Consider the following 117,466-nt stretch of genomic DNA (forward strand, 5'->3'; position numbering starts at 1 on the left):
GTACTGGAGCCTCAACTTCAGGATCTGTCCTTCTAGTGAGTACTCGGGGCTGATTTCTTTGAGAATGGATAGGTTTGATCTTCTTGCAGTCCATGGGACTCTCAAGAGTCTCCTCCAGCACCATAATTCAAAAGCATCAATTCTACGGCGATCAGCCTTCTTTATGGTCCAGCTCTCACTTCCGTACATTACTACTGGGAAAACCATAGCTTTAACTATAAATACTTCTTAAGGTACTTTCTTGCTGAATGATCAAAGCAGAGCATTCCTAAGTTTGTAAAGTACTCGAGAGACTTAATACCCACAATTGCTTGTATGGACAGTTGTTTAAAAGCAAGTATTTTGTTATAGGAGTAAGGGAATGTAAATAATATATTAAAGGTATTATTTCAGTATTGATGTTTCATTAAGCAGATCAGACATGTCTTCACACTTCGTTTTATTTGTGGGGTGTCATTTTTGAGTGTAATAAACTATGCCCTCTCTGAGGAAGAACTCTTTTCATTCTAACGTAATTTTTAATAAAATAATAATATTTTTTTATTTATACCCCACCCATTTGGCTGGGTTTCCTCAGCCACTCTGGGTGGCTCCCAACGGAATATTAAACAGAATAAAACTTCTAACATTAAAAACTTCCCTAAACAGGGCTGCCTGTAGCTCCACAAAAAACGATAGAATGAGGTGGTCAGTTCTTCTGATTTAGAAAATAAACAAAATGAAGAACCTTATTAAAAAGGGAAAACTTTTAAAAAATCTCGTGTTTAGAATGATCACAGTTCTGTATATTTGGGTGGGGAAGATAAGTGCCAAGCAGCTCCGCTGCCTATTTCTGGAATTTTAAGCTAAAGGTAAAGGTACTCCTCAGAGTTAGGTTCAATCATGGACGACTCGGGGGTTGCGCGCTCATCTCGCTCTATAGGCCAAGGGAGCCAGTGTTTGTCCGCAGACAGCTTCCGGGTCATCTGGCGAAACCAGAGCAGCACACGGAAATGCCGTTTACCTTCTGCTGCCTGTTTCTGGAATTTTAAGCTAAGTCCTCCCAAAATGACCCCTTACTCTAGGCTTCAACCTAGAGTAAAATTGTTTCGCTTTTGAAGCCAAAATGAGGCCCTTCAAACAAATTTCAGAGACTTCAGGTTTTCCCCAATATCTAAATAAAATAGCCTGGCATTTCAAGACACTAGAGCAGGAGTCAGCAAACTTTTTCAGCAGGGGGCCGGACCACTGTCCCTCAGACCTTGTGGGGGGCCAGACTATATTTTGGAGGAAAAAAATGAACGAATTCCTATGCCCCACAAATAACCCAGAGATGCATTTTAAATAAAAGCACACATTCTACTCATGTAAAAACATGCCGATTCTCGGACCATCCGTGGGATGGATTTAGAAGGCGACTGGGCCGCATCCGGCCCCCGGGCCTTAGTTTGGGGACCTAGAGTAATGCACTAGAGTAATGAAGATTTTAAAATTTGTACATAAGAATAACTATTTACCAGCAATAAAAAGTAACATTTAAATGGACTTATTTTTGCTGGGGAGAATTAAACCACCTTCAACACTTTTTTAAAAGTGGGTTGTCAAAGGCTGCATTCATATCACAGAGATGCATGGCTCCATGAAGTCAGGTATTATATAAGCAACAGATGTTGCTTATGGTTTGGAATTATATATTTTTGTAATAGCAGGTGGCTCATAGTGCCTTTTGCCCTTTTGCGGTTGCCTTTTTGTTCTATATTGGTTCAGCTGAGATGTAAGCGTGAGTAAACACACGTGAAAGATGAGATCCAACAGACCAATGCTTCCAAAAGGTAAGAACACCAAATACATTATATGGGCAATGTACAACCATTTCACCATTGTCCTCAGATTTCAGCACAGTCTGGCCTTAAGGTAGAAGCATTAGTTGTGATGGTGATGACCTGACAGTGGACATGAGTTTATAATCCATCAATTGCTGCCAAAGTGGGAACCCAAAGTAATGAGAATGGAAATTGTAGAAGACACTTCTGCAAAGAAAGCTTTGTGTTTTAATGTCTCTTGGTTCACATTACATTTCAATTAACAGTGTGTGGTTTATACAATTTCCAGAGGGGTTCATATGCAGCAAAAAAACAAAGTCTTGTGGCACCTTAAAAAGACTAACAAATGTTATGGCATAAGCTTTCATAGACTAGATTCTGCTGCATTCTTTGCTAGACGCATGGCATGTTTTCCTCATTTGCAGGTATATAGGTCCGTAGTTGTAACAGGGGTTATAAAACAACACAGTCAAAACAAAGATAGTGACAATTAAATTACGGATCAAATGTATGCAACCCCCCCCCCCCAAAGAAAACAGTGTGGAGTGGCCACTTATGGTGACAATCATAGGTGATATAAAACCTCATTTAACTCATAATACCAGACTCCTCTTTGTTGGCTTATATTATATAGCCCGCACCCCATATGTGTCATGCCCCATACGTGTAAGCCATCAGTGTCAAAATTAGAGAAACCGTAACACTTAGCAAATTGAAGACAAAGCCTTTTGTGTCTTTTATTTTTTAATAAAAGCTAGGTACTATTCTGTTCTATAGAACACCTGTCTGTCCCTGTAGGTATTTTGTACTATTTTGAATGAAACTGATGGAAACAGTCTCCCATTGTGCCCTATGTATATGAGCAGGCTTCTGTGTTGGGTAGGTGATTCAGATGTACATCTGGATATGTATCTCCATCCTAGGCAGAAGGCTCTTTTCAGGTATCAATGAACTATCTGAACATTCTTATATGAGAGTAGCAATGAATCAGGAATATGCAAAGTATCAAAACATAACAATGCTATGCATTAAATCAATCATGGATATATTTGCCAGATTTTAGTGTTTGAATTTCCATTTTCAATACAACTCTGGCAATAGGTGCTTTGGCTATATAAGAATAATTTGAAACAAGTTATTAGGATTGAAACTGAACTTCAGCATCAACTCTTCTACCAAAAGCAACCAGTAAGATTCATAAGCCTCGTTTTGTCTTGTCAAAATCTGTGGACAAAGATAGCGTAGTAACAAACAACCAGGTTTTTTTTTGTTTTGTTTTTTTTTTTTAAAAAAAAGCTAAGAATTAAACATGCCACTTCATTGCTTTTCTTGTTTGGTGTTTGACCAGAAACTGAAGTGCTGGCCATCAACTTTGTGTAGAGGAAGTGCTTGCTTGGAATGCTGTTTTACAAGTTCCAGGGAGTTATTGTACCTCGAGCTAGTTCCAATCTGGTACCATCACCCTGGTTCTCAATTGTGTTACTAAATCTTGTAGAGGTTACTGACCTTATTACAAGGATACTATGTGCTTAAATGCCATAGACACCATATTGTAAATACAGTGTCCATGGTAGTAGGAGCTTTGGAAAGAACCACTTTTTTGCAGTTGTAAAAATCTACTATTTCAAGAGTATGTTTGGGGGTTTGTAAAGTTAGCATAGGCATGATGTGCATACATGATGCCTTGTCAAGTCTAGCAGAAGTGGATTTTAGCAAGGGTCATTTAACAGCATTAATTCTTGAGGGAAACAATCCTCTATCACAGTGTTTTTCAACCACTGTTCCGTGGCACACTAGTGTGCCGCGAGATGTTGCCTGGTGTGCCATGGGAAAAATTGAAAAATTACTTTATATATAGTCAATATAGGCACAGTTATTTTTTTTTTAACATTTTCTAATGGTGGTGTGCCTCGTGATTTTTTTCATGAAACAAGTGTGCCTTTGCCCCAAAAAGGTTGAAAAACACTGCTCTATCATAAACAGGTTCTTCAGAAGGATGCTGCTTTATCCATTAGTAATAAAAGTAAAAAATTTTAGTACTTATTCCTGTATAACTAAACATGCAGCTAACTTCCCTAGAAATGAGACAGTGGATACAGGTGTGTTTAACTGGCTGTATTATTCTCAGTTAAAGACTAATATTCAGCCTCCCCTTAAGTGATAGCTGAGCAAACATGCTTGGATATAGTATTCTCACTAAACTTCTTCCCCTGCAAATTGTGGCCTAGCTGTGGGACTCATTACTGTGAGGTGGTATTAGTGAATTTAATAGGTAATCTGCTTCTGAAATTAACAAAGATACTATCTCACTGATGATTGAGTTGGTGCTCTCTGCAGCTCTAATATCATAGATTAAATTATAGCTAGGGGACTCTAGACAAGACTCTAATGGCTTGTATCTTTTCTATCTCACCTAAGTCAACAGTAAGTCAGTAGAAAGACTACTTCAGTACTATAAGAAACTGACCTGAAGTGTTCTGAAAGGCTCTGGTTTATTGACATTGCAATTTAACATTGTTGCATAGTTTCTGGAGAAAATCAATCCAAATTTAAGTATGGTATCAATGAGTTAGATAGAGGGATGCGGGTGGCGCTGTGGTATAAACCACAGAGCCTAGGGCTTGGCGATCAGAAGGTCGGCGGTTCGAATCCCTGCGACGGGGTGAGCTCCCATTGTTCGGTCCCAGCTCCTGCCCACCTAGCAGTTCGAAAGCATGTCAAAGTGCAAGTAGATAAATAGGTACCGCTCCGGCGGGAAGGTAAACGGCATTTCCGTGCACTGCTCTGGTTCGCCGAAGCGGCTTAGTCATGCTGGCCACATGACCGAGAAGCTGTCAGCCTATAGAGCGAGATGAGCACGCAACCCCAGAGTCCGCGACTGGACCTAATGCTCAGGGGTACCGTTACCTTTTTATCAATGAATTAAAGCACCCAGCTCTACATTTTATTAACTAGGTATCCACAAATTGTCATCTTAGTCTGGAAGCAGCAGCAAATGGATGAAAAACTGACATTGAGCCAAGACAAGGAGGAGTAATCCCACCAATCTTCATCATCGTCCTGTTTGTTTTTTAAAGGTGAACAGGTTTGGAGCCTGACAGTTCTCCTGGACAAAGTGTGAGTATCCAGGAATACAATTTCTTAGCTATGTAAGCTCTGTCCCCTTTTAGAGGCATGAGAGCTTGCCACAGTAATACATTGGATGTATGGCTGCCCTTGAAAGATGACATAGGAATTGCAACTGGGGTGACATGCTATAATTTGCCTTGTAATGAAGAGGCATAGAGAAGAAAACATATACAGTGGTACCTCGGGTTAAGAACTTAATTGGAGGTCCGTTCTTTACCTGAAACTGTTCTTAACCTGAGGTACCACTTTAGCTAATGGGGCCTCCCGCCACGGCCACCGCAGAAGTTCTGTTCTCATCCTGAAGCAAAGTTCTTAACCCGAGGTACTATTTTGGTTTAGCGGAGTCTGTAACCTGAAGCGTCTGTAACCCAAGGTACCACTGTAGCTGTCTTGTGATAACTTCAGCCTTACCTTAAAAGCCTGGAAACAACATGACCTCTTCCTAGGAATAGGCATGGACCATAGTGGGTGTTGGTAGGCCAGAGATTGTATTTTGTTTTGTTGAAATCATTAATCGGAGAGTTGGATCCAGAGAACTGTGAAAGGATACATCCAAATATGTTTGAACCTATGCAATAGGGAGACTCTAGAGAACAGGAGTTGATGCAGCAGCAGGTTGAGGAGCAGTATCTTCAAAGACTCCACATTCCCAAGCTGTCCAATTTTAAAAGGCATTTCTTACATAAGTTGCTTTGTGATGTAGGGAAATGTCTTTAAAGTGCTTAGAATAGAGAAACTACAGACAACTGAATTCAGATTCATTGTATTAAAGTATTTTTGTGCTGGAAATTGTTGTAGCTGGAAGAACACACACAAATGAAACCCACCAAAATTGAGAGTACAGTCCTTCTCATTTTCTACAATTAAAGAGATAAAGTCTGTAAAGAATTTATAAGTATGTAAAAAATTACATTGTAGGCTAGGCCATATTATGCCACACACTAATCTTAGTGCAAATGCAGTAAGCACATTAGAGACTTACATTTTTTTCCTCCTTTAATTTAATATTGTAAAATGGCTGAGAGGCAGTAGGGTGTGTAATTTTAGGGGATGGTGTTTTTTTTTGCAAGTTTCTTCAGTGAGGGGTCTTAAAAATATGTTTTTGGGTGTGAAAAAAAATCAAATCTGCTATTAATTTTGTGATTGAACAACATTTAGCTTGGTAAATCTATGTTTGATTAAAAAGCACCTAAACTGCTCTTGGAAAACCAAAGAATGATTAAAAAAAATAGTTTCTCTGCATACAGCATCTTTGGGTTAACATTCCTGTATTCTGCAATGAGTAAAATTTGTCAGTGTTTTAAAAAGTCAGTTTTCACATAGTCCAACTAATTAGAGTAGCTGTGGCACCTTAACAACAGATAACATGAAGGTGGCATGAGCTGTCAACTGTGGGAAGAATGTACTCCATCAGATGCATAGAGAGAACTGTAGAAACAGGGCAATGGAATATATTCTACTTAAGACTAAAAGTGTTGTTGTTTTTTTGAAGCCAAGACTGAACACAGAGGCCTCATGTGAGTGTTAAATCAATGGCCACAAAGATCCAGTCACTTTAACAGATGCACAACAAACCCTAGTAGAATGGTATTCAAATCAGCAAAATGCTTAATTTGAGCTGACTTAAGGAAAGCTGTTAACTATTCCCGCTGCAGAAGTATTTTAGGGCTAGCTTGCTTTCTAAATGCCTTTTTGGGCTAGTACCCATCACTAAATTATTCCAAATAGCTTACTTATGCAAAGCAATCCAAAGCCACATTAAGCAAGATGCAATTTTCACTTTCCCTGAGATGGCATTTATATAGGAATAATTACAACACTACAGCTTGAATTAGTGCTATAATCATGGCTCGGATAATTACACCAGAAGACTGTAGCACTCAATTTCAGAGATGTTTGGAGGGGTGGTTATGTTTTTTTTAAAAAAAAAGATTTGGGTGCTTTTTGACATGAAACAAGCCAAAATAGCAAAGTCCTTGTATTTTGTACTCATATGTGTCAAGGATCATCAAGCTTACTAGCAATTTGTAGCTATCATTTTTACTTGTTTGTGTATATCATTCTGTGGTTTTCTATTACTAACCCTCCAAAAAGTCACTGTAAAGACTGTACAGTAATTCTCCAATTCATATTTTTAACACTATTTTATTAAAATCTACAGAGACCAAATATCCTCTCTCTACTCTCAGTGAGAACCTAACTTCACAAATGTTAACAGTGGCTTACATAAGAGAGGCACAAGTATCTCCACTGAATGCAGCTCAGAAGATTGCTTATTAAGTCAAGTTGCCCACAAACTGTTCACCAGAGTTTAAGACAGCAATCTTTCCCAGTCTTACCTGGAGATGCCAGGGATTAATGCTGAGACTTTTTTCATGAAAAGCACATGTTCTGCCACTTAACTATGGCTTTTCCCTGATTAATATAAGATGCCATATCCTGGGCCTACATTTCACTGACTGACCAACAAGTGGAATCTGCCCTTCCTGCTGTAATCATAATTCAAACAAAAGATGAATAGTTTCTAACAAAGTAATCTGTTCTACTTTTCTATGCCACTATTAAATGCTCTGTTAAGCCTTGAACCAAGCCTAAACATTGTGAGGGTTTGGGCACGATTGCTCCCTTTCAGCAACAAGCATGTCAAAATATCATGAAACTACTACATAGTCCATACTATGGTAGCCTTGCTGGTTTTCAAATTTCCAACATTTTAAGTGTCTGATTTTCAAATGCAGCAAATATAATCACATTTTATGTGATTAACACACCCACGTTATTTAAAAAACCTCACCTATCATAACTTTAAATAAGAGCATGAAAATACAATGTCTTTTAAGAGCAATTTTAAAAAATCTGCTACAGTTAACACATACACAATTAATCAGTCAATCAAAAGGATGGATCGCTCCCCACAGAGAAGGTAGCAGGACTAGAATTATGAGATCGTTTTATTTTTTATGAAGATGTCACCAGACATGGGGAACGGGCCAAATAACGGGACTGGCAGATCCTTCCCTGCATAAGATTATTACAGCTTGCAATGCTTTGAGAAGCTAAAGGAAGAAGCTCTCTAGTCTCTGATTTCTATGGCCTGCAGGATTCTAATTCTGCCCATGGATGATGGTGGGAGAGAAGACTAAGCAAATGGACCCAGTCACAGTAGGCCAGTGGATCAAGAAATGGGGACATTAAAATCCCTCTCTTGCCATTATTGCACTTCTAAACAAATATACACACCATTTTAGGCAACGCTCCCAAAACATGTCTGTGAAATTCCCATTTGCTCAGGTGCCATGTTCTAGCATAGAACATGCAAACCCCAACTGCTACTATTAGTACCTCAATATGGAATTTACAAAGAGGAGCAAAGCTGTTTTCAAGTCTTGTCTTCAGATACTGTTTTCATTGGCTTTGAAGCAGTTTGTCATATTCACCTACTGTAAAAGAAAATGAAGGCTTTCAAGCACAGAACCACTATTAACACAAAGCCAACTTCAGCACTGGAGGAACAATTACTCTTACTAGCACAAACTGAAATGCAGCTGTAATGCAGCAATTCATCATGTTTGGACCCGTTCTAATGAGTCTCATTACTCACAAAAGAAAATGTTCTTAAGCTATTGGACAGCAGCTGCAACAGGTTCTAGTGTATCTGTCCCAAGTAACATCCTTTTCTCTACTACTAGGGAGCAAAACATTTCTGCCATCCTTCAAAAGTGCAATTTTAGGACAAGTCAACATACATCATAAATAAACAGCTAGTGTTTTACAATACCACAAAGCTTTCCTTGAACCAAAATAACATTTTAAGCTAAAAAGAAAAAAAAACACAGCTTATAAAGGCAGGCTATTTTTTTCAATTTTGTTTTAAAAAATAGTACTTAAAAATAGATAGCAACAACTCCCAGATGAAGGTAACCCTTTAACACTACTAAAACAATAACTCGAGTATTTGTGCTCAGCTTATCAATAAACGTGTACAAATATGGTCTACCAAAAAAGGCTACGGTTTGCATAGAAACATTTCATTGTGTGCAAATATTACTAAAATTAAGGCTTGGGCGTTTAGTTTAGGTAGAGATCTAGCATTTTCAAAGAATGCTGAGAAATGGCGGGGGGGGGGGGAATTCCATACAGTCTGCACTCAACATCCATTTACTCATTTCATTTAAACTTCAAAGGAATCAACAGCTGAGAGTGTCAGACTTGTCCACAGTGTAAGGCAATACGGTATGTATTCAGCACAGCACCTGCTTTTAGCAAGTCGCAGGCTTATATTTGTTGAGTCCATTTGGATTCGCAACTCCAGCCACTCACAATGCAGAAAGTAGGGAAGGAATTGTGAACCTCCCTCCCCCCCCCCCCCCGCAAATAGATACCTAAAACGTTATTTGTATAAAAGGCTTATCAGATTTGACATGCTCATCCTGGTAAGCACTCTCTTACGGAGTAACCAACTTTCCTAGATAGAAAAAAAAAACACAAAAGCAAATCACCTTTCAGCTGGTTACACAATTGTGCCTTTTTAAACAAAAGTGTCTATAGCAGAGTTTAAAAGAAGGAATCTTGAGGTAAGGAAGTTCAAGGGTAGGAATATGGTAAAATAAGAAATCATTCCATTAATACATCAAGTGTCTATGCTGCACAGTAGGAAATAAGGCCCAACATAAAGGTGTAACAGTTTCCCCCAAATCAAGTATTACCAGGAACATAAAGTAGATTTTTCCTTTATAAGTAGCTCTCCGTGTTTTTTTAAAATTAAAATATCCTTTTAAAAAAAAGTCTTAAAACTAATAAAAATTCTCAAAGTCACCAAATACTTTGTAACAGAGTATGGAGTGTTCCTGTGCAAGAGCAGCCAACTCCTTGAGAAACTCTGGGAAGAGGGCAGCTGCCAGGATGGCATTCTGGATATGCAGGGGGACGCTGGGAAGAGCCATTCCTTTCTTTGCCTTACTTCCAAAGAAAGGTTGCAGGATGACCTGGGAAGCCTCAGAAAGGTTTCTGCCTTTCCCCAAAGCATGGTTGTGCTGCGCATTGTCTGAAAAGCAGAAAGAGAAAAATAATCACTTTTGTACCAAAACAAATTAAAGACAATTGCAACCCAAGTTTAGTACATGGAACTCTAGCCCAGAATCAGTTTTAAATAATTCCTATAGCACTTTTAAAATATGCCAAGTGCTTTAGAATTCTCATTTTCTTTCACCCACACAACCACACTAGGAAGATCAGTTGTAAGTACTCTCATTCCACTAATAAAGAACCAGGACTGGTAGGCTCTGAATTCTGGCTTTACCGTGTTTCTGTGCGCTCTGGCACGCGTCACGGTGTCCCGTTGCACCAGAAATTGTTTATTCAGGCTGGCCACATGACCCGGAAAGCTGTGTGCAGACAAGCACTGGCTTCCTTGGCCTGAAGCAAGATGAGCGTCACACCTCATAGTCAAGCTTGAGTAGACTTAACTGTCCAGGGAAGGCCTAGGCAAACTTGGCCCTCCAGATGTTTTAGGATTACAACTCCCATCATCCCTGACCACTGGTCCTGTTAGCTAGGAATGATGGGAGTTGTAGTCCCAAAACATCTGGAGGGCCGAGTTTGCCTATGCCTGGTCCAGGGGTCCTTTACCTTTACATCTTACAATATATCTTTCTAGTCTCCAACAAATACATTTAATACATGCACATGTTTTCTGTATACTCTAATCTTAAACGAAATCGTCGTCATTAAGGCTGAACATAAATCCGTTGGTATTCAAAATGTAAGGTGGTGCCAAAAAATTCCTCGTATACATATACAAACCACATTTACTTTACAGCTTGAGGAAGAAAAGTGTTCATTTTATTGGTAAAATTGGATCTGAGCATTCCGCCATAACCTAGGCACAGTTCAAATAGTCTTGTATATACCATTACCACAGGCCATTTCTACCTTATATTCCCTAATTGACATAATGATACAAGTTGATGGACAACTGGCTGCAGGCACTGCAATTTGATTGCTGACATTATGAGCTTGACTAAGCGCCAAACTTGCAGCTATCCAGGCATTTGTTTATTCTATAAGCATTAATATGGTTGTGCATTGGGGGGGGGGGGCAGGACAGGCAGAGTGACTGTAGCCTGTGCTTCAGATTTATTTAAAAAAAATGTGCAAAATCTTTGCAAATGATCAATCCAATTTTTTAATAATAAAGGTGTTGGGTGTGTGTGTGTGAGAGAGAGAGAGAGACGAGAGAGAGGAGATGAAGAACTAAATAATATGAACCAAACTATGAACAATATTCACTGAATATTGGGACTTGTTCACACAGCATGAATAAGTGTTTTGGATAGATGGAGCCACGTTAAGAATATAGGAAAAGATCTCATAGTGAGCCCTTAGAGGAAGACATAAAAACGGTAGCCAGGATCCAAAGAAACATAAATATAATTCTATGTCCTCGAGGGAGTTTGAGGCTTGTTTTTCCCATCTAAAAGCAAGCCTCATGCCCCCAGGAAGACTCATTTTGAAACCTAGGCCTGATTTGTGATATAACCTAGGAGTCAGCTGTTCAAAGAAAAACTCATTGGGATAATGGAAGCCATAGGCAGGAACCTAAGCAACTGTTGATCCCAGTCATTGCATGTTGGGTTTCAAACCCCAAACCCATAGCTCAAGCTACAGTGCCTCACAACAGCAAGCTTTTCTGCAGTAGTTATATGAAACAGCTTCCCAAATCCTATGACCTCTACTAAGCATCTTATTTACTGCACACACCCATGATAGGATAATAATACATTAAGAAGCAGGCAATGATCTTGCAAGCTCCATAGTATATTAGAAGATGCCAGTATGTCAATTATAAATGGAGCTACACTAAGATGAACGCTCAAAGGCAAGGGAAGGGGGGGACACATTGGCCTCCGCTGCTTCCCACAGCACTACTGAAATGCTTCAAATTAAATCAAGCAGAAAGGCAAGGATTTTACTTCCCAAAATAAGTGACTTCTTTACACATACTACTGGTAAGCAATTAGTCACTATGGTTACTGTGCTCATCAGATTCTGTACATTTCCCCATTACCCCCTGAACATAGCTTCTAATGAAAATTTATACCCACAAGAACAGTGCTCTGATACAGTGATTGTAGCAAGATAAGAACCAGGGCTGGGGGGAAGGGGGAGGAATTTAATTATGAAAGCAGAACACAGACCAACTTCAGTCTACGGAACATCCACATTACTTCCAGATGATTCAGGAAACAGAGGTATATTGTCTCTGAAGAAAGAGGTTCCATTTAGGCATGAATGCCAAACCTATTATCTATGCATTGGTCTAAGAACAATCTACCACATCTGTTTGTGGTGGTCACTGCATGGTGTGTGAAGTAGTGCTTTGATTTGTTTATCATCAACCTATAACCAAGCAGACATCATCAGTGAGGTGTAGGGAGAGGAGATATACCCTTTCCCCACATTTTTCATAGTTTTGTAAACCTGCGACTTGCTTCCTCTTGGTCATCTTTCATCTCAACTAAAAAAAAACATCTCCAACACAAGGACATTCTTTATAGAGAGCTCTTCAAACACTGCTTGGGATGTCACCATCCTGATTAATTTGGGGTAGGCAAGAAACTGTGACACCCATCATCACCTCTGACTATGCATCTTTTGTGAATAAGTAAAATTGCACCAGTCCCAACAATCCTTGAGAAGCCTCTACTGTTTACTTCCCTTCACTTTGAGAACTTTCTTTTGATTCCTACCCTTTGCTTAACAATCCATAAAAGGATATTGCTTCTTATCCCATAACTGCTGGCTGCTGCTCTGTAGTACGTTTGCAAGGGACCTCATCAAATGCTCTTTGGGACGTAATGACTGCCAAACCGTCCCTATTTGAATAGTTTGCTGAGCCCCTCAAACAAATAAGCCAAGGCTTTTCTTTCATTCAGCATGGCTTGTTTTCTGTGGGCTACATCCAGACTTAGTCATGCTTAGTACAGACCCACTGAAACCTATGGATTTATATTAGTTAGGGAAATCTGATATCTCTGTGGCAACAGCTCTACCTTGACAGGTGACATCCAAATCCTAGTACAGCAAAGAGAACTACTCATTCAGCACACTAATAACTGGGTGACAAGGAACTCAAAGTCCCAAATTTAAGAAGCAGTTTGGAGATTTGGTACAAGAGCTGTTTAAAGGAAGTGACCCTGCACATAGATAGCTTTATCTCCCAAGTTTCGTTTTAAACAGTTTTTGCTCAAAAAAAAAAAAAAAAAACCTCCAAGACTGCATTGTTGTAAGTAGGCAACCTGGGAATTCTCTGCAAGAAGGTCTGGAGAGAGAATCACAGAAAATGTGCATACCTTTCTCAGTCACAGGTAATACACTTTACTACTCGTGACCCTGCTTGTGCTTCGTCGCAGTAATAAAAGTTGACTGGCTAACGCATGAGAACTGGTGGTAATATATTCAGAAGGCAGCTGCAGATGGGGAAGCTGTTCCGCTTGATAAGACCAAACAACTCCTCCCCTCACCCCCAGGGAGTTATGGAAGGACTTATTTTTAACATGGTCAGCTCCACTTGAGAGAGCACATTCATGAAATGTTGGACATGCTCATCTCTCACGACAATGCATAAACTGCAGAGGTCCCGTCCCTCCACTAGGATTCCTAAATGAATGTTTGCAACCACACTCCCCATCACATGGTCATTCTAAAAATAAAACAACTCACACACATATTACCAGTTACCCTTCTGCTAGTCCTGAAAAGAAGAAAACATGGTTACTCCCTTCAGGAGTTAGAAGTTATCTAGTGAGAAGCAGCCGTGCCCTTACAGAGGTATTTTAAGGGAGTGAGGTCCATTGTCATAAAGATAACTGGGTCAACCTGGGCAAGTTACCTATCTCAACCTACCCTACCTTGGTGCCTTGTAATGAGGATAAACCAAGACAACCATGTACACTGCCCACAGCTGCTTGGAGGAGGAGATGAGGAAAAGAACACATCTCAAGTGTACAGCGCAGGATTTCTGTGCAGGAGATTCCGAGTGTAATCAGTGGCATCACGAGTTAAAAGGGTAAGATAGCAGGTGATGGGGAATACATCTGCCCCAGATCCTGGGGAGCTGCTGCCAGTCAGAGTAGACAATACTAAGCTATATATGCAAATAAGTCTTCCCTAATATATATAAGGCAAATTCTTCTGTTCCTGTAAACTTAACAGGGTATCTAGATTTTGCTCTTGCAGACAAGGCAAGATTGTTGCTTCACCCTGCTTCTACAAGATAGCAGCTACAGCCTGTATGTCCTTTAACCAGGTCTCTCATTATAGGATAGTTCTGCAGACACCTTTGATACTGTACCATAGATCTTCCTGAAGGGCTCAGCTCAGGCACCCCAGGGCCCAGTGTGGAGTGACCCATACTCCCAGCGGTGCAACCACACAGTGAAGCTAACACTCAAAATATTCCAACCTTTTGTATCTAAAGGAAGGGTGGGTGGGATGTTTCACATTGTATTTAATCCCAATATATTAAGACTACCACATAGTTAAAGCAAACCCAAAACATGCTTTCATAGGAACATAAACATAGTGAACATCTTGCTAATTTGAGATCTTGTTAAAAAATAAGTAATAGATAGTAATGCATGTGTTTTTTTAAATTATGCTTTTAAGAATAGTAGTTACTTGCCTTTAGTCAATGACTCCAGAGGAATATCTGACATATCCACCCGTAAAAGCAGGTATTGCTGGGCTTCGATGAGTAGTCCAGGGAAGTCCTTTTCAATGGAAGCAAACTGCTCAATTTTGTTTTTCACAGATGCCAGCACCTGCCGAAACAATAGCAGCAATAAATCTTCATATTGTCATTTGAGTTGTGTCCCAAATCATCTGTTTACTGTGTCCCTTGCTCTCAAAATCACATTAAGGGCAGCTGTGGTGCCAAGCTCTGCCCAACAGCATTATTAACGCATCTACTTTAAGGCACCGTTAAGTGGCAACTAAAGAAAAAGATCAAGGTAGAGTATTTTGCAAATCTTCCAAATCTTCCTTGTTTTTAAAGGAGGGGGTGGCACAGGGAGACTTCTAACTGCCTTATTCTATTGAAGTGTGATTAGAAACAATGGAAATTCACAAGGGAGATCTCTAGGTGTCTCATTGCAGCCTTGTGGAGTGAGGTCCAATAGAGTTAAGCTGCAAATACACTGGGAAATAAAGTGTAGAACAAACTGATGCTAAAACCCAACCACATTTGCTTGTTCATTCCTTATTCCCCCTTCCTCTTAGGAGGAGGACTGTAAACTCCTTGGAGCAAGGACCTGGCTGTTGCTTATGTCATTCTGCCATTCTAGCATTCATGCATAATGATGGCACTATATACCAAGAATGTTTAACATCAAATTATACCTTCAACCATATTAGGACTTCTGTCAAACAATCATGAAGTACCTGGTACAATGACCGCACACTAGGCTGGAACACCATGTTGGTATTGAGCAGAAAGGAACGAAGGAGGGGCTGTGGGTAACTGGCCAGATGAGTGACAATGCCAATGAGCAGCAAGTTGACATGCAAGGAGTTCTCCAACATGTTTTCCAGCTTTGAGAGCACCACACTGATAAATGGACCTGCAGATTTAAAAACACACATACACAAGCGATTAATTGCTAAATGAACAGAAGCATGAAGAAAGGAAAGGTGTTGTGATGTTAAGAAGCATTGTTTTCCAGCCCATTTGGGCCTTTGGGTAAGCTCACTTTGTGCTGGTTGTAGTGCTACCAGGGTAGACTGTAGTGGAGTCCAACAATGGGCCATCTGCTTGCATCAGACTTCCACAGAAATAAGCCAAGCTCCCTCTCCCAAAAATACTTAAGAAGTATCACATATTTTCCCTTTCAATTAGCCCCCTGCTTAAAATCCTCTCCTTCCCACCCATTTAGCCTTCTTCATTTGCTCCCATTCCATTTACCGTACTGGGCTGACTGGTAGCAGCCCTCTTGCTCCAGCAAGCCACAGAGGACTCCCTTCTTTTCTCCAGCAGCTGCCCCTGGTGACTGTAGTTTCTACAGGGCTAACGCAATGTCTACATTGGCCTAGCCTGACATGCTTTGGAGAAAGGAGAGACCCCCCCCCTTCTCTCTGCAGCTTGACATGACCTGCCAAGAGGGAGGGGGTCAGGAAGGGAATTCTGCCCTGTTTTCAACCCGGCACAATGGGCACTTCCTGTCTCCTCTACCTGCTCCCTGCTGTGGAAACAAGGGAATTTTCACTTGGAGATCGGCCACACATAGCAATGCTATGAGGGGCTGCACTAATGCAAGGCTGCACTGCTCTAAACATAGAACTCCCCCACCCCTCGCTCTGGAGGACACAACTACCACCAGCACCCAGCCCAGGAATTGCACAATGGCATTCTTACATATATCCTTTTCCTAAGCTTAGGAGGGAGTACAGACAGTGACAGCCTCGTGCTATTTTAGCATGGTCTTGGAGCTCTGGCATTTCACAGTGTCTACTTCATAGAGGCTTGACCAATTAATTGATATAAAAGGGTTTAAAATGGCAAGCAGGGCACAGCTGGACATCGCCGCCCCACTTGCCATGCCTAAGATGCCATTATGCAGCATAGCATTAGAATCAGGTTTCTCAGCCTTCCTACATGGCAGTTAAAATCCAGGAAGTCCATCAGAGATGACTGTGACCTTTTAACCTCTGCTGCACCAAGAAAAGTTTGTATTACCAAGGAAGGGTATTAAAAACTCAACACAGCCATGTTGCTACATGCACAATGCACAGGAATCATAGAATCACAGAACTGTAGGGTTGGAAGGGACACAGAATCATCTAGTCCATGGGTAGGCAAACTAAGGCCCAGGGGCCGGATCCAGCCCATCGCCTTCTCAATCCAGCCCATGGACACTCCAGGAATCAGCATCTTTTTACATTAGTAGAATGTGTCCTTTTATTTAAAATGCATCTCTGGGTTATTTGTGGGGCCTGCCTGGTGTTTTTACATGAGTAGAATGTGTCCTTTTATTTAAAATGCATCTCTGGGTTATTTGTGGGGCATAGGAATTCGTTCATTTTTTCTCCTTCAAAATATAGTACGGCCCCCCACAAGGTCTGAGGGACAGTGGATCGGCCCCCTGCTGAAAAAGTTTGCTGAGCCCTGATCTAGTCCAACTTCCTGCAAAGTAGAAATATGCAGCTGTCCCATACAGGGTTTTGAACCTACAACCTTGGCATTATCAGCACCATGCTCTAACCTACTAAGCTATTCTGTGAAAGGCTGTGGCTCAGAGGGTGAGCACATGCATAAGGCCCCATGTTCAATCCCTGGGATCTCCAGGTAGAGCTGGGAGAGACTAGCAGTAGGGTTGCTTGTAACCATTGCAAGTTCTCCCATGCAATCTTGCAATTCTTAAGAAGCTCACAGGACAGCTCCATCATTATTATTATTTAATCCCCTTGTCCTACTGGAACAATCTTTTTCAGACGCTGATTATTACTGCTGACATGATCCAAGAGCAAAAGCTGTGCAAGAGATTAAGAGAAAAGTATGGGGTTGGTAGATACTGAATGGTAAACTATTCTGGAAATACATAAACGGCTTTAGTTGCAAAAGGGTTCTTGCTGCACGATGAGTTGCTTCCAGAGACTTAACCATGGTACATATAAATGGCCCTGTCATCACTAAGCTAGCTTCAAGCACCTTGTTAGATGAAGAATCTCAGGTGACAAGTAGAGGTTTACAAGCTTTGCAAGAGGAGTATCGCAGACCAATTAGATCAAAATTAATGATGTTGTACAAAACTCACCGTGCAGGCAGACATAAAACTAATTGGGGTCCTATTCATAATAAAAGTTTTATTTGCCACATTACATTCCCATTACTAAAATACTGATTGTGTCCTTGTCGGTGGATGAATGAGTTGGGATTTGAGTTGCAATAAATTATTAGAAGGAGCAGGTGCTATTTTTTCCTCTCAACAAACACCAAACATTAGTACCACATACAAAGATCAGTTCATTGTCCACCTTGAGTTCTGAACAAAAGAAATCTTCTTATTCCTTGACATAGAAACTATGTTTCAGTGCTACAATCCTATAGGAAAGGAGGAATGAACAGAATTCTTTACGCTGGCTGTGTTTCGATGACAAAATTGTGGTTGCATAAACCAGAATATGCAATTACAGGTGGGTAGCCGTGTTGGTCTGCCATAGTCAAAACAAAATCGAAAATTCTTTCTAGTAGCACCTTAGAGACCAACTGAGTTTGTTCCTGGTATGAGCTTTCGTGTGCATGCACACTTCTTCAGATACACCCTGTATCTGTATCTGTATCTGTATCTGAAGAAGTGTGCATGCACACGAAAGCTCATACCAGGAACAAACTCAGTTGGTCTCTAAGGTGCTACTAGAAAGAATTTTCGATTTTGTTCAGAATATGCAAAAGCTCCTTCCTTTACATAAATGGGAAAACAAGCCAGGAGGCCAAAGGCTTACTGCAGCTCATCCTAGTAATGTTAAAATATGGTTTACTGTTACGTGCCAGCTGGGCGACTGAGAAGGAAGATGCCACTCAAAAAGCTGAAGATGTATTAATACTGCAGTAATGTGAAATGTTAACTTTTCTTAATTTGACTGACCCGTGTGGGTTTTGGAATACCAAAGTTACCACCAACTGCTACTGTTCAGAAGCCACAAAGCTCCTGGTCTTTTAGCAACACAAATCCAACTATTTATGAAGTTTTTTCGTTAAGCTGATTATTTTTCACAGTGGCCAGACAGCTGCACCAGTGGAAAGGAAATTATTTCCAGACCAGAATAATAAATCTGATAGCAATATGCTTATTCAATTGCATTACTCGGTTTAATTGATCGATGGAGTTATGTGACATGTAGCCATATTTAACATTCCCTTCTTCTTCACCCTTTCCCTGAAAAGTATTATCTGGACAATTTCTCAGTTATGTTGTATTGCCTGGATCCTTATGGGAACAGAAAAGTGCTGAAAAAATACAATTTTAAATTAGTAAGTAACAAATGGAAGTTTGCTTTAGTTATTTGCTTTTGTCATTATGAGCACATATTTGAAATTTCCCACCCATTTTACCACCACCATTCCCCCCCCCCCCAATAGGGTGAATATTCATATCATGCCATTCAGAGGAGCTGAGATAATTCGGAACAAATTGTGTTCCAAGAGCTACCAAAGTTAAATAAATAACAGTGTCTTTAAGCCCAAATACAATGTGTCCTGCTAACATCATTACAATAAAATCCTTTAGGGAAGTGTGATATTGAAAACAAGATGAATTCAATTCAGCAGTGCTAAGCGTTTCACAACTGGCAGGGAGCAAAATGTCTCTATGTGCAGGTAAAATGGGGCAGATGCACAGAATGGCAGCAGAGCTGCCATCTAGTGATCAGAAGTGACTAAGACATTTGCAACTTTTATTTTACCGTGAATAAACAAGGTGTTGTTGTTTTGTCTTACTAGAAATAATAGCTATTGTCAAATATTTTTGTGGCATTTGCTCTTTAGCAGCGCCTGCTGTAATAGTTCGATTATCCCTTTTCCTAAACTATGTAGGGATATTTTCTAGAATTATGCTGCTATTGGAGAATTTCTGTACAGGATATATTGAGAAGTATATTGGTCTACCCAGTACTTAGATTTCATTGGTATGAAATCCAAGCCAAGAATATATCTACACTTAATATTCAATGTCAACAAAATCAGTAAGTCTCTTATTCCCATAGCCCTCTCCACCACCAAGAACATTGTTGTTTAAAAGAGTTTTAGGTGACTTGATTAGAAAATTTCACCTGTAAATGGGATGCTCTGGGTCCTTGCCGAATTGCTGGACCATACATCTTTTGGTCCAAAAGGTGAAGGCATACCGTCTGCTGATGGTGTGTCGGCTGAAAAATTTTCAAAGTCTTCTTCCTCTTCCATGGGAGAGATTGGTTCAGGAATAAGCAATTTAAGTTCTACCAACTCTGTAGGGGTAGAATCCAACTCTTTAATGATGTTATCACATTGGGAAATAAAATCCTCACTTTCTGGGCTCAGCAAGCTTGTGTTAGCATTGTGGTCTTCTTCTAGGCAAGACAACTTAAGTTCCAAGTCTGGCCGTGGAGTTTCAGCAATGACTGTTGTGTGCTGGGTCAAGCTTGAATTTTTCATATTGTGTTCCTCCAAACTGGAGTCTGTCTGGGGACTTTTAAGGGGACCATTGGCAGGGAGCGACTGCTGATCATCTATGCTTTGAGATTCTGACACCAAAGCTTCCTCCTTTACGCTGTCTGCTTCCTGAGCATCCTTTTCAGCACATAACCTATAAACCATGACATCATCCTGAAAGTCTGATTCTTCTATATATGACCCTTTGATCAGCATGATTGCATTTTTCTTCATTTCTTGAATGTGCTTTGGTGGCGGCGCTGCAGGTGGTTGTGGGTCTACATTGCCTAAAGCATTATCATGCTGTGGAGAGCCCGTATCAGATCCAGGAGAGATCCCTGTATCGTAGCTATCATCCCATTCCAGCTCCAGCTGCGACTTTTCTCCCAAAGGAGTAATCTGAGAGGAGCTTGTATTACTAGGTGTTCTGTGCTGAAATCGGAAAATAGGCTGATCTAGGTTTTTACCATCCTCATCAGCTAGAGTTTGGATAAAGGTACGTGGATCAGGGCTTTCACCATCATATGGAGCAGACCAAACCTGGCAGTCTTTCATACAGTGGAGTATGAGGGATTGAGCATCCCAAAGGTACTGCAGGTAACTGATATCAACAGTCTTCCCATATTCCACAATACATGTGGAGTCTGCAGTACCTCTGCTGCTGGACTCTTCAGTTGTACCTGAAATGGAATGGCAGGGAGTCACAGTTAGGGTGTCTAACAGCAACACAAACATGCATAGAAAGATCCTATGGATATGCTTGTAACTTATACCTTGGTTACAGAGGTATCAGTCACGTGGCACATGAGTAAATAGCACTATTCCACAAGCAGGCAAATTTACAGAGAGAGATGTGGCTATTTAGATTAGGCCAAAGGAAGAAGATTTGCCTGTTTCCCTAGACTAGATAGTTCCTATTTTATGCAACTAGTTCAATGGTCCTCAAAACTTGGAAGTAAGCTCCTGAACAGCAAGATGCTATCAGTTAACAAGCTGCAAAGGTGCAGAAGAGTGATTTATGCTCACATCCTGTCCATGGCAAGTGGGGCAAAAGGAAGCACCTCTCCCCATTTTATTTTAACAAAACTCTCCAAAGCAAATAAATATTGAGATACGTTGCTCCTACAGGCTCACCAGATTCCACAAGATGCAGTAGAGAGAAAACTGCCCTGCCCTGTCCATAATGGCACACAGTTTTGTGCTTCTCAATGGCCCAAGAAACAAGGTCACTTGCCAAGCCTTGATCCAGCTGAAGTTTAAATGACTCAAGATTTTGCATTACAAATCAAACAGGCAGTACTGAGCAACAAAACGGCCAACTTATTGAATCTTTTTTAGAGAACAGACAAACAAATGTGGAGAAAGCCTGAATTTGGCAAACTGTAATAGGTTTCTCTGTGGTGTGAAATGTCCTTTATTTTTTATGGATGGCTCTAAAACATTTAGCACAACAGTTTGCCTTGAAACAAGAAGTTCAATGAATTTCCCCCCCACGATAAAAAGGTGTACTTTTTTCCATTGGTATTGCAATACTTCCTCGATCTGACTGAATTGTCAGCCATAAACGCAGAAACAATGAAGTGTTAAAGATCATGTCACTGGTCACCGGAAAGGCAATTTCCACCAAATTTCCAATAAATTTGTTCAACTGACCTATGACCAAGATGTCCTAAGATATTTATGATGCTCTTGTAGACAAAATACAAAAGTTTGGAGCAATCGACTCAAGTTTTATTAGGTTGCATAGTTGACATTTCTTTCCAATGGGGAATGGTTTTACTTTTGATGGATTTGAAAGAAGGGCCAATGTTCCCCTTTACTTAGATTTTATTTCCCATCTCAAAAACTCCAAGTGTGTTATAATACATATTTAGCTGTGTTTACTGCTACAACCACCTCCAAGAGGCAGGTTAGGTTGAGAAACAACTGCTTGAACAAAGGTACTAGAGAGGTATGTAGTTGAGCATAGGTGTGAAACTCTGGTTTCCCATGTGCAAACAAGGGATAGCGGGGAAATTTGCTCAGCTTCCATTTTAATACTAACTCGCCCACTAAAAATGGAGCTATGCTTCAAAAGTTGCAATTCTCCAAATTTTGCAAGGCAGCTCTGAAACCAAATATTGTCTACAAAAAGCATTTATTTTTGGAGAATGTGCACAATAATGCTTGTATTAATGAAAATAATGACAACAATACACTGAGAAAATTGCTTGCGTAGATGTATATATTACAAGAAAAGCACGCAAATATGTACTGATTTTTCATGAGGAATTTTTTTCTTTTCGACTTGCTAAACTGATGTAGAAAGGAGACAAACTGAAGTTAAGGCAGGAAAAAAATGAGAAACAGAAATCAACAGCCATCCATTCCTAGTGTGAACCCAGTAGTAATGTGGACCACTTGCTGATACAGTGGTACCTCGGTTTAAGAACAGGACTGTTTATGAACGATTCGGTTTAAGAACTCCACAAAACCGGAAGTAGTGTCCCAGTTTGCAAACTTTACCTCAGTCTAAGAACGGAAGCTGAATGGTGGAGGAGCACCGGCGCAGGGGCCTCATTAGGGAAAGCGCGCCTCAGTTTAAGAACAGTTTCGGTTTAAGAACGGACTTCTGGAACGGATTACCCTATTTTTCGCTCCATAAGACGCACTTTTTTCCTCCTAAAAAGTAAGGGGAAATATCTGTGCGTCTTATTGAGCGAATGGTGGTACCTGGAGCCGAATTGCCCAGGGGCCAAAAGCAGATTGTGCTTTTTATTTTACAAAGAGAAAAGGGGGTGTTGAAAGGACCCCGCTCAGCAGCTGATCAGCAAGAGATCGGGAGAGAGATAAGAGTCCCTTGCTCCCTTTCAGCCCAGGCCTCCATTGCTGAATGTGCTGCAGAGGGAGGTTGTTTGCTTCCCCAGCGACATGTGACTGGCTGATTAGATTATTGTCTGGAAACTGTAGAAATGGCTCCCTTTCCTTAAGAAGCTGTAGAAATGTGAGCTGAACCCCATAAAAACAGGGCCTTTCCTCTTTGCTTTTCCCCCTTACAAAAAAAGCTGCACAAATCTGAGCTGATCCTCAAAAAAACCCAGGGCTTTTCCCTTTACAAAAAAAGCTGCAAAACTTTGAGCTGATCCTCAAAAAAACAGGGCCTTTCCCTTTGCAAAAAAAAAGCTGCACAAATTTGAGCTGATCCTCAAAAAAACAGGGCTTTTAGAGGAGGAAAACCAGAAAAATATTTTTTTTTCTTTGTTTCCTCCTCTAAAAACGAGGTGCGCCCTATGGTCCAGTGCGCCCTATGGAGCGAAAAATGCGGTAAGTTTGTAAACCTAGGTTCCACTGTACTTGCATCTCTTTTCCTCTGTTGTCTCAGAATATGAAAAACTACCACATGGCAAAGCAACTGTTTATATTGTACATGAGGCAGGAATAACAAACAAGGATTCCCCGCCCCCACAGTCTTATGGTGGACATTGGAGATATCTCCTTGATTACAGTATATTCTTGTATACTATTTGCATGGTGTGTTAATTTAAATTACTTTCATTCACAGTATCCTGAATGCTCTTATGGGTGAATAATGCAAATACAGTCAAGATGTTCATAACAGTTTTTGTTGTTTATACACTGTAAATAAAATAAAAACTTTTTTTAAGCCTTTCAGTAGTAAAGAGTTTTCCATATTTTTGAAAAAAGTCTGCATGTTCATTCACACACACATTTATTCCTGAAGCTTCCTTCTCCCGATTCTAACTAGCGGTAAGGAAATCCACACCTAATAGTGTATGGTGCATGTAATCAGAAACTTGGCATCCTACACACAGGTATTAGTAGTAGTAAATAATCAGCTCTTCAATCCAAATGCTGACAAGAGTAAAGAGGTTTTCTCAAAATATCATGAGACTGGTGTAAGAGAGAAGGAAGCATTTGCCTGGAACACAGAAATCCTGCACCAAAGTCCTCACGCTGCTTTAAGTGCATAACGTGGATGTGATGCAGGGGGGGGGGGTGTTCTTTTGTTAGAATATGAATCTAGCCAAATGTTACACATGGGAGAAATTAAGAAACTTAATGATAATCATGAACTCAATGCCGCTGAATACGCCACAAGGAACAAAAGAGGAAAAACAGCCTGATGCCAACTTGTCCATTCAGAAAACAAATGAAATATTTACCTGCCCTGTGTATGTTTTTCCTCCACAGGATATAATCTTTTTCTTGTTTTTCAAAAGTCAGAGTAATCCCACTAGAGCAGCAGACTGGAGTCAAGGCAAGCAATCTAGCAGCAGATACAGAATACCAGTCTCGTTCCCTCACAGCCCATCTTTGGCTGAACATGATGTGATTACAGGGTATCAAGTACCTAGGAACAGAGGGTTTCATTAATTAACTGCCATGACATAGCTCTTATAAAAAAGTTATTCTCCAGCCATTGGCATAACACTACCCAACAACCAGGTACTCAAGTTGCTGACCTTACAGGGATGTATCTGACTGATAAGTTGTTGTGAAAGTGCAGTGCCGAGCCAGCTAACTCGCATTAGGCTTCCTCAAAACTATTTTGCGAAAATTGATCGTATTCTTCCTAATGCACTCACAAATCCTAGGAAGTACTGACCTTTTTCAGAAACAAGACACATCACTCTGTATGCAGAAGAGCCTCTGTCAATTTAGTCCAAATGAATGTAAATTCCTTCACTCAGTCTGCTAAATTTGTGGAAAGTCTACTTTCATTCTTCTAATTTGTTTGTGAGTTTTTAAAAATTCTCATTTTTTTTGGCACTAGGATTGACAGTGAGCTTTCTGTACATCCTAAAACAGAAGTGTGTGATCTTCACCCACAACAGTGTAACACATACATCTCCACCTACTCACACCATGCACAGCATGGGCAAAACAACAGGTATGAAGCAATCACAGGATACTAATCATCAGGGAGGAAATAGCAGGGCAACACCAGGAGAAAGAGTGTTTGATTCTACCTTAAAACTAGCTGTAACATCACATCTTCACAATGCAAGCTGATAAGCGTTCTGAACAATGCCAGGGACACCACACAGAGCTAAAAAAAAAAAAGCAAGAGTCAAAATCTGTAATTCTCCATGCTTTCCTAAGGTAAAACATTATTTTGCATTAAAGCAACTCACAACCAATTTTTTTGCATTTTTGAGATATCATCTTCTGACAAATTAATTTAGCATGCCCCAATAAAGCCAGGTGTAAGCATAGATATATGCTATAATCCTTTCAGTAATACAGTAAGGGAGAGAAGATTCCAATTAGTCAAATATGAATTTTTAAAGGGAACTGAAATGTGATTAACCTCAAACATTTATGTAAGAATTTTTTTCTCTTTCTTAGACAGAATTATTATACAATCATCATACACAGGGTCAAATTATGTTGGAATGGTATCGTGTCATATGTCTGGAACACTCTTTAACAGCTGGAGGCCTTTTAAGAAAAATGGTTCTGTTCCTCAACAAATGCACAGAAACTCAGCTACCAGTCAGGTAGCATCATATATTTTTTCATAAAAAACAGCTTCCTAAAAATGGAAACGGTTAATGGTTTTATGCACAACTTGCATAGAAGCATTAACACTCATGTCATGTTACCAAATACATTTTATCTGTAGTTTAGTAGAGAATAAGGACTAGATACAGTGGTGCTTCTGGTTATGAACTTAATTCGTTCTGAAGGTCCGTTCTTAACCTGAAACAATTCTTAACCTGAGGTACCACTTTAGCTAATGGGCACTCCCACTGCCGCTACCAGCGCGCGATTTCTGTTCTCATCCTGGGGCAAAGTTCTTAACCTGAGGCACTACTTCCGGGTTAGCTGAGTCTGTAACCCAAAGTGTTTGTAATCCAAGGGTACCACTGTATTGGGAAAGATCTATTGTGAGAGCCACTGCATTTTACTCAAGGTAGTGTTTAGCTGCATCTGGAAGTTTGAATACCGGGGACTTGGAGTCTATTTAGATGTTTAGGAGAATTCAGGGCACATGATAAATTCCTTGATTAACATCAACATTTCAAAGTCACCCCAGCTATTGAAAGCTTATAGTAGGGATAAGGTTGCTTGCATTCTGTGGTGCTATACTCAAATGGATGACATTATCTGCAGCTCAGGTTATGTTTTCCTACTCAAAATCTGGGCTTCCTAAATCAAGGAAGAGCATCTCAAGCCTCCCTAATGGCAGCAGTTCTCTAAAATTGGCTGAGCACAGAAATACCTGACCTTCAGCCCTAAAGCACTATAGGCACAAAAAGGGTTTCCTCTTCCTGTTAGTTAGGCATGATATCCTCAATACTATCTCTTCTATTCCTATTCTTGTGCTGTGTGAATCACTGCTGCCTACACAGCTGCACAAAGAGGTGAAGGCGGACTGCTGCTTTGCCTAGAGTGCCAAGCAAAATTACATGCATACCCTTGTTTGAAAGGCTCTTTAAGTTTGAGGCTCTTTAAGAAGGTTCACCTCATTGGTTTGGAACGCAAGGCGGCATTAAATGAAAATTCATGTGGGAAGATTATTGATTAACAGGACACTAAAATCGGATTCTGTAAAGGAATGTCATAAATGGGGTTCTACTATTGTATAGAGTTTTTCTTCCTGCCGAGTGCTGTCATCTGTTGAAGCTGTGGAGAATACACTGATCAAAATTATGGACCTATAGTTTAAAGGAATAGGATGTTGGGGGGGAGTGACCAAAAACATTCATGGAGAGAAACGGGGGTCTTAGTTAATTCATTAGGTGAAAGGAAAGCTGTTTCATATGTGTGTTCCAAGTGGACAGAAGCGCTTGCACATTTAATCCTATCAGGTATTGCAAAACCTTTCTGCAATAACAACAGTGCTATGGTAACATGCCGAACGCTGTGGGGCTGGTTTCTATACTTGGCTAAGTTATACAGCAGAGAACTCATTTAACATCACTGATGCATTTTGGCGGAGCTCCCGAGTTGCTCGTGGCTGGAGAATTCTTCGAAATACCCACCCCCTCTTGTCTGTGGAACAAATAATTATGGTACAGGAGAGACACACATTAGCAAGTTGTAAGCAACTGAAGCTGTTTGGGAGTTTTCAGAGAGTTAATCTGTTTGGAGCTAGAGTCACAGCCGCGAGTACGTGCAGCTATATGCATGCCCTCCACTACTTGGAAATGTTTATTTGGCGCAAGGTGTCGTCCTTAATACATAAACATAATACACACGTTGATCATTTGGCTCTGCCTGCATTTCCACCCATATGCTGGAGTGCATCCTCTATCATTTAATACTGAGTAAGTGCCAGCCAACAAGGGGATCAGAAGTGCAGCTTGCTGAATGCAGACTGCAGCAGGTGCTTCAAGATTAACCTGCTTGCAAATGGAAGCTCCTATTAGATTAACTATTTCTGTGGCTTAATTAACATGCGACAATTATTTTCAGAAGCGGCACTTGGCAGTCCACTCAATACCACAGAAATACTTTTATGTTGCAAAAACCAAAGGACTGATCAAGCTGGCTGCACTGATAGCATTATATTGACATCATACTGAGCAACATCCGTATACTAAAGCAAGCATAGAGGGCCACTTCACTCTACCTCTCTAAACTGAGACAATGAAAATATGAAAGCTTGCTTGGGGACAAGCAAGTAATGTTTTGGGAAGGGGGCGAGTGACTACTTCGTAAGTCTGCATAGTTAATTTCAAACACTCAAAAATATGGTGTCATTAAAATTTTATAAAAGCCTGCTTCTGAGATACACGCTTCTGCAGTTGATTACTTAACGCACGGGGAATAACCAAAAAACAAACTCCAACTAAGTGGCAAGAAAAACACTCCAAAACTCCAATTTGGTTTTATGCTGCTGCAGGGCTGATTTTACTGCTGACTCATTGATTTTATTGTTGTTTACATTAATAGTTTTATTGTTTTAATTGTTTATACAATTAAATTTTATTGTATTGCTATGGTTGTTTCTAATGCAGTAGAATCGGCTTGAGGACTTGATGTAGGCGAAAGAGACAAGCAATAAACTTAAAATAAAGAAACAAATAAACTCAAATTAAGTATCAAAAACAACTTGCAAAGAGGCAGACATGGCATCACATCCAGCATTAAAATAGCAATTTAAAATACTAATACCAGTTCCATGATTTATCTGAAACAGTGTTATATTCAGATGGCACCACCCACGTCCCCTTAAAAGTAAAGGACCCCTGACAGTTAAGTCCAGTCACAGACAACTCTGGGGTTGCAGCACTCATCTCGCTTTACAGGCCAAGGGAGCCGGTGTTTGTTCGCAGACAGTTTTTCCGGGTCATGTGGTCAGCATGACTAAGCCGCTTCTAGTGCAACGGAACACCAAAACCAGAGCAGCACATGAAAACGCCGTTTATCTTCCTGCCGGAGTGGTACCTATTTATCTACTTGCACTTTTGGGTGTGCTTTCGAACCATACACACCATATCTTTCAAGCACATTCCACCCACAAAAAAAGAATTATGGGAACTGTAATTTGTTGTGTCCTGGGAATTGTAGATCTGTGAGGAGTAAAATACAGTTCCCAGTAGGAATATGCCGTCCAAAAGCAGAATTTATGCAGCTCAAACTTCAGGTGAGCAACACTTTTCTAGATGTGTAGAAACTGCTAAGGAAAGAATGATCCTTATATTGGGGATTTGAACTGAACCCAGTTTGTTGTAGATTCACTGGGTGAGCTTTGGTACATCACTTCCTCCTCCAAACATCCCAGGTTATCCACCCCCCCCCCAAGGTGAGGAGAAATTCTGGGACAAATTCCCAGAATGCCCCTGGAAAAAAATAATCATGGGCCACTTGGTGAAATAAAATGGTAGTTGTCATTGCAACTTTATGTAAGAGATGAAACTGGAATTTTCCTTTTTTTTCTTCTTCCCTCTATTTTTCTTTTTGTATCAAGCCCATTAAATTGTAAGCTTGTTTGTAGGTGCGAAGTTTTTTAAAGAAATTTTAAGCACTTTCTAAAGAATATTAAAGTAACTAAATTCACAAAGGCATAGGCAAAATAAACTTGCAGTTGTCTAAAATAATCCCACAGAGTAAAAGACGGCCATGTTCCTGTTATTCTCATCTCACCCGAAATGGAGTGTTTATGCGGCTTGTGAGGGTGTCCAGGATGTGCACATTCTCATGGCGGTGCAGCAAGATGAATCGGAGGAAGATCTGTAGTAAAGCTGGTTCTGAAACACTCCGCAAGAAGAGATCCAGGTAGGCAGTTGTAGTCATTACTTCTTCCACAGTCACCTGGAAATGAATACACAAATGATTACAGACCACATCAACTTTGCCGCTCTGATTATACAGTCTATGTGGCCTCCACAATGACCTTGCAATGGGATATATAATAAGCACAGTTTGTTTGTTTTCTGTGGGTCTAAGCCAGCACACATAAAAACAAACATCAGTGTGCTAGTTTGAGTATTTTGATTAGCTAATGATAGTGCAGGAGTTTCATTGCTATGCTGGGAAAGATGGATGCACACAACCGAACCATTCCACAGTTATTTGGAACATTCTCTTCCAGTACTTGAATTCCTCTTAAAGATGCTGTTTGCTAAACACCAAAAGGTCTGCTATTTGACATTCAGAGAAGGTGCTTGCAAGAGATGCAGGGTTTTATAAAAATCCTCCTGTTGTATTATATGTGCTCTCTACTTTTCCTGCCTCTAGCTTTGCCCATACTGAGTTATGAAGAAAAATCACACTTCTCCTATCAGTTGGAACAAATTATTGTGAACATGTTTTTTCCAGTTCAGTCAGTCACACAGCACACCTATTTCTTTTGTCTGCTACGGAAGTCAAGGAGCACAAGGTAGCCTACAAAAGCTCACTTGATGTTTGCAGCAAGCCCTCCCTCCATGGATTGCAACACAACATGTTGCCACCTGGTTGCTGCACTAAGAGACATCGGCAGATTTTGACATCTAGCTAGCTGAGGTTTATTTTAGACACCAATAGTGTCTGGTCCCAGAAGAAAAACAAAGTTGTTGTAAATACCACAAATAATGGAATTTATGTACTAGCTATACATTTTCAATTACACCTCAGCCTCTTGTGGTGAATGTTCCGGTTTCTACTTGTGAAACAAGTTACTTTGCTAATGCAGTCCCTAGAAGATCATTCGTCAGTAGGTGTCTGGTATTTTAGATCCAGCCTTTGTGTTGTGCACCAAAGCGTGCAAAGTCAGCATTTTCAAAAATAGTTACGTGCAAGTCAATAAGCTTAAAAGCACAGATACAAATACATACTGGTCTGCCTATATGAAAAGGAGCATTAACCATCTTTTGTTTAGTATTCTTCATTGGATAAATGAGGAGAGGTTTTTTTTTCTCCTTAAGAAAGAAACAGGTAAAGAAGACTCCAAGCTGTCATTTAAGAGCTAAGAGTTAAGTACTCCAGTGGATGGTTTTGCATAAAATGTGTGCGCTCTCTCTCTCTCTCTCTCTCTCTCTCTCTCTCTCTATATATGAGTCTTTTCATGCAACACATTAGCTGTTTTGTTAAGCAGTTTAAAGATTGTAATCAAAAACATACGTATTAACATCAAAGACCTCAACTAAAGAAAACATCTTGTTAACACCATGTATCCATTAATATTTACATACCAAATAGCATCTAGCAACTAACCTGTGGACTACATTTGCTTCAAAAGTTTGTGCTATTACTTCTGCAGCATATTTAGGAGTTCACAGTCATATGATTAACCACAAGCTACCACAGATGCAACATGAGCAGTTTTCATTATAGGTGCATTCCCCCCCCCCCTTATCGAAGTTTAAAACAGAAGCAAATAAAAGCACATCCAACCATAAAAAACCTGATCACTTCAGTCTTCCTCCGAGTTACATTCATCCTCTAGAGCCATTGTTATAGGTTTCTCAACTTAAGCAATTTCAGGGAGGAAAAGACAGAAAAAGACCATATAATGTATTCTGTACCCTGCATATACTAGATTGACAGTCCTCAGCAATACATTATTTATGAGAGAGGGATGTACACTCAGCACTCTCCAAATTGGCTTGAGGACCTGGTTCCTGAGCAAATAAGCTTACAGCCTAACCTTGATTCCAACAGCAGTGTATACACATTTTTAAAAGCAGGAATGAAGTGCTGAGCAGGCCTGGGCTTTGGTTGCTAGCAGTTTCCTATGAGGGGTGTGTGTGTGTGTCTTTCAGACCTTATTGAAATGCTCTCATATACACAACAGATGTTATTTCACTTAGCCAGGTGAGAGGGCAAGCAGGAGTTACAGAGGCCTCAGAGCATTTGTTGTTGTTCAGTCGTTCAGTCGTGTCCGACTCTTCGTGACCCCATGGACCAGAGCACGCCAGGCACGCCTATCCTTCACTGCCTCTCGCAGTTTGGCCAAACTCATGTTAGTAGCTTCGAGAACACTGTCCAACCATCTCATCCTCTGTCGCCCCCTTCTCCTTGTGCCCTCCATCTTTCCCAACATCAGGGTCTTTTCTTTTCAGAGCATTTACGGTAACTCTATAAACGCAACTTCAGGTGAGGTCCTGATAAGCCACAAATTCAACATGCTCTGTACTCAAAAGGTTTTCTATACTTTCTGTGCCTCTTTAGAAGCTGCCTCCAACATGAATAAGCAATAACAACAATATTCAAGATCCTTAAAAAAGGAAGAATATGAACAATAAAATCACCAGAACTTTGAAGAGGAGTGTATACTAAGATGCAACTTTTGTTAGAATAGAAGTCAACAGCTACAAGATGAGCAAGTCCCTATGTGGACATCTTTAAGCAGGAAACCTCTCAAGACCCTATGTGTACATAGAGAAGAACACACCACAGAAAACTTCTTAACCTGGTGCCTTTCAGAGATCTGCAATGCAACACTCATCAGCCTCAGGTAGCGTTGCCAATGGTCAGGTAACATGTAGTGCTAAACACCTGGAGGGTGCCAGGCTATGATGAAAAGGTAAGACATTCTGCAGGAGAAACTTTCTAACAATTTGGAGGAAGTTGTGTTGTATACATAAATGTTGTTTGTCTATAAACATTTTTAAAGTACAACTGTACTTTCCCCCCAGAACTTGCAACAGTGGCTATCTATCACAAAAACTTTTGAAATGGAAATGCTTGCACTGGGGAATTTCGGGGGGGGGGGGGGAGCCAAAAGCAATATTGAATGCAAACACAGGCCAGGCTCTTGTCACTACTGCTGACACAGCAAAGGACTAATAGAAAAGAACAATAGGAATAGCAGAAACAGAAAATGCTGCAGCAGCTTTCATGGGAGAGGAGGAAGATTTAGGAAATGGGCTGAATTCGCCCTGTTCCCAACACTTTTAAGACAGGGGGTGGCCAAAGTGTGGCACACAGTCAGCATGAGAAGGAAGGATTGTGACATGCCTGGACAGGACTGTGAAGGCTTGCACAAGATGCATAAATCTTAATTTTTGCAAGGTCAAGCTTATGAAACTACATTCATAAGGAAGATGGAGGAGGGGACAGTGGGTTTTTTTATTGTGAGAGATTAATGTTTTATTGACCTGTTTCATATTCTTCAGTCACTAAATGTCTGGGCAAAAATAAATGTTTTCAAATTCCTCCTGAAAGTTAGTAATGATGGAGACAAGGGTATTCCACAAACTACAGTCTGGGTCAATAGAATCCTTTACACATGTAGTAGGAGCTTTCTGCTCGCAGAACAGCGCCTTTGGATTCAACACATAGGCTACAACTGAAGTGCGCTAACTTTAATTTACAAGGTCCGTTCAATCATGGTTTACACCAGCTTCCACCAGTCTGGTACCCTCTAGGTTTTCTGGACTGCAATATTTATCATACCTGAATATTAGCTGTGCTGCATGTAGCTGATGAGAGCTATAGTTCAAAACATCTGGATAGCATGAGATGGTGAAGGCTTGTTTAGACATTCTGGATGAGGAGGGGCTTCCTGCTCTGCAGGGGACCATAATTATCCTGAAGGATCATGTGCACAGCCTCGGAATACTCTGGATCCAGCTTTGCTACTGAAGACTTAAGGTGATGACAGTATGTATACAAATGGTTTTCATTTGTCCCAACCATTCATGTATTTACAAACTACACTATGCCAGACACCTGAGGCAGTGTCCAAGCTTTAAAAGCTAATAAAAGTCACTATACGCTATGCGGCCAAGGCTGCAGCAAAACACTACCATTCCCATATAAAAACCTCAGCAGCAACAGAGCTTCTGCTCACTCACTGATAAAAATGGTTTTAAAAGCAAGGGAGTTTTTACTTGCTGGCAGAATGACATCAGGAATGTCCTTTGGGAGGATGTTTCATAGAGATGGTGCACTGTTGGGAAAAAGCACTGATACTTGCTCAAAACAGTTTTACATGAGTGGAGAACTGAAAACAGAGGAGACCTTTCCCCCTCTATTTGCAGTGGAAGGGAGGGACTTATGGGAGGATACATCCCCTAAGGTGTGCCAGCTCTCCCCTTACATGGAGACCTTGCCATGGTATTTTTTTAAATATATGGACTATCTTCCAGTCATAAAAAAGTTGCTTAGATAAAATGACATCTGCCTTGAAATAGAAATGGCTTTAGCCAAGGGAATATCTTGCTATGTAGCTACAAAGATGTAGTAGCCCTAGAAAAGGCATCATATATGTGCTGTATTAGTACAGTGATACCTCAGGTTAAGTACTTAATTTGTTCTGGAGGTCCGTTCTTAACCTGAAACTGTTCTTAACCTGAAGCACCACTTTAGCTAATGGGGCCTCCCACTGCCGCTGCGCCGCCAGAGCACAATTTCTGTTCTTATCCTGAAGCAAAGTTCTTAACCTGAAGCATTATTTCTGGGTTAGCGGAGTTTGTAACCTGAAGCGTATGTAACCCGAGGGACCACTTGTACAACTGGAAGCTGCCTGCTTTCAGACTGTTCATTGCAGTACTTTCTGCTTAGCAAAGCTCTCTGGTAAAGCTGACAGAAAGTTCCAAGTTCAATCTCTGGTATATCTAGTTAAGAGGGGACAGCTAGCAGGTGATAAGAAAGATGTCTGCCTGAGACCCCAGAGAGGAACCATCCATCAGACTGGATAATACTGAGCTAGATTGTCAGGGAACTGTCCCCGGCTCAGCGCAGGGTGGTGGAAGGGATCTCAGGATGCTACAGAGAGCCCCGGCCCCACCTGACCAGCAGCACCTCCTCTTCCAGCGGAGGAAGGAGCAATGTCTTCAGCGGGAAGGGCAGGCTGTCTCAGGGTTTGAGAGCAGAGGCTCTGGGGATGTTGGAGAGACCATGCACTCCCCTCGCTCAGCGGGCGAGGAGGAAGACACACCATTTCTGGTGCCCCAAGTGCACAGAGGGGTGAAACGCAAGGAGAGCAGGCGGAGATTTAGGATACCAAAACTCTTATGTTGGGGTCGCAGCCGGAAGGGGCCACTCCCGGATTCTGCGAGTGACTGATACAGACATGAACTTTTAGCTCTGCACTGTAAATAGCATGCACAATAAACCTCTTAAAAGACGGTTTGAAGTCTTGCCTGGTTACTCACGAGCAACCACTCCACGGACCTTACATAGATGAATAAATATTCCAGTATAGACAGCATACTAGGTTCCACCTTTTCCTCCATAGTCTGTGTGGGCATGCTGAGATGAAGAGAGCACGGAAGCAGAAGTTGATGGTCCAGATCTGTTCACACACCATAGCTCTAGTAGGAGTTCACACTTCAAAAGTCACTTAACACATGCAAGTTCCAAAAGAAAATCAAAGTTTGTCCTATCTGCCAGCCCTCTGGTTTCCAGCTGCTGTTGCTGAATGCCAAGCTGACTCTTAAGTAAGTCCACTCTCAGCCCTGATCTGATTATGGATGAGGAGGCTGATCTGGTCTGTATCACTGAGACCTGGGTGGGTGAGCAGGGTGGAGTAACTATAAAGTAATTACAATAAACAAGACTGCAAGTGTATTTTGTAGACTGAATTTCAGGAGAATGGAGACTCCATATTTCTCCACCAGCAAAATGAGTACCAGAGAAAAATGGGACAACCTGTGGCCTAACAGTTATACAGCAGCCTCTGCCATTCAAAATTCAGTATTCTGAAAATCAGTGCATCCTCACCAGATTAGAATACTATTATAACGTGCTTCCATTTAATTTAATAAGTTGAGGTAAGGGGCGCTAGAGATAGAAATTGGGTGAGATCTGGAATGTCCTTTTTCTAATTTATCCATTCTATATATAAAAAAAATCAGGTGGGTGAGAGAGATATCTAGAAAACACCATCAAGTCAGTACAAATTACTTGGTGATTACAAATCGTTTGGTATAACATAAAAAAGAGTTGTCCCAGAATAGTGAAAAAGTGTTCCTTATCTGTGTCAGCCAGAGGATGTGTCCTGAATGCAAAGGTCTTTATTGTGTAAGTGTCACTGTTTAGTATTTAAATAAGTTTATGAAAAAAGCAAACAAAGTGAAGAATCCATATACATGTTTAGTTAACTCATTTATATCTGACTGAGCATTTTGGTTTCAGCCACCTCTTTTAGTTTCCCTTCAGATCCACTAGATGGCACACTCCAACCTTCTCTGTCCAAGATGTTAAAAAAGATACAGCAAATGACATTGCTAAAAATTAACATGTGATCAGCATACATTGGGGTAACAAGGGCAAAAAATGATCTAAGAATACCACCACTTTTAATTAAATCCAGTAATGGATAAGAGTTATCAGCTGTTTGATGTCACCTGTCTCTTTATGATAACAGCTACAATTTTGGCTGGGGGGGGGGGGTAGGAGGGGACCCCAAACATTCTTTTTTATTATAACATTTCTTATTGGGAGGTTATTGGGAGGTTCTAATAACTTACCACTGAAGAGGTTACATAATCATCTCAGCAGGTTTTACACCAATCCCTCTATTATTTCCCCCCTAACTCAGGAGGTCCATTCCACACAATATAAGAATTTGGCCTTTAGTGTTGCGACACCAATGCTTTGAAATAGCCTCCCATGGAATAAGAAGAAGAAGAAGAGTTTGGATTTGATACCCCGCTTTATCACTACCCGAAGGAGTCTCAAAGCGGCTAACATTCTCCTTTCCCTTCCTCCCCCACAACAAACACTCTGTGAGGTGAGTGGGGCTGAGAGACTTCAAAGAAGTGTGACTAGCCCATGGTCACCCAGCAGCTGCATGTGGAGGAGCGGAGACGCGAACCCGGTTCCCCAGATTACGAGTCTACCACTCTTAACCACTACACCACACTGGCTCTTAGATGGGCACCATCTCTGTTGTCTTTACAGTGCCTTCCTCTTTCAAAAAACCTTTTTTTAAGTTGAGATCCTTCCCAGTCTTCAATGGAACTGTTTATAAGATGATTTTGTTGTTGTTTTATAAATTATTGCTTGCTTCCCTGCGCTCCTCTGAGAAGCAGCGTGGGATATAAATTTGATAAATAAATGTTGTATAATTCTAGTGCTAGATTAGACAATAAGCTATTCACAGTGCAGTCTCGCTAATGTCTACACAGAAATAACCTCAATTCAATAGGACTTACGCCCACGTAAGTAATGATTACAGCTGCAAAAGTAGATTTAAAAAACAAAACAAAACACCATGCTGAAGTGAAAAAGAACCGCTGAGGTTGGTGGTAGCTATCTCTGGAAGTGGCAGAAGTTCTAACTGAAGACATTCTGCAGATGTTAATATAGTTAATGCAATGAAACAGAAGGCACTTTTAAAATTCTAAATTAATTACTAGATAGCAAATTTTATTTGCAGGGGACACTGTACCCTTTGGATGAAGGTGCCAAAGTAATGAAATGATCACAAGTTTCATTACAAACTGGCCTTTTGGACTTTTGGTGTTTATTTTTCCTCCTTTCTTCATTTACCAAAGCTTCAGTTAGAAGAAGCATTGGTATTTGTACCATCTGGCCATATAAAATAAAAAAGTGCTCAAACATACTTCCCAGAAGTACTGCTCAAACGTTTCTTTTTTTCTTTTTAGTAGAACTTAACCACTTAAACAGGTAGTTCTGGTGTTCAAATCACACAGAATCATAGAACTGTAGAGTTGTGAGGGATCACAAAGATCATCTATTTCAACTCCCTGCATTTCTGATCCAGATGCAGGGAAGTCCTTTGAATGTGCCTTGGATCACATTCATCCTAGGATTTATTTCTTTTTCCTCATACCCAGAAGGAAAGTTTTGTTTCTCTGCAAGTACATAAACCATTTAAAAACACATACATGGACATTTAATTATATTTGTACTTGTTTTGTGCCAACATGGTGATGAGACAAGGAAAAAAAAGAGCTCAAAAGTCTTGACAGGTAAAGATGACAGGACACACTGACAAATCCAAAGGAAATAAGGACACTTTTTCGGCAATATTAATAATTCTATTAATTATCTACATGGCAAGCTGAACTGAGAGCCTTTCAAATGCTAATGAGACTGTCACAGCAATCTCTCCTTTAAACAGCTGAAGTGCTCATGCTGCAGCAATGCGACAATGCGCTGCCGAAATACCAGTCCATGCTTCAGGTGTGCTGCCAGGCCCCAGGTTAAGTTCTCCCCCTTTAATTTGCCAAAACATAACCTGATAAGATTGATGGATTGCAGTTGGAATGTATCACATTCATCTAGGCAACACATCCAAAGCATGTTGAAAATGGGAGGGCGTCATGGATCGAGGCTGTGGAGAAAGAAGCTGTGAAGATATAGGGCAGATTCCTGTCCCTGAACTAAATTCCACAGGAAGGGGATCTGAGGATCTGAGGCAAATAGTCACAACAAGAACCTTCCTCACAAAATAAAAACGAGCAAAGCAAATACTGAAAGAGTTCTTAATGAATTCAAATATGAAACTGAGTGAGCAATGCACACAAGTGTAAAGTGATACCTGCGAGGGAGATCTTAATTTCATGGATACTCTCATGGGGTCTCAACTGGCCATGACTGTCAAGGAACGAGACCTTGGGGTCATAATACATAGTTTGATAAAGACATTGAGCCAGTGTGAGGCAGCTGTGGAAAAGGTGGATGCCATGCTAGGGATCATTAAAACGGGAAAGAAACTAAAACTGTCAATGCCATAGTGCTGTTATACAAATCTATGGTGTGACCACGATTGGAATACTTAGTGTACAGCTCTGGTAGCCTGACTTCAAAAAAGATACTGTAGAACTGGAGAAGTTTCCCAAAAAGGCAACCAAAATGACCAAAGGGATGGAGCAACTCCTCTATGATGAAAGGTTACAATTACGCCTGGGCGATATCAATATATCGTCCTGGACCAGTATGTGGGGGCAGACTGTGATGACGGCTTCACTCAGCTGTATATCGCTGATGAAACTGTCACCAATCTTGAATCCCTCTGCCTCCAGCACCCTGAGGGAGAAAAGAACTAGCTGACAGCCAGAGGCACTCAAGTGGCGGCAGTTTCACCAGCAATATACTGCTGGCGAAACCGCTATCACACTCTGCCCAGGCAGAGGGAGAATCAAGCTGAATCAGCGAGGTGCCGATCCAGCTTGTTCCTTCCTCTGCTTCTTTAAACTGCTGCCCTCGCCTCAGCCAAGCAGTTTTACAGAGCTGCAGACCCGCCATCAGCTCGCAGCGGCAGGATGGGGGTTCCGTAAAAGTGCTCCCCCTCCCCAGCTGGGAGAGCCCTGCCCCCGCTTGCCTGCGAGTAGGAGAGGGATCGGGGCTGCTCAGCTGGGGAGTACAAAGCCTCCACTTCCCAAGCTGAGAGATCCCCACCCCTGCTTGTACGAGAGTAGGAGCGGGATTGAGGCTGCTCAGCTGGGGAGCACTAAGCCTCCAGCAGGATAGGGTGCCTTTGTATACCTGCCACACCTTGCAGACCACTCCCAGGAGGGTGGGCTGTGTCATTCCTCCTGGGGTGAATGACCCCTCACTGGAAAAAAAGAGACTGCGCACCCACACAGGCAAAGGCAGTCAAATGCACGGAGCCTGACAGGTTCCATGCGCTTGGCTACTGCTGCTTGGTCCATCTTTGGAGAGTGGGTGGCAAATGGGCAAGGTAGCTCGCCCATCCCCCATGCCAGCGAAGGCAGGGGGAGCTTGGCAAGGAGCCCCAAGGTCCTTGCTGCTCCAACGCGAGCTGCAGGGGACTCGGGGCTGGCTCCGCTGGGGGCAGGAGCCTGTTTGCCTCCCCCGGCTGAGCAGCAGGCTGAGACCAGCTGTACTGGCCACAGCCCATGAGGCGCTGGGGTGAAAGCACCTCAGCTCCCACGATGAGAGCTGCAGCAGTTTCACCCGGCATCAATGGAGCTTTTTTCAAACTGCGATGTTTGATTGGTAATACACTATGATGTTGAAAGCCCAACATCGCCCGGCCCTAGTTACAACTTGGGGTGCTTTTTAGTTTAGAGGAAAGGCAAGTAAAAGGAGAGATAACAGAAGTGTAAAAAAAAAATGTGCATAGTGTAGAAGAATTGGATTCTAGAACTCTGGGATTTAAAGGTAAAGGTAAAGGGGCCCCTGACCATTAGGTCCAGTCGTGTCCAACTCTGGGGTTGCGGCGCTCATCTCGCTCTATAGGCCAAGGGAGCCAGCGTTTGTCCACAGACAGCTTCCGGGTCATGTGGCCAGCATGACAAAGCCGCTTCTGGTGAACCAGAGCAGCACACGGAAATGCCGTTTACCTTCCCGCCAGAGCGGTCCCTATTCATCTACTTGCACTTTGATGTGCTTTCGAACTGCTAGGTGGGCAGCAGCTGGGACCGAGCAACGGGAGCTCACCCCGTCACAGGGATTCGAACCGCCGACCTTCTGATCAGCAAGCCCTAGACTCTGTGGTTTAACCCACAGCGCCACCTGGGTCTGCAGGGACTATGTTCTACCTCAACTGTCAGAAGCAGAGTAGGGAGAGTGCTGTTGTGTTCAGGTCCTGCTTACTGGTTTCCCATAGGAATCTGGTTGGCCACTGTGAACAACCATTTGACCTCTTAAGAATTTTATCAGCAAATCAATTTAAAGTCAACTATTCAAATATACTCACTTCACTAGCAGAACAACCTGCCATGTTTCTCTGAATTACTATGATTTCAGCCAGGCAAGCATTTTGTATTTGATTATAGATCAAATAGGAACTCAAGGGATGTGACCTTCTACATCAGCAGATGTCTAATGAGTAGTTCAAGTAAAGAAACTAAGCTAAGGTAGTTATGCTTAGATTGGTCCATCTTCATCACACACGTGATATTCTTAAGACACTGAAAATGGCTGCTGATTTATTTATTTTTTAAAAAACAAGAACATATGAAAAACACTGACCTTATGCAATGCTGGGGCCATAACTGGTACCAGAAACCCATTATAAATGTAATTCACAAGCTGCATCCGAATCAAAGGATGTGCCACCTAAAGAAGTGAAGGGGAGAGTGATCATGGGATTTCAATCAAAAAGGCATCTAGAGTATCAAACTTAAGTTATGATTTAACATATTTTTCTGAAGTTCACAGAAAAATTAAATAGTAATAATAATTAACCCCTGATAAAAGTCCTCCAATCATCTTTACACAAATGAAGAGATAAACCATAGCTTATATCTTATGCACAGAATCCTATTAAATTCAAGATATGCTTACTTGTGTATATAAGCATATGTAGAACTGGGCGGTATATTTAAGGGAAATTAATTCATATGTAAGCAAAGATCAAAAAGCTCATATCCCTATGTCATACAATTTAATGGTGCAAGATGATAGATTAATAGCCACCCAAGTGTACATTACAGCCTACTGAGGTCATTTTAGAATGGCCAAGCTACTATTAAATTTATCAAATTATAGTGAAGCAACAGAAAGACCATTAATTATGTTTCAGCTTTTCAATACAGAGCAACATTATTTCAATAATTCAAACAAGCCAGTTTTCCCACAACTACCATTCTGTAGTGAGAGAAACACAGAAACAGACCGTGTGAGGCACCTGGTGACTTCTCTGGCAAATACACTTTTTCAAAGGCCTTTTTATAATACAATACATTTGGTCAACTTCATAACAAATGTTTGCTATAGAACAGACAGCTTTCTGAATTTGGAAGTCAAAAAGAAATAAAGACAAATACATTAAGACAAAATGAGGACCCTTTCTCCCTACATGCATCACTTTTGTAAAGAGAATAAAAACAGAATTTTTTCTACATTGCATATACAAACACTTCCATCCTGTATTTTCACTAATGAAACTGAGCAAAGTTGCATAAATCAGATAAAGCTATAGATACTGAACAGCCTTGCTGCAATAAGAATCCTAAGCACAGCATCAAAGAGATATAAAATGTGATTTTATCATTAGACTGGAGAACAAAGACTCAAAAGAGCGAAAATCTAATTAAGAAATAATCAAGAACAAAGAACATGAGAACACCAAACAGAATTTAATTTAGATTCGTGAAACATACTTAACCTCATGGATCAGCTCAACCACAATGAAAATGGTTCACAGCTATTGGGGTGCATTTGTGTGCAATGCATCTTACTGTTATGAGAACCTGATCATAAACTAGCATAATTAGCCCAGACAACCACAATGTTCTGTCTGAGAAATAAATCTTTGATTTTAGAATCAATAAAGGGTGTTCAGTCAACCATCTTTAGGAAGAGGGCAATGTTAATAAAGAGAAATATGTATCTGATTTATAAGGAATATTTGTTATGTAAATCACAATTATTAATACTTGCCTATACTCGCAAGAAACTTGCTCTCTCTTGAAATCAAGACCGAATAATTAATTATATTAACTGTAATTATTCACAGCATAGGGTTTGATTCAACTGTGCCCTTAATGTGGACAGAACGCCTTCTGTTCATCAAAAAGCATTTGATCTCATTAAGACCTCTGGTAACAGAAAGGAGTGAAAACTATTTGCATCCATTTCTCCTTCCCCCTCCCATGCTACCTTCCCCACTGTCCCCTATCTCTCGGGAGATTTTGAAAGGAAGGAGAGTGGTGCAGGGCAGAAAAGGAAAGCTCGCCTTTTGTTAGCAGAGGACATGGGATTAAAAATCCTCCAACAAATGGAAGAGCACAACTGGACATTATCCACATACTTTAAAAGGCTGATTTCATAAGCAGGCTCTTTCCTAAGTCCAGTACCTGTATTACAGCATTGCAGAACTCAAGGGAGTTCATGAATTGGACAAGAGCTGGAGAAAGAAGCCAGTCATCTTTCAGCAGACAGTGCCATTCTTCTCCTTTGTCTTCCAACTTTGTAGGCAAAGATGAGTATAGGCCACTTAAGCCTGTGGCTAGCACCTGAATTGAAGAATATAAAGGGAAGGGGCGAGAAAGCAAGTATTTAAACATAGTGTTTGCATCACTGATAAGCTTTTCATTAAGACAGAACCGAGATTTCTTGGAATATAAAAAACAAGTTAAGTAAACAAACAAACAGAACTAGTTGTTAAGAGCACTAAACATTGAAAGGTAGACATGTATGTAAACTATCAACGACATGTGGGCAACACACAGTAGACACAGGACACTGAAATAAAAAAAGTGGCTCTCTTCTTTGCATCTGCTGCAAGCTTGAATGTTTGAAAAGTGCAAGATTCACACTTCCAGTGTAAATACCTGTGTAGATGCAGGAAACACATTTGATGAGTATGATGTAGGTTAGCCAATAGATCAGATATGGGCAACCTTTGACCGTCTGGATGCTGCTGAATCACAATTCCCATCAGACCCAGAAAGCAAGGCCAATAGTAACAAGCATTGTAGTTCAACAACATCTGGAGGGCCAAAGGTTCCCCACACCTGCCTTTGTGTTTATATAGCAGAATTTGTTGCTCTAGATTTTTGTAACAGCTCAGCTTGTGGGATATATGGTTGCTTTAATGCAAAAACAGAAGGTGCGCTTGCTTCATTTGTCAAAACAAAACTGTGTATCTGAAGAAGTGTGCATGCACACGAAAGCTCATACCAGGAACAAACTCAGTTGGTCTCTAAGGTGCTACTAGAAAGAATTTTCGATTTTGTTTTGACTATGGCAGACCAACACGGCTACCCACCTGTAATTGCTTCATTTGTATTTTTCATCTGTTTCTAAAATATAAACTGTAGGTGTCAATGAAAACAACATACTCACAGAAGAGTTGGTGTGATTTGTTCTCACAGCCTTACCACCACCTTCTGCCTAGAGAACAGTGCTACTTCTGGAATGGACATACAAAATCCATGCTCAATACACTAACCATTACTGTATGTTTATAGATGTCAATCTACACTTGTATACTGCTATGAATGCAACTGACCCTTGGACCAACACAAGCAAGACTTACTAAAAGAATACTAGGTGGAACATTATAGGTTTTTCTCTGAATGTAAATACCCAGTCTAGGCAGAAGCCATAAAAGGAATTATGTGTGTGGTTTTTTTAACATTATAGTTATTGACGGGAAGTGGTGGAGCTAAGTTCTTAGCCTTATTCCAACAATCAATGCAGAGACATGGGAAGAATAAATATTACCAGTCATGCAACTTTAGTTTTACAAGAGCCAATTAAAGCTATTCTACTTGTAAATCATTTTGAGTACTGGGATGATAAGCCTGATTTTCTAGAGGCACCAAGTTGAAAAAAATTTTTTTTTAATTGACAGGCATAAAAAGACTGCCAATGTGTATTTCTCTGCATCTATTATGTTCTTTACTCACTACTTATTCCATCACCCAAGCAACAATTAATAAAACTGTGGGGTGAAAAGAAGCTATAATCTTTTAGAAAAACTATAGCAACATTCCTGCATGGTTGGGTTGCATGTTAGTCATGTAGACAATCCAATAAATACACAATTTTATTCTCCAATGTAGCTAGTGCAGACAGCTACCGTTTGTCAGTAGTGGTATTACTGACAGTTGTCAACTTTCTTCCTCTCCTACCCCAAATAACCTTTAAGTTATTTCAAAAGGAACAAGAAAAAGTAGAATAAACAAAGAATTCTTCCCCAAGTATGATACATTGCGTTTCTCTTCCTTACTCATGCAGTTACCAGTTAGGAAAATGCTTCAAAAGATAAGGTAACCCCCAGCTTGCCCATGCAGCAATTTTGACCTTCCACTCTGCTTATTGTCTGTTTCTTGCATGATGTCAGCTGTACACAGCTCATCTATCAGATATTTAATATAGTGTTGCAGGATGGCTGCAATCCACAGTACTCTAGACCTAGTCAAGGGTATCCCTGCACACAGGGGTTGCTAAGAAGTCCATAGCATTAGAAGGGCAGACCTGCTTTTTCAACTGGTTGAAGTTTGCATAAGAGCACACATTCTGGAATGGTCTACGGTTAAATGCTTGCTTCTGCACTCTAGCTATCATTATTATTTTAATTACAGGGGAGGGATTTTGACATTCAGTACAATATCACGCCTAGCTTTCTTTTAATTGACTCAGAATTTAGATTATTTTATTACATTCACAGGCAAATAACAGTGAAAGAAATCCTTTAATCATTCTGTATTTTTTTTTTTTGCCTGAGTGAACGATGGATGCTAACCAGATCCCTGCGGCATCATTCTGATTTTTCGCGAAGGCAGTATAGAACTCCCCAAACTGCAAAGATCAAACTCACAAGACCAACACATTATGGGTCTTTAAAAAATGAGCAGCCCTCAGGAGCGGACTCTGATATTTTATTATAGACTTGGGCTAGCTACCTTTTACACACTAAGACAATCATTCTAATTAGGAATGTGTTTTGTCACTCAAGGCCCCCAACTGTTTGAAGGTTAATACAGCTTGCTTTAATCTTCAGAGTAAAAAGTCATTCTAAAAATTAATTGGCAAATGTAATTATGGAAGTTACAGCATGGATCTAATAAGGGTATCTACCTTGGGGACAATTTAAAAAAAATAGTAATCTTTAGATGTATAAATTTAAATGAAGTCAACAAGAAAATGTCTATGCTAGAGACTTTTTACTCAGTGCTTGCAAGTACAACTGTAATCTTGATAAGACATTTAAAGAAATTCATTAGAAACAGGGTAGAAAGTTGTTTCATAATGTGTCATTCAATTGTTTACATGCTGTGACCCATGTTGTAACTCTCGACACATTCTTCCAGAAGGATCTTTAAAATGATGCCAAAAAGGGCTGAGGCTACGACTGTGTTAATTTTTAGACTAAAAGTTTCCTTAGCTATGCAACTTATTTTGAGCCTATCCAATTTCATTTCTTTGTATACCAGGGCAGTGGGGGAGAAAGAAAAGCATTCTCAGATATTTGGACCTACGTGCCCGTTGATGTGAAATGAGAAGTGCCACCTTACCTTCATCCTGCCACCTCCTACCTGCTCTGCCAGTGCCACATGCCCTGCTGCATTCGCCAATGACAGAGAAGTGCCGCTGTCACTGGCACTGGTTTTTGGAAAAATCAGGCTGATTTTGACGAGATCTTGCCCAAAATCACTTAAGATATTGTATTCTCCGCAAGATTGGCACCAATAGTAGCAGTGTTTCCCTGCTGCTTGTGGAGGCAGTGGGGCTTCTGCCACCTGTGGCAATGGCCTCACCCTGCCTTATGGCTGGGCTGGTACAAAAAGTACGAGGGAAGGTTTGGATCCAGACATAGTTAGTTGAAACGGAAAGCAAATCAAGTCATTACCAATTTCCCCCATTGATTGCAGCGCAGCATAGGAGCCAACAACTAGGGGACAAGGTCCCTTTGCCCCGCCCCTGTAAAATATTTGAAGGGGCCGGGACCCCCCAAAGTTGATGGGCATTGCCATTCAGACAGTGTGCATGCGCCGCATCTTGTGATTGATTACGCGGGGTGGGACCTACCTGGGGCCCCCCAATATTTCATTCAAGTTGGTACCCCTGGATTGCAGTAGGAACTAATTTCAACAAACTTAGCCCAACCTAATGACACTCGGGAACAAGCTGCATCAGGCAGTCACACCAACTGTTACCATAGCAAGATCAGCTGCAAAGGAGGATTGGTCCGGTCATCACTGGATCATCTTCAGTTCAACACTTTGTTCAGAGTTATCAGTCTAATCTGGCCACCATTAGAAACACGGATACACAATTCATCACTTCATTCCAGCGTTATCAATGTGCTCTCCCTTCTCTAGCTCCTTTCCCTGCCTAATTTTTTTTGACTGATATGAACCACTTTCAAAGTATTTGTCTGAAAAAGCCAGATACGCATATAATAAATAAATGATGAGACAGCAGGTCAAAGGATAGCAGGAACTGAATGGAGGCAGGGAGTAGAAGCAGTAAGTGCGAAGTTAGCTTGGTTTGAACACTGTTCGTTTCTGACTTGAAAGAATAAAAAGGAAGCAGGCTGCTTCCCTTTGGGAATCACCTTCCACGAACTCATAGGAACTTATGCAAGTTGGCATGTGTGTCGTTGTGATGGGTAGGTGGTGGAGCAGAAGGAAAACAACTAATTCTTGGCTACTGTGAGTTCAGTAAGATTAAGTTGGAGGGAAATAGTTTGATTTGTTTAAAAACAAAATGTAACTAGCGTAACTGAAGCATAACTGGAGAGATTTTTGAAAATTTCAACACTTTACAGTTTTAATACCTAATGCAAATGTTTTATTCAAAAAACTGTCTGATCTTCAAATGGCACATTATAATACCATGTTAACGTTGGTATACTAATACCAACGTTAATTAGACCCAAATGGCCACCTAAATATCATACTTTGATATTATCCCCACTAAATGGCATGTATTTAGTCCCTAATTTGTTCATTTTGCTCTCCTGATAGGTTTTCTGTTGAGGAGCAAATTATAGTATAAAAAATGACCACAATTAAATACAGACTGGTTCAGAAATTTTTATCTCCCCTTGATGCCACCACTTCTGCAAAACCGTAACAAAATGTACCAAATAAATTCAGTTCTGTTTTGTTGGTGGGGAAAATATCGAGTTGAGAGGGGGGTTTCTTTAGAGGGTAGGGTCAGAAGAAGCAACTTACCGGACAGAAGTAAGTGTTTTCTACTATATGGTTAGCAACAACATTGTTTTCTGCAGAAAGTGACATTATAAAAAGCAGTGCATCACGAGCCTGTTGGCCCACAGTCCCTTCTCGATGGATGAAAGGAATCAAGAGAGAGAAAATTAGGAAGTTTGCAGCTCCTTGGTCCTCACTGGTATGGAAAAAAAGTTCTAAAATAGATGGATCTTTGGCTAGGATTGAGCACAGCTGGTTGAGAAGAACCACCAGCTCAGCTTCCACGGCTGGTGTAGTAGTCCCTGAGCAAGAACTCAGCAACATCATCAAAGGTTTCAAGATGGGCTTGTGATGCAACAAGGGCTGGTGGGACTGAGTGACAAGCATTTCATACATCTTCAACTGTTCGATTTTCATCTCATCAGTGAACTCCCGTCTGAGACTCCAAAGGAAGAGTTTCTCCATGATATTCTCGGTAACAACAAACTCCAGGATAGGTCCCATGGCAGCATCTTTTGCTTGTTCTTCGATTAACAGGAAAAGCATGTGTTCTACGTAATTCTGCACAGTGCTGGCCTCATCAGGAGGAATTGCCCCATATTTTGCCTGAATATTTTTCAAAGGGTCATGCTTCTCTAATATTTTCACCACCTAGAGAAATGAGAAACACATTCTCATTATCAGAGTCAAGAGGTCCTTAACTAACTTTTTAACTCAGTCCTATTTTTCACTAAACTCAGTCTTCAAAGTTGCTAGACTGAATCAGTGCTTTAAGCTCCCAATGTAAAAACATCTACTGAGCAAAAAATCTATTGAACAAATGCAGCGAAGTGCCTCTCAAAATGGACCTCAGAATGGATTGCAGAGATTAATAATTTAATCAAGTAACAAACAACTTATAAATTAGCAATAGGAATTAATTTATGAAAGCACATTTAAACAGCTCATACACTACTGTATCTAATGGGTTTGTTAAAAAATTATTTATTTAACGTATTTATATTCTGGTCTTCAACCCCAATGGTTCTTTAATTGCCTCATAACATTACACAGCGTGCTGCCACTGGTCACAATCCTTGTAAGTAAAAACATTAAAATTGGGAGTGCTGGCCAACCAAATCGCAAATACCAAATTCAGTACTGACAATGTCTTTTGCTAATTCAACTTCTGGGAGAGCTGGGTAGCTGAAGCCATGATTAAGTGGCATCATTTGCTTGTATAAACGCTAAGAGGGTGTGTTAGGTCAATCCCCAACATTACAATGGAAGGATCTCAGGTGACAAAAACAGAGGAAGGCAACTTCTGTAGACATGTGTCTGTCAATGTGAACAATACTGGATTAAAAGAGATCATTGCCTGGTGCTATAAAATGCACCTCCTTAGTCTGAACACCTGCACAAAGCCTGCTTCAATAGGATTTGAGCAGCCTAACCATGTGCAGGTTTGCATCCAATACTAATATATAATTGAGCCTTATCTTTAAAATCCACTGGACCGTCAAAGCACGAGAATTCAAAGTTATATTCTAAATTTTATCTCCTTTCATAAAATCTAAATCTCCCAGCTCCTTCCCTAGCCTATCCATCAAACAGAGCTATGCCCCTTTATTATTACATGTGATGTTAACTAAATAATGGAGTAGCAAGATTTTACCATTTTCCAGAACAAGAACAGAAAATACACTTGAGTGTTAGGGAACAGACTGCATGCTGTTTATTGGTAGTTAAAACCAACTCCCAATCTTTTTGTTGTTTCTTGATGGTTGTTGTTGTTTTGGAATGGATTCTTTCCACTGCAACCAACTTTAAAAACCAACAAAAGGAAAGCTTCCCTGAGCGACTTTACCTGTGCCCAGTGAGTTTTAAACACTATCATGCAGGTTTCTGGGTCAACTCCTTCGAGGCTCACAGCCTGATGGTTTTTCCTGCCACTCGCACCTGTGGACATCATAAACTCTCCAAAGTTCAATTCTATGAGGCCACATTCAATTTCATTTGCTCTCTTCTGTTGCTGATCACTGCATCACAAGTGTCAAGTCTGGATAGCATCTTTGATCTGCAAAGAAACCAAAATCAAAATTCATAAAGAACAAACATATGGGATTTAACAGCAACATAAAACAACTTAAAAATATGTACTGGGAATAATGTGAGATTATACACATGGCCCTGGATCTCTTGCAACACAAGTCTGCATCTTCTCACTTCTTTATAGTATTAAATATCCCTGGTGGAAAACAGCAGAAGAGGGATATTGCATTCATCTCTTGCTAGTGGGCTTCCCATAGACATCTCATTGGACGCTATGGGATACAGGATACTGAACCAGATAGGCAGGCCTTTGGTTTGATCCAAAAAAGTTCTTCTTACGTACTTTATTGTTTTACTAGATTAACCCATGTTTCTGACAAAGTGATCATTTCTTGATTCTGTGCTCTTTGCAGCACACCATAGTCAGGAGTATGTTGTGGGAAAAGTTATCATTCCTCCCCAGGGGGGAAAAGTATGGTGAAGGATGTTTATAACTAGAATGGGGTCCTTGGCTTAGAAAGGCAAAGAGCTTTTGATAGGCTTCTGTGGGAGTTACCAATTGGAAGAACACAAAAGCGAATTAAAGCTAAATTTGGTACATGTGAAAATACATCATGCCTTTTCCTATATTATCCTTGGTAACTAAGCAATTCTAACAACAAAAGCTGAATGCATGTGCAAGGTTGAGGGCCTTTAAAAAAGATTTCTGACAAAAACAGCTATTCATTCAGAAACACGACCTTTTTTTGTTGCTGCTGTTGTTAATAAGAGCAAACTGTGTGAAATTACAGGATGTGAAAGAGCACAGGGTGCCCACACTGTGGTTTGTACCAATGGTAAAATGCCATGAAAACAAAGAGAAGTTCCTACATGTAATCAAAGCATCATTTTGGTCAGATAAATGACAGCATACCACCATCCTGGTCACATTCACACATGTGAAAACATGATTTCGCACTAGTTATAAGGAGCCTGAGCCAAGCCTTGGGTTAGTGTGCTCCCCTGCTCTTCATTCTCCTCGCACATAGCCAGGAGAAATAGCCAGCATTTCATTTCACAAAATCTTTGCTTGTTGTGTCATAGTTTATCAAAAACTGTTATTAAATAAATCAGCTTCATAGCCTATGAAACTGACCACACACATGGTCATGCAACAATAAATTCATTAATCGAAGGTGCTACAACAGACTAACAAGAGTTAGAATATTGGACTCAACAGACAAGACAAAACAATATTTTTGTATTTGTTTGTTTGCAATTTCGGTTGTTATTTGGCACATGGCGCTAGCAGTGTTATCTGGTTCTTTGCATTTCAGAGCAATTAATGGGAATGGGTGAGGGATGTGTTTATTGCTACCCAAGTGATACATCTTAGGACTCCTGCTCCATATTTAGTCCTTGGTAAACCACCTTGGAAGTGGTCCACCTTAATTACTGTGCTGCTTAACAAGTATGGAAATTAAGACAAATTATGCTGATTTCAGAAATGTGCTTGACATTATGAACAAACCAAAAGACCTTTACAACTGCTGGGAAGTAAATATTAACTGCCTCATCATGCTAATAATCCCCACCCCACCCCCACCCCCAAAAAATAACTTTTTGCAGCAAAATTGCCCAGCGAACATTTGCTTAGTTAATAAAACTGTACTGCAACTAATTCCATGTCTCTCTAATACAAATGTGGGGAACCTTTGGCCTTCCAGGTGTGGCTATGCGTGCTGGGCCTGATGGGAGTTCTGCTCTCATCTTGGAGGACCATTTCTGCAGCTGATACTGGCACTACTGATGGTGCTATCGATTTCCACAGGATTCTATACTGTCCTGCGTGCTCTTTAACATCTATGACAGGGGTAGGCAAACTAAGGCCCAGGGACAGGCCCAATCACCTTCTAAATCTGGCCCACGGACGGTTTGGGAATCAGTGTGTTTTTACATGAGTAGAATGTGTCCTTTTATTTAAAATGCATCTCTGGCTTATTTGTGGGGACGCCTGGTGTTTTTACATGAGTAGAATTTGTGCTTTTATTTAAAATGCATCTGTGGGTTATTTATGGTACATAGGAATTCGTTCATCCCCCCCCCAAAAAAAATAGTCCGGGCCCCCCCACAAGGTCTGAGGGACAGTGGATCGGCCCCCTGCTGAAAAAGTTTGCTGACCCCTGATCTAAGATATTGCTGGGATAAGTCATTCTGAAATTTGGGGGAAGTTTTTATCAATTTACGGGTGGCAATTTACTGATGTCAGATTAACATAAGACTGTGAATGTGCTGAACCGGTGACTGGAATCAGTAATGAGTTGGATAAAGACCAATAAACAAGCTCAGTTCTGACTAGATGGAAGTTCTGAGAGTATACAGTTCATCTATTCAGGGAGATGGTGTTCTTTTATACTATAACAGATTCTCATATGAGCTAAGTGGAACCAGAAATATTTGGAGAACGAAAGAGGCAAGTAGTTTAACAAGGAGTGATCTGGACAGTGACAGGGTGAGCAAGAATACAATGAGAGAAAAGGTTTTCTTCTCAATAAGTGTTCTACTGAGTGGGATTGTTTTAACAAGTAAATTCAACTTTATCACAGAGAGGCAGAGTGTTTTCACTTATTCAGAGTCAAAACAAAAACAGAGAAATTCCCTTCCCTACACTAGATTCCCAGTTATTTTGAAACTAAATAGAATGTGAATTACAGCCTCCCTTCACAGTTTCCAGAAAGGTAAGCATGTTTGTTGCATTTGCTGCAACAAACCAAAAATAAGAGTTGTATGACACTTCTTGATATTAACAAATTTATTATGAAGTAAAGTTTCATGGACTACTGGACTAGAGTGTACTTCATCATGAGACTGTTCAAATGGATTGACAAAAAAAAATCAATTATACATATGTTTGCTTTAAAGGTAGCAATCAACACAGTAGCAATCAAAAATCATTTCAATTTATTCAGTCACAACTGTTGGGGAATATTTATTGTGTAAACCAAGATTACAGTTCTGCAGACTCAATTGCTTATGGTATGTCCTTTTACCAAAATACTAAGTTTTTTTATGGGGGGCGGGTTTCAGCCACCAATTTGAGCCACTGCACCTGCTTTAAAATGAATTACAATTTGGTTCACATTTTCAGTGAAATGTTTTTCTCCAACACATTCAAGTATAAAGCAGCAAGCACACACAGATCTTGCAAGGAAATAGCAGCCCCTAGGAGGATAAGACAAGTAACTGCATGAATTCTTACACATATTTCTAAATTCAAAAATACTGTGCCACAGGGGTTAGGAAAACACATGTGCATGTCAAAACCCTCTTTCTCTTCACATTGTCTCACATTCATATTTGTATATGTGCCTCTTCCAAGTTCTTTCCACTGCTTTCTATTGTTTGCTTTCTGTATCCACATAAGCCCTACTGTTTCAGATTGTCCACCCCATAACACAGGTGCTTATACCCTTGGTCTTAAAATCGTAGAGTCTCCATTCTAGCATATGAGATATGCAGGACTGCTATATACTTCCACTTTTTAAAAGAGCATTGGAATACTTGTGTAAAAGAACAGTTTAACCCGTAGGTTCATTTGGAGGCAATTTTAGAGGTATGGTACACTGCTGAAAATTGCCTCCTTTCTTGTTCCTGTCGATTCCCTTCTATCAGTAGAAAGTCACCGCTGGATAATACTGCATGCTCTTTTGTTCTATCGTCTTTAGGAGAATTACTGCCCAATAGCTTTTAACTGAAAGTAAGTTAAAATATGCTGGTCAAGAGAAAATAAATTTGAGCAACTGCTGTACTTGCAAACCAGCCTAGGAGTGTTTTAGGGCACAAATTGGTTGTAATTCAAGGACACTACCTCATTACTTGGAGGCACAACAAATTCCAATGGCACAAGAGTTCATTTCTGTTGGAAACAACTACTGTATTAAACAAAATCAGAATACAAGTTCTGTATAAATGCAACTGGCTCTGTGACATATTGGCTTTATGATATATTGGGTGGCCTCCTTGTCTGAAGATACTTGCCCTTAGCAAGCTGGCGTGTGAATTCATAAATCTGTGGATATCCGCCTAATACTCCATCTGTACAGAACAATCATTTCTCATGAATGCTGACAAGTTTTAAATCTGAGGCAATCCAGGATACATGCAATTTCAACTGAAACAGGGTTGCCATATGTTGTCTTTTATATGGGTATGTAAAATGACATTCACCATAGCGATCCATAGTTAAAAGTAGAAGCTGGCAAATGTATCTTTTTGGCTCTTCAAAATATGGCAACCCGAAACTGACATGAATGCTTACCCAGGAGTTATGCTGTTGAGAAGTTCATTGATGCCACTAACATTAACCACCCCAGAAGAAGCTTTAAATTTAATAAAGGAATACAATGTTTGTTAAGGCACTCATCTCCTTGCTGTATCAAGAGACAGTAGCAGCAGATTACTGGACCATTACAAGCAGCGCATAGCTCTGTTTAGAACTAATAAGCGAAACTTGCAATTCATTATGCTGGTTAAATATGCACATATACCTTCTCTCTCAATGTTAAGCCTAGAGTGCAATCACCTCCGTTTTAATGTTAAATTTCAAATCACAGTAACCTTTATTATAAGCACTATTAATAATGCTTGAAAAGTTTAATTTCAAAGGATAACATTAAACTTTATCAAGTGAACAGTATATTAGAATCATGCTTATTTGTGCAACTATTGCTTGAATAAATGGAGCAATTATTGGGAAGGAGGGAAGGAGGGAGGACAGTGTCTTGCTAAAAGTACTTGCTAAGAATACCCAAGATTATTACACAGAATACAGAACAGCATATACAGTGTATAGAACCAAATAATGTTTGGTTTCTTATTACTAGTAGTTCATGTGTGGCTTTGCCCTTTCAGAATATTATGTCAGCAAACACATATTTTAATCCCCTTCTGCCCTCCAAGCAGCCAACACTGCTTCTCTCACTACAAATTCCTTTTATCCTTGTAAAGGTAAAGGTAAAGGGACCCCTGACCGTTACGTCTAATCATGGGCGACTCTGGGGTTGCAGTGCTCATCTCGCTTTATTGGCCGAGGGAGCCGGCGTACAGCCTCCGGGTCATGTGGCCAACATGACTAAGCCACTTTTGGCAAACCAGAGCAGCGCACGGAAACGCTGTTTACCTTCCCGCCGTAGCGGTACCTATTTATCTACTTGTACTTTGACTTGCTTTTGAACTGCTAGGTGGGCAGGAGCTGGGACCGAACAACGGGAGCTCACCCCGTCGTGGGGATTCGAACTGCCAACCTTCTGATCAGCAAGCCCTAGGCTCTGTGGTTTAGGTAGGTCAATTAGAAAGAGTGAGTGGCCTGTGATTATTTTATGAATAAATAGAACAGTTATTTATAAAAAAGATTAATTAGTGGGGTGAGGAGGTTAGCTATGTCTTTTGTAGACAGGGTCTTTCCTAGGAATAATATTTTTAGTCCAGGATGTGAGTAGATGCAGAAGTCAGTGGAGAGGTAGAAGAAACATAGAAGCATGGCCCAAGGCCAGAAGACGTGATGTAAGCAAGATTCAGGGGTGAAAACTAGCAGCCATATAGGATTGAGACCATCCATATAGAAATATTGATACTTTCATTAGATTCTGTTCTTAAAGAGTCTGCACACAATCAAGGCAGGGATGAGTATAAATCACATCCCAAGTAAAAAAAAAGGAAACAAAAACAAGACAGGACTTAGCCCAGGAAAACTAGGGAAAACACGTAGTAGGCAAGAAAACAGTGCAGGCAACAATTCAAGGGAAAAAAACCCAAAGAGATGCAAGACTAAAAAGAAACACAAGCTCCATGGACACGCAGGAAGCTTAAGCCTGCTTTATTATGTCACTTACCAAGAAGTAAGTCCCACAGAACTCAGAAGGCTATACTGCGAGTAAACATGCATAGAATTGCACTGTTAGGAGAATATGAATTCTAAGAAAAGCACCATTTCTTCTTATATGCTGTGATGGACAAAACCAGGGCACCAAAATGTCAGCAGGAAGTCTTAACCATCACCATTCTGCATTATACTTGTTTAGGAAAGGTCACATAGCAGTTTGGTGAAACTGCTGAAACCATATATAATGAAAATCTAAATCTTTCCTAAGTGCCTTGAGTTCATTTGGCAACAAACCTGAAGATAGGGGCCTTGCTCACTGTATTTTGTAAGTCACCCATTTGTAGAAGTTTTAAATGAAAATTGAACCAGATATGGTGTTGAGGGTGAATGGTTCACCAAACCTGCTCTCCACCCCTTCCTGTTTCACTGTCACCAATTTCCATCTAATGTCAACAAAGTAAACCGAGAAAACCATTATTGCCAAGGGTAGGAAGTGGCTTCAAAAAAAAAAAGTAGTGAAATATTAAGAAGGTTATTCTGAATAAAGGCTACCTGCCGTCTGCATTTATGGCTATCAAGCAAATTTGGCTCACCAAAACCAGACTCAACACTGAGCCAGCATGGAAAATGAATCACTCCAGGCTAAATTCTCCATCCTCACTAATAAATTTCTAGAGATCCACATAGTCAGAATGACTAATATTTGCATTAAGGAAATGTATTGCCATAGTAACAGAGACACTACACAGCTATCTACCTGCCACAGCCTGCTAAATTATTTAGCATGCCAATACTACAGTGACACTGTGTAAATGATCACGTTCATTAACGGAAGCCTCTGCACTGGAAAACTGTAAACACATGACATCAAGATTGATTGCTATTTATTAAGAGAAAAACCCAATTGCACTGATGATGTTAAAGCAAAAGGTACAGAGCTGGAAAGGAGTCGAGGAGATAATGGAAGGTCAAGCAATCTTAACAGTATGAACCATGTTATCTTTAAGTGCTTAAAAGTTGTCATTTCTTTGCCACTGGGCCAACAGTTCTGAAAAATTATAGGAAGTCAGCATCCTAGCCAGCATATATCAGTTGCAGGACAAGTGGCATATTTTATATATATATATATATATATATATATATATATATATATATATATATATATATATAATTATTATTTATTTATTACCCTCCCTTCACTACAAGGGAATATCCTGGGGCGGATATTAAAACACAATATTAAACTCCATTTAAAACAACTTGCAATTCCCCAAATAAGGTGGGTCCTAAAACTATATATCTCAAGTGCCAAAAGCCAGGGTAAAATGTGCATCCTCGGCATTCACCGGAAGCTGTATAATAAAAATGCCAGGTGTACCTCTGGGGGTGGGTTTTCACAGCTTTGGGGCCGCCACAGAGAGTGCCCTCTCCTGGGCCACATTCTGAAGGTGGAAGGACTACCAAGAGGTCCCCTCTGCTGACTTCAGCACCCTGGAGGGTTTGTAAAGAAGCCCGAGTCATTTAGTGTTTTAAACACTAATGTGAACACCTCAAATTGAGCCCAGAAATGAACTGGCAACCAGTTTAAAATAGGGGTTATATGAGATCTAAACGGAACCCCACCCTGTAACCTGACGGCTACAATTTGGACCAACTGAAGTTTCCAAGTCATCTTCAAGGGCAGCCCCCACATAGTGAAGAAGAAGAAGAAGAAGAAGAAGAAGAAGAAGAAGAAGAAGAGGAGGAGGAGGAGGAGGAGGAGGAGGAGGAGGAGGAGGAGGAGTTTGGATTTGATATCCCGCTTTATCACTACCCGAAGGAGTCTCAAAGCGGCTAACATTCTCCTTCCCCTTCCTCCCCCACAACAAACACTCTGTGAGGTGAGTGGGGCTGAGAGACTTCAAAGAAGTGTGACTAGCCCAAGGTCACCCAGCAGCTGCATGTGGAGGAGCGGAGACGCGAACCCAGTTCACCAGATTACGAGTCTACCGCTCTTAACCACTACACCACACTGGCTCTCACAATCCAATCTGCACATCACAATAATCCAATCTGAAAGTTAACAGTGCCTGGAGTACAATGGTTAAATTATCTCTGTCCAAAAGGCAAGCTGGTAGCTGGCAAACCAACCAGAGCTGGAAAAGGTACTCCTAGACACAAAGGTCACCAGCTAGGAGCACCCCCAAACTGCAAACCTTCTACTTCTAGGAGAGTGCAATCTCATCTAGGGGATGCCGCCTCCGCACCTCCCAGCTGTGAGAACATGGGACACATAACACTTCTGTCTTTTCAGGATTCCACTTTAGTTTACTGATGCACATCCAACCCATCACCACCTCCAAGCACTGGTCTAATACCTCACCTCCCTCTCCTGATTCAGATGGAAGAGAGAGACATAGCTGGATGTCATCTGATCATTGATGACACTTCAAATCTGATGACAGCTCATAGAGGCTTCATACAGATGTTAAACAGCATGGGGGACAAGATAGAATCCTGTGGGATACCACAGGACAACTCCCACAGTGCTCCCATGACAAAACGACTCTGGAGGTAGGTGTGGAACCACTGAAGTACAGTGCCCGCAACCCCCACCTCTCTGAGATGCTTCAGAAGCATACTATGGTCAATTGAGATCATCATCGGTGGTCCCAAAGGATGCAAAAATAGAAAGCTTTTTTTATTTAAAAAAGGGGGGCACCATACCAATAAAAACTGAATGTGGTCAGTGGCCTCCAGGGCTAATGGAACAAAAAATTGAAAACCAGAGCTTAGCAAAATGATGTGTCATGCTTGATCCCTCTACAGTTTATAGAATGCTGAGAAAGTCCAGAAGAATTTGGTGACTGGAACCCTGAACAGAGACACATTTACTTTTAGCTAACACTTCAGTGTTATATACTTACAATTCGCACATACTGGTGCTATTATGTCAGTACTCCAGTCAATATGTAACTCTGTTATGGAAAGAAGGTTTGTAGGTTGCCTAAGAGCAGATCATGCAAGGCAATTATTGAACAAGCCACTGATGGACCACTAAATGAGTTCTGGAATACCATGGCACTGACCTTAGATAACTAATAGAAGCACAGTACGGCACCAGGGATTATTTACAAAATTGAAGTTATAGGCCTTCATGGACAAATTAGACAGAACTTATGGACCATTTCCTCAGTATACAACACTAATCTAACCTCAGTGGGACAAGTTTATCTGTGCTGCAGCATCTGAAGTGGCAACAGAGGACTGGATTCAACTACCCGGTAATCTGATGTGCTAGAAGAAACCAGTACAAGGACTTCTGCTAGCACACACCCCACCCCCAAAAAACTGTTCTGGGGGGTCAGGAGAACCCTCAGAATACTGCATGGGGGAGTAGAGGGGATGTCATTCTGTCAGGTAATGCTTGCAGTGACAGAACTATCGCATTAGCACAACACTGAATTCCACCCTTAGTGATTGATGCTCTCTGATGATGAGCCAAGGGCAATTTCTTGATAGTTCTATCTCTGGTTGAGAAAGGGAGGGAGTACAAATCTGAGTAACGAGATGCTATTAGAACATGGTCTCCACAAAGCCCAAGAAGTTTGTGGCTACATTTATGTACAGGATACTTTTAAAGTATGTAAAATATACTGTAATTCTAAAACATCTCTAAAAAGGTCTGTGATTATTTAGTTTAGGATTAGCCACAATGTGATCTTCTTTTAACTACTTAAATACATACGGATATGATTGGAAAGAATACCTAGGAATGAATTCATTTATATACAATAAGTCAAAACTCAATACGTTTTTAAATTCCATATATTATTTTAGCATTTTTAAAAATGTACTCCTCTTGGTTTTCCATTTGAGATTAATAGCCCCATTTTGTTCTTCAAGAAGTTCAAAACAGGGCAGGGCACACTTTCTCTTCATCTGGAAGAAGAGTCCTTCTCTTTTAATTATTCTTCATTCTGCATGTTTTTTTTATTCCACTTTTTCTTTCAGTAAGTCTCTCTTAGGGCCTCTCATATGAAAACCTGTTCAAGCAAATAAACAAACTAAATCCAACATGCAGCGCTGGTAACCTGCCAATCTGAGCACTGCTCAAGTGAATGTCTAAATCTAAGCACACAAGTGCAATTCACTCACTCAGGAATAAGCCAGAAGTTAATCTCCTATAGTCCTTCTCCCAAGTTGGAACACTTTTAATTTACACATGAGAAATCCTATAGTCCACCTAACTATAAGCCAGGCATTCACATACTGTTTTTAAAAAGACAGACAATTCACTTTTTTTTGTATTTTTAGAAAAGCACTTTGTACCAACCAACTGAGCAGAATGGATCTCAGGAAGACTGAAACTACTTAAAACTTTTGGTCCTTTTTAAAAATAGATTTTACATACTTGTTTAGGTTTTCATATAGAGTCTGTCTATCACTATACTGATTTTGAATATAGTTTGCTCTTTATTTAGTTTGGTTGCCTTACAAGCCTTAACTTCTTTGTTTCACTAATTAACACTTGTATTTTTCAGATAAGGAGCTGAAATTGATAGCTACTGGCCTAGGTCTAACCATTTTCTCTCTCTCTACCCTACACTCAGTAGCGGAGCATGGGTTTTCAGTGCACGAGGCTCGCATGAAAAAAACGTGGTGGAAGTGCTATTGATCACATTATCATCTCTCCTACATTTTTCACTTTTGTGAACAACTTTGAAGTGTTAGAACAGTGACTCTGTGTCTCAGAATAGAATGCACACTAACAACCAAATCTGCAAGTGTGTGTGGAGAAATACAGGCCATGAAAATACTGAAATGATCTCAGATTGAGCAGCAATATTCAAGAGACACTGTCATCTGACAAGATTGTGTCAACTTTTTTTGAGCAAATCTTGTTGATGCCTTCCAGCAAACTGTCACAGAGCTCAGGCCCTATTTGATAACTTCTACAATTAGTAACTACACACAATCAACACAACTTGGCTGGTTTCACAGTCAGTGCAAAGTGGCTAAGAAAGTTATGGCTAAGGCAGTTAGATTCATGTTAAAAATTCAGAAGAATTCTGAATTCAGAAAAATTCATGGAAAATTTGATCACAAGAGTGCTCAGAAACAAGAAAGTTGAATATACAAAAACTCAGTGTCAGTAATTGGGAAGACAGGGAACAGCTTTCAACTACACTTTAGCCATCCTAACTGCAAGTACAAAATATGTGATCAAAATATACAGTAAGTGCTCCAGAATGAGCTTCTGGATTGTAACATCTCTCGACAGGGCCAACATCTCTTCCATGCTTTCTACGCTCTAGAAGTCTAAATTAATATTAAACAACATCAGAATCAAAATACCACTTGGATCTACAAGGAACAGGAATTTTCAGGAAGAGGCAGGCAACATTAAGTCTCAAACTGACTGATTACTAAATACTTAGAAGTCGTACAAGGACATGTTTCTCAAGACTACATTGTTTTTACTGACAGCATACTTTTACCATTTAAAATGAAATGTTGTTTACAGTAGGCCTACAAGCATATTCAGTTTCATAACCAGTGACATTTTTGAAAAGTTTCAGTTTCAATTTCTTTTAACAGCTGTCATCCATAAGGAGCAGGAATAGACAAAACACCAAGTAGGAGTTCATCTGATGATACGTTTGTGGATCTGGAATAAGGAAATTATCAACAGTCTAGCACTTCTTCATCTGCTCTTCTCATTTTCCCATGTAGAAGAGTAACATCTGATCCCGCCAAACAACATTTTCATCTGTATCTAGGATATCATGCACAGATCAAAGCAGCATTCAGCCAGCAGCAGGTTGTTTCATAAATGTCAAAAGGAGAGCACAGAGCCTCGTTGTATATTACTGCATATAGTAGCATGAGCCATTGAACTAGATATCAGATTATAATTGAAAACTGCTGATTTGTGTACTCTAAAAACAAAACAAACAAAACATACTACATATTTCAATCAAGAATTCTCTCTGACAGGAAAAGCATATGGACATCTGACTCACTAAATCAACTTCATCAGAAGACTTTACAGCCAAATTCCTTTATATAATAGATTTTTCTCTTTGCCATGTACAGAATAATCTGTTCTACTTCATAGCTTTTACAGCACGTCTGCAAATATTCCCATAATCCTTGGACAATTTAATCTAGTATGCAGATGGTTTAAATCTCACCAATCTAACTGCTTTGCTTTTGGAAAACAAAATATATTGTCCTGTGCCAGTAGTATAGCAGAAGCGCATATTGAACTATCCAATGCATAATTTTATAGCCCTGTTCCACAGCCAGTTTTTGTTGTCATCTATATCATTTAGCAGCAAGCTCTGAGACACTGCCTTTAGAATGCAAATAGTAGGGTCCAAATTTCAGCAATTATTCTGTATATCTCAGCAAAGGCCTTAAATGTTTGTTCCGGGGGAGGGGGGAGGATTTAATTTTTAGAAATAATACTTAGCATTTATATATTTTTATTTAATTAATTTCTAAAGCAGCCTTCAATAAATACGGTGGTACCTTGGTTCGCAAACTTAATCCGTTCCAGAGGTCTGTTCCAAAACCAAAGAGTTCCAAAACCAAGGCATGCTCTCTTATAGAAAGTAATGCAAAATGGATTAATCCGTTCTAGACTTTTGAAAATCAACTGCTAAAACAGCAATTTCACCTGAATTTTACTAATGAGACAATTGATCCATCAAATGAAAGCAATAAACAATGTACTGTAGTTAGAAAATCAATCAATCAATCAGTAGCTGAACTGGGTTCCACACAGTAACAAAAACAAAAAAAAACAAAAAAAACCCACAAAAACAAAAACACAAAATAAATAGCAAAAACAGAGACCTCAGTGTAACACTCAAAACGGAAGTGTGGCACTCAAATCAGAAGCGTAACACTTAAAACAGAATATGTTCGGCTTCCAAAAAAAGCTAGCAAACCGGAACACTTGTTTCCGGGTTTGCAGTGCTTTGGTTCCAAGTTGTTTGAATACCAAGGCATTTGAGAACCAAGGTACCACTATAATTCCAGAGGCAGTCACATTGGGGAATTTTTGTTTTTCTTTTAAAGATATAGGACTGGATGCAATCTATATTACTTGAACAAGTTCGTCATGACTTTAATTGCAGGGATTTGAATGGCAACTAATTTTAAATTACAATAAATACATAATAAATCAAGCAGCAGCATAAAAGTTTCTTACCATATTAAAAGGTCTGAGATGTTGGGTGGAATGCATTGATGCAGGAGCCATGCAAGCTTTCACAGGAAGAGAATTTCCCAAGTAGGTTGCCACAACCAAGAAAGCCTCTTGCACATAGCACATTTTTAGTATGGAATAATGGGTGATATTCGGTGTGATTTCTACTCAGAGTAGACCCCTTGAAGTCAATGGACATGTTCAGCTTAGGTTCATTAATATCAAGTAGTCTACTCCAAGGCAGACTCAGCTGAATACAACCCGTCAGAGTATTTTGTGCATTTCTGATTAGTACTGCCCTGTATGTACAGAGATTGGAAAAAATAGGAAATGGACAATTGCTGGATTGGTGGGCTCAAGACTGGAGAAATCTCAGTATGAAGTCTCAGCATAATTGTAAATGTTACTGGTTGATCTTGACCAAGTCTGTATCTTACAAGTTAAATCTACCTCTAGGGAATAATGCAATTAACACATGTATCTCTGAGCACATTGGGAAGCTATTAGGATATATGATCCATCTAAATAGTGTATTGGTGATCAGGTGTATTGGTGTTCAAGTTAAAAGCTTCAAATATTTAGGGATCACCTTTTATTCCAATCTAAAATGGGCGACCCATCGTAACAGGATAACCAACTTAGCCAAGTTGCTCTGCAGCACAAATTAAACGATTCTATTTTTTCGATGGTAACCAGAATGTGCATGCAGCGGTTAGGGCCTATAGCACAAAACTGTTTTGTACACCTTTATGGGATTCCCTTATGGATAACTGACTTTTAACAACAAAGTTGAGGCATCCTTCTTCCAACAAATTCTAGGAGCTCCAAAATGCATCTCCTATGTGGCTATGTGTGCAGAGTTAGACCACCATCTCTTATAATCTAGGGGCAGGATTATGACCTTCAAATACTGGGTAAAATTTCACTTTAATACAGACCCAGAAGGTTTACTAACTTCTTTATTGAGAGATACACGTAATTTTACATGGTTTTCTGATATTACTTTCAAACTCAGGCAAATAGGGATCACAATAGATTCCCTTCTTCTATTTGGATGAGTCACAAATCTCTCTCATCAAGGAGAGACTGGTAGATCATGAAATCCAAAAACTCTACCCCTCCCAGTCTTTTGTATGTTCATCTGCTTATGCAACCCCACCACGGAGTAATACCTAATTACTTTTACAATTTAGATACTCCATTGCATTGCAGAGCCTTTTTGCTAGCTCGTCTAAATACATTCCCCTCATGTTTTGTTCAGAAGGTTGTTTTTTTTAAAAAAAAATCCCCTTCCAGAACAGATTCTGCTCCTGTAATAAGTACCGTAAACATCACATAATTTTGGATTGCCCTCTTCTCAACACCCTCCACAGAAATCTCCTAGTGACTCCTTTACAGCTTAAAATATCGATTCACAAAGAGTCTGTAATCCAGTATTTGTTGAGGGATGATACTCCTGAAACTACCAAGATTGTTTCAGGGTATTTAAAGCTAAAGCTAAAGTTGCCTGGCTTATTCAATGGTGGCTATCTAGTGTTTGGATTATCAATGTATTTGGATGACTTTGTATGATTTTATTGTTTAAACTTATGCCAATAAAGGCCAATAACAACATATGATAAATCTTTAATCCTTTTCTATGGTGGTCCTGTGTTTGTAAGTAGCTTGAGCATCACCCATGAGCCTTAAAGGATTTGCATACATACATTTATGATTCAGATGGTGAGCCATTAACAGCAATATGCCCAAAAGAGATTGATTGGGAAAACAGTAATCATCATTAGTTAGTTACCTCTGCCTTACATCACTCTCCTTCCAATTCCTATGCAAACACTAAACTGTTTATTCCTTGGTCCTTTCTAAAAATTCTAGGTCTGTACAGTATGTTGGTTCTCCTTCCCCAGACAATACCCAACTTGCAAATCAGAGAAACGGAACAAGTCATAAGAACAGTGAAAGAAAAACACACGACATGTTTATCCATCATACAAATCATATTTGATGGATAGTTATTTGACAGTGTTTCTCCACAGAAAATAGTAACCGACCTATTAAATGCTATTCTCAGAATGCTCCAAAAATACATGCAATCTAGAATATTTAACTGCTTATATTCTCATGTATTGTTTCAGTATCTTGCAACAGACAGAATTGAAAACCAAAGTACAGACACCCTCCATTCCCACCTTCAAAATACTGGAGCGCTTGCCTTTGGCTTCAGCTAACAATTCTACCGTACTATGCACCATTAAAATGCAAAGAGCACTTTCTTGTTAATTTCTCACTTCAGGAAACCGCAGCTCTTCTTTGAGAATTCATTTAGCAGAAGCTCTTAGAACAGCCTCTCTTTAATTATATCAATTCATCTTTCATTTCTACCAGATATACAGTGTTCATTTGCAACTCAATTTATAAAAGAACTTGACCTTAAAAAACACAAAGGAAGGAAAAGGCTTTCTGGTCCATATATCCTCCTACCTGACCCAATGCCTAAATTGATCACTCATTAATCAAGTTTCTTTTAAGGTAAAAATCTCCCTATGAAATCCGTAATTCCAGATCTGTAGCTCCCTAGGGCAAATAGTATAATCATGAAAAATATAACTTTATAGTAGCCAAAAACATTAGAATCAAATGGACACACAATCCACACTTTTCCATTTTCAAGGTAAGCCAAATAAAATTGTTGTTGTTGTTCAGTCGTTCAGTCGTGTCCGACTCTTCGTGACCCCATGGACCAGAGCACGCCAGGCACGCCTATCCTTCACTGCCTCTCGCAGTTTGGCCAAACTTATTTGGCTTGCCCCTTCATGGATCACTGCCTTGTCGTGGCGAAGGGGCTTGAATTACTCAGGGAAGCTATGGACAGGTCAAGATGGACAGGTCATAGTGGAGAGTTTGGACCAAACATGATCCACCTGGAGAAGGAACTGGCAAGCCACTCCAGTATCGCTGCCAAGAAAACTCCATGGACAAGCCAAATAAAATATATACCAGCAACTTGAATGAGACAAAATGATCATTATTGTGATGCCACAGGTATATATAGCAAAAAGATGCCAGGCTTGAAGATAAATTAATTTTAAAAATGGCATGGAAGGAAGGAGCAAATTAACTACACATCAAGTCTACAAGTCTACCCATTCATCTCAATTTTCCCCATGTGTGAGTCACAAACATAAGGCATATCTCACAAACATACATTTCCATGTACAGGTTTTTATAAACATGCTTTGCATAAAAACTGGGAAGATATCAGTTTCCAAAACAATATTACCTAGATTCTAGAACAATCTTGCCCAACTTTTGGTCTAGGACAGATGGAGGGTACTAACTCCTATCAGACCCAGCCAGCACGGAACAGCCCAAAACAGCTGGAATGTACCAAGTTGGGAAAGGCGCTGTGGGTTAAACCACTGAGCCTAGGGCTTGCTGATCAGAAGGTCGGTGGTTCGAATACCTGCAACGGGGTGAGCTCCCGTTACTCGGTCCCAGCTCCTGCCCACCTAGCAGTTCAAAAGCACGTCAAAAATGCAAGTAGATACCAGTAAATAGATACCACTCCGGCAGAAAGGTAAACGGCATTTCCGTGCACTGCTCTGGTTTGCCAGAAGTGGCATTGTCATGCTGGCCACATGACCTGGAAGCTGTACGCCAGCTATCTCGGCCAGTAACGTGAGATGAGCGCCGCAACCCCAGAGTTGGACATGACTGGACCTAATGGTCAGGGGGTCCCTTTACCTTTACCTTTATGAGCATGATTGATTAGGTTATTGGGCTATTCTGGCAACTTTGCCATTTCACATAAATTCCACCTATTACATTTGTAAGCAATTGAAAAGGCAAATGCCTTCCATGCCACTAACTCTAGAAAATTATGGTGCAGCTTTGTGTTATGCCAACAGGCCTAACTAAACTGAAATCTAATACAAAGAATCATGTGACCTCATGCCAAGATCATCCAAGCAGCAAAATCTGGATTTGGTTTGCACATGGGTTAGAAGCCCTCATTCGACCTTGCATATGTGCTTTCTTTATTTACTCCACCAATCCTTACATCTAAATCAAGGTAGAGAAAAAATTGATTTGCATTAAAAACAAGTTAAACGCACTGGCTTAAAATAATAATAATAATAATAAACAGCACTGTTCCAGGAACACTTAAATCTGACTGCAACCAAATACCTATTTCTTTATATTAATTTAAAAAAGGAAATCATGTACGCCTTGTCAATGTTTGTAAACAAGAATGTCCTATGAAATAAAAGAACTTTGGTTTGCTTTATCGGGTCAAAAACAAGACACAACTTTTAAAAATCAACGTGGCATAGTTTTACTACATATGAAACATCGATAGAACATGGTTACATAGCAACTTGTGAATGATATCTTTGTTTAAAAACTTAAAAAGTTTAATATAATAAATTGATACTTGGGTGGTGATGGAATGCGTGAATGTTAATTGCTGTTCTTTTATTAATAATAATAATAATAATAATAATATGGGGGGAGCTGTGTGTCTGCACATTTCCTCCTCTCTTTCCTTGCCCATTTTAGCAGAAGGTAGACAGAAAGAGTCATGTTCTCTTTAGCTCTGTACGTGCATAATGAAAATTAACTTTCATTACTTGACAGAAAAGTTACAGATAGGTCTCAACATGTGCATACTCCTTCCTTCAAACAATCAGCTTTGGTGTTGATATTCTGGCTTGTTAAACTAGTTTTCCATGATAACCAAACCAGAAAAATATGGTTAAACCCTTGCTTCATTGTTCTCTCATGTCCCACAAGAACAGCCAGAAAGGCATTGAAGGGCTTGCTTCTGGTTTGCTCATACCAAGCCACACACACAGAGAGAGAGAGACAGAGAGACAGACACAGAGGCACCTTCATTATATATATTTTAGGCACCAGGAGACAACATTCTTCTTCAGGTCTTTGGTTAATATTCCACAGCCTTTTAAACGTGTCTGTGGAAAGGGAGGGGTCATCGTTTTGCTGTTTTGTTTTAATTATTTACTTGTTTTTATCCTGTATTTTATTCTGTGAACTGTCCTGAAATCTTATTATGAAGGGCAGTATGTAAATCTTAATAATAATAATAATAATAATAATAATAATAATAGGAACAGATTAAGAACAGACTACAACACAGTATCCTAGGAGCTACTCCTCATTAAAGAAAAAGTACAACACATTGCATTCAACTTGCTTTTGCTTGCCATTTTCAGCAAACGGGGGATGGAAAAGCCATATGTGCAATTTAGTGGCATGCCTTTTCCAAGCAGGAACTGAAGCACTGAACAACTAACGCTGCCGGTCCAATCTTTAAATAGATAGGATGTGCACCTGTAATAGCTGTGGCAGCACAAGACAGATAGTAAAGAAGGCCATGATAGTTTATCTTGTCCTTTCTTAACAAGAAAGTCATGGCACCATACATGGGGTTCCCATTTTATCTCACAGCAACTTTCTGAAGTACATTAGGCTGACAAGATAGCAACACACCCAAGTCGACAGACACCATGAGCTTCTTGGGGAAGTGGGAATTTGAACACTGATATCCACACTCAGGCCAAATATTCTAGCTACTTGCACTAGCAGAGTACCTGTTTTCTACTCCTTCACTCACCAGGGAAGTAATTGCTATCAGAGACAAACAGCAGTGATATAATGAATAGAATTTTCCATTGAAAATTTGCTAAAGCATATAATCTCCAGTGCTTTATTCTGCCACAGAATTTTCTTTTCATACATTCATTAGTAGCAATGACTAAATGAATGTCAGTTGCAAATACAATATTAGCCAAGCTTGGCAGTTTCAAAGTTGTAATTAATATTTTTCAGGTGATTACTCCTAACCAGTATGTGAGTTGCATATCATGCTCAGTTCTTTGGTTACTAAACGTTTATTAGTATGTCAACAGTTTTCAGTAGCTGAGTTGTTTTTCTTCTTCAATGTAAACAATGTAAGGGAAGTAAATGCTAACATCTTTAAATATTTAGAAGCATTCATATAGTAAAAAGATTCTACCTAACACCACATTAAGGATGTTTTTAACTTTCCCTCACTCAAATATTTCAGCTTGAATATCTGTAGTGTACTGGGACAAAAAATTAACATGAGGTTCCCAAACTGTGGTCCACGAGCTTCATTCAGGTGGCCCATGGTGTGTCTGTGAATTTGTGGCTGACAATGTGAGACAGAACATCCAATGCATTTAATATTCATATTAATGTTATTGTATTTTACTGCTTTTTTATTTCTAACATTGTATTATACTTTTTGAGTTTTGTGGAATTCAAATTATATATTGTACTTTATTGTATTGCAGTTTAGAATTTAAATTGTAATACCATAAAAGAAATAAAAGAAGCTATAAAAATACATCTAAAATCATACAGCATCTAGCACAGAGCATTACAATTGCTACCATCATTCAGTGGTTTGCTAAAATCCTTAGCAATTTTCCAGTGGTCTGTGGAGAGGAAAGTTTGGGAACCATTGCTCTAGGGCATGAGAAAAATTTCCAGTGAAAGCTATAATTTTTCATTCCAAATTACACGAGCCACACTAACCTACTTTAAATAGTAATATTTTCCACAAAACATTTCAATTCATCCCCCCCAGAAAACCCACCTATAGAGCTCAGTAGCAAATTACAGGGCAATATTTTGATTAGAACAGATTTGTCCTCTTCTATTGGGTAGGTGGGTGGGATTTTTGTTTTTTAAAAAAAACCTGCTGAAGCACAAACGGGCTCTCATGTGCTTGCCAACTGAGCAAAGCAAAAAAGGTTTGTGGATATATCTCTTAGCATCTTCATGTTCAAATTGGTTCATGTTCCTAACTTGTCAGCAGAGCCAGATTTAGGTTTGATGAGACCCTAAGCTACTGAAGGTAATGGGGCCCTTTATATGTCCAGCTGTCCTTTGTCAACAACAAATTGTCACTGTTTTGGAACACTTTGGTTTTGGAACAGACTTCTTGAACAGATTAAGTTTGAGAACCAAGGTGCCACTGTATATAGAAATGAGCAAACCAGTGATATTGAAGAAGAAGAAGAAGATGATGATGATGATGATGATGATGATGATGCTGTGGGTGCTGGATCCACAGTAGTATGAAGAAGAGTTTGGATTTGATATCCCGCTTTATCACTACCCGAAGGAGTCTCAAAGCGGCTAACATTCTCCTTTCCCTTCCTCCCCAACAACAAACACTCTGTGAGGTGAGTGGGGCTGAGAGACTTCAAATAAGTGTGACTAGCCCAAGGTCACCCAGCAGCTGCATGTGGAGGAGCGGAGACATGAACCCGGTTCACCAGATTACGAGTCTACCGCTCTTAACCACTACACCGCACTGGCTAGGGAGCAGGCTAGCAGGCTGGGCCCATTACTTACATCATAGGAGCCTACACAACACAAACACTATTGCTGTATGTAGGTTTTATTTTGTTTTTTTATCTTATATTTTAGAAATGTACATTGAGGGGTTTTTTCTTTAATTTTTTTTGGGGGGGCACCAAGAGAGTGGGGCCCTAAGCTATAGCTTTTTTAGCTTATACTGTACGTAAATCCAGCACTGCTTGTCAGCATGGTGGGAAATTCCAGGGTCAGCAGGAATCACCTAGACAACTCTAGTCACTAAGACAGCATCAGGTCCCTCAAAGCCATAACATGCCCTTTAAGTCCCTACATTACACCGCCTTGACAACCAGCGGCAAAAATCAGATTTCTTTCTCTGTAGTGGCCACACTTTCTTTTTTTACGCACTCTGTTATAATTGTTTTAATCTTTCAGTCCCCATCCAGTAAGTTTGTATCTATCAAACATCAAAGGATGTAAATGCTTATGATGCACATGTCTTAATCAACCTATGCCAAAGCACCTAGAGGAGGTTACTTTGATTACTCAGTACAATCACTCTAATTCAGTAAGAACGATTACAACATTAGGCTACAGCCAACATCAAGTTTGGGATATTATATTTGGAGGCCGTATCAACAAACAACCTACAATGTTGTAAACAAATATGCAAACCAACATCTGTTACAGTTTTGTCCTAAACTTACCTTATGCTCTAGCTTCTGGGGATGGAAAATCAGCTTTCGTTACTACACAGAAAAGCTAGAGATACGGCTCCATATGCACAGATTCAGGTTACCAAAGATTTATAATTTTTGAAGCTCGTGTTGATCTGTTTCATTTTTAAAAGAGCTTTGCAGCAAAAGTCATGTTCCAATGTAACTTTTCAATCAAGATATATTGAAGTTGCCATTCCAACCACACATACCAAAAACAGTTTCTAGAAACTGTTGAAAAAGATTCTAGAAAATCGAATTCAGATCATAACAAGGCAGCCATTTATTTAAAAATTTGTAAAAGAAAAATGTATTCGTACATTTACAATGAAAATCTGCCTAGACACTTTGGTCACATTCTGAAGGCAATCTTATTTCACACACAGCATTGTACAATGAATAACAGAACTGGTTTTTCTTGAACTTTCTAAGCAAAAATTTAAGCTAGACTGGAACCGATATTCACTTCCCTTATTGTCCCTATTGGCTATTCTATTGCAGGATTCTACCAGCAGGCCACACTTCTTGAAATATATTTGTGCCTGCATGTATTATCAATTTAGTCCATAGTTCCCTTCACAGAGAAGCTGCTATGCCTTTGCTTGGATGAACCACAGAAGCAATATATCTTCCCTTATTTCTCCTGAGCAAGAAACCACTTTTATTAAGAAAGGCTTGACTAAGGTCCTCTTCAAGCTCGGGGGGGGGGGGTCTCCTCACAAGCCAGAGGCATAGCAGGGCTTTGCTGAGGCTGTTAAGCAAACAACACTTCATGACAAATTTATGTGGCTGGATGGAGGGCAAAAGATCTATATTAGTTATGTGACTTTTATAACATAAATACACCACTATTAGACCAATAAATGTGGACAAAACTAGGAAACTTACAAATCTTGTTTGCTATTCCATCAAATCCACTTTTTTTTTTTTGCTAACCTAATTACCAGTAAGGCAGCCACAAGATTACAAGCCCATTTGAAAGATATGTAATATCCACAAAAGGACAAGGCCCAGGTATAACATTCACAATCTATAAAATTCTACTCAGTGCATCAGTGAGTTCACTCAACCCTATTATACAGGCATAGGCAAACTCGGCCCTCCAGATGTTTTGGGTCTACAATTCCCATCATCCGTGACCACTGGTCCTATTAGCTAGGGATCATGGGAGTTGTAGGCCAAAAACATCTGGAGGGCTGAGTTTGCCTATGCCTGGTATTATACATCAATGGGGATGAGATTTTGGGAATGAACCTGACCCAGATCGATGGAATATACTTTGGTAAAAAAAAAAAAAAACCCTTCAGGTCTATTTCGACAAACAATAGAAAATTAACCCTAACACTCATGTGTAGGTGGTACCCCTAGGAAGCTAGCCATGATCCATCTTGGTGCCTCACCACATTGCTGAAGGGGCTGCTCCAGACCCAGCACACATCTCCACATGAGGCAGGAATGTACAAAACTCTAGCCTTTCTGGAATTCGTAATTCCAAGAAATTAATAAAATAATGAAACAATTGGAAGTCAAATCAGAATTAGCTTTATCAAATATATCAAAGACAACAATCTAGATTTACATAGTGAAGAATTAATAAGCCATTCATTACAAGCTGTGTGACACACCATAAGCAGACACTGGAAAGACCTTCCTGGCGCAACAATAAACAATTGGTACAAAACAGTTTAGGAAACAGCATTCCTTGAGACAGATTAACAAATAAATTACGGTGGACACATAGACAGATCAAGAAAGATGGCTTTACTCCAGTGTGGTTTAATTTTATAACATATGCCAATATTCCAAAAAAATGAACAATCCCCCCATCAACATTTGGTCAATCTGATTGATCCAAATTTAAATATAAATTATTATCTTCACTTTAAACCATACATTGTAGATATTACTGCAAATTTATTTTGCTATTTTTGTGATATACAAACAACATGAGAATATTTGGTCTATTTATTTGTATCATTTATTACTCATATGATCCTTGTTTATAAAACCCAATTAAAAAGTTATTCAAAAATAAATAAAGGCTATATCTACACAGAATCACATGGTCATTTTAATTTAGCGCATTAGCAACCCAAGTCTAAAAGCACTCCACTATGACCTTCTGAAAAATCAAAGGCCAAATGACTTAACAACTGTAAACCTCTCATGAGACAAGAGAGGTGAGAAAGGAGGAACTTGAAATTGGATCCAAGCCAAAGGTCAAGAATGTACTTACTCCCTCTTGGCTGCACACCAATCTGTCCTGGCAGCATATTGGGAAGCACTGCTTTTTTTTTTATCCAACATCAGAGCAGCAGGTTTTTGACACAATGCACATTATCTTTGATAATAGTTTTGAAATAACATTTTTGTTTCACTTTTCCTGGTGACACTTTCCAAATTAATGCAAATGAAGGAGTTTAACAGGTATGTAAAAAAGCAGCTCAATTATTATAACTAGAGGCATTAATCAATTCCCTCACCATTATCCTTCTCCAGAAAACCAAGCGTACGTGACTTCACAACTTTAGGTGCTGTATATTTGAAGTCACACACACTTGGGTGACTTCCAATGCTGTCAAACTGCTGGCAGAATGGAAGGAGAAACTCAAGGTTGCAAGGGGAGAAGGAGAGAAGCAGCTAATTTCATAGCATCCACCAGTGTGATGCTGGGTATTGCCCAATGGAATAAAACCGCTGTTTTCCATGTACAATCATAGTAAGAGATGCCAAGTCACCAACTGAATCAAATCCAGCATGCTGCCTGACTGTGTATTAGCTTCATTATGCTCCTATCATAAATTAAAATTTGACTTAATATGAGTAACTCTGGCTCAAGATGACAACTTTACAGTTTTTGTCCATCAGCTCAGTGGGAAGAATATTTTGCACATCATAACCACTTAGTCATATATACCGGCAGCGACCATTTTGTGTGGGGATTCTGTTCCTGGCGCCCACACACATTTGTGGAGTGCGTTACACCCCTTTAAAAATCAGCAGAGCACACAAAAGCCCGTTACGCCCCCATTCATCCCTCTTCCAGGTCCAAAAGGACCCACACATTGGTGGACACACCTAAAATGGCCACCACTTGTACTTTAATACAATCCTGTGAGACATAAGCCATATAAATTCACAAATCAGTGGGTCATATTTCTTTAATGTCTTATTTTTAATAAAACATTGTGCTAATTTAATAAATGATATTGTGCTAAGTGAACAGTGCACAAGCTGACATACACTATGATGTATATTTAACTCAATACATTTAGAATAGAGTTAACTCATAAAAAAACCTTTTAGAACCATTTACTGGTTATGAATACAGGGTATTAGGCTACATTCTCACAAGTTTATGTAAGCACTGATAAGTGATTGATACATAATATAATTACCTACACTAGTCTTGTACAGTATTAAATTACATTTTAATCATTTGTCCCTCAATACCCATTTGATACAAATAAATCACAATTTCAATTGAGAAAATGCTGAATTTTACCACTATGGATTCAACCAGTGAAGTTCCAAACTATTTCTAAATGTATCAAAAACAAGAAACTTTTTTATATATATTCTGCAGGTAGCATGCAAATATTCTTCATAACTTTCAAATGACTAATTATCTAAATTTCTAAAAGTATCCAAAATTTACCTTGTTTAGCAGTTACAAAGGGATTTCAACCCTGAAAATACAGTATATAGAAATTTACTTGGCAGTCAGTCCCTTGGGGCTTCTGTCTGAGCTGACACACACAGGAATGCACTGTAAATATTTCATATTTTAAAGAACCAAACCTCTGAACATATATTTATCACTTCCGTGAGCATCTTAGACTTTGTGTTGACAGCTAACATACCACAAACTCAAATAATGAAGGTGTGTTTTAAAGTGCCTTCCCTGTGTGCTGTGTACTAAAATGAAACTTGGTGGACAGAATGACTCAGAATATTGCTAGCTGGAAATTCTGCATGTCTCTATCTTCATTAAATGAGTCAGTAATCATCCAAATACCCTCTTGCATGTAGGATACGTGTAACTGGCTATTTACATGGTATGTTTGTCTAGTATTCCAGCTGCAGCACTGAGACACAACTTACAAATCTCTATATATCATATTTAATAAGCAACACCTCGAGTGAACTTTTGTTGTGGTCTTCACAGGCTTCTCCACGTTTTTAAGCTAGGCAGGAGGATGTGTGCAATAGCAGAAACTAACATCCTCAAACTGCCTCCAAACAAAGGTAAGTAAAATGTTTCACTGCATACACAGAGAGAGCTAAAATATGTTCAACTGTGTACAGAACAGAAGTACAGGCATAATCTTGGAGATACTGTGGGTTCAAGTTCCAGACCACCACAATATCACAAAATGCGAGTCACGCACATTTTCTGGTTTCCCAGTACATATAAAAGCTTTGTTTACAGTATACTACACTATAGTCTATTAAGTGTGCAATAACATCATGTACCTTTAATGCTAAGGGACGCGGGTGGCCTAGGGCGTGCCGATCAGAAGGTCGGCAGTTCAAATCCCTGCCTAAGGGGTGAACTCCCGTTGCTCGGTCCCTGCTCCTGCCAACCTAGCAGTTCGAAAGCATGTCAAAATGCAAGTAGATAAATAGGTACCACTCTGGCGGCTGCTTTGGTTCGCCAGAAGCGGCTTAGTCTTGCTGGCCACATGACCCAGAAGCTGTACACCAGCTCCCTCGGCCAATAAAGCAAGATGAGCGGCGCAACCCCAGAGTCAGTCGCGACTGGACCTACCTTTAATGCTAAAAAAAAGTAAACCATCATCTAAGCCTTCAGCGAGTCGTAATCTTCTGGCTGATGGAGGGTACTGCCTTGATGTTGGTAGCTGCTGACTGATAAGGCACCTGCATTCCCATAAGGAGCAGCTGGGCAGACTCCTGTACCCTCGCCTCCAATCCAGCACCAGCAGCTCCTCCAGTCCTTCAATTTGTTTTTGTTTTTTTAAAGGACTATCTATGATGCACAATAAAACTATGCACAATAAAGTGAGGTGTGCCGCTATATTACCGTAATCTCATGAGTCAAGTTGTGCATATATGGACCAAGTGTACTATCAGTTCTGTTTCATTAAGTAAATTCACTTTAAAAAAAAAATCCCTGTTAAGGCACAAACCACCCTTAATGTTATTAGCAGCCAAATATCATCAACACTTGATAGCTGTGTATAATGAGAGGTTGTTGTTTAGGTCCAGTAACTGCATGTGGTAGTATTCCCAATAGGCCTGAAGTAATTACAAGAAATTTAAGTGAGAACAGGGGTTAAGCAACCTTACACCCTCATGTTTATTCTTACTAACAAGGCAGAAATCAAGCTGTTCCTGTGTTTTATTTGCCCTATGGTGTAAAAATATATATAGTCTTCACAAAACTTCCATTTTGCACCTACTAAAGACAGCATTTTAAAAGATCTTGGGTGGAAAGTGTTGAATGTGTAACTAATATCAGTATACTGAACAATTCTGAGATTCATATTTTAAATGTACAGTGGTACCTTGGTTCTTGAACGTAATCTATTCTGGAAGTCTATTTGACTTCCGAAACGTTCGAAAACCAAGGCGTGGCTTCTGATTGGCTGCAGGAGCTTCCTGCACTCAAGTGAAAGCAGTGTTGGATGTTCGGCTTCCGAGAAACATTTGAAAACTGGAACACTTCCGGGTTTTCAGTGTTTGGGAGCCGATTTGTTCGTAACTAAGCCATTCGAAAACCAAGTTTCCACTGTATTCAGCTTAAAACCTTTCTACATTCAAGTATCTCTCATCTTTATTCACCTATATTTTAGCAGATGACAATGCAATTCCCCAGTTGTATCAGATGGAGAAGGGTAGGACTGTCTTACTGACAGTAAGAGTTCTTTTGCAATTCCCCATTTTAAATAATAATGTCAATATGCCTCCTAAAACTGGAAATATAACAACAAACAACAACAACAACAACAACGCACTCTAAAGGAACAACCATCTTAGCAGGGTCATACGATTGCTCTGTTGGGATAAAATTCTACACACGCTCCGTCTGGAGTAAATCTTACTGAAGTCAATAAGACCTGCTTCCACCAAAACATGCACAAGATCAGAATCCAAGCCCCCGCAACCCAAAAGAGGGGAATCTCATGGTATTAGTGGTATTATTCAACTGTCTCGTGTTGAAGCACAATACCTCATGCGCTTTCTCCCATTTACAGATTACACCCTTGGGGAATGGCCAAAACTCAGCGGTAAAGGGGATCTGCCTTACATGCAGAAGGTCCTGGGCACAATTCCCACATCTCCAGGTAGGGTTAGGATAGACTGCCTGAAACCCTAGAAAGCTGTTACTAGTCAGCGTATAGAACTAGACCAGGGGTCGGCAAGGTTTACCGGTCATGGGCCGGGTCACTCCCATGGAGATCGCTCGTGGGCCGGATTGGCACAGCGAGCACGATGCTGGAAATCACGTCTGCGCATGTCCGCAGCGCCAGAAATCACTTCTGCGCATGCCCAGAAGCCGAAAATCACGCCTGCGCAGAAGCGATTTCCAGCGTCTGGACATGTGCAGACACAATTTCCGGTGCCGCTCGGTGAGTCACTGTGGCGCGCTGCGCTGGTTTAGTGAGGCGGGCAGGGGACTCGCCAAGCAGGCGGCTCGGTTTGGGGGCAGCTCGTGGGCTGGTAATACGGTCTACGTGGGCCGCATCCGGGTCATGGGCCGCACATTGCCGACCCCTGAACTAGACAGGCAAACCAATAGTCTGACTCGTATAAAGTAACTTCCTCTGTTCCACATTGATGTTAGGAACTCAGACATATAAACTAATCCACAAACGGCACCTTAAACCTAGGTTATGGTCACTACAACCGAATGCCTAGGCATTAGGGTTTTTTTGCAATAACATTTTACTACTACTACTACTACTGTACTACTACTACTACTACTTTTCATTTCATTTCTATACCATTTATATTTTAAAGGAAAAAATCAAAGTAGTTTACAACACATTAAAACATCAAATAAAACAATTCAGAATCAAACAAATTTTGGAAAATTTTGCTTTCCCCATTTATTTTACCTACCGGTACTTGATTTATATAGGTGCCCCAAGCAGAAGTTCTCTAGGAAGCCAGTGTGGTATAGTGGTTAAGAGTACAGAGGAACCTCTATTTATGGACATAATCCATTCCGGAGGTCCGTCCGCTGGTCGAAATGGGACACTAGAAGAGGCATCTTGTGCACGTGCGCATTCGGCGGTAGTGTGCTTCTGCACATGCGCAGACAGCGGCAGCTGCTTCTGTGCACACACAGATGGCAGAAGACATTTCTGCGCATGTGCAACTTGCGGCAAACCTGGTGTTTACTTCCGTGTTTGCTGCGGACGCAACTTGGAACGTCCACGAGACGAGGCATATGTAAACTGAGGTTCCACTGTATCGGACTAGGACCGGAGAGACCAGTGTTCATATCCCCACTCAAGTCATAAAGCTCATTGGGTGACCTTGGGCCAATCACAACCTACCTCACAAGGTCATTGTAGGGATTAACTGGGGGGGGGGGAGGGATGAACCATGCACTCATTGGGGGGAAAGGTGTGATATAAATGCAATAAATAAGCTCTTCTGCTTACCTGCTTAAGAAAGCTGAAGGGGCCAGACACATGGAGATGTCAGTTGTCAAGCTGGCATCCAGAGGTCTCCATGTTGTCGCAACTAGACCAGCACAAGTTGCAAAATGCACCTGGCGATTTTCTAACACTGAGCACAGCACATTATAATTGCTACAATAGGCAAAAAACAACAACCCATTAAGTGGTACACCAAGACCCGCAGCAACTTTCAAGAGGCCCATGGTAGAGGAAAATTGGGAACCATTGTCCTTTGAGAGTTTTAATCAATTTGCAGATGAGGATAATCCAGTAGACACTGTGTACTTAGACTACAAGTCCCATCATCCCTAACAAACGTTCCCCATCCCTGGGCCTGTATCCAATAAGAATTGCTTCTAGGTAACCAAGTAAGAAAAAACTAGTCTTAGCAGCTTAAATAATAAAGCGGGAGAGCTGATGGAATGCTCTGCTGTTCAACGTGTCTTCCATCAGCAGAGGGGTACTAATTGGCTACAACCCCAAAATTCCAGCAGCACAGTTTTAGAGGATGTTATTTGCACCCTGGCTTTGGGCAAATCTATTTTCACATCCCAACCATTTTAAAAGACAACTCTGTAGAGAAAATGCTAACCCTATGCAGCTGTTGTTACACAATTATAATACCACTATGCAAACTTCAGATAATACTGCAGTGAGTATGATGAATGGTGGCAAACTGTGACAGTTATCCACTGTGTTTGCCACAATAGAAAGGTAACATAAGATAGCCTCATAACAAGCTGGAAATTTTCCTTTGAACCATTAATCATTTCTGACTAAAAGAAGACTCCATTAAGGAACAGGAGATACATTTAAGAGGTTTTCCATAAGTAGTTGGAATAGCACAATAGTCCTATTCTGGTAGGTATCATGGCATGTGAAGCAAGAACATATTATTATTTAGGCTGTGACTGTCATTGTCGTTTATTCGTCTTACTCGTGCTCGACTCTCCGTGACCCCATGAACCAGAGCATGCCTTGGAATTTCTTCTCAAAGCTTCTCTGGAGTGGGTTGACAGTTCCTTCTCCATTAGGCTGTGATACAAAGCAGCAAATTCCATTTAACTCAGTGGTGCTTACTTTCAATGCACTATTCTTAGGATCAAGGAATTAAGCTTGAAATTTCTGTAGCTTCCTTTACATTCCTGATAACATGTCATGGCAGGCAGTTTAGGAGAACAGTCAAAAGTTCAGTAGTTAAAGTGAAGGGAAAGGAGAACTGCCAAAAACACACACCCAGAATTACATTGTATGAAAACTGCTTTTCCCTAAACTGGACAGTAACTTTGGCCTTTTCAACTTACCCAATTTTACTATGACCCATACTGAATCACACCAGACAGGTTAAGATTTAACAAGCAAAGCTGCCCACAATGATAAATCTGGAATGCTGCCAGTCTGCAAGGCCATGTTCAGTTGCTAATATACATTTCCTTTATATTTCACCATGTAAATGTTTTGCAAAAGATGGTGTGTTGCCATTACATGTAAGTTTGTCCAAGCCTCTGCACTCAGGGCTTTTCAAATGCAGGTTACACCCAATAGGCAACAGACAACCATTTCCCTCATTGAGCCACAATTCCAGAATGGTTTAACTCTGGGAACTGTAGTTCTGTAACATGAATATGGGTCTCTCTCCTAACAACTCTTAGCACTCTTTACAAACTACACTCCCCAAGATTCTTTGGGGGTAGCCATGACAGCTACAGTGATATAGGGTGGCAACACAAAAACGGGCCTTTTTTGTGGTGTCTCCCCATTTGTTGGAATGCTCTCCCCAGGGAGGCTCGCCTGGCGCTTTTATTACATATTTTTAGGCACCAGGTGAAAATGATCCTCTACAACCCGGTCTTTGGTGGATTAAACAATCTATGGATTTGGAAATTTGTTTGTAGGTTTGTTTTTGTTGTTATTGTTATGTTCTGCATCTTGTGGGAGGGTTTTTTTTGGGGGGGGGGTTATGTTGTAAACCGCCCTGCAATATTCAGATGAAGGGCCATATACAAATTTAATAAATAATAATAATATAGTGTTTAAAATATATAGTACAGAAAGTGCCTGACAGTGATCATTAAAGGTCCCCCAAAGGAGTGTGGAATGGGTGGAATGTCAAGCTGGCTGCCTCCTGAACCAGTCATATGATTGCTTTGTCAGGTAGCCAGTTGCAGTAGATGTACCCAACTGACATTTTTGGCATATTGCTCCAGCAAAGGAATTCAGTTCACAACTGGAAGTTCCAAGAGAAAGCCTTAGGGATTTCTACATAGTAAATACATGTATTGAGAATTAGAGTAGAAGTCCACAGAAAGCACAGGCAAGACAATTGGTGATGAAAATGGTAAGGACAGTGGCTGGCACAGAGGAAATAATTCTGAAATATAAATACCACTACACAAGCATAGCAAAAATTTTACTTTTCAAGACAGTCCTGTTACTGGGGGCGGGGGGAGACACTTAAGACTGGAAGCCCCAGCCATATGAAGTACTGCAAAGAACCAGCAACATATCATCAAACTGCGCTTGCAAGAAAGACAGAATCTAAGAAGTGATAGTAGCATGAGAAGCAAGGCAATCAGAACAGCACAGTAAGTATTTGTGCTTTCAACAACTTAGATTGACCTTGTTTGACATGGCACTAAACCATGACTTAGTGCTACATGAATGAGCTGCAGGAAACCTCAGGCTCATACTCTCACCCATCCCTCAACAAGCATGCTTTAGACCGGCCTACATGTCAAACACTAGAAAGTCCTGAAACCTTGTCACAAGGTTTTCTGCATCAAGTAATGATCTCAGATTTACTGTGATAACAACACAAGAATGTCCTGGGAAATCATTAAATCTAGATAACGATAATGCATTAAAAGGCTCAGTTATCATTATTTGAAAGCCAGATGGCAGAGTAAAGGCACAATTTTAAAAGCTGTGGCTATTCAATGCAACTGGTTCATAACCTTTAATATTCCGATTAATAAAATGCATGACTGCTTAGAATCAAGTTTACAAATGCTAAGCTCTTGCAAATATATATATATATATATATATATAGACAGAAAGTAGACAACAACATCTAAACACAATCACGTGTCAATTAGTGGAGAACAACATCATTTATGGGTGCCATTATTACTAGTTTCCTTAGTCAATCAAACATGCACCAAGGCACTGGAAACAAGTGATCAGTAACCAACTTCAAGTCAAACAACATTCTACCTGCCATGTATTGTGATCTGCCAAGTTCTTCACAACTTTCTGTACTATAATTTCAAATAGACAGCAAAAACAGGTGTTTTGTCAAGACCAGGGGTAGGCAACCTAAGGGCAGTGGGCCAGATGCAGCCCAATCACCTTCTCAATCCGGCCCATGGATGGTCCGGGAATCAGCGTGTTTTTACATGAGTAGAATGTGTCCTTTTATTTAAAATGCATCTCTGGGTTATTTGTGGGGCATATGAATTTGTTCATTCCCCCCCCAAAAAAAAATATAGTCCAGCCCACCACATGGTCTGAGGGACGGTGGACCGACCCACGGCTGAAAAAGGTTGCTGACCCCTGGTCAAGACTGATAAACCACCCTACATGGCTGACTGCTTAGGTCACAGACTTCATACAGGCCAGCTAGTCTGTGTCAAATCTGACTACAGGTAACTCTTCCCACCCCCGTTACACAAAATTAAAGAAATTAGTTAAGCAAGTCTATGCTCATCAATACATTTTTTTAAAAGGCATACTGTGGTTTTAGAAGCTCATTTGCTGAAACAGCTTTTCTATGCCTTCTTCACCCCCACAGTTATGTGCCTAGAATAATAAAATGACTTGGCTTACATGATTTCCCAAAAAAACTTATTTAACCACCCTTCTGAGTAATACCGCTCCCCACTCCCTCACTATAATTAAGTGTCTGGTGACTTCTGTTTCAGTGTATCTGAAGAAGTGTGCATGCACAAAGCTCATACCAAGAACAAACATAGTTGGTCTCTAAGATGCTACTGGAAGGATTTTTTTTGTTTTATTTAACTATTGTTCCCCTTATCTCTAATCTCCAGTCATACAATATACATGAAGAAAGAAATTAATAATCTATTTTATCAAAGTAAATCAGTGTCATGTACATGTTTACTCATAACCAAGGCCAACTCTGATAGCTATGAATCAGGTTACAGCCTAAACATGCAAGGACCCTTCACTCACTCACTTACAAGCTTTCTTTTCACCCAGCCAAACTTATTTGATGGTAAAGATGCTTAAGCTTGTGCCTTAAGATTCATTAGGCATCAAACTGCTGAAAGTAAAACTTCAAGTTCATTTTAAATGTTGTAATGAAGAACTTCACTAAAATGTATCCATGTGATGACCTTATACACACCTAGAGGCCAGAATCAAGATTCGGAAAGCCAGCCAGAAGTCAGTTTTTAGGCACCCATTCTGAGGGAAAGGGAGACAGGGCCACACAACCTGTTGAGGAGCTAGGAGTGGATTTACATGTTTAATAGAACCCTTTTAGTGTCTCCCACAAAACCCTAGAAACTTCAAAGTTTCATACTCAAACCTTAGAAAAATAATTTGGACTGCAGGGGCCTGATCACTAGTTCACTTGTATACATCAGCCTTCACAAACCTTCTGCCACCACTATTTGCAGCTCCCCTCTGCTCTCTAAGCCAGTATATCTGCTAACAGAGGTTCATGCTGCATGCAACTGATGAAACAATATGCATGCATTTTTAAACAACTAACCTGTATATTCTTTGACAAACTACAGGTACTATAAATTATTCCTAGGTCACATATTACTTTGCTGCAATTCAAACTGGCTTCAAGGAAGGAAAACAATTGTGTAAATGGGATCATTCCTTGCTCATAAAATGTTTGGAAAATGTGCATCAGATGTCTAGTTCCAGGAAAATCCAAAACAAAGTTGATATAAAAGTGTAAGAAATTTAAAGGGGGGGGGGAGAGAATCACTCTAAGCATCATTTCTGAAAAGAGCCTTACTTTGATCAAAACAGCCATCTCTATGGTAAGCGGAAACTCTTTTCCCTCTTAGCCAAAAAGATAAAGGCGATTAAGCTGGAATTATTTCCCAGTGACCTATATAATTTTGTCAGCTTGCCAGTTACTATTAGTGCAGGCCATGTAGGGATGGAATGGCAGTAACCACAACCTAACCCTTTTCTGGGGGCAATGGAAAAGGGTCGATCCAATCAATTTTAAAACAGAACAGTACTACTGTAATTATTAGCAGCGATGTGAAGTAAACAAAGTTTGCTGTAACGTGTTGCTACCTTCCTCTAGCTAAGTAAGTCGCTTCCTTGTTCGCCCCTCCCACAGCAGCAGCATCCATTCCCCAGCAGGGAGAGGATTAAGTTTGTTAACTCAAGAGAGAGACCGGTTTCGTCTGGGCAGAGTTTGACAGAGGGGGAAGACTTTTGAGTCATCTGCCGCTCGTGTTCTTACAAAACCCGAGGCAAGCAGCACCCAACCCTCCCTCCTGCATTTGCAAATTGCAATGCTTTGTGCAGACGCCTCTTGCAACCAGGCACGCTGACAATTAACTGGGGGAGGGAGAGAAAACTCCCGGGTCCCAAACGTTTTTGGAGAAGCAACAAGTGTTCCAGAAATACTTTCAGGCACGGGAGGAGGAGGTGAGGGAGAAACCCGACACGGGAAAAGGCGGGAAGACCTCACAAGCCTCCCCAGCCTTTCTTTTTTCTTCCTCCCTTTTCAAGCTTTGCAACAGGCGTGCCCCTCCTCCTCCTACTCCGCTGAAACCTGAACTGGCCCATCACCTCCGGGAGGCACAACAAAACGCCGCACGCAAGCAAGTGCAGCCCGGCTCCTTCCTAGGCCGCAGTGGTAATTCGAGGTCAAAACGGCGTCATTCCCGGGGGTCGCGACCGACTCCCCATGAGAGCAAAGCATCCTCCAGCCCGGCGCGACCCCTCAGTCCAGAGTGAAGAAACGCGAAACTCCCCTGAAGAGGAAAATTCCTCTCGGGAGAAACACGTGGGTGTGTGAGCCGCTGCCACACCAGATTAACACTAAAGAATTAAAAGGAGCGAAGGAATACCTGGGCGGCCTCGAGCGCCTCCTCGGCGGTTGTTTCGCTCGGTGGTGGTGCTCTTCTCCCCTGCCGGGTACTTTATCTAGAGTAGGGAGCCTCCCATGTCCGGAGAGCAGAAAGTTTTCTCCTCGGCGAGGCGCGAACCGCCCGCTTCCCCCCGACACGCACACGCTCCCCCGAGCGGGTTCCCTGGGAGTTGGCTCAGCCGCGCGCAATCCTCTGGGCGCCGCTGCGCTGCCTCTGGGGAGAGAGGCGGGGAGGCGCTGCCAACAACAACAACAGCTCCAGCAGCAGCAGCAGGTAAATCCCTCCCTTGCGCTGGAGCAGCCGGCTTTCAGCAATAATCCTCCAAGCACTGGAGGGAAGGGCGGGGGAGAAGGAGAGGCTGCTCCGCCGAGTCCCTGCCAGCCCCTCTCCAGAAAACAGAGTTGGAACAGCAGCAGTTTGACGGCGTGCGGGCGGCGCAGAAATGAAGAAACTGGGCGGGCGGCGGGGTGCGTAACGAGGCAGCCAGCGCGGGCTGCAAGCGGGCCTAGGTTTTTGGGGCGTGTGAGTCACGAGGGAGAAAGAGCTGGAACATTTAACGTGAGTGTCTTCACGCACCTCTGGGGCTTAACTTCCTGAGCCTTGATTTTCACCCGGTTTTAAGGACCTGGCCTCTATGGAGTCCCATCATGAGCTGTCTGCTCGCTCTGCTTAGGGATGAGCCCTGAACTCCGCGCAGACGAAGCGCCTTTCTCCTGACGCCTCGGAGCAAGTAGGAGGTGGAGACCTTTCTGTTGTCCCTTCGCTCGTTTAATATTTCAGGTTCCTTCTAAGTCTGCAAAATGTCTAGGAGGTTCAGGGAGGAGTATCGTCGCTACAATGAAAACTCGCATTACACGGACAGATGGGATCCAATCGGAAACCAATGCCAGCTGAAATTCGGTCACTAAGGGGCAACAGAAAAAGGGGAAAGAAAAAGGATTGAGATTTAGTGGGTTAATATAATACGATTCGACAAGTAACGTCTAGAGCAGGCATTCCCAAACTTGGTTCTCCAGATGTTTTGGGACTACAACTCCCATCATCCCTAGCTAACAGGACCAGTGGTCAGGGATGATGGGAACTGTGGTCCCAAAACATGTAGGGCCAAGTTTGGGGATGCCAGGTGTAGAGCGTATAATACAAATCAGGCAAAATTATGAGCTTTCAAGTACAGTACCATGTAAATCCCCTGGCAGGATGATATCTACAGAGTTCTCAGTTATCCATGTGCATGATCCAGAAGTCCTTACAACAACCCTCTGAGGCAGGTGGGACAAGGGTCTTTCCTTGCTCACCATAAATAATGAGAAAAGCAAAGCGGGATTCCTGTGGCTAATGAAGGTAGCAGAAGTAGCAGGGACAGCTAAGACGGCAGGCATAGACTTTTCCTTTTCGTCTCAAGAAGTAACGAAAGGTTACGAGAATAAGAAAAGTCCTGGTGGATCAGATCAAAGGCCCATCTACTCCAGGATCCTGTCCTTACAGTGGCTAACCAGATTCCTATGGGAAGGCTGTAGGCAGCACAAGTAGCTGTTGCTAGACTTGTTCCTCCGTTAATTTGTCTTACCCTCTTTAAACACCATCCAAGTAGGTGACCATCATTCTACATTTTGTGGGAGCAATTTCAATAGTTTAGCTTGGTATTGTGTGAAGAAGTTTCTTTCGTCTGTCCACAGCCACCATTGTTGGATGGACCCAATTTCTAGTATTAGGAGTGCCATGGGGGGGGGGGGTAGAGCAAGCCCCCCCAAAAAATTTCAAGTAGGACTGGGCCTCCTCAATATTCTGCAGCCTGCAGCGGGCCCTATTGGGCCTTCCCATGGCTGCAGTCTACCTGTGGCTGCAACAGGTTTCACAGGGCCTACCTGCAACCATCCCCGCCAGGGCTTCCTGCAGCTGCAGTGGCCCCCGCCAAGCCTACTTGCAGCTGTGGCAGACTGCCGGGCCTTGCCATAGCGGACACTGCTGGGCCTCCTACACTGCATGTGTCTAGTTTTGTGAGAGAGAAAAGCCTCTTCCTATCCTACCCAGTATCTTCATGCCATGCATGAATTTATAAACATCTATCATGCCCCTCCTTATTTGCCTTTTTTTCTAAACTATGAAGCCCCTAATGCAGTGGTATCTCGGTTTCTGAATGTCTCCATTGACAAACGTTTCAGTTTTCAAAGTCAAACAACGTAAACCCAGAAGTAAATGGTTTGGTTTTCAAACACGCCTTAGCAGTCAAACATGCTTCCATATTGAGTTTTCCGTTTTCAAACGTTTCAGAGCTCGAACGGTCTTCTGGAACAGATTACATTCGAAAACCGAGGTACCACTGTATAGTGAAAATGTGCAGTTCACCCCAAAATGCGCAGGTCACTGTAACCTGCCCTGGGACATTATGGTGAAGGACAGGCAAGAAAGTTAATACATAATAATAATGATGTTCATAATCATAGGCATGTCAGGGTGTCTCGGTTGCTGGAAGTATTTGAGCATGGATTTGCATAGAGGGTTTAATGAAGTAAAATGTAAAAATAAGCTTATTTTTTAGAAAATCAGGATCACTTGGCATTCAAATACAGTACACAAGAAAATAAGAAGCAGAATCCTGTGAATATTTCCTTAGAAATAAGTCCCATAGTAAGAAAGTGCATAGGATTATAACTTCCAAATTTGGTTAAAAACAAATTTTCCTTGTCCCAGGATGAGGTAAAAGAGACGAGACATAGTTGCCTAACTAAATAATAATAATAATAATAATAATAATAATAATAATAATAATAATAAATTTATTTATCCCCCCCCCGCAATCTGGCTCGGTTCCCCAGCCACTCTGGGCGGCTTCCAACAAAATATTAAAATACAATAATTCATCAAATATTAAAAGCTTCCCTAAAAAGGACTGCCTTCATGTGTCTTCTAAAAGTCAGATAGTTGTTTATTTCTTTGACATCTCGTGGGAGGGCATTCCATAGGGCGGGTGCCATTACCAAGAAGGCCCTCGGCGCTGGACCTCAGTGTCCATGCATAACGATGTGGGTGGAGACGCTCTTTCAGGTATACTGGGCCGAGGCCGTTTAGGGCTTTAAAGGTCAGCACCAACACTTTGAATTGTGCCCGGAAACATACTGGGAGCCAATGTAGGTCTTTCAAGACTGGTGTTATGTGGTCTCGGCAGCCGTTCCCAGTCACCAGTCTAGCTGCCACATTCTGGATTAGTTGTAGTTTCTAGGTCACCTTCAAAGGTAGACCCATGTAGAGTGCATTGCAGTAGTCCAATGATTAATGGTTGCTGTTGCTCTTTGATAAAAGGAGCAGGAAAAGGAGTTACCCTATAGTAGCAAGCTACACGATCACTGCAGATGGAGACAGCAGTCACGAAATTAGAAGACGCCTGCTTCTTGGGAGAAAAGCAATGACAAACCTAGACAGCATCTTCAAAAGCAAAGACATCACCTTGCCGACAAAGGTCCGTATAGTTAAAGCTATGGTTTTCCCAGTAGTAATGTACGGAAGTGAGAGCTGGACCATAAAGAAGGCTGATCGCCGAAGAATTGATGCTTTTGAATTATGGTGCTGGAGGAGACTCTTGAGAGTCCCATGGACTGCAAGAAGATCAAACCTATCCATTCTCAAAGAAATCAGCCCTGAGTGCTCACTAGAAGGACAGATCCTGAAGTTGAGGCTCCAGTACTTTGGCCACCTCATGAGAAGAGAAGACTCCCTGGAAAAGACCCTGATGTTGGGAAAGATGGAGGGCACAAGGAGAAGGGGACGACAGAGGATGAGATGGTTGGACAGTGTTCTCGAAGCTACTAACATGAGTTTGGCCAAACTGCGAGAGGCAGTGAAGGATAGGCGTGCCTGGCGTGCTCTGGTCCATGGGGTCACGAAGAGTCGGACACGACTGAACGACTGAACAACAGCAAGCTACATCTTCAATGGCAGACTTTGGGCTCTCAAATTTCAGTGGCACCCTGTACTAAAATTCACCCCCTGCCTCTCGCACTCTGTTTCACAGCATTGTTTTGGTGCCCCTGCGGCATGACACCCCATGTGCAACCACACCAGTTGTGCTAACCTAAAACCTTCTCTGTTGTCTTCATCTGAATTTTTGAGACTGGAGAATCTTCTATAGTTATAAAACCTCCTGGTGACATGGGGCAATCAGTGTCTTAGGCACATGCTTTTGAAGCCAATTAGAGGGCATTATACTAACACGATTTCTATTGTCCATGCTTTAAAAAGGACAATTTGAACTAAGCACTCTTACTGTTGCAATGTTAGCCATGGGTGTGGCCAAGTAGGGGCAGGGGGAACAGCTACCCCCCCAATCAAGTAAAACAATAGAAATACTTAACTGACCGATCACATCGGTTCTGCCGCCCCAACAAAAGTCCTGGCTATGCCCATGATGTCAGCCAGAACTAGGAATGATATAATGACTAGACTTGACTGCAATTAGAAAATTCCTATGTTTGTAGACACTGAAGGTTAAAGGGAAACAATTAACTAGGCAGGGTGGGGAACTGAATCCAGAAGAAACATGACACAAGCAAAGGTGTCATAAAAGATATCTTATGTACTGTTTTGGATTAATCTACTTCACAAATCGTTCTTTTACAGTTCTGTCATTGGCTCTTTTTTCTTTTCTCAGGGTTTCAGTTATTGGGCTTATTTCCCTTTACTCTTTGTACACTTCCTCTTGGCAATCTGGTTTCTTTTTTTTGACTTTCAGTATCCTACTGACAATACCTACCGTAGCTCTTCACCCTTCCCACCCCCGTTTCCTCTTCTGCTGTTTTTACCAATATGTCTAATCTATATCTGCCTGGATGTTGGATCATTATCTCAAACTTAATATCTAATATGTTTTCCACGGAGAGCAATAGGAGCTGCATTCCAAGGAACTAATAACGTTTCTACTTGTGGCACTCGGGCTACAGCTGGCACAAAACTGGGGTGGGTGGGTGTGGAATCAGCAAACTTGCAACTTGCCTTATGGAGACAAAAGATACGGACAGTGGCATTAATGGAGAAACTTACAAAATATATGAGAGCTCTAAATGGAACTCAAGACTCCAACTATTGCACTTCTTTTATTACTTTCCTGCCTGGCAATCCATCAAATTGGCATCCTCCATCTATACATGTAAAATTGTACTTTCTTCTACCTCAGTGGGTGAGAGAGATGAGAACTGTATTATTATTATTTTTGTTACAAATGTCTACTGATATATTAGCACAGTTTTGATGCTTACTTTTGTAAAAACTGAATAAAAACATTTAAAAAACCTTAATATGTACAAGCCTAATGTTGCAATCCTATACCACACCATTTCCTGGGAGGAAGCCCCAGTGAATTTACTGGGACTTTCTTTTGAATAAACATGTATAGACGTGCACTGTGCATGTATTGTGTTTCTCCCTAAATCAGGGTGACTCATCTGCAGTCTTCCATATCTTGTTGGACTCCCAACTTTCCCTCAACCCAGCCAGCACAGTCAGAGATGTAGTTCAACAACATCTGGAGGGCCATGGGTTAGCCATTCCTCCTTAAACCTTTGCTGCTGGCTTCTTTTTCTCGTTCAGTTGGGAATATTATCCTCTAGTCTTCTCAACAAATGCTTAGGTGTTACCTTTTATCTTTCTCTTTGGCTCATATTTCTGCTTTGGACAAAGTCCCCCCACTCCCATTCTTTCTCTAGAACATTCTGAAAATTCTGTTGCTCAGCATAAAACATCTCAGTTTTCAACTCTTCTGTTCATTTAATGTTTGTTTCTTCACTTTTATGTATCTATATTTTTCCCTTTGCTGGATTTCTCTGCTGTTTTTGCAGTAAGTTTTGAACTTCTCTTCATGATATTGCTCTCTTCTTATTTATATCCCTCTATTCTTCCCAGGACCTACATTCCTTTAACACTCATCTGGGTAAACTGACACACCCTTACTCTGTTCCTTGTTTCTCTTCTTTCTTTAGTTATCTTGTGGATAGAATATTCAGGTGACTTATCCTCTCTTGTGTTTTCCATCTTAATGCGTTGTTTGGCTTTTCTGTTTCTTATTCTGAAGTTAATTATTGTATTTTTGTTCACTACTCTTCTTCTTTCACTTTCTCCCAACTTGTACAGAGGTTCTCCTTTCTCTCTAACTTCCCTCATGATGTTTAGATTCTAAGCCTGCAGGCAGGGTCTTGTGGTTTTATAATTATAATTATTTCTGTGTAGTATCTAGTTTGTATTAGGCATTCTGTAAATTATAATAAATAATAATGTTCTTTCTCTACAAATATTAAGACAATAGTAAGATATACATATTTTCCTTTATTTTTAATATTTTCACCCAGCAAACCTATTGCTTTGAATATACGTTTTCATTCATTATTATTATTATGCAGGAGGCACTACAATTTTCTTCTTTTGAGGGATTCCGAGGGCATAAACAGTCTCTTATGAATGCACAAATAGCTGTCAGGATGTCAGTTCACATATCCTGGACCAACTCATTTAAGAAAGATTTTCCACGACATGGCAAACTATAATCCACCTAAACATTGCACTTTTTATGTCTGTTCTGTTGTCCTTGGCCAGATTTTTCCCCATTTGGATTACAGCTCTATTTTAAGATGGGTGTACACTACGCTAAAAAAAAAATATTCACAATTGTATGACTCAGACCTGAGATCATCTGTGACATAAAGAGTTATTCATGCATTTTTTGTTATTTTGAGCAACAGCGTCTTCCTATACATGTCTATTCAGAAGTAATCCCTGTTAAGTTTGCTAGGACTTAGTCCCAGGTAAGTGTGTTTAGTAGTTTGCAGCCTAAGAATTACTCATTTATTCCAGTTAACTCTGGTTCTATCAAAAGTGCTTCTAGTTTATCAAATATACTGTAGTTGTGCACTGTTTCTTTAAAGCTCATGCCCCTCACTGCTAGCAACATACAACATAGATATTGGTATCTTTTTCCTTGTTGTGTGAAAAAGTGCTAGAGGGGGTAATTTTTGGCTCCGAGGAAAAGGACTAAGAACCAACAAGACATACTGCTTCTGTGTTTCAGCTTGCAACTTTTCAAGTGCGGGTCTCATTTTGGAAGAAAATAGAACTCAGGGATTTTGTTACACATATCTGTGTATAATGTATTGTTTGCCCCTGAAGTGATCATCAATTGAACTGAAATAGGAGGAACTTTGGTTAAGTTAAAGGCTCTTGATCCACAATTGAGAATAAAACTAAATAGCAATTTTAAAAGAAAAGAAGAAGAAGAAGCTGGCCTCTGAGGAATCAGTTACACAATGTACCTGGTTCTGTGCCAGTCACCAGATTCCATGTGCTTTGTGTATATTTTCTTTCTTAAATTAAAATGGCTCTGGGTTGTTTTCAAAATCTTGAGATTCCAACAATACACAATCAAATTGCTGATTCCAGCAGTGGGCACAACTAGCATCTTATATGACGACTGACCATGATAATATTAACTCTTACTGCTTTAGGGGGTGTTGAATGAAAAGAGTAAAGAACATGGCATGAGAATAAAAAGTGTATATTTTGCCAATTTATAACTAGCAAGGGCACTCTAGGGAGTGGAGATCCCATATTTTTGTACTTGTTTTCTCTAAGCAAAGTATTTACATCTGTCAGTAATTATTTATTCTATGCCTTCACTGCTCTCAACCAAGCTGGCATTATTTGATGTGCTCTGGCTATGTGCTTAATAAAGTGCTTTGTAATTGGCTTTCTGCCTGGTGGTTATTTTAAGGGCACAGTAGAGCCTGTTCACACATACACACCCAAAACCTTTTTTTAGTCTTAAAAACTCCATTGACTGCATTCAACTTCACATACATATGTTTCTTATGTACATTGATTGGGTGCTCAGCCTTATTCTGAATGAAGTCATACTGACCCTGAATGAGCAGGTAAGTGGTCTGAATGTGCTCGTAGGTCCATCTTTATCACTGGAGGCACAAGTGCTATTCATGGTATTGAGTACCTGCTTTGAACTCCAGCTGGTTCATCAGCTATGGTAATTCTGGACCAAGATAGCCTGATCACAATCCTGCATGCTCTGGTAATGTCCCACCTTGACTACTGTGGTATGCTCTACACCAGGAATGTCCAACAGGTCGATCATGATCTACTGGTAGATCCCCAGGAGGTTTTGGTAGATCGCGGTTGATCGCTAGGTCCCTTTCCTTAGCGTTTGTAAAATAGAATCTGGCCCTGGCCTCCATTGTTTCATGATCTGCAGAACTGAAGACGAGAATTTACTCAGGGAGGCTGTTTGTTTTCCCAGCGATCTGTTGGTGAGCGGCTGTTCCTCTTCCGCCCCCAAAACGGGGCTTTCCTCCCAAAAAGAAGCTCAAAAATTGAAATATACTCAGAGTCCTGCAATGATTTTATGCTCTTTATTGCAGCTTGTAAAACAGTGATTAAATTTCCCCCCAAACCTCAGGCTTTTATATACATTATTTACATAATGAGTCCTGTCTGATTTGCTGATTCTGCTTTCCTCCTGGAGCCTTTGCCCTGCACCCCTAAAAAAGGGGGCTTTATTTGTCCCTAAAAAAAGCTCAACAACTTTGACCTGAACCAACCAAAAAAACCAAGGGTAGATCACTGCCAGTTTTTAATCCTGTAAGTAGATCGCAGTCTTAGCCAACCCTGCTACTGTTGAAGATGAACAAGAAACTGCAGCTAGTGCAGAATGCTGCCACTCAAGTATTAGCTGGTATTTAGGTGCTATGAGGCCTCACACTACTTGTGTTGAATTTGCACTGATTGCCTATATCTTACTGGAACATATAAAGTGCTTCTTCCTAAAGTAGAGGGGACAGTGTTGCTCAGTGTGTGGGGATGTCAAATACAACCCCATTCATTATGAGACCCCAACTTCCTCCTGGAAGCATGGATGAGCACATCAGTGATGTTCTGTCATCACCAAATGAAGACATCATCATCATCCTCTCAGTGTTTTTTTTTCTGGGGGTACTGAAGGGTACACCAGCACCTTTTTTCTAAAAGAAAAGCACTGGTTAAAAGTGTGGCACTTACTGGCTTCCGGTTCCGGTTTGCCTTAATGGCCCCTATGACAGTGGGAGAGCATAGGAGATGCAAAAACAAGGATGTTAGAGGATAAATCATTCTTGCAAATTCCCCCCAGGGCTGCTTAACTTGCAGGCTGTCTTACCTGGCTCTTGCTGCAGCATGGAATGCAGGGGCCAGGGAGGCGCTGAGTGCAAAAGCACTTTGCCTGGCGAAAGCCCTCCTACGCCACCATTAAGAAGCAGAAGTTCTCCTGTTGATTAGAGCTTAATTGGACTAAAGTACAGGCACATGCTAGAAGAGATGAGATCACAAACTGGAACAAACCAACGGCAAGGAATTTAAGGTTTGTATTTGAGATAAGACTTCATTTGGTGCAAAAGATGGGGGAGAGGGGGAGCCAACAGTTTGTTTAAAGTTCTCCTCTCTACATTTATGATTCGGCAACCCTCCCCTGACTGTTAGTATACTTGTACAAGTGAGGATGGAAGAAATTGGATTAACAAAACGGATTATAACATCAAATAGAACTGTGTGTGTAAAAGGGGGGAGGGAAGCTCTAGTTTACAAAAGGTTTTATAAATCATTTAATGTGTCAACACGAATAGAAGTTATTAGCATTGCAGTTGTTTTGGGGAAATTATTGTTATGACTGGAAAGTAATTGAAACTAATAAGATTTTGGAATGCAGAAATAAAGAAAATCAGAAAGCCAGAAAATTTAGCACGTGGGGGAGGCACTTTAATTAAATTATATAATTTGGTATTTGAACGATTTGTATTAATAATTGTATTATAGATTGGCATTGTTATAATGAGGCTATTATTGGAATGTAATCGAAAACTAATAAATCATTACCTACCAAAAAAAGTGTGGCACTTACTGTAACAATTTCATGGTCAGTACCGCCAGCACCTTTTTTCTCGAAGAAAACCATTGATTGTAGTACATATATTATTTTGGGCTTGGGAAACCGCTTTGGGACAACTGTTGAGGTATAACATCATAAATCAAAATGTAAATGTTTGTTACTCATCTAAGATCTCAGAAAGTCCTTGACCGATCACTTTGAAATTTTGACACAACGTTGGGTTCCATTCCTGCCATGTTTTTATGTAAAAATATTACATAAATGTCACACCTGTGACAGGTAAAAACTTGATTTTTGGCAAAAAGCGCCATCTGCTGGATGAAAAAACAGCACACAGTAATTTCATTGGTCGTGTGCACGGGGGCGGAGCCAGTACTTTTACAGGAACGTCCATTGTGTGTGCGCAGGGGGCAGAGGCAGCAGTTTTGATGGAAGAGCCGTTTCTGAGGCAGTAACACCATGGAGTCTCTCTGCTGGGAGAGGAAGTAGGCGGGAATTCAACGGTAGAAGCGGGGGGGGGGGGCAAAAACAGGGTCTCCTTCCACTACAGGGGAGGAAAGAAGGAGAGGAGGCAGGCAGGAGTTCAACGTGAAAAGCTGTTGGGAGGGAGGCGATATCGCCACGGAATTACAAACGTGCGCTTTCTCTTTTCTATCTTCCTTTTCCATTGAACCAAATGAGCCACTGCAATGCATGGCCAGGTACAGCTAGTAAGTACATAAAATAAATACAACCTTATTTGACTAGCCAAATAAAGAGGGGTTTCCAACAGGTATAGCTTGCATGGCAAAACCACACCTGTTAAAATTCCTTTTCTACACAACTATTAAATGTACAAGAGCCCTATCCTCTTCACTTTGCCACCCTACTTCATTCATGCCACCTTTGGGTTATCCAAGTTTCCACACTTAGAATTTGTGCATACTTGTTCAATAAACCAGAGCGCTGGCAAATCTTACTGTTAAAATTCTGTAATACAAACAACCACCCAAAAATGGCTACTTGTGGTTTACAGACTGGATAGCAGACAGCTTGTGTTTATCTAAATTTTGTTTTTGTTTTTCTCAGTTCTTTTGACTTTTCCAAGTAAATGTGTCAATCTCTCTCTCTCTCTCTAGTAAATCTTTTGACACTCGATTCCCATGTTTATGGCTACAGGGAGTATCCTAAAATAACGTTCATATGGGGTGGGGAATGAAAATGCAGTATTTTTATTACAATAGTATTCTAAATTTAGCATACTTCTGTAATGTTTAGGCAGATTTCTAGATAATTAGTACAATTTGTGTTTGGCATTTTATATATAATGTAACATATTTGTAGTCTGAAGCAACTATAAAAAGGACTCCTGCTGCAGTGAGACCTGGGACCATCGGCGGCTGTGGTGAGGACTGCAGGGCCTGCTCCCTTCCAAGGCCTTTTCCAGCTGGCCTAGGGGGCGGGGCCCAAGCCTCACACTCCAGCTATAAAAAGGACTCCTGCTGCAGTGAGACCTGGGACCATCGGCGGCTGTGGTGAGGACTGCAGGGCCTGCTCCCTTCCAAGGCCTTTTCCAGCTGGCCTAGGGGGCGGGGCCCAAGCCTCACACTCCCAGCCATGGGGATGACACTCTGGTGCTTGGAGAGTGGGGCTAGAGAATGTCCTTGGGCTGTCGATGGCATTTCAATTTTTCCCCTCCTTTTTTTTTTTTCTTCCTCCTTTTGGGTTGTTGGGGGGGGGGTGGCTGGGTGGGGTGGATGTTTTGTTGGGGATTAATTTTGGTATAATTGTTCTGTTTTTGTTTTATTGGTTGTTGTATAGTTTTGTTTTGTTTTAAGGGGTGGGATCAGAGCTGCCTGGGAGTGGGCCTCAGCCAACAGAATGGCTGGGGCATGTTCCACAGGGGGGGATGCACTAGTACACCCGATCTCAGTGATCATGGGCAGGAGGAGGAGTCACGCTAAAACCAGACCATGTCATTACCGAGGAGGCAGGCTTAGTCGTTGTTTGAGGACTATCCCTGCCTCCGGGTCTGGTCCTGACCGGATGGATACTGGAATCAACAAGGGATACCCACATGACCTGAAAGTGTTGCTGTGTAATGCCAGGTCAATGATGAACAAAACTACTGCCATCCACGACTTGATTGTGGATGGAGGATTTGACCTGGCATGTGTAACAGAGACTTGGTTGGATGAAGCAGATGGGCCTGTCCTTGCCGCTGCTTGCCCACCAGGTTTCTCTTACGCACAGCAACCCAGGCCATCTGGGCGGGGAGGGGGGGTTGCAGTGATTTTTAGGAAGTCATTAGTTTGCACCAGGCGTCCTATTGGGAAGACCGAGTTTTCTGAGTGCATGTTCTGGAAGTTGGGCAATAGGGGCAGTACAGGATTCCTTTTGGTGTACCGACCTCCCCGCTGCACCAAGGATTCCCTGTCCGAGCTGCTTCAGGTCGTGGCGGATGTGCTCCTGGAGACACCTAGCTTGGTTGTCTTGGGGGACTTTAATATCCATGCCGACACGACCTTACAAGGGGCCGCTCGGGACTTCGTGGAAAGCATGGCCTCCATGGGGCTGTCCCTGAATAAGTTTGGCCCAACTCATAGCCGCGGACATGCCTTAGACCTGGTATTCACCTCTATGGATGTTAGTGATCTGACATTAAGTAAAAGTGAAACAAAAGAAGTGCCATGGTCAGATCACTTCCTGGTCCAACTGGACTTCTCCGCGACCTTTCCCCTCTGCCGGGAGGTAGGACCAATTAGGATGGTCCGCCCCCACTACTTAATGGATCCAATGGGCTTCCAGAGAGTGGTGGGGGATGTTTTATCCCATGTTGATGGCCTTTCAGTTGATTCCCTGGTGACCCGCTGGAACGTGGAGTTAACCAGGGCTATTGACTGTCTGGCTCCGAAGCGCCCTCTCCGATTGCATGGAGCCCGGACAGCCCCGTGGTTTTCCCCGGAGCTGAGGGCGATGAAACAGTCGCTGAGACGGCTAGAGCGCCGGTGGCGGAAAACTCATTCTGAATCTGACCGGACACTGGCTAGAGCTCAACTTCGAGCCTACCAAGTGGCAATGGCAACGGCGAAGAGGGCCTTCTTCACCGTTTCTATTGCATCTGCAGAAAACAGCAGCAGGAGACTCTTCCAGGTGGTTCGCAGTTTAGCAGAACCACCATCGTCATCGGGGCCTGGTAGGGACCCCAAGATCTCCTGCAATGCTTTTGCAAAGTTTTTTGCAGATAAAGTCGCTCAGATTCGGAAGGAGGTAGATTCCACCGTGGGAGCAGGGCTGGGGCGGGAGAGTGCTAGAGCTCTGTCTAGTCATGTTTCATGGGATCAATTTCAATCTGTTACCTCCGAGGATGTGGACAGGCTGCTTGGACGAGTGAAACCAACCACCTGTGTCCTTGATCCTTGCCCATCCTGGCTAATAAAAGCGAGCCGGGAAGGACTGGGCGATGGGCTCCGCGGGGTGGTGAACGCTTCCCTCTGTGAGGGAGTCTTCCCATACCCGCTGAAGGAGGCGGTCATTAAACCGCTTCTTAAAAAAACATCTTTAGACCCGGCCAATATGGCCAACTATCGCCCAGTCTCAAATTTACCATTCTTGGGCAAGGTGATTGAGCGGGTGGTTGCGGAACAACTCCAGGCACGCCTGGAGGATGCGGACCATTTGGATCCCTTCCAATCGGGATTCAGGCCTCATCATGGGACTGAAACTGCCTTGGTCGCGCTGGTCGATGATCTCCGGCGGGCTAGGGACAAAGGTGAGAGCTGTTTCCTAGTTCTGCTGGATCTCTCAGCGGCCTTTGACACCATCGACCATAACATCCTTCTGGACCGGCTAGAGGGGTTGGGAGCTGGGGGCACTGTTATACAGTGGTTCCGCTCCTTCCTTCTGGGCCGTGTTCAGAAAGTGGTGATGGGGGATGAGTGTTCAGACCCCTGGGCTCTCACCTGTGGGGTGCCTCAGGGTTCCGTCCTCTCCCCCATGCTTTTTAATATCTATATGAAGCCGCTGGGAGAGATCATCAGGGGGTTTGGGCTGGGTGTTCATCAGTATGCGGATGATACCCAGCTCTACCTCTCTTTTAAATCAGAACCAGTGAAGGCGGTGAAGGTCCTGTGTGAGTGCCTGGAGGCGGTTGGAGGATGGATGGCGGCTAACAGATTGAGGTTGAATCCTGACAAGACAGAAGTACTGTTTTTGGGGGATAGGGGGCGAGTGGGTGTGGGGGACTCCCTGGTCCTGAATGGGGTAACTGTGCCCCTGAAGGACCAGGTGCGCAGCCTGGGAGTCATTTTGGACTCACAGCTGTCCATGGAGGCACAGGTTCATTCTGTGTCCAGGGCGGCTGTCTACCAGCTCCATCTGGTACGCAGGCTGAGACCCTACCTGCCCGCGGACTGTCTCGCCAGAGTGGTACATGCTCTAGTTATCTCCCGCTTGGACTACTGCAATGCGCTCTATGTGGGGCTTCCTTTGAAGGTGACCCGGAAACTGCAATTAATCCAGAATGCGGCAGCTAGACTGGTGACTGGGAGGGGCCGCCGGGACCACATAACACCGGTCCTGAGAGATCTACATTGGCTCCCAGTACGTTTCCGAGCACAATTCAAAGTGTTGGTGCTGACCTTTAAAGCCCTAAACGGCCTCGGTCCTGTATACCTGAAGGAGCGTCTCCACCCCCATCATTCAGCCCGGACACTGAGATCCAGCGCCGAGGGCCTTCTGTCGGTTCCCTCACTGCGAGAAGCAAAACTACAGGGAACCAGGCAGAGGGCCTTCTCGGTAGTGGCGCCCGCCCTGTGGAACGCCCTCCCATCAGAAGTCAAGGGAATAAACAACTACCTGACATTCAGAAAATTCCTAAAGGCAGCCCTGTTTAGGGAAGTTTTTAAACTGTGATATTTTAAATGTATTTTAGTGTTTGATGGAAGCCGCCCAGAGTGGCTGGGGAGACCCAGCCAGATGGGCGGGGTACAAATAAATTATTATTATTATTATTATTATTATTATTATTATTATTATTATTATATAAGATGTGGTGGACACATTGCTGAGATAGTGTGCATGTTTAAGTGCCATCAAGAGGCTTGCAGCCCTGTTCTATGCACGTTTACTTTGGATTTTTGTTGCACTGATTTTTAGCTAGGAAGCGATCCTCACTGATGCAGCATGCTCTGTATTGCAGGATCTCGCAGCATGGTCACAGGAATTGAAAGTAATTAATGAGATTTATTAATTCTCTCTCTCTCACACACACACACACACCTGCTGTGAAATACTGGTGTAAGGTGAGCTGGTTTGTGTTATATTAATGTATTTGGATAATTTATGCTGCAAAAAAACAACAACACAAAAAACACAAACAGAAAAACTATACAATTTACTTTGAAATTCAAATATGCACCTAAAAATATACTCAAATCAGGTACAAAGACAGAGATATAAAAGTGCACCAGAGAAAATAAGACCAGTTTTAAAACAGAGGCATAAAATACCTGGGCAAATAAAAAGGGTTTTGTCTGGCACTGAAAAGAAAACTGGTACCCGAGTTACCTTGGGGAAGGGGATTCTGGGGATTAGGTGCCAGTCCTGAGACTTGCCTGTCACCTATTATTACCCACCTTACCTGATTGGATTGGGGTTGGAGAGAACAATTTCAATACCTTGGTAGGTTAATCATCCTGAATACATCCCTCGTTAAAACTTTGGATTAATTAACACACTGAGGAGGTTTCATTAATTCTAAAAACAGCCTATTTATGTAATCCACTTCACCATTTTAGAAATATGGCATTTCATTAGGATATGAGAGGAAGAAACAAATTATAATAAATTAAAGTGACTAAGTACAGAGGAAAGTATATTGGGAATGTAGAGGTTTTAATTAACAGAAGCACTAGGACTGGGCATTACTTATAAAGTCTTAAAATTTAACACTTTTGTTGCTAAAATGAGCTGGGTTTGTTGTCCTTTAGACCAGTGTTCTTCAACCTTGGGTCCCCAGATGTTGGACTAAAACTCCCATCATCACTAGCCAGCTGGGGCAGAGGTTGGGGATGATGGGAGTTGTAGTCCAACAACATCTGGGGACCCAAGGTTGAAGAACACTGCTTTAGCCCCTCCCCACCATCACCACAAAAAATCAGCTTGAGGTCATGTTGATGGACCTGAATGTTTTACTCACTAGCTCTGGCAAATGTGTGAACTATTAAAATAAAAGCAAGCACCTCTTGCAGTTACAAGAGGCTTATTGCTGAGAATTTACCTCTTACAGATCAGCTCTTTTTATACATGATTGTAGTCATGAACTACAGACATGAGCAAACATTAACTGCCATGAAGCTCTGTTATGCACTGCTATTCATAGCTCAATTCTCTGCATATATACACAGGAGTAAGCCTAAATGAATGTAGTAGGGCTTAGCTCACTTCCGGCCTAAATCAAGATACTGGATTTTTATAGGTGTTAATTAGCTGACAAATGCCAGGATGCTTGCTTATCATCACTTCTTTGTTGATGGTAATTATTTTACATACATTTTAGCTTTAATATAATTATTACAATCTGTATTTTTTTTATTTAAAAAATCCCTTTGATCTAACTGTTCAGGCCATAACCTATAAACCCATGTGTGTGTGTATTTGATCTCTGGATAACATTTAATGAATCCGATGAAGTGAACTGAATCCATGATAGCTGGTGCTTTAACAAATTAGCTCATATTCAGTATATCACAAGACTCATCACTGAACTTGGGAAGTACTGCTGATTCAAGAGCTACAAACAAATGGTATAAAGTACTGTATAATGAAAATTGCTTTTCCTTGAATGCTTTTTTTTGGATATTACTTACAAACATTATGAAGCTCAATATTCTCAACTATAGAAGCTTCATTTGGGTTAAATATGTACTGTATAATGAAAACTGCTTTTCCTTGAATGCTTTTTTTTAATATTACTTACAAACATTATGAAGCTCAATATTCTCAACTATAGAAGCTTCATTTGGGTTAAATATGTACTTTATTTCCAACTAACATATAAGAACTAGTGCAAAATGCATCTGTCAGAGTACTGAGCACATGAAACTGGACCAATAGAACACCAATTGTTCAGAATCTGCCCTGGCTACCTATACACAACTGCCCCTTGTTTAAGGTATTGATACTACCTTATAAAGCTGTTGGGCCACACCTTGAAATCTGCAGATGAGGCCCTTATCATCTGTATGGATTTTGTCTGCTGCTATATTGATATGAGGGGTTAACTGTATTTCAGTATCTGATTGGGTTTTTTATTGATTTGTGTTTTTTATTGATTTGTGAATTGTAAACTGGCATGAGTTTGGCCATACTGCGGGAGGCAGTGGAGGATAGGGGTGCCTGGCGTGCTCTGGTCCATGGGGTCACAAAGAGTCGGACACGACTGAACAACAACAACAACAAACTACGCTGTAGTCTAAACCACTGAGCCTAGGGCTTGCCGATCAGAAGGTTGGCAGTTCGAATCCCCGCGATGGGGTGAGCTCCTGTTGTTCGGCCCCAGCTCCTGCCCACCTAGCATTTCGAAAGCACGTCAAAGTGCAAGTAGATCAATAGGTACTGCTCCATTGGGAAGGTAAACGGCGTTTCCGTGAGCTGCTCTGATTCACCAGAAGCAGCTTTGTCATGCTAGCCACATGACCCGAAAACTGTCTGTGGACAAAAGCTGGCTCCCTCGGCCTATAGAGCAAGATGAGCGCTGCAACCCCAGAGTCGTCCGCGACTGGACCTAACGGTTAGGGGTACCTTTACCTTTACCTTTAAACTACGCTGTACTATAATCAATGAAACTTTAATGGGAACTTTTGCCATCCTCAAAGACGAAGAGAAAAATATATACAAATATTGTAATAAACAGTAATCTTCTTAAGTTTTCACCAACAAATCACTTGTTTGCACTAACTACAGCTCAGAACTGACATGACTTTTTCTATGTTGATATTTATTTAAAGTATTTATTATTAAAGGTATGTAAATAGAGTGGCAGCAAAGAACCATGTACAGTACGCTGCTTTGAGTTCCTTGGAGGAACCCCAGAATGTAAATGTAGTTAATATTAACAATAAAAACTCTGTTAGGGTGTCCAGATGAAACAGTTAAATATGATTGTGATGGTGCTAAGGGCTACTTGGTAATGGTATGTTCTACCACCAAGAAAAGTTGAAATAAAAGTTTGTTTTACCATTTTGCTAAAAGACTCTAGGCTAGGGCAATGCAAGAAAAGTAAAGGGCAATGTTAAAGTAAAGGAACAATTAGAGCAACACTTATGCCACTAGCTAGTGTAATTTCACATAAGGTCAAAGAGATGAAAACTCAAGGTCAACAGAAATGTGGATTAATGTTGAGCTGACTTGCATTCTGGATCGTTGTAATTAATGTCATTAATGTAGACATGCTGTAGAGATAATTACCATTGATATTTAAACAAAACAGGATCGGTCTTCTTTCCCACCACTGGACATTCCATTTTACAAGTTGTTTTAATTTTGGTGCAGTCACATGATAACGTTTTGTACAGGACAAAATCAATTGGATACATGCCGTTTGTTTATGGCAAGTAACTGCATCATCTGATTTCAATTATACAATTGCAGAGTAGCAGACAATGGCAGCCAAACTGAGTTTGCAAAACAACTTTCTGTTTTTTACTATCGTAACACCATAAGACCAATTTTTATTTAGATTTGGCATGCAATATATGTGCTTGTATAATACAATTTTTAACTTTGCATTAGAGTTACTCTGTTAACAACAGTGGTACAAGCACATTAATAATACATTGCTGCAAATGGTGTGGTGCAAATCAGATATCAAGTGAGTTGGAAATTTCTGTTTAGTATTTCTAATTAATGAAGTAATTACGGTACTTCATTAAGATGTTTCTGCACCAGGGAAATCCAGCTGTTTTCCTTGAAACACAGGTCTCAGGACAAGTGACCATTTACTGTGTCATTTTATTTCAGCCACCAGCCACCAGGAAGAGTGGAGGTGTGGCACACCAAGGAAGGAAGAAAGAGGCCAAGGAACAGAGGCTATTAAGTTCCCCACCCCTCTAAGTACTTGTTGATACCAAAATGGGTACTAAAGTTGTTCAAATAAAACCATACTCTGCTTAAACCACTTTCCTGCATTTTCATGGATCCCTGAAGGATCTTACGTCCAGTATTAAATATTTTTGCCGACAGATGACATAATAAACTCTATTCTCATGGTACTTAGTATTTCTTCTATAGTAAAAGGTAATAGAATATTATGGTTCAATCGAGATGTAAGGCTTCTAAGAAAAGGTCAACCCTGCAAGGAGAATTTTCAAAAGATACTTATTCATCATTAATTAAATCTGTTGTAGTCGCAAAGGGGGGGGGGGCTATAAATCTGTCTTGAAAGCCAAAAAGTTCACTGACCAGAGACATATTTGGTTCTGCTTAGAAATTGCAATTCAGACTAAGAAGTCTGCCAACTTTTGTAAATTAGTTGTAAAGAAAAGACTAACGGTAGTAAGTAATGGGTGACCCTATGTTGTACAAGTGGACTGCTCTTTCTTCTCCTCCCACTCAAATCTGCTCTAGAGACCATTTGAAACAGATTTGAAGGAATGCGAGAAGGAAGGAAGCATCCACTTGTGAGAGTAGGAACCTACTATGCTCAAGGACTAACACAACTGGATATAGCCCAATGGGATTGTGCTTGGAAACAGCATTTCTTCACCATCTTTGTGTTCTCCAAGTTGGGTCTCTCAGGGGTTTAATAGCAATCTTATGTCTATGACCGCTGGCCTGCTGTCATAGCCCCAGTGTAGGGACACAGGTGGCGCTGTGGTCTAAACCACTGAGCCTCTTGGGCTTGCTGATCGGAAGGTCGGCGGTTCGAATCCCCGCAACAGGGTGAGCTCCCGTTGCTCTGTCCCAGCTCCTGCCAACCTAGCAGTTCAAAAGCATGCCAGTGCGAGTAGATAAATAGGTACCGCTGCAGTGAGAAGGTAAACGGCGTTTCCATGCGCTCTGGCACTTGTCACCTCCATGCGCCAGTAGCGGTTTAGTCATGCTGGCCACATGACCCGGAAAACTCTCTGTGGACAAATGCCAACTCCCTTGGCCTGAAAGCGAGATGAGCGCCGCAACGCCATAGTTGCCTTTGACTGGACTTAACCATCCAGGGGTCCTTTACCTTTACCTTTTTTACCATAGCCCCAGAACCTGTGGCATTGATCACCCAATTTTGTAATAGCAAGTCTTTGGGAAATGATGTCAGGTGCGAGCTATTTAAGAACACCTGAAAGGATGGGCTATGATTATGAGGAACCATTTTGATTTTATCACCCAGTTCTGTTGTCTGCCGCACAATAGTTATCACCTACAAGTAGGAGCATGGCATCAACTCCTCAAATTATAGACATCTATACTTAACATGGAGGCCAACTATAAAAACTATCTAGTTTTGCATCTTGAGAAATGGTCTGCCTATATATATATAATGCCAAGGAGGAGGGTAGTTTCAGATCAAGCTATGCCACAATTAATAATTATGTTGTTTGCCTGTTTTTTGCATAAATATGTGTCTGTGTGAAAGGCTTCCTATTTCATTGCTTTTTCTGGTGCTTTCAATACCATTCAAATAACCTGTCTGGATCATCACTTATTTTTTTGTTAGTGTGAATGCTTTACAATAGTAATAGCTAGAAGGTTAGATCTGTACCTTCCAGTATTGCTTATAAACAACACTGTATCCAGTGTATATATTAACCAGTATATATGGTAGTAATGTGGAAACATGGATCCATTCCCATGTAACTTCTTTATAAATGATTATGCCTCAAAGACCAGATATGAGAAACTCATTCTATCTTTCAAAGGGAAAAGAAAGCTCTCTTCACTGCTCTATGCAAACAACATGGTACCCTTTTCCTTCACTAAGCAGGCTTCCATCTACTGCTTATAAGTAGCCTTAAGTTCTTTTTGCAAGGAGAATCTCCTGAACACTAATTACAATAAAACTAAAGTGGATACCTTAGGGAATAAAACAGCTCTCCACACCTGGTGCTTAAATTCCCATATAATTGAACAAGCAGAATCATACCAATCCTTTGGAGCACTATTTTCTAGCACTGAGAAATGAGGAAATTATTTCAGTGATCAAATATGGGAAGTTCCTGAGGCTCATGAATGGGGGTGGCTTGCCTTTTTCAGGCCATATTGACCAATGGTCAGCCCACAGGAGGCTGCATATCAAATGGGGGATGACTGAAGTGTAAAAGTAGGTGTGGTTGATTTAAAATAATAATAATAATAATAATAATAATAATAATAATAATAATAATAATAATAATAATAATAAAGGACACGTTTTGGGGACAATGGGCAGGGTCACAAAAATACCTCTGGCATCACAGAATCACAGTAGGAGTCATCAGTAAATCATTTTAAATTATTGGTTCAAGCTCACATATTTTGCCAGAGAAAATTACTGAAAATATGTTTGCTAGAACAAATTCAATCCAGCATGGCTAAATTAGAGCACCTAGTGTATATTATTTACTCAAGTTTTGGAGCATTTTTCCTTCGATAAACTGCATTCATAGATATAGGAAGTCTGTTCCTAAGCAGGAATTCAAAAACGGGATGATAGCTAAATACACATAGTTCTTCTTGGTCCCCACAAAGGTTGCCCCCTAGTTCTTGTTTGAATGGGTGCACTCCGGGAAATGCTTTAATCTGGCTTAAAGGTAAAGGTAAAGGTACCCCTGACCATTAGGTCTAGTCGCGGACGACTCTGGGGTTGTGGCGCTCATCTCGCTTTAATGGCCGAGGGAGCCGGCGTACAGCTTCTGGGTCATGTGGCCAGCATGACTAAGTCACTTCTGGCGAACCAGAGCAGTGCACGGAAACGCTGTTTACTGTCCCGCCGGAGCGGTACCTATTTATCTATTTGCACTTTGACATGCTTTCGAACTGCTAGGTTGGCAGGAGGTGGGACCGAGCCACAGGGGCTCACCCTGTCGCGAGGATTCGAACCGCCGACCTTCCGTTCGGCAGGCCTTAAACTCTGTGGTTTAACCCACAGCGCCACCCACGTCCCTTTTAATCTGTCTTGGATTTCAGTTAATACACAAACAGTTTCTGAGAGAGAAAATTGCAGTACTCCTTGGGCTCTGTGGCATTGCATGTGCAAAGATGGGGAAACAGGATTTGCCACAAAGTTATTGTGCTGATCTATAACATAAAATATTAAGTTCAAATTCCTTCCTCACTAAATTGCTCAAGGAACATGAGGATTGGTTTACAAAAAACTGATTATTTGGGTTGTGGTCAACACTAGTCCCACTCTGAGTAGACCCTTGAAATTATTGTGTTATATCCGTCAACTACCCAGAGAAGGACTATTATCACCCTTTGCTTTTAAATAAAGTCTGCCAGAAAATGAAAGAAAAAAATGGTTTACACATTCAGGTGCTTTACTGATATTTAGGCAATGGGTGTACTCTGAAATAAGCTGCATATCACCTTGCTCTTTGCCTTTTAGATACCGTAGGTGTCTAAATATATGTATACAGGTATTAAATATAGGTATTAAAATGTGGCTAATGAGTGATGACTGAAACAAATAAAACTGAAAAATTCTTATCTGGAATATTATTTGCATTAAAGTTATATTTCCCTCTAGGTAGATAAGACTATCAGCATTAGTTGTGTGGACTAAATAAGATAAGCAGATCAGATCAAATATTGTATTTAGAAATGCCAACTCTAGTTTTTCTCCTTTTCACTTCACTAGAATATCCTCATATACTATCTAATCTTAACTTGCAGTATCTCATGTCCTCTTATTGTTTCTATTTTGTAACTAAAAACAGAATAGGACTGAGAGCCTAGTTGCAGAAGGGAACACTTGACCAGCTTGTGCTTGTTTTTGTTGTCATTCTGCCACACTCTGGTCATTTGTGGAACTACAGCATTCTCTACTAAAACAAACCAAGTTTTATTGCAATCCCTCTATATGGCTTGGTTGCAGCCTACTGTATTTTATTACTGTATATTAAGGGTAGCCAATTTGGTGCCTTGCAGATGTTGTAGATTACAGCTCCCATCATCAATATTGGCTGAGTTTATGAGAGTTATTGTCCAAAATATCTGATGGAAAGCCATTTCTGCCTCTGCTGTTGATTTTTAAATTTTTGAACTCTACTAATAGTACTAGTAATAGGGCTTGCCAATGAGAAGGTCAGCGGTTCAAATCCCCGCGACAGGGTGAGCTCCCGTTGCTCGGTCCCACCTCCTGCCAACCTAGCAGTTCGAAAGCACATCAAAGTGCAAGTAGATAAATAGGTACCACTCCAGCAGGAAGGTAAATGGCGTTTCTGTGCGCTGCTCTGGTTTGCCAGAAGCGGCTTAGTCATGCTGGCCACATGACCCTGAAGCTGTACGCAGGCTCCCTTGCAAATAAAGCGAGATGAGCGCCGCAACCCCAGAGTCGTCTGTGACTGGACCTAATGGTCAGGGGTCCCTTTACCTTTAATACTATATTATTATTATTATTATTATTATTATTATTATTATTATTATTATTATTATTTCCATGTTTTTGTCTCAAGGTGATGCATATATTAAAACTGCTAAAACAGTTATATAGTTTAGTAGTAACAAAACTGCACTCTTTCGCATCGGTGGGTTGACTTGAAAATGGAGGGTCGGATTTCAAATCAGAGGTTTCCCTTGTAGGGTGGGCTGGAGCAGGTAACCTTTTCTCAGCTTTACACCTGTGAAATGCTAAAATTGTAACCCAGCTCAGAGGGTTCTTAGGATGATGAACTACAGCTACAGTGGCTAGTGTTTTTAAAGTGCATAATGTGGCACACACTAAATATTCACAATATTATAACTTGGACTGTCATTTCTGTTTGGGCTTAAAATGAGCATTTTGTGAAGAGTAAAAGACACACTTATAAAAAGCTGAAATTTATTTTGAGCCTTAGTTACATCTATGTTTTTCAAATGATTATATTTGCCTTTACCTTAGTTGCTTGTAATGTTTACTAAGAATAAAATCGTTTTTGAACTAAGTCTAAGCACATATAAGTTCACTTGTGGATATCATTCTACCTTTCCTTCTTTCTGCCCCCCCCCCCCCCCCCCGTTGTCTGGTTATCTACTGAAATTTATTATGTAAAGATTTTGGGGGCAATAATCTTTTAATTGCTTATGGTGTTTGTTAACGTATCATGTGTATACATCAATGACACTTTTAAAATAACATTATTGATCTTAAAAGTGGTGGTGTTTATGCTTGAAAATACAATGGAAAAAATAATTCCACGGTGCATGTGCAAATATCCTTTCCATTACTGTTAATCATATAATGACAATATTCCATAGCTGTCAACCCTCCCTGCTGTTTCCCACTGCTATAATAAGATAATTTCCCATAAAAAGGGGAAAGGTTGACAGCTATGAATATTCCCCTTAGGAGCATAAGGAGTTCCAGCGCAGAGCATTTAATATCAAGGCAAGATTCAACCTTCGCATCATTTTAAATGTTAAGCACTTACCGTAGGTCAGTTTACTGTAATGAAGCTGAAAAAACTCTGGCATTGATTTTCATCCTTTTAAGCTAATATATTTATCCAGAAAGAGAGTATAATCTCAAGTTTGTGCTTCAAGGGATGAGTTACTACACAAAGCTGGATCTGATAAATATCATATTTCATTTGAGCCAGAAGCTTTATCTCCAAAGCATCAAGAAAAGGGCTTAAAGTCAAGAATAATATAATCTGATAAATCCTGGTATAACTTTATATTTAAGAACCATTCATCTTCTGGCCTCAACCCACCCCCCCCCCCCGAGCAAAATCATCTGAAGCAAAATAATATCCTGCTATATCAAGGGTTCTCCCTTGCAAACTCTGCACCTATATATAATGCCTTGGTAATGCACTGGTACTTTGTCACATCCTCTTCCTCCTCCTCCTCCTCTCTAGAGTTTGTAAGTTTTCTTCTTGAATATTCATGGACCTCGATTAAGCCTTCAGGCAGAAGCATTTTATAATAGTGTTATTTATAACAGATGTTCTGTGGAACTACTTTGTGCTTGCAGTACAGGTAATTTGTTGAACTTTCAAGGCAAGAGAACGCTCTTTGAAGAAATCCACACAATGCAGTCCTCTGCAATCACACTACAGAAATGCTTTCAGCCATAGAAAAAAAGGAAGTTATACCATCCGTCAGAAGTGGATTTAATGAGACAGAGGGTGGCATGTAGTATATTGAGTCAGGCTTTTAAAGCTGCCTGCTCTCTCTGTCACTCCCAGGATTCTGGCTAAATTTGTCTTTTATATATTTGGTTGACTGATGAAGCAGGAAGAAGTCTCAGGAGCCATGGAGTGAATGGAATCTCTTGGGGTGAGAATGGCTGTCTGAAGGTGGCTTTGTCAAGTAGCATCAAGCTAAGGTTGTGCTGCCCAATACTGACTGAGATGACCATTACTCTGACTCAGTAGCCCACTTTAGGCATTCAAAAGATTGCATGAGGGCTCAAACTATGAAGCTGCCTTGGGATGTGTGCATTAGCTGTGCCTCTCCTGATTTTCATGCCTTGAAGAGTATGAAGGTCATAAGGAGATGCTAACCATGTTTAGCTGAACACGACTGGGATAGCTTGGAAGAGACTAGGTGATTATACAGGATGGGCCAGATTCTAAACATGGTATTCTCAATCCATGAAGGATTATCAGTGTGTAAACATCAGATATGGGAGCTAGCATGCAGAGAGATGTTGGGGATGGGGGCTTTTTGTGCACCTGCTCCTCACTTTTTTTACTTTCTTTTTTTAATGCCTGAAGAGGGCTACTCTGATTCTTTCATGTGTTTATATAGCCTTCCCTAGTTCTCTTATGGCCAGAATTGGATGAGTTGGAAAATATGATGAATAAAATCCTAAATCATCAAATCTCTGCAACTCAGCATTTCTCCAGATTTTACACTCATCTTTAAGAAACTGAACACTCCTGAGTTGTGCGGAGAAGTGTGTATATAAGCAACTAGCTGGGTTGCAAATCAACTTCAAATAGCAGGAGAGAGTTTTAGGTATGTGGACACTGTTAGTGACTTTTCTTAAAGGCTTGACATGTATAGCTCTGAAACTACTTTACTGGATAAGAGATTAGTAAACTCCAGTTCTTGTGGATATCATTTTTAAGCGGATTATGTTGGTTCACTGAGGTCTGTTTACTTCATTTTATGTGCAGTGTATATTTGGAAGGATTACTTCCTCCTCTTGGTCAACTACTCAGTTTTTGGAAATGCATTGCCTTTTTTGAAAAGCTCCTATTTGCTTTTCAAAAAGTTGTTGGAAAGGCTGAAATGTATCTTTTTAAAAATAACCTATATAAATTTGTTGGATCAAGCTACAAAAATTATGATACCAGTGTGTACAGCTGGAATATGTGTCTCCATCAAGTTTCCTGCTTGAAAACGTTTTCCCTTTGGACATTGCAGTACAGATTCAGAACACTACAGCAGCATATCAACTGGTGAGACCACTGAGCAGAAACAGGGGGATACATGACCCCCAAAATATCTCTTAATGTTCTGGAGAGCTGTTGCCAATCAAGGGTTGATAGTATCAGGATCAATAATATGACTTAGTGCAGTGCTCCTCAGCAGATCATCTCCTGCCCTGTTTAGGAAGGATTTTGAGGCTAGGGAAGGAGGTGTTATAGAGAACCATAAAGGTGCTACAACCTGTTACAGGTTAAGGCTCCACTGCAAATCAGTCCCAATCCCCATCCTGTGCCTGTCACAATATATAACAACACTGTTTGTAGATATACTCTAGATTTTTATATGTAGATATACTAAACTGGTTTCATAAATCTTTTTCTTTCTTAACTGATCTTACAGTTGGTTTGGCTTCAGAGCCATTAGCCCTAGAACAGGGGTAAGGAACCTGCAGCCCCCCGGATGCTGTTGGGCTCCCAGTTCCTATCAGCCCAGGGCAGCATGGCAGATGGCCAGGATTGATGGGAACATCCCTGCAACACTTGGTGGGCCACAAATTCTTCACCTTGATGATACCAAGATGGTATTCAGATGTCCTGAGACAAAAGGCTGGGAGTACCATGTAGGATCTCCTCCAACATAAGATGTCTGGTTCACTCCAGACATCTAAGTGAGACTGTAACTATAGATTTGGCTTCTACCAAAGAAGAAATTCCAGGTTCACTTACTCATCCTCCTGCTACACTGCTATTATATTGTCTGCTGCAGCCTTTTGGTAGGTGGCCCCTTGCCAGTGCTTTTTTTAAAAACCAAACCTTAGGATGATTAGGATGAAGACCACCGCCATCCCAACTCCAGAATTAAGGGCCACAGTTTATTATTGGGCAAAAATAGTAGTACAGGCAAAAGTAAAATGCCACTGCATATTGATTCTGCCCTTGGAACAGGACAATGGCAGAGGCTCATATCCTCATAATAAGACTATAATAAAGACTTAATATGAAGCACCGTTAAACATGAACAATGGAACCAGATTCCAGAAAGGGTGGGTGCCATTTTCCCATTTCCAGCCTCCCTTTCACTATCTATGCTATTAAAAAGGAAAAGAAAAGAAAAGCAGGAAAGAACATATATAACTGTATAACTGTGATTCTTCACTGCAGATGATTTACAAGCAGGGAGAACAATCTGGTCATTCCTGCTAAAGGCTTAGAAACTGGACAGAGGTGATTGCAGTTTCTAGTTGCCAATATGTGAAACTTTTATACTTGGCTCACTCCCATCACCATAATCTTTTAGGCCTATCTGACCTTTCAAGACTTATCCTACTGCTTTCTACAGGACTTGGGTGTTTTGCACAGTCTTTACAGCAGTGGGTGAGGCATGACTGACTGAATGAATCATTTCGGTCACTGACCAGACTGGAGGCATGACTTGGCAAAAGTATCCATGCATGTGTACATACCTATGAAAATCAACCTTTTGTTTCTTCATCCCTTTCTTTGCTATTTATTTTGTATATAGCATGCAAAAACAACAACAGCATTAAGGAATAACAACTGACTCATATAACTGTATACTTAGATGTAAGTTCCAGAGGAATAGCCATGTTAGTCAGCTGCAGGAAAAACAACAACTGACAAATGTTGTGTGTTACAGAAGATCACATTTATCAGAGTTCATCAGATGATTAGAAAGTGTGATCCTTAGGCAGTGGGAGCAGATGTGGGAGTTAAAATGGCAACGAAATGTGAAAAGTACTGCCTGTACAATTAAGAGCTTAAACGTATGCAGAATAAGCAGAGTGACTGTCCTCAATAGCAGCTATTGGAGATAATTTGTATTCTGCAATGTCAAGAGTAATGTATTAACCCCTGTAGTGGAACAGAAAGGCGCAGTCTCTCTCCAGTTCAAAATAAAGAACACTTTTTGATATGTTGTGATTTAGCAGTTTCATGCCAGAATTCCCCTTTGGGGTTCCTTTGCTCAAGGATGGTACCTTAAAGTCAGTAACCTTGCGTGTTCTGGTAGACTGAAATCTTCTACTGTTTCTGCATACTGCCAGTGCAGGTGTCAGATTTGTGATAACAGTATTGCTGGCACATTATAGCAAGCATTACATAGGAAGTGCCTGATGTAAATACTTAAGGTCACACCCAGGACTCTGTTAGGCGGGTAAATAAAAAAGCGATTTATATGAGTTGCATGTGTGATATAACATTGTGCCATCAGATGGCAATGTGAGTCCCGTTTTTCTCTACCTGTTTTCCCTGTTTAAATTTACGCTTTAAACTGAAACACTTCTTTGATGGGTCTAGATCCAGCCCCACAATGTATATTTAAAGCATTCCTATGTCATTTTAAGTTATGGCTTCCTCCAAAGAATCATGGGAATCATAGTTTCTTAAGGGTGCTAGGAATTGTAACTTTGTGGGCACACTTAAGAGACTACAGCTCCCAGGATTCTTTGAGGGGAAGTCACGACTGTCAACGTGGCGTAAGAGTGCTTTAAATGTATGGTGTGGATGACGTTAGCTGTGAACTTCTGTGCATAAGCTACATGTAGAAATTTGGGGTTTGTAAGCAATATAGTAATGCAAAGGCATCAGTGTTGCATCACTGAGAATGAAAAGACTGATATACAACTTTTTCAAAATTGGGGGGGGGGGGGTAAGTTGCTTTAAAATACCAGATTGGTCTTTCCACTTGTAAGAACTGTACCAGCTTTCCTATTAAGCCATCTTTCGAAATTATCATGTCAGGTCTTAAGGCCTAAACTTTGACTGAAACAAACAAATTTGTATGTTTAATACAAATAGTTGGTGTATAAATGTTGTTCCAGCTCTTCTTGTTGCGATATATAGGAGAATTACTCCCTGATGCTTATTTGTACACTACTTTTTGTTTTGTATAAATTTAAAACCTGGACCAACCCGGACTTTCTTGCGGTTATTGAAATCATGATGTTATATGATCACATATGAAACCCAGAAATTCTTGGTCTATCTAGCTCAGGAGTGTCTGTTCCATTGATGGGGAAACTGTGCCTCCTCCCAGATGTTGTTGGACACCAACTTCCATCAGCCCCAGCTAGCATGGCCAGTGCTCAGGGAGGAGGAGAGCTGAATATCTGGAAAACTACAGGTTTAGCCACCCAATCTACAGGTTTAGTCACCCCAATCTACACTGATTGGCATCAGTTCTTCAGGGTTTCAGACAGCCCTACCAGGGACTGAACCTGTATGCAAAACATGCACTCTGTCATTGAATTAAGGCAGGCTTCCTCAACCATGGCCCTTCAGATGTTTTGAGATTACAATTCCCAGCATCCCTGACCACTGGTCCTGCTGGCTAGGGATCATGGAAGTTGTAGGCCAAAAACATCTGGAGGGCCGAGTTTGAGGAAGCCTGAATTAAGGTCTCTCCATACTTATGCTGCACAGAGTACATGCTGCTTCTGAATGGAAACTGGAATCCATGTAGGAAATGTATCATATGAAATAGCTCTAATTTTCCTAACACATCAATACCCCATCTCAAGGCCCACTTCAAAGCCTTATTATGGTGTTTCGCAAATCTGTAAGTTGTCATAATACACAGGAACCCTGATGATGGAGGAGACAAGACTATGCATATGTCATTGTCAAGTTTGTTTGTTTGTTTGTTTGTTTTTTATAAAAAAGGCCAACAGGCTCAGTGAACCCACTGAACCCTAACAAAAAATAAACCACCAGTGCTTGCCCTCCTGGAACCTGAAGTTATTCATATTAATTAATCTGCTCAACCAACCATTCTTCTGGACAGACCCTTGTGCTTAATCAAGTAATATCATAATAGTATCAATATTACTATCACATTCATAAGTAACATTTTCCATAATGGAAAGGCCCCTCTTATATCTTGGCTTTTCTACTTTCTTAGTCCATTAACCTTTTGTTCCTTTGTGTACAGGGATTTCCCTTCCACTTTTTGATACATTAATTCCAGCCTTAGGCTGCCTCGGAGCCAGAAATTGATTTAATATTTAGGCTACATAAGCAATTCTTAATCGGTGGCAGCTCAACTCTTTTTGCCATCACTGCTAAAGAGATATTTGCAGCACTCTGATTTTAGGTCAGCTTGCAGAAATGCTATTATGTTTGCAAGCTCTCTCAAACAGAAGTAGAATCTGTATTTTACTAATTTCCAATTAAAAATTAATTTGAGGTGCGACTGCTTATACGGTCACATAAAGTGCCACTATCAACAAAGAAAGTTCAAAAGAGTAAGTCTTAGTAGAACAATGAATCAGCAAAGTAACTATTTATACTTCTCAGACCACAGCTTTGTGATTTTCCTTGTTCAGGTGATTGCAAGAAACATCAAAAAGTTCAGTCAATGGATACTGGATGCCATTTCTCAGTGGAAGAGAGAGCTGCTGCTACAAAGCCATTCCAGCACACAGTAATCTACATTAGCAATGTAGGAAGACATACAGCATTACTATCATTATTACTATTATTTATTAAAGTTCTGTACAGCCCTTCACCCAAGGACCACAGGGCAGTGTACAATTAAAAATAAATACATACATACCATAATTACAAACGAAAACATAACCCTCCCCCCCCCCAGTTTCAAAGGCTGTAGATGAATTAGCCAAAGGCCTGGGAGAAGAGAAACATTTTTGCCTGGCACCTAAAGATTTGTAATTAAGGTGCCAGGCAAGTCTCCCTGGAGAGAGCATTCCACAAATGGGGTGGCACCATAGAAAAGGCCCCTTCTCATGTTGCCACCCTCCAGACCTCTTGTGGAGGAGGCACATGAAGAAGGGCCTCAGATGATGATTGCATGGTCTAGGCCAGTTCATATAGGGAGAGGCTGCCTTTGAGGTATTGCAGTCCTGAGCTGTTTAAGGCTTTATATCTAAAAACCAGCACTCTGAATTGAGCCCGGAAACTAATTGGCAGCCACTGCAGCTGGGCCAGGACTGGTGTTATATCCTCAAACCATCTTGCCCCGATGAGAACCTGGCTGCTGAATTCTGAACCTGCTGAAGTTTCCGAACAGTCTTCAGAGGCAGCCCCCACATTTAACACGTTGTAGTAATCTAACCTAGAGGTTACTAGAGCATAGGCAACAGAAATTAGGCTGTCCAGACAGGGGCAGAGCTGGGTCACTAGCAGAAGCTGATGGAAGGCACTCTGCACCACTGAGGCCACCTGTACCTCAAGCAACATAGGAAGCTGCCATATACTGAGTCAGACAACTGGTCCATCTAGCTCAGTAATGTCCTTGCTGAGTAGCACTGGCTCTTCAGGGTTTCAGGCAGCAGTCTCTTCCAGCTCTGTGCCAGTTTCTCCCATGGAATTGCCTGCCCTCTTCGGGCTGGCTCATCTACTTTCCTACAGTAGGACTAGAATTGGTAGCCCCTCCTCTACAAGCAACAGCTGTGAACAACCATGCAGTCAGCAAGCCACTCCTTGTGGTTTTTATATTCATCCCTTTCCAATGTTCCCTTTTTATTTGGGTCTTTATTTTATTATTCTTTTCTCTTGTTTTCTGCATTTGAAAGCTGCTGTAGCTTTAAGAGACACCTGAACTAACAATTCCTATCTGAAGTACCGTGCACAAATTCTTAAGCACAAAGGTTGGTCGAAGGATCAAAACCAGAATAAACAAATTCTGTTTTAACTCTCTGTCTTAGCTAACTCCTATAATAACATAAATAGAATTTATTTGCATTACTGCTATGGGTCCAGACAAAGAAAATAGTCTATGAAGACAGAAGCACAAGGTTCCGTGACAATTATAAATGGGAAAGAGCAACTTTGACAAATCTCTGTGATCAGTTCTTTTGTGTCACTTTGGAGATTTCTATGGCTTTTATGATTGACAATCTCTGGCATTATTCAAAATCTGGGACCATCTTCATTTCATTTCTGTATTTCAATTTTCCTATCTACTGGAAAACTGAGCTCAATTTTTGTTGCTGAGCACAATGAAAATAAAATTTATGTTGCTTTATTGTAATATGCACAACAAAACCCAATAATTCTTTTTCCATATATTGGAAAGACCATTTAGCAGTTTTGGTGATTTCAATGTACTAGTTTTCCTGTCCAGTTTGTGTTAGCGTTAAGAAATTCTGTTTTGTGCTGGAGTGCTTGAACTTGTGTCACCAGGCATAACACTCAGGTCATCTTCAGAGGCCTGCCTGGTTGTGCTACAACCTGCATATGTCCATCTAGCAACAACTAGGAAGAGTGCCTTCTCTGTGGTGGCACCCATAGTCTGGAATGGCCTCCCCGACAAATAAGTAGCAGACCAATGCAATTACAGTGTTGGAACATGCTGAAGGCCTTTGCTAGTTCCTCATAAGCACATAAAAATAATCTGCTGGATCAGGCCAATGGTCCATGCTAGTCCAGCATCCTGTTATCACGGTGTCCAACCAGATGTATGTGGGAAACTCTGCTATTATGAGTGTCAATGTATTTGGATTACTTGTTATATTTAGATTTTAGTTTTATTGCATATTGTTTTTTTTACTGTAATATTTTATACTGTTATTCTACATGCCTAGAGATGCTGGCACGACAAATGATACATACATAATTTAAACAAACACACTACTGCTTTCAAACACAAAGCAAAGGTAGCAAAGCATTCAGACCCACATAGACTTTCAATCTTCTATCTTAAAACTTTTAAAATTGGGGACGCTTACAGATATGTCTTCATATAACTTTCATTTGGCACAGAAACACATCTGCCAGAGTGATAGCTAAAATTCAAGCTTCTTGATTTGCAAAGTCTTTCCAGATCTTAGAATCATCACATAAACATGCAACTCCCTAAAAGAACTCTAGCTTGCAAAATGTACTGTAATGGCATTTCACTTAGCATTTGGTTATGCTAAATCTGTTCTATTGTATCTAGCAATTTTACATCGTATGCTTATAACTGAAGACAGGAGTGCCTGGCGTGCTCTGGTCCATGGGGTCACAAAGAGTCGGACACGACTAAACAACAACAACAACAATGCTTATAACTTTCTCTTCCAGACAAACTTTCAGACTAAATGCCTCGTCCAGACA

The 117,466-nt window shown here is 40.8% G+C and overlaps 1 protein-coding gene across 2 annotated transcripts; it reads right to left on the reverse strand.

Moving 5' to 3' along the window:
- Window positions 1–9,298: 9,298 nt before the first annotated feature.
- Window positions 9,299–84,573, reverse strand: FAM160A1 (family with sequence similarity 160 member A1). 2 transcript variants are annotated; one of them, XM_033161128.1, is made up of 12 exons: window positions 83,933–84,573; window positions 48,886–49,095; window positions 47,064–47,690; window positions 42,231–42,389; window positions 40,402–40,488; window positions 29,209–29,376; window positions 25,083–25,162; window positions 24,276–24,463; window positions 19,755–20,792; window positions 15,372–15,550; window positions 14,614–14,752; window positions 9,299–9,975 (listed from the first exon to the last, which is right to left on the reverse strand). In XM_033161128.1, exons 2-12 carry the CDS (start codon window positions 48,988–48,990, stop codon window positions 9,725–9,727), a joined length of 3,021 nt encoding a protein of 1,006 aa, XP_033017019.1. In that variant the 5' UTR covers window positions 48,991–49,095; window positions 83,933–84,573; the 3' UTR covers window positions 9,299–9,724. The 2 variants fall into 2 exon arrangements, with proteins under 2 accessions (XP_033017019.1, XP_033017021.1); XM_033161130.1 differs by having other exon boundaries at window positions 84,530–84,550.
- Window positions 84,574–117,466: the final 32,893 nt, after the last annotated feature.

The sequence above is a fragment of the Lacerta agilis genome, chromosome 9, assembly GCF_009819535.1.
Source record: "Lacerta agilis isolate rLacAgi1 chromosome 9, rLacAgi1.pri, whole genome shotgun sequence".
Lineage (NCBI taxonomy): Eukaryota > Metazoa > Chordata > Lepidosauria > Squamata > Lacertidae > Lacerta > Lacerta agilis.

What these genes read in the sequence shown, in the direction of transcription:
- FAM160A1 (XM_033161128.1), bottom strand. Translation starts at nt 48,990, where the DNA reads ATGATGTCCACAGGTGCGAGTGGCAGGAAAAACCATCAGGCTGTGAGC. An exon ending in GCATAAACACTCCATTTCGG is followed by an intron (nt 25,163 to 29,208) that starts GTGAGATGAGAA and finishes TTTTTTTTTTAG; the next exon opens with CTCTGTGTGGTGTCCCTGGC. An exon ending in GTGTGCGGTCATTGTACCAG is followed by an intron (nt 14,753 to 15,371) that starts GTACTTCATGAT and finishes TTGTTTCGGCAG; the next exon opens with GTGCTGGCATCTGTGAAAAA.